At 45.3% G+C, this 144,179-nt stretch overlaps 1 pseudogene; it reads left to right on the plus strand.

Moving 5' to 3' along the window:
* The first annotated feature begins 46,885 nt into the window (after window positions 1-46,885).
* On the plus strand, window positions 46,886-48,253 carry LOC147095662 (uncharacterized; annotated as a pseudogene).
* Window positions 48,254-144,179: the final 95,926 nt, after the last annotated feature.

A 144,179-nucleotide genomic window follows, 5' to 3' on the forward strand; every position in this document is an offset into this window, starting at 1 on the left:
GGAGTTTCACAGTGAGGGAGTTTCACTGGGGAGGTGTAACACAGAGGGTTCAATATTTGTGGGTGGAGTTTAAATGGCAGCAATAGAAACCGATGTGGGTGGGGAATCTCTCTTCTTCTCTCTTAGGCAGTCCCACGGAACCGAAGATGACTTGCATCCACAATAAGCATGAGTTCTCAGGTGACCAATGTGTCCAATGGGGGACCTACAGTCTCAGTCACAGATGGGGCAGACGGTGGTTGAAGGTGCGGGTGGGTGGGGTGCTTGGGTTGACGAATGCCCCTTCCACTGTTTGCGTTTGGCTTCCACTTCCTCCCGACGGAGAGACACGAGGTTTTCGGCGCCTTCCCGGATGCTTCTCATCCACTTTGTGCAGTCTTAGACCAGGAATTCCCAGGTGTCAGTAGGGATGTTGCACTTTATCAAGGAGGCTTTAAGGGTGTCCTTGAAGCATTTCGTCTGCCCACCCGGAGCTTTCTTGTCGTGTCGGAGCTCCGAGTATAACGCTTGTTTTGAGAGTCTTGTATCAGGCATGCCGACTATGTGACCCGTCCATCGGAGCTGGTCGAGAGTGCTCAAAGCTTTGCTGCTGGGGATGTGGGCCTGGGCGAGAACACTGACGTTGGTGCACCTATCCTGCCAATGGATTTGCAGGATCTTGCGGAGGCAATGTTGGTGGTACCTATCCAGTGCTTTGAGGTGCCTGCTGTACAGGGTCCATGTCGCTGAAGCTTACAGGAGGGTGGGTATCACTACTGCTCTGTAGACCATGAGCTTGGTGCTAGGTCTGAGGTCCTGGTCGTAAAACATTCTCCTCCTCAGCCGACCAAAGGCTGCACTGGCACACTGCAGGCGGTGCTGGACTTCATCATCGAAGTCTGCCCTTGTTGACATTAGGCTCCCGAGTTATGGAAAGTGGTCCACGTTGTCCAATGCCTTGTCATGGATTTTGATAATCCAGGACAGTACTGTGTGGCGGGGGCAGGTTGGTAGAGGACCTTTGTCTTATGGATGTTTAGTGTAAGGTCCATGCTCTCGTATGTTTCTGTGAAGGTGTTGATGATGGTTTGGAGTTCGAGCTCAGAGTGTGTGCAGATACAAGCATTGTCTCAATGTTATAATTCGATGACAGAGGATGGGGCGACTTTGGACCAGGACTGGAGGCAACGGAGTTTGAACAGTTGCCCGTCTGTTCTGTAGATTAGCTCCAATCCAGCGGGGAGCTTACAGATGGTAAGATGGAGCATTGCAGCCAGGAAGATCGAGAAGAGCATTGGTGCGATGACAAAGCCTTGCTTGACCCTGGTCCGTACGTGAATTAGGTCTGTGGTGGATCCATTGGTCAGGATCACTGCTTGCATGTCATTGTGAAGCAGGTAGAGGGTGGTAACAAATTTTTGAAGGCAGCCGTTGGTTCTTCTGTCAATCACTTTAAATCTGGTTTTCGACACTTCCACCATTTGGAAAGTTTACTCTGTATCTACTCTGTCTAGACCCATCATGATTTTGAAAACCTCTATCAAATCTCGCAATCATAGAAAAATAGAAACATGGAAGATAGGAGCAGGAGTAGGCCATTCGGCCCCTCGAGCCTGCTCCGCCATTCAATGAGATCATGGCTGATCATCCAAATTCAGTACTCTGTCCCTGCTTTCTCCCCATATCTCTTGATCCCTTTAGCCTTAAGAAATAAATCTAAATCTTTCTTGAATATATTCAATGAATTGGCATCAACTGCCTTCTGTGGTAGAGAATTGACATCGGTAGTGGGGAAAATGCTAGAGTCCATTATAAAAGATGTAATAGCAGAGCACTTGCAAAACAGTGACAGGATCGGACAAAGTCTAAATGGATTTAGAAAAGGTAAATCGTGCTTGACTAATCTACTGAAATTTTTTGAGGATGTAACTGGTAAAATAGATAAAGGAGAACCAGTGCATGTGGTGTATTTGGACTTTCAGAAGGCTTTCGATAAGGTCCCGCATAAGAGATTAGCACGCAAAGTTAAGGCACATGGGATTGGGGGCAAAGAATTGACTTGGATAGAGAACTGGTTGGCAGACAGAAAGCAAAGAGTTGGAATAAACGGGTCTTTTTCTGAGTGGCAGGCAGTGATGAGTGGTGTACTGCAGGGATCGGTCCTTGGGCCCCAGCTATTCACAATATATATTAATGAGCTAGACAAGGGAACTAGATGTAATATCTCCAAATTTGCAGGTGACACAAATCTAGGTGGGCATGTGTGCTGTGAGGAGGATGCCTATAAACTCCAGTATGATTTTGACAGGTTGGGTGATTGGGCAAATGCAAGGCAGATGCAATATAACGTTGATAAATGCGACGTTATCCACTTTGGTGGCAAAAACAGGAAGGCAGATTATTATCTGAATGGCAATAGATTGGGAGAAGGGGAACTGCAACGAGACCTGGGTGCCCTTGTGCACCAGTCGCTGAAGGTAAGCATGCAGGTGCAGCAGGTGGTTAAGAAGGCAAATGGCATGTTGGCCTTCGTAGCGAGAGGGTCTGAGTACAGGAACAAGGATGTCTTGCTGCAGTTATACAGGGCCTTGGTGAGACCACATCTTGAGTATTGTGTGCAGTTTTGGTCGCCTTATCTGAGGAAGGATGTGCTTGCCATGGAAGGAGTGCAGCGAAGATTCACCAGGCTGATACCTGGGATGGCAGGAATAATGTATGAGGAGAGATTGGGTCGATTGAGCTTGTACTCGCTGGAGTTTAGAAGAATGAGAGGGGATCTCATTGAAACTTATAAAATTCTGACAGGACTGGACAGACTAGTTGCTGGAAGGATGCTCCCGATGGTCGGGAGTCCAGAACCAGGGGTCACAGTCTAAGGATGAGGCGTAGGCCATTTAGGACAGAAATGAGGAGGAATTTCTTCACCCAGACAGTGGTGAGCCTGTGGAATTCTCTACCACAGAAGGCAGTAGAGGCCAATACATTAAGTTTTTCAAGAAGGAGTGGGATATATTTCTTAAGGCTAAAGGGATCAATTGGTATGGGGAGAATGCAGGGACCGGGTGATGAATTTGGATGATCAGCCATGATCGCTTTGCATGGCGGAGCAGGCTCGAGGGTCCAAATGGCCTAGTCCTGTTTCTATCTTCTATGTTTCTCTGTTTCTATGTTTTCCACAGGTGCACCATTCTCTGGTTGAAGAAATTCATCCTCATCTGAATCCTAAATGGCTTACCCCTTATCCTTAGCCTGTGACCCCTGGTCCTGGACTCTCCTGCCATCGGGAACATCCTTCCTGCTTCTAGTCTTTTGAGTCCCGTTTGAATTTTATAAGTTTCTTTGAGATCCCCTCTCATTCTTCTAAACCCTAGCGAATATAAGCCTAATCTCTCTTCATACTTCATTCCTGCCATCCCGGGTATCAGTCTGGTGAATCTTCACTGCACTCCCTCCATGGCAAGATCATCCTTCCTCAGATAAGGTGAACAAAACTGCACACAATACTCAAGGTGTGGTCTCACCAAGGCCCTGGACAACTGCAGCGATACATCCTTGCTCCTGTACTCGAACCCTTTCGCTATGAAGGCCAACATATCATTTGCTCTTCTCAGCTCTAAGGAGGGCAACACCAGCTTTTACAGTCTATCCACGTAATTGAAGTCCCTAATCCCTGGAACCATTCTTGTAAATGTTTTCTTGACCCACTCTAAGGCCTTCATATCCTTCCTAAAGTGCAGTGCCTAGAACTTGATACAATGCATCAGTTGAGGACGAACCAATGTTTTATAAAGGATCAACATAACTTCCTCATTTCTATACTCTTTGTCTCTATTTATATAGTCCAGGATCGTGTATTGTTTTAACCACTTTCTCAACTTACCCTGCCACCTTCAATGATTTGTGCACACATACCCCAGGTCTCACTGTTCATGCATCCCCTTTAGAATTGTGCCCTTTAGTTTATATTGCTTCTCCTCGTTCTTCCTACCAAAATGTATTTATTCACACCTTTTTGCATTAAATTGCATCTGCCACATGTCCGCCCAATTCCACCAGCCTGTCTATGTCCTCTTGAAGTCTATCACTATCCTCCTCACTGTTCTCTATACTTACAAGTTTTGTGTCATATGCAAGTTTTGAAATTGTGCCCTGTACACCCAAGTCTATCTCATTAATGTATATCTAGAAAATCAGTCGTCCAATAAGGGCCCGTGAGGAACACAACTGTATACCTTCCTCCAGTCTGCAAAACAACCGTTCACCACTACTCTCTGTTTCCTGTCACTCAGTCAATTTCGTATCCATTCTGCCATTGCCCATTTTATTTCATGGGCTCCAACTTTGCTGGCAAGCCTATTTAGTGGCACTTTATCAAACGCCTTTTGGAAGTGATTGTACACCACATGAACCACATTGCCCTTATCACCCCTCATCTGTTGCCTCATCGATAAATTCAATTAGATTAGTTAAAAACGATTTTCCTTTAACTAATACGTGCTGCCTTTCCTTAATTAATCCACACTTGTCCAAGTGATTGTTAATTTTGTCCCGGATTTTCATTTCTGAATGCTACCCACTACCGAGGTAGAACTGACTGGCCTGTACTTACTGGTATTTCCTTATACCGTGTTTGAACAAAGGAGAAGCATTTCCATAATTCCAGTCCTGTGGCACCATCCCGTATCTAATTAACATTGTAAGCATATGGTCAGTACCTCTGCAATTTCCACTTTTATTTCCATCAGCATTCTAGGATGCATCTCATCGGGTCCTGGTGACTTATATATTTTTAGTTAATGCTCCACTCGATCCGCCTTCCGTCTTTCCTCATCTAAATCTATCAGCGTAACCCTCTGTTCCTTTCTCCCTCTTATGCTTGTCTAGCCTCCCCATAAATGTACCTATATTATTCGCTTCAACCACTCCTGTGGTAGCGACTTCCACATTCTCACCTCTCTCGGGGTAAAGAAATTTCTCCTGAATTCCCTATTAGATTTCTTTGTGACTAGTTTATATCGATGGCCTCTAGTTATGCGCTTCCCCACAAGTGGAAACATGTCTCTGTATCTAATCTATCAATATCTGTCATAATTTTAAAGAACTCTATTAGATCATCACTCGACCTTCTTTTTTCCAAGAGAAAGCTGATGCGGCCTTTTCATTTTTCCTGATAGATATACCATCCCATTTGTGGTGTATTGCTTGTAAATCATCTCTGCTGCCTCTCCAGTACCTCTATATCTTTTTCTGTAACAGGGCGACCAGAATTGCATGCAGCACTCCAAGTGCGGTCTAACAAAGGTTCGATATAAGTTCAGCATAACTTCACTACTTTTCAATTCTTCTCCTCTAGAAGTAAACCCTGGTGCTTCGTTTGCTATTTTATGGCCTTATTAACGTTTGTTGCTACTTTTAGTGACTTGTGTATCCGTACTCCCAGACCCCTTTGTTCCTCTACCCCACCCAGACTGGCACCACCCAATTAATAAATTACCTCCTCATTCATCTTATCAAAATGTAGTACCTCACATTTATTTGTGTTGAAATTCATTTGCCAATTATACGCCCATTCTGCAAAAGTATTAATGTCCTCAACATTGGCTAGCCCCCACCCCGCCAATGTGGTGTCATCCGCAAATTTAGAAATTGTGTTTTTGTTTCCAAAACCTAAATCGTTAATATAAATTGTTAACAACAGTGGTCCCAGCACTGATTCTTGTGGGGCAGCTTCTGCCTCTGTGAGTAGCTACCCTTTACCCCTACTCTCTGCTTTCTGTCTTGAAGCCAGCTAACTTTCCATTCTGCTACTTACACCCGACACTGCATTCTCTGGCCTTGTTCACTAGTCTATTATGCGTTACCTTATCGAAGGTCTTTGAAAACCTAGAAAAATTACATCTACTGCATTACCACTCTCGACTGTCTCTGTTAACTCAACAAAAAATTCAATGAGGTTAGTCTAGCAGGAGTTTCCCTTTTGAAATCCATGCTGACTATTCATTATTTTATTTTTTATTTCTAGATTTTCTTCTATTTTGGCCTTTAGTAGGGAATCCATTATTTTTCCTACCACTGACGTTAAGCTCTTTGGTCTATAGTTCCCTGGAAATGTTCTATACACCTTCTTAATAATAACTATTACATTAGCTCTCTGCCAGTCGTCTGGAACTATACCTTTTCTGACTAATCTATCACTTCACTAGGTTATTTTAGAATACACAGATATAATCCATCCGGACCAGGGCTTTTCTTCTCTTTCAGTATGATTAGTTAATTTAATATATCTTTTTATTTTCAATGCTTTTATCTCATTCCTAATATCATCATCCGATGTCATGTCCACCTATTCTAACTCCCTTGTAAATTCTGTAGCGAAATAATCATTTAATATTTCTGCCATCTCTCCATCTTTGCCTGTGGTATAAGCCTCTCCATCCCTTAGTGGCCTGATTCCCAGCACGACCATCCATTCCTATTGATGTGCCTGTAAAATATTACATATTTTAAAAACACAGAAACATAGAAGATAGGAGCACCAGTAGGACATTTGGCCCCTCGAGACTGCTCCGCCATTCAATTAGATCATGGCTGATCATTCAAATTCAGTACCATGTCCCTGCCTTCTCCCCATATCCCTTGATCCCTTTAGACATAAGAAATATATCTAACTCATTCTTGAATATATTAAATCAGCTGGCCTCCACTGCCTACTGTGGTAGAAAATTCCACAGGTTTACCACTCATTGGGTGAAGAAATTCCTCCTCATCTCTGTCCTAAATGGCTTACCCCTTATCCTTAAACTGTGGCACCTGGTTCTGGACTCCCCGGACATCGGGAACATCCTTCCTGTATCAAGTCTGTCTAGTCCTGTTAGAATTTTATAAGTTCCAATTAGATCCCCTCTCATTCATCTAAACTCCAGTGAGTACAAGCCCAATAGACCCAATCTCTCCTCATACGTCATTCCTGCTATCCCAGGTATCAGTCTGGTGAATCTTCGTTGCACTCCGTCCATGGCAAGAACATCCTTACTCAGCTAAAGCGACCAAACTGCACACAATAGTAAAGATGTGGTCTCACAAGGCCCTGTACAACTGCAGCAAGCCATCCTTGTTTCTGTACCCAAACCTTCTCGCTACGAAGGCCAACATACCATTTGCCTTCTTAACCACCTGCTGCACCTGCATGCTTTCCTTCAGCGACTGGTGCACAAGGACACCCAGGTCTCGTTGCAATTCCACTTCTCCCAATCTATTGTCTTTCAGATAATTATCTGCCTTCCTGTTTTTGCACCAAAAGTGGATAACCTCGCATTTATCCACATTATACAGCATCTGCCATGCATCTGCCCAATCACCCAACCTGTCCAAAACATACTGGCGTTTCTCGGCATCCTCCTAACAGCACACACGCCCACCCAGCTTTGTGTCATCTGCAAACTTGGAGATATTACATCTAGTTCCCTCGTCTAGATCAATAATATATATTGTGAATAGCTGGCCTCCTCAGACCGATCCCTGCATTACCCCACCAGTGACTGCCTGCCACTCGGAAAAAGAACCGTTTATTTGAACTCTTTGCTTCCTGTCTGCCAACCAGTTCTCTATCAAAATCAGAACCTTGCTCCCAATCCCATAGAAAGATAGAAACAGAGAAGATAGGAGCAGGAGTAGGCCATTTGGCCCTTCGAGCATGGTCTGCCATTCAATGAGATCATGGCTGATCATACAAATTCAGTACCCTGTCCCTGCCTTCTCCCCATATCCCTTGATCCCTTTAGACTTAAGAAATATATCCAACTCTTTCTTGAATGTATTTAATGAATGGCCTCCACCGCCCTCTGTGACAGAGAATTCCACAGGTTCACCACTCTCTGGGTGAAGAAATTCCTCCTCATTTCAGTTATAAATGGCTTACCCCTTATCCTTAGTCTATGACCCCTGGTTCTGGAATCCACTGCCATGAGAATCATCCTTCCTGCATCTTGTCTGTCCAGGCCTGTCAGCATTTTATAGGTTTCGATGAGATCCCGTCTCAATCTTCTGAACCCCAGTGAGTATAAGCCCAATCGAAACAATCCCTCCTCATACGCCATTCCTGCCATCCCAGGTATCAGCCTGGTGAGTCTTCGCTGCACTCCTTCCATGGCAAGTACGTCCTTCCTCAGGTAAGGTGACCAAAACTGAACACAATACTCAAGGTGCGGTCTAACCAAGGCCCTGTACAACTGTAGCAAGACATCCTTATTCCTGTACTCGAACCATCTTGCTACGAAGGCCAACATACCATTTGCGCTCTTAATCGCCTGCTGCACCTGCATGCTTACCTTCAGCGACTGGTACACAAGAATACCCAGGTCTCGTTGCACTTCTCCTTCTCCCAATCTATTGCCATTCAAATAATAATCTGCCTTCCTGTTATTGCCACCAAAGTGGATAACCTCACATTTATCCACATTATAGTGCATTTGCCATGTTTCTGCCCAATCACCCAACCTGTCCAAATCGTACTGGAGTTTCACGACATCCTCCTCACAGCATACCCTCCCACCCAGCTTTGTGTCGTCCAGATTATTAATATATGTTGTGAACAGCTGGGGTCCTAGGACCGATCCTTGTGGTACGCCACTAATCACTGCCTGCCACTCAGAAAACAACCTGTTTATTCCAACACTTTGCTTTCTGTCCGCCAACCAATTCCCTCTCCAAGTCAATACCTTGCCCCCAATCCCATGTGCCTTAATTTTGCTCTCTAATCTCTTATGCGGGACCTTATCGAAAGCCTTCTGAATGTCCAAATACACCACATACACTGGTTATCCCTTATCTATTTTACCAGTTACATCCTCAAAAAATTTCAGTTGATTAGTCAAGCACGATTAACTGGGAACGGGTGACCAACAGGCAGAGTACCAGAAGCAGGCAGCTAGTGCAGGGGACCCCTGTTGTCATGCACGATTTACCTTTTGTAAATCCATGTTGACTTCGCCCGATCTTGCCACTGTTATCCAGGTGCACTGCTATTACATCTGTTAAAAAGGACTATAGCATTTTCCCTACTACCGATGTCAGGCTTACCAGTCCATAATTGCCCGTTTTCTCTCTACCACCTTTTTTGAACATTGGGGTAACATTCGCTACCCTCCAATCCATGGGAACTGTTCCAGAATCTGTTGAATTTTGGAAGATGACCAGCAATGCTACTATTATATCTAGGGCGCGTCCTTAAGTACCCTAGGGTGTAGATTATCATGCCCTGGGTATTTATTGGCCTTCAATCCCGTCAATTTCCCTAACATCATTTCCCTACAAATACTGGTTTCTTTCAGTTTCTCCCTCTCATTAGACCCTATGTTCCCCGACATCTCTGGGAGGTTATTTGTGTCCTCCTTTGTGAAGACAGAACCAAACCATGTACTTAATTGGTTAGCCATTTCTTTGTTCCCCATTATAAATTCCCCAGATTCTGAATGCAAGGGACCTATGCTTGACTTCAGCAATCTTTTTCTCTTCACATATCTATAAAAGCTTTTACAGTCAGTTTTGATGTTCCTCGCAAGCTTAATCTCATACTCTATTTTCCCCCTCTTAATTAATCCATTTGTACTCCTTTGTTGAAAATCCTAAATTGCTCCCAATCCTCAGGTTTGCTGCTTTTTCTTACCAATTTATATGTCCTCTCCTTGGATCTTATGCTATCCCTAATTTCCCTTGTTAGCCACGGTTGATTGAACATTTTTATTTTATTTTTATGCCAAACAGGGATGAACAGTTTCTGCAGTTCTTCCATGCGATCTTTAAATGTTTGCCATTGCCTATCCACCATCAACCCTTTGAGTAACATTCCCCAATCCATCCTACCCAACCCGCGCCTCATACCATCATAGTTTCCTTTATTTAAATTCAGGGCCCTAGCCTCTGAGTCAAATCCTTCACTCTCCATCATTATGATTGCTCCACCCCAAGGGGCTTCGCACAACAAGATTGCTAATTATTCCTTTCTCATTACATAATACCTTGTCTAAGATGGCATGATCTCTAGTTGGTTCCTCGACATATTGGTCCAGGAAACCATTCCGTATACACTCCAGGAATTCCTCCTCCACAGTATTGTTACTAATTTATATAGCCCAATCTATACGTAGATTAAACTTACCCATGATAGCATATGTGCCCTTATTGCACACGTCTCTAATTTCCCATTTAATGCAATCCACAAACTCTGCATTACTGTTTTGGGGTCTGTATACAACTCCCACTAACGTTTTCTGTCCCTTGGCATTTCTCAGCTTTACTCATACAGACTCTACATCATCAGAGCTAATATCCTTCCTTACAATTGTGTTAATCAGCTCTTCAGCCAGCAGTGCTACCCCACCTCCTTTACCTTTTTGCCTGTCTTTCCTGAATATTGAATACCCCTGGATGTTGAGTTCCCAACCCTGGTCATATTGGAGCCAAGTTTCCGTAATCCCAATCATATCATATGGGTGTACATCTATTTGTGCAGCTAATTCATCCACCTTATTACAAGTGCTCCTCGCATTAAGACACAAAGGCCTAGAAACTCGCTGGGCTGAGCCACCAGTTAGCGCCCAAAGAGGGTACTTAGTGGGTTTAGCGCCACTGGCCACGCCTCCCGCAAAATTTAGCGGGGCACTAATGGCGGCGCTAGTTGTTAGCTCTGCGCTGCCACCGATTATGTCATTGGTGTGCTCAGCGCCCCGCTACTGCCCCGATCCCTAAATTTGGTAGCGCCCCCCCGCTGTAACGCTGGTCGCAATTTGCGACCGGTTCAGTGGGGCCTACCTGCAGCGGTAGAGATGCTGAGGTGTGGGGCGGCCATTTCTTTTGCTTGCCGCCTGCCAGCACCTCTTCGCGCAGCTGTCCCTGGCCTCCTGAGGCCCACCCCCCGCATTGTGCCGGCTGTCTCCCAAGAGCCCGGCACTTCTCCTCAGTTCCGGGCTCTTTTGCCGGCACTCGCGATCATAGATTGCGCTGCAGCAGGCCCCTCCCCTTTAAGAAGGGGAGGAAGGCCTGCAGTACCGCAGCGCACCATGCCGCAGCGTGTGGCGCTGTGGCACATTGTGCTGCAAACTTCAGTTGCAGCGCTCCAAGATGGATGCGGGTCGCCACTAGTAGCGCCGCGCTTCTGTTTGGGGCGCTGAAACTGAATTTCCGGCGGGTGCTCGCAACTCCTTCCGGGGCGGTACTTCTGGTGCCCTGTCGAGTCGGCGCCCCATTTGGGGCACCACCGAATTTCTAGGCCAAAATATTCAGGCTTGTTTCTTTTAACACTCTTTGGCCTAGAATTTCAGTATCACCACATTTGGGTTGCTACAGCCGGGCGTTCGCTAAATTTAGCGCCCGACGCAACTTCGCGCCACCTTTAACGATATTCAGTTGCATCGCCCCAAGAGGTTGCTGTTGCGCTAAAGCAGGCGATGTACGACTATCATAAGGCGCAAAGCCGGCGAGCTGGGGCACTACCACTGAGGGCGGGCGCAGGTGCGGCAAATTGCAGATTGAAAGCGCCGGTCAGCTCTTAAAGGGGGAGGGTGGATTTGTTTGGCTGCCAAGCCCTGCACACTGCAGCCCTGAATCAAGGCCTGAACATAGCTGCTTCAACAGTTCAGTGCCCACGACTATGGAGAAGGCTAGTGAGCGAGCGCAGCGCTTCAGCGAGGGTGCCCTGAAGGTAATGGTTGGCACAGTGGAGCGCAGCCGACTTGTCCTCTTCCCTGATAGTGGCAGGAGGCCGCTGCCCAGCGAGTATCGAAAACCTGGAGGGAGGTGTCAAACAGGGTGACCTACAACAGCATGGTTGGCAGGAATCCTGTGCAATGCAGAAAAAAGTTCAACGGCCTCGCTCGGGTTGTCAGGGTGAGTACACTTTCCAGTATCCTCCTCATCCCTGCATGTGCACCTCACTTTATGGCCAAAGGGACCTGAAAGCCCTAATGCCCAGCTCTCACCCAGCAGCTATGGGACTGTCATGAAAATCACTTGCACATTCAGCACTTTATAAACTTTCAGGGCTATTCCACCATGGGAGGCAGTGCAAGCAAGATGAGGGCTTCACACTATCAGGGCTATTTTACCTTGGGAGGCAGTGCAGGAAAGATGAGGGCTTCACACTGTCAGGGCTATTCCACCATGGGAGGCAGTGCAGGCAAGATCAGGGCTTCACACTGTACTTAGAGGCCATCCTTTCTCTTGCAGGGCAAGCTGGGCCATGACCGCAGGCAGCAGCGACAGACCGGGAAAGGCCGTCCTGACCTGAAACAGCTCAGCAATCTGGAGCAGCGTGTGGAGCGCATTATGGCAGGCTGGCTGATTGGCCCCATTGCCAGTGGAGATGCCGACCCTGTTCTGGGCACCAATGGTAAGGTCATCAACTTTTTGACCTCTCTCTTTCCACTTGCGCTTCACACCAGCATCCTTTGGCTCTTTCGAACCAATGCAGTGCATAGCAGAACTCATGCCTCCCTCGCTGCCGCCCTGTCCTCACTCTAAAGCAACTTTTGTGCCTCCCTGCTTTCAGATGGCAAATCGCCAGGAGAGGAGGCGGGCCCTCAAGCTGGCACTGTGTCTGAGTCTGAAATTGAGGAGGAGGAAGAGGAAGCCGGCCCATCAGTGAGACCCTCAGCCGAGGCAGCCCATGGCCATGATGAGGACACGTTTTCCCTGGAGGGGAGCAGGGGGGAAGGGTCTGAGGCCAGTGAAGCTCCGGGGCCCAGCAGGCTGCAGCAAAGCGGGCGGGGTGGGGAAGCGCTGCGGCCTTCTACCTGGAGGGAGAGTCTGGCCTCGAGTGCTGCTTCGGTGAGCACAGAGGAGGTGCAGCTCCTTTCTGAAATGGGCGCCCAGGCTGAGCGCAGGCACACTGAGCTCATGGCTGCAGTGGCAAGGATGCCTGACTCCATAGAGCCACTGGCAAGGAGTGTACAGGAATTCGGTGCAGCCCAGGCCAGGAGTCCGCAGCACTTCGCGGCAGCACAGGCCAGGAGTCAGCAGGACGTTGCTGCATCACAGGCAGCTTCCAGCCAAGTGCTCAGTCGTGCCGTGCATTCACTGGCTGCTGTGATGCAGACATAGAAAAGGGCCACACGGGCACTAACTGCTGCCACCCTTGCTGGATCGGCCAGGCATCAACGGGGCCCTCACCGCGCCACAGCAGCACAGCAGTCTGTGCTTCAGCAGATTGCTGTGCATGCTGCAGTGCTGACCCGTGCGAGTGCCAGTGTGTCAGCCGACAAGGGAGTGCCTGTGCTCTGTTAGGTTGGCAGCATTCCTGCAGCCAACACTGTCACTCATCCACTGCAGCTGCCACCACATGTAGGACAGACTGCTGCCGCCCAAGCAGTGTTGGAGCAGTCAGCAGCCGGCCCCTCCAGGCCCAGAGCTGGCCCAGGCTGACCCCCAAGGGCATCTGCCATCTCACCATCTGACACTCAGCAGCCTTCCCCCAGCCTTGCTGCAGCCACTGGTGTCCTATTGAGGAGGAGCTGCAGGGCGGGAAGGGCCAACTCACGGAAGCGAGGTGGATCACCCTCGCAGGGGAAGAAGTAGAAGGTGTGGCCATATACTTTTTTTATAGATGATGCCGAAAATGTTTTTTTATATATGAAGGCCGAGACATTTGTGTTTTTTGTTATATGAATGCCGACACTGTTGTGTTTGTTGATATATGAAGGCCCAGACTGTTGCGTTTTTTGATATATGAATGCCGACACTGTTGTGTTTGTTGATATATGAAGGCCCAGACTATTGTGCTTGTTTTTGCTAAAGGCCGAGGATCATGGTCATTTTTGTTTAACTGCATTTTTCATTTTCTGAAGGTTCTGAGAACCAGTTATGTCTCTGATTGTTTTTTGGGGGTTTCTCTGAATTAGTTTGTCATGCGGGAAGGGCACAGAGTTTGCACAGTAAAACATTTTCTTTAATCGCATTGCCCATGTTTGCTTTTGGAAGCACTTTTTTGCCTTGACCGGCTGAGGGCTTGCAGACCGGCTACATTCATGTTATTTCATTGGCACAAGCCATTCCCTGAGAGCAGGCCTAGAACCGAGTTGCAATAACCCGCCGACAGACGGCCCTTGCACTTTGTGCCTCCCTCCCGTGTTGGTGCTCCCCCTCCTCCTGCTCCTCCTCCTCCTCTGGCGGACCTCCAATGTCTGCTGGCTGTGGCTGAGTCCTACGGATAGCCAGGTTGTGCAGCATGCAGCGCACTACAACGAAATGCGAGACTCACTCAGATGAGTACTGTAGGTCTCCCCCCGGAAAGATCCAGACAGTGGAACTGTTGCTTGAGCACGCCGATTGTGTGCTCAATGATGTTACTGGTTGCTTGATGTCTGTCATTGTATCACTCTTCAGCAGGGTTGCTGGGCACACGGAGCGGGGTCATCAGCCAGGTGCACAAAGGATAACCTTTGTCCCCGAGAAGCCATCCTTGTGGGTGAGCCTGGGCTTCGAAAATGTCTGCCACAGAAGTCTGGCGCAGGATGAAGGCATCGTGGCTGCTGCCTGGAAAGCGGGCTTTGACAGCTAGTATGAGCTGCCTGTGGTCATGCACCAACTGCAAGTTGAGCGAATGGTAGCCCTTCCGGTTGCTGTAACCCTCGGCATTCTGTAGAGGTGCCCACAAAGCCACATGCGTGAAGTCAATGGGGCCCTGCACCATGGGGGAAACCGCTAATGCTGCAAATCCCATTACACGCTCTTGCTGCTTGACCAGGGTCATGGGGAAGGAGATGTACTGACGTCTCCTTCTGAAAGGGGCATTGGTCACCTGGTGGATGCAGCAATGTACCACGAACTGGGAGATTTTGGCAATCTCCCCAGTTGCGGATTGGAAGGAGCCGGTGGCATAGAAGTTGAGAGCCACCATCACCTTCACTGCCACCGACAGAGACGTCCTGCTCCTCAGCTGTGGCTGCAGATCTCTGCGAAGCAGGTGGCAGATCTCAGTGACCACACCCCTTCTGTATCGCAGCCTCCGAACACACTGCTCCTCAGACATGTTCAGATATGAGAACTGCTGGCGGTATGCCCTGGGTGGGTAAGGCCTCCTGTGCTGATGCCTGTTGGCCCTTCTCCATCAGGCCATGAATGGCACTCTCTCACGGCGTCTCTGAGCCCTTTGAATGCAATGCAGTAAGCCAAACTTTCCACCCATTGCAGCCCCCATTATATGTTTCGATTCAAGGCTATGGCACTGAAAGTTGAATCCAAGTGCAAAGCTCTGGCCTGAAGGCAGAAGTACCTGTGCGAGCGTTGAGTCAAACCAGAAAGCTCTCTCCCTTTGTCTCTCTCCAAATATCGGTCTCTCACAAAGAAGGAGTGGAACAAAGTTGCTGCCAATTATACTGCAGGAGGAGTCCCCTATAATTAGCACTGCCCACTCCCCACAGCGACTGGGAACCGTTCCACTCTAGCAGTCGCAGGGGACGCCAGGCGCACATAAGGGCGGCGTCACTGAAGTTCCGGTTTAGGGCGCACCAAGGGCGTTGCACCATGAAATGATGTCAGGATCTGCGCGCACAGCTGAGAAGGCACTGCGGTTTTGCGCTGCTGCTAAATCTTGAGTGAAGTTCGCGAGAAGTGCAGATCGCGCCATGCCCAGGCACTAGCCGCTTAGCGCCCCACTTCTCCTCCTCCTAAGGTGCTAGCGGCTGGCGCTAACAACTGAATTTCTAGGCGTAGAACTTTTAGATTTATTATTTACTGTGGCCCTGTTTGATTTAAACCTGTGATTACTCTGACTGCCACTTTTGCTTTTCTCTTTTCAGTCTTTTGCTTCTATCCTTGTTTTCCTTTCCTCTGTCTCCCTGCACAGGTTCCCAACCCCCTGCCATTTTAATTTAATCCCTCCCCCACAGCACTAGCAAACACTCCACCTAGGACCTCGGTCCCAGTCCTGCCCAGGTGCAAACTGTCCATTTTGTACTGGTCCCACCTCCCTCAGAACCTGTTCCAATGTCCCAGGAATTAGAATCCCTCCCCCTTTCACCATTCCTCTAGCCACGTATTCATCTGAAATATCCATTTATTTCTACTCTGACTAGCACGTGGCCCTGGTAGCAATCCTGAGATTACTACCTTTGAGGTCCTATTTTTTAAATTACCTCCTAACTCCCTATATTAAGCTTTTACGACCTCATCCCGTTTTTTACCTATATCGTTGGTACCTATATGCACCACGACAACTGGCTCTTCACCCTCCCCTTCCAAAATGCTCTGTAGTCGTTCTGGGACATCATGGCCCCTTGCACCAGGGAGGCAACATACTATCCTGGAGTCTCGTTTGCGGCTGCAGAAAAGCCTATCCATTCCCCTTACAATAGAATGCCCTATCACTGTAGCTCTCCCACTCATTTTCCTCCCGTCCTGTGCAGCAGAACCACCCACGGTGCCAGGAATTTGGCTTCTGCTGCCTTCCTCTGATAAGCCGTCTCCCTCACCAATATGCAAAGTGGTATATTTGTTTGAGAGGGAGATGGCCACAGGGGACCGCGGCACTACCTGCCTGTGCCTACTACTCTTCCTGCTGGTCACCCATTCTCTTCCTGCCTGTGCATCCTTTACCTGCGGTGTCACCAACTCCATAAACGTGCTATCCCCGTCGTCCTCAGCATCGTGAATGCTCCAGAATGCATCAATTCGCAGCTCCTGCGCCGCAATGCAGTCAGCCAGTAGCTGTAGCTGGATACACTACCCGCACACATGGTCATCAGGGACAATGCATGTGACCCTGATTTCCCACATAGTGCAGCAGCTGCATACAACAGCACCGAGCTGTCCTGCCAGGACGTATCCTTAATTAAATCAAATTAAATTAAATCAAATCAATCCCACCAATTACAGTACAATTAAATGATATACTCAAGGGCCCTTGTTTAGCAGCAGTCCCTGCTACACAACAGAGACCCTAGAAACTATAAACCATGAAATTTAAGTTTGGAAAAAAAGAGAAAGAGAGAAATACTCACCAACCAATCACTTACCTGCTTTCTGGGGACGTCAGACTTCGATTACTTTTTACTTCTCTCTCACGCTCTCGGAGCTCTGAGCTTGGTAAGCCTACCAGTGCCTCGGGCTCTACATTTATTGCGGCCGGCACCTCGCCGCTCTTCCCAGGTCCGCACTGCCTCTGCTGCTGCTGTGGCGCCGACCTGCACTTCAGGCTCGCCATTTATCACCGCCGCCGCTCCTCCCAGGTCCGCACTGCTGTGGAAGCTGCTGTGGGGCCTACCTGCACTTCGGGCTCGCCTTTTATCGCCGCCGCTGCTCCTCCCAAGTCCGTACTGCCACTGCTGCTACTGTGGGGACAAACTATGCCTCGGGCTCGCCTTTTAGCGCCGCCGCCGCCGCTCCTCCCAAGTCCTCACTGCCACTGCTGCTGCTGCTGCTGTGGGGCCTACCTGCGCCTCGGGCTGTCCTTTTATCGCTGCCACCGCTCTGAGCTTGGTAAGCCTACCAGTGCCTCGGGCTCTACATTTATTGCGGCCGGCCCCTCGCCGCTCTTCCCAGGTCCGCACTGCCGCTGCTGCTGCTGTGGGGCCTACCTGCACCTCGGGCTCACCTTTTCTTGCTGCCGCCGCTCCTCCCAGGACAGCACTGCCGCTCCTGCTGCTTTTTGGTTTCTGTTCCTCGATAATTTATTTTCAAAGCTCCTCTCATTCGTTATTAGAATTCATGTGATATGTGTGATATATGAGATATGTTTATAGATAAATTTATTAATTGTGTTTGCCATATTTTGTGGTGTCTCTCATTTCACTATTGTGCCCAGGAGAATGCTGTGATATGGCGGGTGACAGGCATGTGATGAGCTTGGGGAATCTGGAGTTTCATTCATGTGAATCGGTGTCTGATGAGCCTGTCATGGACAACACGTCTGGTTGGCCGATTGTCTCTCTGCCACCACATTACCTCCTGTTACTCCTCCTCCTCCTCCTCATTGCCCTCGTCCTCCTCCTCCTCTTCCTCCTCGTCCTCCTCCTCATGCTCATCCTCCTCTGCCTCGTCATCCTCCTGACGTGGTCACACAAACCCTGCTGGTTGTCGAGCATGCAGCAGACAAACAAGGAAATTGGACACCCATGCCCGCGAGCACTGGAGGGCTCCGATTGAGCGGTTATGGCAGCAGGAACGTTGCTTCAGTTGTCCGATGGTCTGCTCGATGATGTTCCTGGTGGCAGCTGTGCACGAGCGATGGGTTTGTGGAGGGGAGACATGAGCCAGGTGGAAAGCAGATAGCCTTTGTCACCGAGCAGATGGCCCCGAGCTTGACCTGGTGGCTGAACGGTTGCAGGCACAGGATGAAGGCATCATGGCTGGTGCTGTGATAGTGGGCAGGTTTTCCAGTGCGTGGTCGCACACCAGCTGCATATTAAGTGAGTGGTAGCCTTTGTAGTTACAGTTGATCTCAGGATTATGTGTTGGTCAAAAAGCTACCTGGGTGTTGTCAATGGTGCCCTGCACCATGGGGAATCCCGCTATCCTGGCACAGCCACATGCACGCTCGTCCTGCTTATCTCTGGTGATCGCGAAGCCAATTTAGTCCTTTCTCCTGCTGCAGACTGGAAGGATCCGCTGGTGAAGATATTGAGTTCCACGGTGACCTTGACCACTGGGAGAGCCGTGGTCACCCTGACCTGAGGCGCGAGGTCAGGTTGCAGGAGGTGGCAGAGTTCTATGACCAGCTCCTTGGTGAGGTGGAGCCTCCTAATACACGATGCTTATTTGAAGGTAGGAGATGTGCTGTCAGAAGACCATAGGAGGGTAAGGCCTCCTGTTGATAGCACAGATGGACCTCCTCCTCACTCTGCGCACATGATTCCATCTTTCTCACTGCCTTTGTTCCCTTCGCTGAGTATTCTGGAGGGCGAGGTCGAATGCCAGTAGAGCCCCATGAGTTTTCGCAAGTGTTGTAGTTTGAAGTTTTTCCAAATATTGAGTGAGTTTTGCACTCGCCAGAAGACTCCCTGACATCAAATAACATTGAAATAATTATTGAAAGCTTTTGCAGTAGCAGGGATTAGCACACAGCCACTCAAACTGCAAAACACTGTCAATTGTGAGTGAATGGTTATGATCCCTTTAAATAGAATGGCTGGAGCCGGCTTCCTGCTGCTGCACGCCACCTCAACCTGTCATTGCTTTCTCCAGTCTGTAAGTTTAATGCCCAAAACCAAGTTGTGAGATCGGGCGTCAAGTGAGCGTTGAACACTCACTGACTTCATGATCTCTATGATTGTGATGTCCCTTTCGATAGAGTTTTCCAGCAGTGCTACCCGCAAACATAGAAGATAGGAGAAGATAGGTGTAGGGGTTTGCAAAAAAAAACCTCAGTCCCCGAATATCTAGAAATATTAATCTACATTGTGGAAATTGCCTCTGGGTTGGACAATTTTTTAAACATACCCAGAATCGCAGGGGGGCTGCGTTGAGTTGGGCAGCACGTGGACAACACCAGAATCGACGAACTTCATGGAAAAATTCGCACACTTTAAGACAGCACATTGTATTAAAAAAAAATGGACTCTTGAGGTTTGAACTGTGTAAATTGCAAAGGGATTTGAAAATGGCCGTCAGAAAGGAAAGCAGCTCGAGGATGCCTGTGAAAGTGGGAGGATCAAGCAGTGGCAGTCAGATTGTGTCAATCAAAAAAAGGGAGCTCCCTTCCCTTCAGAGGCAATGCTTGTTTACAAGAAACTGCTGCCTTGTTGACATAAGAGATTAAACCACTTGAGACTGCAGTTTCAGTGACCACAATGAATGGGTTTCTGTTTACATAGTAATCCAACTTCATTCAAAGCCCAGCACACAGTGAGAACACACCGAAACTACGGAAGAGACGGTTTAGACTAAGAAAGCAACAGTTTAAGAATTAATGGGTTTGAATCACCCATTAACCAGACAATAGGGCAGTGGGATCCCTTTTGTTTTAGCCAGATGAACTTGGATGTGGGCGGGATCATTTCGGCCCCAGAATGTAGAAACATTCAAACCTAACCAAGCATTATTCGAAACACATTTCAGACAATGGGAGCAGTTTGGCCAGTGGGAAATAGCCCGTTTGAATCAGCCAATCATGGCCTTTCCCTTGTGTATTCGAACTTTTCGGAGCGAATTTGCACACAGACCTTTTCAGCGCCCAAACAGCAGGAGCTCCCAGGATATAAAGATAGCTTCTCAGAAGCATCGCTCTCTTATTTCCTTGGACTGCAGGTGAGCTCTTCTCTCTCTTACTCTTTGGACCATAGGTGAGCAGGTTTCTGACTCCTCAGCAAGGCAATTTAGTAAGGAGCTAGTGGCGTCGTAATTTAAGGGAAATTGCTAAGATTGTAAGACTTACATTGTAGCTATTTATCCCTCGTTTTTGCCGCCTGCCTTCCCCTGTTCAGCAATTTTACTTTGATCATGTGGTGTAGTTTGTTTATTGCTTTGATCGTGTGGTGTAGTTTTCTTTAGTTAATAAAGTGTGATTTTCTTGCATCCAGACCATTTTGTCCATTTTAATATATCATTCATTATAAGTTCCTCCAGTCAGAACTGGAAGGGTGGGTTTAGCGATTCGAAACTGCTGTTTGGTATTGGGCTCAGTGCAGTGGGAAAAAAGGCTGCTTGACCAGGTAAATTACCGTAAACCACAGAAAAGACGCCACCTACAAATTGGCGACCGCTGCAGGACTGGAGGCAGTATTTGATATGATAAGTGGTCTGGATCTGGAGAAAGCATCAGCTCTTGCTTTCCTGGCTTTCAGTCTGTGGGTAACCCTGCAGAAGTTAGCAGCAGCATGTAAGCTGATCTATTATAGTACAGGTGGCTGGGTTAAGAAGGGTGAGATGAGGGTGTGGTAGGAGGTTACAGAGGCCAAGAATCGGGAGTCAGAGTTTGAATAATGCCAGGCGGAGGTAGAACGCCTCATAAAAGAGGTGAATGAGGCCAGAGATAGTGGGATGAGGATGCGGGAAGAAAATGCACGCCTCACAATAGAGGTCACAAAATGCCAGGCATAGATAGAGCGCCTTGTGCAGGATGTCATAGAGGCTAGGGACAGTGAGATGAGGCTACGGGAGGAAAACGCACACCTCGCCCAAGAAGCTAGCGAGGGCAAAATCCATGCGAGGCACAAGATAGAGTTCCTAAAGTACCAGTTTACAGAAGCAAGGAGTAACGAGATGAGACTGTGGGAAGAGAATGCCCACTTCAACTCAGAAGTTACAGAGCAGGAGGAAATGGTTAGGGAGGTAAAGGCAGCATATAAGCTGGCATGCGACCAAAGGTTTAGTGGAGCAGATCATACCCATGTAACAGAAAGATAGAGAGTTTGGGTATGGAGTTAAGGAGGACGAAAGGGATGGTATGTCTCATAAGTTTGAAGTGGAGTCCGTCGGACAGTACCAGCAGCCCAAATCAAACAGCCCCACAGGCAAAACCCAAGGAAAGGTTGGCTAGGGAATTAGAGATCCCAAGACTGCAGCCCACAGCTCCGAGTTTTGAGGCGCGCTGGCAGCAAGAAGGGGTGGACAATGGGGTGGTAGGAGAACGCCAGCAGATCCCGCTAGGCAGGCGGGGACCAGGACCAGTGTACCCCCTCTGATAAAGGAGGTACTGACCGCCCGTGAACGATAATGACCCAGGTGCTGTTCAGCATATCTATCTGGTACCCTATGATACCCAACAGCTCAGAAGCCTGGTAAAACATATTCCCCTGCTCTCCAAAAAGGGAGACCCCTCAGTGCACTTCCAGGGGATATAACAGGTAGCCTGTATTAACGGTTGTGATGAGGACTGAGACCGGAGAGGCAGCAGACCTGCGAGGGATCACCAGAGGCGGTGGTGGTACTTAAAGAGCAGCCCGAGGCAGCGAGGCCCAGAGCCCCGAGACCGGAGAGGCAGCGGACCTGCGAGGGATCACCAGAGGCGGCGGAGCTACTTCAAGTGCAGCCCGAAGCAGCGACGCCCAGATCCCCAAGTCCGGAGAGGCAGCGGACCTGCGAGGGATCACAAGAGGTGGCAGAGCTACTTAAAGAGCAGCCCGAGGCAGCGAGGACCAGAGCCCTGAGACCGGAGAGGCAGCGGACCTGCGAGGGATCACCAGAGGTGGCGGAGCTACTTAAAGAGCAGCCCGAGGCAGCGAGGCCCAGAGCCCCGAGACCGGAGAGGCAGCGGAACTGCGAGGGATCACCAGAGGCCCGACCAATCCAGGTTCCGGGAGAGAGGTATAAAGTAATCCAAGTGTGACATCAGCAGGAAGCAGGTAAGTGATTGGTTGGTGAGTATTTCTCTCTTTTTTAAACTTTAACTCTGTTTTATAGTTTCTAAGGTCTCTCTGGTGTAGCGGGGACAGTTGGTAAACTATTTAACTGTAGTGTTATTAGTGGGATTGATTGAATTAATTTAAACTCAATTAATTAAATGGTAAGTCATGGCAGGACAGCCCAGCCCCGTGATCTGCTGCTCCTCCAAGATGTAGGAACTCAGGGACACTTCCTGTGCCCCTGACAACTACATGTGCAGGAAGTGCTCCCAGCTGCAGCTACTAACAGACCACATTGAGGCACTGGTGCTGCGATTGGATGCATACTGGAGCGCTCACGTTGGTCGGGACATCGTGAATAGCACGTTTACAGAGTTGGACACACCACAGGTAGAGGTTGGACAGGAAGAAAGGGAACGGGTGACCAACAAGCAGAGTACTAGGCGCAGGCAGATAGTTCAGATGTCCCGTGTGGCCATCCCCCTCTCCAACAGATATACCACTTTGAGAACTGTTGGGGGGATGGCTTATTAGAGGAAGGCAGCAGCATCCAAATTCCTGGCACTAGGGGTGGCTCTGCTGCACAGAATGGGAGGAAAAAGAGTGGTAGAGCTATAGTAATAGGGGATTCAATTGTAAGGGGAATAGATGGGCGTTTCTGTGGCTGCAAACGAGACTCCAGAATGGTGTGTTGCCTCCCTGGTGCAAGGGTCAAGGATGTCTCCGAGCGGCTGCAGAACATCTTGGAAGGGGAGTGTAAACAGCCAGTTGTCGTGGTGCATATAGGCACAAACGATATAGGTAAAAAGCGGGATGAGGTCCTAAAAGCGGAATATAGGGAGTTAGGAGGGAAATTAAAATACAGGACCTCAAAGGTAGTAATCTCAGGATTGCTACAAGTGCCACATGCTAGTCAGAGTAGAAATAGAAGGATACTACAGGTGATACGTGCCTAGAGGAATGGTGCCAGGTGGAAGGATTCAAGTACCTGGGACATTGGAATCGGTTCTGGGGGAGGTGGGACCAGTTCAAACCGGATGGTCTGCACCTAGGCAGGGCTGGAACCGATGTCCTAGGGGGAGTGTTTGCTAGTGCTGTGGGGGAGGGTTTAAACTAAAATGGATAGGGGTTGGGAACCTGAGCAGGGAGACAGAGGAAAGGGATACAAGGATAAAAGCAAAAGATAGGAAGGAGAAAAACAAAAGTGGCAGTCAGAGAAATGAACGGATTAAATCAAACGTGGCCAAAGTAAATATTAATTCTAATAGGTCTAAGAGCATTAAAAAAACATGCCTGAAGGCTTTGTGTCTCAATGCGAGGAGCATTTGAAATAAGGTGGATGAATTGACTGCTCAAATAGAGGTAAACGAATATGATTTGGTTGGGATTACGGAAACGTGGCTCAAGGACGGCCAAGACTGGGAACTGAACATCCAGGCGTATTCGATATTCAGGAAAGATAGGCAAAAAGGAAAGGGCGGAGGGTTAGCATTACTGGTTAAAGAAGGGATTAACACAATTGTAATGATGCATATTAGCTCTGATGCGGTGGAATCTGTATGGGTAGAATTGAGAAATACTAAGGGAAAACAAACATTAGTGGGAGTGATATATAGAACTCCAAACAGTAAGGCGGAGGTTGGGGATGGCATTAAAAGGGAAATTAAAGAAGCGAGCAATAAGGACACAGCAGTCATCATGGGTGACTTTAATATACATATAGATTGGGCTAACCAAATTAGTAACACTACTGTGGAGGAGGAATTCCTGGAGTGTTTACGGGATGGTTTGCTGGACCAATATGTCGTGGAACCAACCAGAGGTCAGGCCATCTTAGAATGGGTATTATGTAACGAGAAAGAATTAATTAGCAATCTTGTTGTACAAGGCTCCTTGGGTCGGAGCAATCACAATATGATCGAATTCTTCATTAAGATGGAGAATGAAGTAGTTGACTCAGAAATTAGGGTTCTCAATTTAAATAAAGGAAACTACGGTGGTCTGAGGAGCGAGTTGGGTAGGATTGATTGGGGAATAGCACTCAAAGGGTTGACGGTGGATAGGCAATGGCAAACATTCAAAGACCAATTGGATGAACTACAGAAGTTGTTCATCCCAGTTTGGCATAAAAATAAAACAAAAAAGGTGACTCAACCTTTTCTAACAAGGGAAATTAGGGATAGTATAAGATCCAAGGAGAGGACATACAAATTGGCCAGAAAAAGAAATAATCCTGAGGATTGGGAGCAGTTAAGGGTTCAACCAAGGAGGACAAAGGGATTAATTAAGAAAGGGAAAATAGAATATGAGAGTAAGCTTGCATGGAACATAAAAACTGACTGTAAATCCTCTTATAGATATGTGAAGAGAAAAAGATTGGTGAAATCAAGCTTAGGTCCCTTGCAGTCAGAATTGGGGGAATTTATAATGGGGAGCAAAGAATTAGCAGACCAACTAAATATATATTTTAGTTCTGCCTTCAAAAGGAGGGCACAAATAACCTCCCAGAAATACCGCTGAACATAGGGTCTGATGAAAGGGTGGAACTGAAAGAAATCAATATTTGTAGGGAAATGGTGTTAAGAAAATTGATGGTACTGAAGGCCGATATATCCCCAGGGCCTGATACTCTATATCCCAGGGTACTTAAGGAAGTGGCCCTAGAAATAGTAGATGCATTGCTGGTCATCTTCCAGAACTCGATAGACTCTGGAACAGTACCCATGGATTGGAGGGTAGCTAATGTTACCCCACTATTCAAAAAAGGTGGCAGAGAAAAAGCGGGGAATTATCAACTGGTAAGCCTAACACCTGTAGTGGGGAAAATGCTAAAGACAATTATAAAAGATGTAATAGCAGAGCACTTGGAAAGCAGTGACAGGATCGGACAAATTCGACATGGACTTCCAAAAGGTAAATCATGCTTGACTAATCTACTGGAATTTTTTGAGGATGTAACTGGTGAAATACTTAAGGGAGAACCAGTGGATGTGGTGTATTTGGACTTTCAGAAGGCTTTCTATAAGGTCCCGCATAAGAGGTTAGCGTGCAAAATTAAGGCACATGGGATTGGGGGCAAGGTATTGACTTGGATAGAGAACTGGTTGGCGGCCAGAAATCAAAAAGTTGGAATAAACGGGTCGTTTTCCGAGTGGCAGGCAGTGACTAGTGGGGAACCGCAAGGATCGGTCCAAGGATCCCAGCTGTTCACAATATATATTAATGATCTGGATGAGAGAATTGGATGCAATATCTTCAAATTTGCAGACAACACAAAGCTGGGTGGGAGGGTATGCTTTGAGGAGGATGTCATGAAACTCCAGTACGACTTGGACAGTTTGGGTGATTGGGCAGAAACATGGCAAATGCACTATAATGTGGATAAATGTGAGGTTATCCACTTTGGTGGTAAATACAGAAAGGCAGATTATTATTTGAATGGCAATAAATTGCGAGAAGGGGAAGTGCAAAGGGACCTGGGTGTTGTTGTGCACCAGTCGCTGAAGGTAAGCATGCAGGTGCAGCAGGCGTTTAAGAAGGCAAGTGGTATGTTGGCCTTCGTAGCAAGAGGGTGCGAGTGCAGGAACAAGGATGTCTTGCTACAGTTGTACAGGGCCTTGGTGAGACCGCACATTGAGTATTGTGTGCAGATTTGGTCACCTTACCTGAGGAAGGACATTCTTGCCATGGAGGGAGTGCAGCGAAGATTCACCAGGCTGATACCTGGGATGGCATGAATGACGTATGTGGAGAGATTGTGTCTATTGGGCTTATACTCACTGGAGTTTAGAAGTTTGAGAGGGGATCTCATCGAAAACTATAAAATTCTGTCAGTTCTGGACAGACTAGATGCAGAAAGGATGTTTCGGATGGCCGGGCAATCCAGAACCAGGGGTCACAGTCTAAGGATAAGGGGTAAGGCATTTAGGACTGAAATGAGGTGGAATTTCTTCCCCCAGATAGTGGTGAACCTGTGGAATTCTCTGCCACAGAGGGCGGTGGAGGCCAGTTCATTAAATATATACAAGAAAGAGTTGGATATATTTCTTGAGGCTAAAGGGATCAAGGGTTATGGGGAGAAGGCAGGGACAGGGTACTGAATTTGGATGATCAGCCATGATCTCATTGAATGGTGGAGCAGGCTCGAAGGTCCGAATGGCCTACACCTGCTCCGTTCTTCTATGCTTCTATGTTTCAATGTTTCTATGAGGAAGAGAAAGCCAAAATGTTGCTTTTCTCTGTAGATAGTACCCTCCATCAGATCTTTTCAGCTGAGGCTAAGAGATGGCAGAAGGGATTTGAGGACCTAAAGGAGGATATACTGGAAGTCATGGGTGCGAACGATGGCAATCCGTTCGATCGCATAGGGAAAACTCTGCAGAAGGAAGGGGAGACCCCACAGGCATTTGCAGACAGGCTGTGGCCAGTCTACAACAGTGCGTGTACAGGGGGAAAATATAGGCCACAACTGAACCAGCAGCAGCGGACCCAATGGCTTCGTTTCCGGGTGTCCAATTGCCTGCCCCAGATAAGAGCAAAGGCTGATACATGGTTTGACCCCGAGACCCCCTAGCAACTGAAGAGACTGTAATCCGGCAGCTCACGGTAGCATATAGGAACGGTAGGAATAGTGGGACCCCCCAGCAAAATGGTAAGGCCCACGAGGTTAAACCTGGGGCTCAATACAAGAAAGAGTGGCGCCAGGAGGGGAGCCGTCCCTCCCAGAACAAGGTCACTTGCTGGAGGTGCGGGGAGGAGAGCCACTGGCACAGGGATTGTAAAAAGCCTGGGAGAGACGATAATGCCAGGACCCCTGCAGCACCAACTCTGAAGGCAGAGACAGAAACTCCTCCCGATACAGTCGAATCCGTCCTGGAGACGACAAAATATTTCCTCAGGGCCAATCAGGGAAAGGTGGCATCCATCAGTGGTGCTGCAGCACCCCCCCCCACATCTGCCTCCCCACAATGACTGGCCGATATGCTGGCCAAGGAGGGCGCACGTGCAGGCACCTTCTGGGACCCATAGCGGTCTGGGCCAGTGGCAGCGATTACAGGCAGGGATGGGACTCCGGGAAAATTGTATAAACCTGACCATACAAGTTCAAGTTCACAGGCTGTAAAGACAGGCACTGTGGATTGTTCCAAGGGAAAAGTTGTCATGGCCACCATTGGGACACTTCCCCACCCTAGTGGGACCTAAGTTTTGGCCAAAGTTTAAATTTGAAACCGTTATTTAGTTTAGAAACAGAGAAACAGCAGCCTGAGAGTAGGAATCTGCAGGCTGCTGCGAGTACATTCACAGAAAATCGCCTGGGGTGCGCCAGGGAGGAGCAGCCCTTTGAAAAGTCTGCCCGCGCATGCGCAGTTGCTGGTCTGGAGACAGGAATTCCCCAGTCTTTTGAACAAGATTTTTGCGCACGCGCAGTCGCGTGCCTGAGGGGAGAGGTTTCCCAACACCAGGTTTGTGCAGGCGCAGTTCCCCAGCCCGTGACACAAGCGGCTCTTCTTCTGTTTTCCCACACAGGCGCAGTCAAGTGCCTGAGGGGAGAGGTTTCCCAACACCAGGTTCGCGCAGGCGCAGTTCCCCAGCCCGTGACCCAAGCGGCTCTTCTTCAGTTTTCCCGTGCAGGCGCAGTCACGCGCCTGAGGGGAGAGGTTTCCCAACACTGGGTTTGCGCAGGCGCAGTCGCGAACTTGGAACCCCCAGTGGCTCCTGTCCAATGTGAGGCCGCGTGTGCTGGCAGAGTCGGCCGTTTAAACGTCCCTACTTCTCAGTCTATACGTGCAGGTGCAGTAGCCTGCTTGGAAGACCCAACGGTTCTTCCTACTCTTTTCAGCGAAATCTAATGCGCAGGCGCCGTTGCCTGTGATAGTATAACAGTTCCCCAGCACTTTGAAGGGATTGTTCATGCAGGCGCAGCTGCCTGCGGGACCACAGCGGCTCCTCTTCAGTTTTCCTGCACAGGCGCAGTCGCCTGTTTTAAGGCAGAGGCTGCACAGCCTCTGCCGGGGGACTCCGGGGAGGAGATTTGCGAAGGCGCAGTCACCTGTTTGAAGACAGAGGCTTCACAGCCTCTGCCTGGGGACGCCGGGGAGGAGGTTCACGCAGGCGCAGTCACCTGTTTAAAGGGACAAGCTTCCCAGCCCGCTTCTAGAGTGATTCCCCCTATGGTGTGGGAGTCTGGGGAGGAAGGGATAGAAATCCCTCTTGCAGGGGAGCCGGTACCAGGTTTTGGACCTGGAGAGGAAGATTTTCAGCCATCAGCAGCGGGTGGTGAGGGAAAACCTGCCCCCAGTACAGGAGTGTGTAGGAAAAAGGAGACAAACCCTGAGTGCCGGCAGGCTGCCAGGTATATTATACAGTCCAGGCTGTTTGCACCAGGGGGAGAAGGTTCCCAGCCAGCTAAGGTGGTGACCCAGGCTCAGGATCCGTCAGCCAAAGTTCCCCCCACAGAGACGCCCCTCAGAAGGTCTCTTCGGGTGCCCCAGCCCAAGAAAGCATCGTCACCCACTTTACAGTGGAGTAGGCCAGCTCCCAAACCAGGGAGAAGACAAAGCGAAGAGGTCCCCAATAAGCACCCATAAGCTGCGAGGGACCAGAAGCTGGAATCAGTCCAGCTTCGCTGCAGCCAGCAGTAATCTGTGACAGTGACACCAGAGATTAGCCTGGCCATTCGGAGATGGACGGCATTTGTATTGTAGCTTTGTGTTATGTAACCAATGTTTATAGCTTGCTTTTAAGGTGTCTGAATTTTAAGTTTTGTTATAACTAGTAGTTTTAAAGTTAAAGTTTATAAGTGTGCCAAATGCTTGCATTTTGGTCCGAGGTCGAGGGACCCGACCATGTCTCCACCTAAGGCAGCAGGTCAGTGAGAGACCTGGCTGCATGTCCTTTTTAGTTTTTTTACAGGAGAGTGGACTAAGGAGCAGCCCTGTTAGCCGAGCCCAGGCTGGGCATCGAATGAAGATACAGAATGTTGGGGATCACATCGCCACTGGACAAATCCAGGAGGAGACCCCGCAACGATCTTTGGGAGAAACCGGACAGATTCCGGAGGAACTTGCCTACTCATCCTACGCGAAAGAGATGGCCCCAGCTGGGTTGGGCACGGCCCCCAACCCAGCACTATCCTGACCGAAGTTCACTTGCGGGAGACCTCGCTATTGAGGTGTCATGGTGGAGAAGCACGGGCGCCTTGTCAGATAGGGATGCGTTACCCAGGAGTGGATGGTGATGGCCTGGGAAAGATTGTAAAGGGGAGGGGGAAACCCAAGAGTCCCGTGGGTGCATTCGGGGAAGGGAGGAACTGTGAGGCATCATCAGAGGCGGCAGAGCTAATTAAAGAGCAGCCCGAGGCCGAGGCCCAGAGCCCCGGGACCGGAGAGTCAGCAGACCTGCGAGGGATCACCAGAGGCGGCGGAGGTACTTAAAGAGCAGCCTGAGGCAGCGAGGACCAGAGCCCCGAGATCGGAAAGGCAGTGGCCCTGCGACGGATCACCAGAGGCCCGACCAATCCAGGTTCCGGGAGAGAGGTAAAAAGTAATCCAAGTGTGACGTCAGCAGGAAGCAGGTAAGTGATTGGTTCGTGAGTATTTCTCTCTTTTTTAAACTTTAACTCTGTTTTATAGTTTCTAAGGTCTCTCTGGTGTAGCGGGGACTGTTGGTAAACTATTTAACTGTATTGTAATTAGTGGGATTGATTGATTTAATTTAAACTCAATTAATTAAAGGGTAAGTCATTGCAGGAAAGCTGGGCCCCATGATCTGATCCTCCGGCGATATGTGGGAACTCAGGGACACTTCCTGTGTCCCTGACAACTACTTGTGCAGGAAGTGCACCCAGCTGCAGCTACTGACAGACCGCATTGCGGCACTGGAGCTGCGATTGGATGCAGACTGGAGCGTTCACGATGCTCGGGACATCGTGAATAGCACGTTTAGGGAGTTGGACACACCACAGGTAGAGGTTGGACAGGAAGAAATGGAACGGGTGACCAACAGGCAGAGTACTAGGCGCAGGTAGGTAGTGCAGGGATCACCTGTGGCCATCCCTCTCTCCAACAGATATACCACTTTGAGTACTGTTGGGGGGGCTGTCTTATCAGAGGAAGGCAGCAGCAGCCAACTTCCTGGCACCAGGGGTGGCTCTGCTGCACAGAATGGAAGGAAAAGGTGTGGTAGAGCTATAGTAATAGGGGATTCAATTGACAGGGGAATAGATAGGCATTTCTGCGGACGCAAACGAGACTCAAGGATGGTGTGTTGCCTCCCTGGTGCAAGGGTCAAGGATGTCTCCGAGCGGCTGCAGAGCATCTTGGAAGGGGAGGGTGAACAGCAAGTTGTCGTGGTGCACATAGGCACCAACGATATTGGTAAAAAGCGGGATGAGGTCCTAAAAGCGGAATATAGGGAGTTAGGAGGTAAATTAAAAAACAGGACCTCAAAGGTAGTAATCTCAGGATTGCTACCAGTGCCACGTACTAGTCAGAGTAGAAATAGAAGGATACTTCAGATGAATACGTGGCTAGAGGAATGGTGCCAGGGGGAGGGAATCAAGTTCCTGGAACATTGGAACCGGTTCTGGGGGAGATGGGACCAGTTCAAACCGGATGGTCTGCACCTGGGTAGGGCTGGAACCGATATCCTAGGGAGAGTGTATGCTAGTGCTGTGGGGGAGGGTTTAAACTAAAATGGAAGGGGTTTGAGAACCTGAGCAGGGAGACAGAGGAAAGGAAAACAAGGATAAAAGCAAAAGATAGGAAGGAGAAAAACGAAAGTGGCAGTCAGAGAAATCAACGGTTTAAATCAAACGTGGCCACAGTAAATCATAATTCTAATAGGTCTAAAAGCATTAATAAAACAAGCCTGCAGGCTTTGTGTCTTAGTGTGAGGAGCATTTGTAATAAGGTGGATGAATTGGCTGCGCAAATAGAGGTAAACGAATATGATTTGGTTGGGATTACGGAAACGTGGCTCAAGGACGGCCAAGATTGGGAACTCAACATCCAGGCGTATTCGATATTCAGGAAAGATAGGCAAAAAGGAAATGGAGGAGGTGTAGCATTACTGGTTAAAGAAGGGATTAACACAATTGTAATGAAGGATATTAGCCCTGATGAGGTGGAATCTGTATGGGTTGAATTGAGAAATACTAAGGGGAAAAAAACATTAGTAGGAGTGGTATATAGACCTCCAAACAGTAAGGTGGAGGTTGGGGATGGCAATAAAAGGGAAATTAAAGAAGCGTGCAATAAGGGCACAGCAGCCATCATGGGTGACTTTAATCTACATATAGATTGGGCTAACCAAATTAGTAACAATACTGTGGAGGAGGAATTCCTGGAGTGTTTACGGAATGTTTTCCTGGACCAATATGTCGAGGAACCAACCAGCAAACAGGCCATCTTAGACTTGGTATTATGTAACGAGAAAGGATTAATTAGCAATCTTGTTGTACGAGGCCCCTTGCGTGGGAGCAATCATAATATGATCGAATTCTTCATTAAGATGGTGAATGAAGTAGTTGACTCAGAAACGAGGGCCCTCAATTTAAATAAAGGAAACTACGATGGTCTGAGGAGCGAGTTGGGTAGGATTGATTGTGGAATGGCACTCAAAGGGTTGACGGTGGATAGGCAATGGCAAACATTCAAAGACCGAATGGATGAACTACAGAAGTTGTTCATCACAGTTTGGCATAAAAATAAAACAAAAAAAGTGACTCAACCGTGGCTAACAAGGGAAATTAGGGATAGCATAAGATCCAAGGAGAGGACATACAAATTCGCCAGACAAAGCAATAATCCTGAGGATTGGGAGCAGTTTAGGATTCAACAAATGAGGACAAAGGGATTAATTAAGAAAGGGAAAATAGAATATGAGAGTAAGCTTTCAGGGAACATAAAAACTGACTGTAAATGCTTTTATAGATATGTAAAGAGGAAAAGATTGGTGCAGTCAAGCGTAGGTCCCTTGCAGTCAGATTCTGGGGAATTTATAATGGGGAGCAAAGAAATGGCTGACCAACTAAATACATATTTAGGTTCTGTCTTCGCAAAGGAGGCTATAAATAACCTCCCAGAAATACTGCTGAACATAAGGTCTGATGAAAGTTTGGAACTGAAAGATATTGGTATTTGTAGGGAAATGGTGTTAGGAAAATTGATCGGACTGAAGGCCGATAATTCCCCAGGGCCTGATAATCTACATCCCAGGGTACTTAAGGAAGTGGCCCTAGAAATAGTAGATGCATTGCTGGTCATCTTCCAGAACTCAATAGACTCTGGAACAGTACCCATGGATTGGAGGGTAGCTAATGTTACCACACTATTCAAAAAAGGTGGCAGAGAAAAAGCAGGGAATTATAGACCGGTAAGCCTGACATCAGTAGTGGGGAAAATGCTAGAGTCCATTATAAAAGATATCAAAGCAGAGCACTTGGAAAGCAGAGACAGGATCGGACAAAATCCACATGGGTTTAGAAAAGGTAAATCATGCTTGACTAATCTTCTGGAATTTTTTGAGGATGTAACTGGTAAAATAGATAAGGGAGAACCAGTGGATGTGGTGTATTTGCACTTTCAGAAGGATTTCGATAAGGTCCTGCATAAGAGGTTAGCATGCAAAATTAAGGCACATGGGATTGGGGGCAAGGTATTGACTTGGATAGAGAACTGGTTGGCGGACAGAAATCAAAGAGTTGGAATAAACGGGTCATTTTCTGAGTTACAGGCAGTGACTAGTGGGGTACCACAAGGATCAGTCCTAGGAAACCAGCTTTTCACAATATATATTAATGATCTGGACGAGGGAATTGAATGTAATATCTCCAAATTTACAGACGACACAATGCTGGGTGGGAGGGTATGCTGTGAGGAGGATGTCATGAAACTCCAGTACGATTTGGACAGGTTGGGTGATTGGGCAGAAACATGGCAAATGCACTATAATGTGGATAAATGTGAGGTTATCCACTGTGGTGGCAACAACAGGAAGGCAGATTATTATTTGAATGGCAATAGATTGGGAGAAGGGGAAGTGCAAAGAGACCTAGGTGTTCTTGTGCACCAGTCGCTGAAGGTAAGCATGCAGGTGCAGCAGGCGGTTAAGAAGGCAAATGGTATGTTGGCCTTCGTAGCAAAAGGATTCGAGTACAAGAACAAGGATGTCTTGCTGCAGTTGTACAGGGCCTTAGTGAGACCGCACCTTGAGTATTGTGAGCAGTTTTGGTCACCTTACCTGAGGAAGGATGTTCTTGCCATGGAGGGAGTGCAGCGAAAATTCACCAGGCTGATACCTGGGATTGCACGAATGATGTACGAGGAGAGATTGTGTCAATTGGGCTTATACTCACTGGAGTTTAGAAGTTTGAGAGGGGAACTCATCGAAAACTATAAAATTCTGTCAGGTCTGGACAGACTAGATGCAGAAAGGATGTTTCTGATGGCCGGGGAGTCCAGAACCAGGGGTCATAGTCTAAGGATAAGCGGTAAGCCATTTAGGACTGAAATGAGGAGGAATTTCTTCACCCAGAGAGTGGTGAACCTGTGGAATTCTCTGCCACAGAGGGCGGTGGTGGCCAGTTCATTAAATATATTCAAGAAAGAGTTGGATATATTTCTTGAGGCTAAAGGGATCAAGGGATATGGGGAGAAGGCAGGGCAGGGTACTGAATTTGGGTGATCAGCCATGATCTCATTGAATGGCGGGGCAGGCTCGAAGGGCGAATGGCCTACTCCTGCTCCTATCTTCTATGTTTCTATGTTTCTATAATTCACCCGGGGGGCCCCCGGGGAAAGTTAGAGTGAAAGTATGGCTGGGGAGTGTAGTGTATGTACCCTGTACCACCTTAAGCGGATACCTTAAGGTGATGGACTACTTTTTGATGGCTCCTGTACATTGTAGTACCAGTGGTGACCACACCGGTATAGAAACCCTGCAGAGCAACGTGTATCCCAGTTCAGCCCTCACCCTCAATCACTAAAGACCTGTTTACTTACTTCTGTAGTCTGTGTCCTGTTATTCAGTATAACTGCAATTGAAACCACAGACTCAACAGTGGCGATGAGTCTGATCTTAATTTGCGGCGGTTTTGCATCAAAGGAAGCTTCGTCCTCAGGAATGGGCGTCGAAAAAGGGCATCCACCCTCAACATCCTGCATCGCACGGGAGGCCATCGGAAACCCGGGTTGATTTGCTGGCCACGAAGTCAAGCATCAGTGAGCATCCCTGCTACCACAGCGGCGTGTAAGCCCGATCGAGCGGCACGGGGGGAAAGTCGGCCGAGTTGGCAGGGGAGAAGGGGAGGGAAAATGACGAAAAGGGCGGAGAACATGACCGCCGCCGGTGTCAGGGGCTGGACTGCAATCGGGCAGAGATGCGCAGCAGCCAGAAAAGCGTTTATGGCCACAGGGTCTGCGGGAGCGGCGGGGGAACAAGAGCAGCAATGCAGGGGAAAATAAAGGACCACTGGGAGGCGTGGCCGGCAACAGTGCGGGAATCGCCATTTTGAGTCGGCGGGGGAAGAAGACAAGCGTGGGAAAAGCCGCCAAGCGTGGGAAAAGCCGCCATTTTGAAGAAAAAAAATAATAATTATAATATCCAAAGGGGAAGGAGAAACTCAGCAAGGATGCCAAAAACGGGTAACATCACTGCTTTTGATAACAATGTGGAAGATTGGGCCACTTATGTGGAACACATCGAAGTTTACTGTACAACGAATGAGGGACCGGAGGATAAGAAAGCACTAACCCTATTAAACTCAATGGGTGCGAAGACGTACAGGTTAGTAAGGAACCTTGTTACACCAGACAAACGGGTAGGGAAGAGTTTCGTGGATATTGTTACTATCCTGCAGGAGCATTTAATCCCCACGCCGCTGCTGATAGCGGAACGATTTAAATTCTACAAAATAATTCAACTTAAAGAAGAAAGCAACGCTGAATTCCTAACTGAACTGCACAAGTTATCAAAGTACTGCCAGTTCGGAACAGGACTAGCAGACGCACTGAGAGATAAGTTTGTGTGTGGGCTCCTAAGGGAAGGAAACCAGAAGCGACTGCTGGAGGAAAAGTATCTTATGCTGGACAAAGCTTTCAGCATTGCAGCTTCCCACGAGGCAGCAGCACGAGGCACTGCAGAGATACAGCAAAGGCCATTGGAATTCAGCACCAATGAAATGGCATTGGGCACAGTAAAGTGCTATAATTGTGGAAGGACAACGCATGACCAGAACCAATGCTGGTTCAATGATAAAGAATGCAGGCAATGTGGCAAACTTGGTCACATAGCGAGAGTATGCCAGTCAGCAAAGAAGACCAGCAGCAAAAGGTCACCGCAGGAGAAGTACAAAAAAGTACACAAGGTGACAGAGAACAGTTCGGATGAACAGAAGACGGATTCTGACTCCAGCAGTAAGCAACTGGGTTTTCTGAAAATACATAATGTGGGTAACGCAGCAGACCACCAAACTATCTGGGTCACGCTTCGGATAGCAGGAGTCCAAGTGAAGATGGAATTGGACACTGGGTCGGCATTAACGGTCATGAATAAGCAAGATTACAAAAGGTTATTCTTGCACATTCCCCTGAGGGATACGGAGATTATATTGAAAACATACACGGGGCAAATAGTATACCCCAAAGGAAAGATAAAATAAACGTGGTCTACAATGGTAAAGAATTTCAGAAAATGGACTTGTATGTGTTACCTGATGGAGGTCCACCACTACTGGGACGGGAATGTATTCGGAGAATAAATGTGGACTGGCATTCCATACAAGCACTGACTGTAGATTGCTGTAAGGAGGACGACGTCAAACCTAAACGACTGTCCAAAATCTTAGATGATGCTAAGGAGGTGTTCCAACAGGGACATGGAACACTGAAACGAATTACGGCAACCATCAAGGTTGAAGAACATGCAAAGCGAAAATTTTTCAAAGCCAGACCGGTGCCTTATGCGATATGACCTGCTGTGGAAGCAGAGCTGGAAGGGCTAGAACATTCAGGGGTACTGTCCAAGGTGGGCTGGAGCGAATGGGCTACACCCATTGTTCCTGTCATGAAGCGTTTGTTGAGCAACAAGCCGGGGGAACCTGGGAAGGTTTGCATCTGTGGCGATTTCAAGATCACTGTTAATCCAGTTCTTCACACGGTGCAATATCTGCTTCCGCGGATTGAAGATATCTTCGCTTCGCTGTCTGACGGGAAACACTTCACTAAGATAGACCTGGCGCAGGCGTACCTACAGATGGAAGTTGATGAAGCGTCACGTCAGTATCTCACGATCAACACGCATAAGGGCTTATATCGGTATAATAGACTGGTTTTTGGAGTGGCATCGGCTCCAGCGATTTGGCAAAGGGCCATGGAGCAGGTATTGCAGGGAATTCCAGGCACACAATGCTACCTGGATGACATCCAGATTACAGGAGATAACGATAACGATCACCTCGCGAATTTGGAGCAGGTGCTCATCAGATTGATAGAATATGGGCTCAGAGTTAATCGCCAGAAATGCGAGCTCTTTCAGAAGCGAATCTTGTACTGCGGCCACGTCATTGACCGGGAGGGGCTCCATAAATCACCTGACCGGATCGAAGTTGTTGTAAAAGCTCCTGCACCGGAGAATGTATCCCAGTTGAGGTCGTTTCTCGGGTTGGTTAACTATTACCATAAGTTTCTTCCAAATTTATCCACGGTGTTACACCCGCTAAACACTCTTTTGCAAATGGGAATACCATGGAAGTGGAGCGATGAATGTAAGCGGGCTTATCAAAAGAGCAAAGCACTGATCACCTCTAAGGAAGTGTTGGCTCACTTTAACGAAATGCTGCCTATTCGCTTAGCTTGTGATGCTTCTCCATATGGTATCGGGGCAGTGCTCTCACATAAGTTTCCAGATGGCTCAGAGAGGCCAGTCGCTTTCGCATCCAGATCATTGACCTCCGCTGAGAGCAACTATGCTCAGATAGATAGGGAGCCTCTCAGCCTGGTGTGGGGAGTTAAGAAATTTAACCGTTACCTGCAAGGCCAAACGTTTACGCTGCTGACAGATCACCAGCCGTTGGTTTCCATTTTCAACCCTAAGAAGGGTGTTCCGGTAATGACGGTGCACATGCTTCAGAGATGGTCCCTTTTCCTAGGGGCACATCAATATGATATTGAATTCAAAGGTACAGAACAGCATGATAATGCTGATGGGCTGTCGGGCCTGCCATGACCTACAGCGGAAGAGGCACCGGCAGTTGACCCTGTAGAGATATTTCACTCGACCATCATCGAATGCTTATCAGTCACCAATGCGGGTATTGAGAGAGAGACCCGAAATGACCCGACACTGTCTCGGGTCTACGACGTGACAGTGAAGGGATGGCCAGCACATGGCGAACCACTGTTACCAGCATTCTCAGCCAGACAAGAACAGCTGTCCGTATGTCAAGGAACATTGATGTATGGAACAAGTGTGATTATTCCTCCAAAATTAAGAGAGAGAGTTCTGAAAGAATTGCACGAAGGTCATCTGGGGGGAGTCAAGATGAAAAGCCTTGCTAGGGCTTATGTGTGGTGGCCAGGTATCGATAAACAAATAGAGGATCTGACTAAAAGCTGCTCAGGGTGCCAAAAAAATTCAAAATGCACCTCCAATTGCACCACTGCATCCGTGGGAATGGCCTTCAGCCCCATGGCAACATGTGCATATCGACTTTGCAGGTCCATTCATGGATTCCATGTTTTTGACAGCAGCTGATGCATATTCTAAATGGCCAGAAGTGATTAAGATGTCGACCACTACTGCTGAGATGACGATTGCAGTTCTAAGAACCATATTTGCAAGGAATGGGTTGCCGGACCAAATATATTCAGACAACGGACCACAGTTCATGTCCGAAGAATTCCAGAAATTAATGAAAAATAATGGGGTGAAACACTATACATCTGCCCCATATCATCCGGCTACAAATGGGTTGGCTGAGAGATTTGTTCAAACGTTCAAAAAGGCGATAAAGGCCATGAGTGAAGACCATATTCCACTAGAACACAAGGTGGAGAATTTGCTGATGGCGTATCGAAACGCCACGCATTCAGTGACAAATCAAAGCCCTGCCATAATGTTCTATAACAGAAGGTTGTGGTCCCGGTTGGATTTGTTAAAACCCAATGTGCGAAGGTAAGTCGAAAACAAGCAATTCCAGCATGTAAATAACAAGGCCACTCGTAGTTTCGAAATAGGACAACCATTGTTGGCCAGGGACTATAGGGATGATAAATGGCAACCTGGAACAATTCGTGCACGACAAGGACCCTTGATGTACACGGTAGACATTGGAGAGAACGTAATACAACGTCATGCTGACCAACTTGTGGAATCGAGAACAAGGGTCGACCCCATTTCTACGGCAGAGACACCAGTTGAAAAACTTATTGAGCCTGTAGCATCTACCTCAGAGTCGAACGTACCTGATGATGTTCAATCCATACGAGATCAAGTGGATGAGTCACCCCAGCAACGAGAACCAGAGACCCCTGAAAGGCGTTATCCGGGCTGGATCAGGAGGCCTCCTCAGAGACTGAATCTTTGAACAGTTGTGTGTAAATTGTATATATGTTATCCATGTAATGTTTAATTTGGGGTGTACACTGTTAAGCTAAAAGGGGAGGAATTGTAGTGTATGTAACCTGTACCACCTTAAGAGGATACCTTAAGGTGATGGACTACTTTTTGATGGCTCCTGTACATTGTAGTACCGGTGGTGACCACACCGGTATATAACCCCTGCAGAGCAAATTGTATCCCAGTTCAGCCCAGACCCTCAATCACTAAAGACCTGTTTACTTACTTCTGTAGTCTGTGTCCTGTTATTCAGTATAACTGCAATTGAAACCACAGACTCAACAGGGAGGATGTTTTTTGTGGCCAGATCTGGGATCCAAATTTGAGTGTGGGGCCAGTGAGATCCGCCACACAGGCACCCATCATTTTCTGCAGCCAGTCGAGGGTGGATGGGAGGGGGAGGGACTGGGAGTCGCGATCCCATACTCTCCCATCTCGGTATGTGAAACAGGAGTGGCACCCCGCCTCCACAAAGGGAGAAGGGAGCGGCTCGGGGCTGGCGGAGCAGACTGTTCTGTAAAATATATTCTGTATGTTTTAAAAGTTTAAGACCATTAAAGGGGGGTGGAAGGAACATTTACTGCCCGGGTGGGAGGAGCAATACCCACTCGAATTTCACGACCCATCATTGGCACGTGATGGTCGGGGTTTATTTCAGCATTTTGTTTCAAATGTTTAATGGAGATTTTTGTATTTTGTTTTACAGTTCCAAGTGGTGCAGAGGCGTAGGACACTCTCCGTGCTTGGAAACATTTACATTACATTGTGTAACCAAGATTGCAACATTTTGTAACATGTTATAATGTAACAAGTGGTGCAGGGGTAGAAGACCCCTTATTGTAACATTTTGTTTCTTATGTATCTATAGATGCCTACCATACCACGGTCTTTCTCAGATTTGAGGGCAATAGATGGGTCGAGGGATCAGTGACAGCTAGCTATATGTAAATACAGGGGATGGTTGTTTGTCGGGGGTCACAAAATTTTGCTCACTTTCTTCAAGTGGATACTACAAGCAAGTTGGAAGTATCCAAAGGGTGGAATGCAGGGGTTCGCAAAAAAATCCTCAGTCCCCGAAGATCTGGAAATATTAATCTACATCGTGGAAATTGCCTCTGGGTTGGACAATGTTTGAAACATACCCAGAATTGCAGTGGGGCTGTGTTGAGTTGGGCAGCACGTGGACAACACCGGAATCGAGGAACTTCGTGGACAAATTCGCACAAATTACGACAGCACATTATATTAAAAAAATGTACTCTTGAGTTTTGAACTGTGTAAATTGCAAAGGGTTTTGAAAATGGACATCAGAAAAGCATGGCCAAGGACAAAAGAAAAGAGCTCGAGGGTGCCTTTGAAAGTAGGAGGATCAAGTAGTGGCAGTGACATTCGGTCAATCAATAAAAAGGGAGTTTCCCTTCCCTTCAGAGGCAATGTTTGTTTACAGGAAACTGCTGCCTTGTTGACATAAGGGATTAAACCACTTGAGACTGCAGTTTCAGTGACCACAATGAATGGGTTTCTGTTTACATAGTAATCCGAATCCATTCAAAGCCCAGCACACAGTGAGAACACACCGAAACTATGGAAGAGAACGTTTAGACTAAGAAAGGAACAGTTTAAGAATTAATGGGTTTGAATCACCCATTACCCAGAAAATAGGGCAGTTGGACCCCTTTTGTTTTAGCCAGATGAACTAGGATGGGGGCAGGAGATCACCCCAAGCTTTATTTGAAGCCCATTCCAGACAATGGGAGCAGTTTGGCAACTGGGAAATAGCCCATTTGAATCAGCCAAGCATAGCCTTTCTCTTGTGTATTCGAACTTTTCGGCGCGTATTTGCACACAGACCTTTTCAGCGCCAAAACAGCAGGAGCTCCCAGGATATAAAGATAGCTTCTCAGAAGCATCTCTCTCTTATTTCCTTGGACTGCAGGTGAGCTCTTCTCTCTCTTACTCTTTGGACCATAGGTGAGCAGGTTTCTGACTCCTCAGCAAGGCAATTAAGTAAGGAGTTAGAGGGGTGGTAATTTAAGCGAAATTGCTAAGATTGTAAGACTTACATTATAGCCAGTTATCCCTCGTTTTTGCAATCTGCCTTCCCCTGTTAAGCAACTTTACATTGATTGTGTGGTGTAGTTTCTTTATTGCTTTGATTGTGTGATGTAGTTTTCTTTAGTTAATAACGTTTGATTTTCTTGCATCCAGACCATTTTGTCCATTTTAATATAGCATTAATTATAAGATCCTCCAGTCAGAACTGGAAGGGTGGGTTTAGCGATTCGAAACCGCTGTTTGGAATTGGTCTCAGTGCAGTGGGTAAAAAGGCTGCTTGACCAGGTAAATTACCATAAACCAGGTAAAGGAAGGTAAATTACCTTAAACCACGGAAAAGATGCCCCCCTACATAGGCTCAAGAGTAGGCCATTCGGCCTCTCGAGCCTGCTCCACCATTCAATGCGATCATGGCTGATCATCCAAATTCAGTACCCTGTCCCTGCTTTCTCCCCACATCCCTTTAGCATTAAGAAATATATCCAACTCCTTCTTGAATATATTTAATGAATTGGCCTCAACTGCCTTCTGTGGTAGAGAATTCCACAGGTTCACCACTCTCTGGGTGAAGAAATTCCTTCTCATTTCTGTCCTAAATGGCTTACCCCTTATCCTTAGACTGTGGCCCCTGGTTCTGGACTCCCCGACCAACGGGAATATCCTTGCTGCATCTAGTCTGTCCAGTTCTGACAGAATTTTGTAAGTTTCAATGAGATCCCCTCTCATTCTTCTAAACTCCAGCGAGTATAAGCCCAATCGACCCAATCTCTCCTCATACGTCATTTCTGCCATCCCAGGTATCAGCCTGGTGAATCTTCGCTGAACTCCCTCCATGGCAAGAACATCCTCCCTCAGATAAGGTGACCAGAACTGCACACAATACTCAAGATGTGGTCTCACCAATGCCGTTTACAACTGCAGCAAGATATCCTTGTTCCTGTACTCAAACCCTCTCACTCCGAAGGCCAAATTACCATTTGCCTTCTTAACTGCCTACTGCACCTGCATGCTTACCTTCAGCGACTGGTGCACAAGGACACCCAGGTCTCGTTGCACTTCCCCTTCTCCCAATCTATTGCCATTCAGATAACATTCTGCCTTCCTGTTTTTGACTTCAAAGTGGATAACCTCACATTTATCCACATTATATTGCATCTGCCATGCTTCTGCCCAATCACCCAACCTGTCCAAATCATCCTGGAGTTTATCGGCATCCTCCTCACAGCACACACACCTACCCAGCTTTGTGTCATCTGCAAGCTTGAACATATTACATCTAGATCCCTTGGCTAGATCATTAATATATATTATGAATAGCTGGGGTCCAAGGACCTATCCCTGCGGTACACCACTAGTCACTGCCTGCCACTCGGAAAAGACCCGTTTATTCCAACTCTTTGCTTTCTGTCTGCCAACCTGTTCTCTATCCAAGTCAATACCTTGCCCCCAATCCTATGTGCCTTAATTTACATGATAATCTCTTATGCGGGACCTTATCGAAAGCCTTTTGAAAGTCCAAATACACCACATCCACTGGTTCGCGCTTATCTATTTTACCAGTTACATCCTCAAAAAATTCCAGTAGATTAGTCAAGCACGATTTAACTTTTGTAAATCCATGTTAACTTTGTCCGATCCTGTCACTGTTTTCCAAGCGCTCTGCTATTACATCTTGTATAATGGACTCTAGCATTTTTCCCGCTATTGATGTCAGGCTTACTGGGCTGTATTTCCCTGTTTTCTCTCTACCACCTTTTCGGAATAGTGGGTTAACATTAGCTACCCGCCAATCCATGGGTATTGTTCCAGATTCCATTGAATGTTGGAAGATCATCAGCATCTGGTGGACATGTGGCTGGAGTTGTTGCACTCCTCAGCTTCATTGGCTGGCCTCTTCAATGGCGTCATTAGTCAAGTCCTCAGGGGATAGCCCTTGTCTCCAAGTAGCCATCCGTGAAGTTGGTCTGGTGGCCTGAATAGCGAAGGCATACTAGACTGGCACAGTATAAAGGAGCCATGGAAACTGCCTGGGTACTTGACACAAATGTGGAAAATCTCCTTCTTGTGGTCACACACTAGCTATACATTAATGGAGTGGAAGCCCTTGCGGTTGACAAAAATACCTGGATTGTGAGGGGGTGCCCTAAGGGCCACGTGTGTGCAGTCAATGACGCCTTGCACCCATGGAAAGTCTGCTGGATGAGCTATTTCAACTGCTCACGCTGTCACATTTGTGCGATCCCTGGTCAAATGGATGTGATTGTGCGTGAGGGCAAAGAGGGCATCGGTTACCTGCGTGATGCAAGTATGTGCGGCCGACTGGGAGATGCCGCTGATGTCTCCTGCTGATCACTGGAATGAGCCTGAGTCAAAAAAGTTGATTGGGGTGGTGACTTTGATGGCCACTGGTAAGGAGTATCCACCTGGTCCTCTGGGCAGCAGGTCTTGCTGTATCATTGCGCAGATGTCAGTCACTACCTGTCGCGAAAGTGGGAGCCGCCTTTGGCACTGCTGCTCAGTCATATTGAGGCAGCTGACCCTGTGTCTGAAGACCCTGTTTGGGGGGTATCTCCTGCGCCAACGGGTTTCCATGCGCTGCCCCCTTCTGGCCTGTGCTGCCTCAGGTGGGTGAGCAGCAGCCTGTCGCTCCTGCTCCTGCTGCAGCTGCTGTTGTGCCTGGTGCTGGAGGTCCTCTAATACCAAGAAGGGAAGTTAAAAAAGGCCTGCCATGCTTCTGGTAGATGCCTCAGTTGAGGAAGCGCTGAGTGAGGGTGGCGAGAGATGTTTCGCAGGGGGTCACACTGGAGAAGTGTGTGAGGCTACAACCTTCCACAGGTGTGGTTAAGCCTGGTAAAAGTTGCCCCAGGACTGGGACAACAAAGTCCTGCCATCTGCAAATGATGACTGATCAAATCTTCTCTTTTATGGTTAAGCTGCAGCTGATAGTCAGCAAGCCAATAGCGCTCATGCCAGGTTTCACAGGCGAGATCCCCACCAGGCGTGTTTTACTTGGGAAAAGCGTTAAACAGGCAAAGGCCTGTTAAAATGGGATTATAAAGGCCAATTAGTGCTGTTGAAGGGCCCTAAAGACCAGACCCACCTAATGCAGGTGGGACTGATTCAGGACCATCAGGCCCGCCTGGGTTAAAATGGCTAGGTGTCGGGAACCAGGCAGGGGATCCCGATCCCCAGGTTTTGCGATTTTAACCCCCCACATGCCTCAAAGCCCGCCTGATGGCTGAGTAAAAAGTAAGCCCTTTATTTCTACTGAATTCAATATCAAAAACCTCTTCAGATAAAACCTCCATTTAATCTCATCTCAGCCTTTGCTGCTTGCATAGATATAGTCCCAATATCTCGCCTCTTTCTTCGTAACTATATTTCCCCACCCCTGGCATCATCCTTGTGAATCTACACTATACACTCCCTATGACTTTAATGTCCTTTCTTTAAATGAGACTCCCATTACTGCGCAGAGTATTCTAACTGTGGCCCAACCAATGTGGTATTGTAAATTCATCATTGCCTTTCATCTTGTTCCCCATTTATGAACCCTAAAATGCTATTGGCTTTATTATGACTATTTCTACCTGTACTCTCACTTTTAGGGAATTAAGGCCTAGAAATTCGGTGGCGGCCCAAACGGGGCACCAAGTTCAACTGGGCGCTCGAATAACTGCTGCGCTCGGAGCTGTTGCGCCCACAAGAAATTCAGAGTGTGTGCCCAAGAGGGATGCAGGGTGCTGCTCGAGGCACCCCGCGCCCCTCTTGGGAAGCTGAAACTGAATATCGCACGTCACACTGCGGTACTGCAGGCCTTCCTCCACTTCTTAAGGGGGAGGGACCTGCACCAGCGCTATGACTGATCGCGAGTGCCGGCAAAAGAGCCCGGCACCGAGTAGAAGTGCCGGGCTCTCGGGACACAGCTGGCACTGCATGGGGGGGGCAACAGGAGGCCAGGGACGGAGGTGCTGGCAGGCGGCCACCAGAAAGAATGTCCGCTCCGCACCTCCACCTTAATTTGCGCCAGTGCCGCCATGGGTAGGTCCCGTGAACAGGACGCGATTTGCGAAAGGCGCTACAGAGGCGGGCGCTACCAAATATCGTGATTGGGGCGGTAGCAGGGTGCTGCGCACACCGATGATGTCATCGGTGGTGGTGCAGCACAACAGGCTAACGCTGCCATTAGCGCCCCGCTAAATAGCACGGGAGGTGTGGCCACTGGTGCTAAAGCCACTGAGTGCCCTCTTTAGGCGCTAACTGGTGGCGCTACAGACCGAATTTCTAGGCCTAAGTATTTAAACCTGTAGTGTCTTTATATCGTGTATACTTCCATTACTTTTTTTCCTCTTAAAATGTATGATCTCACTCTTATCCACATTGAATTGCATCTTCACTTCTCTGTCCATTCTGACAAGCTCTCTATGTCTTCCTGACTTCTTCTAGACCCATCTTTTGTTCCTTTACTTGTCCCATTACTATCTTCTTTTGCCTTGCACCATCATCCCTTTTGCCTTTTAATCTCTCCTGCCTTCCATCCTATGACAGACCTTCCCTTTTGTTCTTTACACCCCCCCTCAACTGCTTTAAACTGGTTATATCTCTAACTTTTTCCACTTCTGATGAAAGCTCAACGAACTGAAACGTTAACTCTGTTTGTCTCTCCACAGATGCAGCATGATCTGCTGAGTATTTTCAGCATTTTCTGTATTTATTTCAGATTTCCAGCATCTGCAGTATTTTGCTTTTGTATTAAGGCAAAAGACATTAAGGATTCAAATGCGTTATTTCAGCTCCTTATAAAGTCGACCTGCAACACAGACTATGCTGAGAGACTCTGCAGTCGTACCTCTCACACACTCCTCAACCATCTCGCACACCAGCTCTACAGCAGACGCCGCAACCTCGAAACCGAGACAGAGTCCATATTCTCAGCCTGTGCTCAGGACACAGCAGACCAGCTACGAGACACCGCCAAACAGATGAGGCAACGGAACTACACTGCCTAGATGCACACCAAGAACAGGAAGCTTGAGAAACTTGGCATCACCACCAGCAGCAACCAAAGCTCCACTGGTAGCACGGTTGAAACCACAGGGAAGTCCATCATCAACTTGTCCGACCACACACTTCAACCAGATGAAATTGAAGTTCTCAGCCGGGGGCTCAATTTCTGCCCCACCACCAAAATGGACCCCATCGGTCTTGCGGCAGACACAGAGGAATTCATCAGGAGAATGAGGCTCCAGGAATTCTCCCACAAATACCATGATGTCAGCAGCGAACCCAATGAGACAACCAATGATCCGGAACAGCAGACAGAGGGATCTACCGTGCAGCAACCGAAGAAGAAAGAGTCAAATTGGATCCCATAGGAGGGTCGCTGCCCTAAGCTTGACATGTATGCTCAAACTGTCAGGAGATGCATCAACGCCAGATTCATCAGCCGCACTCACAAGACAGTCCAGAATGTCACCCAAGCACAACGCAACGCCATCCACGCTCTCATGACCAACCACAACATCGTCATCAAACCAGCAGACAAAGGAGGAGCCATCGTCATGCAGAACAGAATGGACTATTGCAAAGAAGCACACCGACAACTGGACAACCAGGAACACTACAAACAGTTACCCGCAGATCTGACCGAAGAACACATGCGCCAACTCAACAGACTGATCAAGAACTTCGATCCAGACCTTCAAAGCATCCTACGTGCTCTCATCCCACGTACTCCCCGCGTGGGAGACTTCTACTGCCTCCCAAAGATACACAAAGCCAACACACCCGGACGTCCTATCGTATCAGGCAATGGAACCCTGTGTGAGAACCTCTCTGGATACATCGAGGGCAATCTGAAACCCATCATACAGGGAACCCCCAGCTTCTGTCGTGACAATACAGACTTCTTACAGAAACTCAGCACCCACGGAACAATTGAACCAGGAACAATCCTCGCCACGATGGACGTCTCGGCACTCTACACCAGTATCAACCATGATGACGGCATTGCTGCGACAGCCTCAGTACTCAACACCAACAACAGCCAATCACCAGACGCCATCCTACAACTCATCCGCTTCACCCTTGACCACAATGTCTTCACCTTCGACAACCAGTTCCTCACCCAAACACACGGAACAGCCATGGGGACCAAATTCGCACCCCAATACGCCAACATCTTCATGCACAAGTTCGAGCAAGACTTCTTCGCTGCACAGGACCTCCAACCAATGCTATACACCAGATACATCGACGACATTTTCTTCCTATGGACCCATGGCGAAGAATCACTGAAAAGACTACACGATAACATCAACAAGTTCCATCCCACCATCAAACTCACCATGGACTACTCCTCAGAATCGGTTTCATTCTTGGACACACGAATCTCCGTCATACATGGACACCTCAGCACTTCACTCTACCGCAAGCCCACGGACAACCTCAGGTTACTCCACTACTCCAGCTTCTACCCTAATCACGTTAAAGAAGCCATCCCCTATGGACAAGCCCTGCGAATACATAGGATCTGCTCAGACGAGGAGGAACGCGATGGACACCTACAGACGCTGAAAGACGCCCTTGTAAGAATGGGATATGGCGCTTGACTCGTCGATCGACAGTTCCGACGGGCCACAGCAAAAAATCGCATAGACCTCCTCAGAAGACAAACACGGGACACAACCAACAAAGTACATTTCATCATCCGGTAGATCCCCAGAGCGGAGAAACTAAGCCATGTTCTTTGCAGCCTTCAACATGTCATCGATGATGACGAACACCTCGCTAAGGCCATCCCCATGCCTCCACTACTCACCTTCAAACAGCTGCCTAACCTCAGAAAGAACATCGTTCGCAGCAAATTACCCAGATTTCAGGAGAACAGCGGCCACGACACCACACAACCCTGCCACGGCAACCTCTGCAAGACATGCCAGATCATCAACACAGATACCATCATCACACGTGAGGACACCACCCACCAGGTACATGGTACATACTCATGTGACTCGGCCAGCATTGTCTACCTCAAACGTTGCAGGAAAGTATGCCCTGGAGCATGGTACATCAGCGAGACAATGAAGACACTGCGACAAAGGATGAACAGACACCGCGAAACAATCACCAGGCAGGAGCATTCCCTCCCAGTCGGGGAACACTTCAGCAGTCAAGGACATTCAGCCTCCGATCTTCGGGTAAGCATTCTCCAAGGCGGCCTTCGAGACACACAACAATGCAAAATCGTCGAGCAGAAACTGATAGCCAAGTTCCGCACTCATGAGGACGGCCTCAACCGCGATCTTGGGTTCATGTCACGCTACATGTAACCCCACCTGACGTAGGGTCACGCAGACTCGAGTCGTCGTTGGCTTGTTCATTCCACGCAGATGCGGCCGGACCTGCTGTGATTTCCAGCAATAAAAAAAAAAATTTTTGTCTCTTTCTTGTTTTTCATACAGACCCCAGCATCTGCAACATTTGACCCCTTGTGACCCCACCTCATTGTTCTTTGATGTAATGTTTTCCTGACTAACTTGTTTGGACACCATTCACACCTTTGATTGCTGTGATTATCTCTCTGCCGAGGTGTGATAAATGGCAGTTAGAAAGATTACCTGTAATCATCTGGCATAATTCTCTGACTATATAAGCTGTGTCTTTATGCATCTCTCCACTTCACCTGACGAAGGAGCAGCACTCCAAAAGCATGTGATTTCAAATAAAACTGTTGGACTATAACCTGGTGTTGTGTGACTTCTTACATTTGTCCACCCCAGTCCAACTCCGGCATCTCCACACCATTATTTTGTTTCAGTCACAATTTTTTTCACAAGGGTACAAAGTAGTTGAGAATACTGCGATTAAATAATAATGACCTGATAGAGATGTTTAAGATTATGAAAGGATTTGATAAAGTAGACATAGAGCAGATGTTTCCACTTGCGGGTGAGACCAGAACTGGGGGTCATAAATATTAGATAATCACTAATAAATCCAATAGGGAATTCAGGAGAAACCTCATTACCCAGAGAGTGGTAAGAATGTGGAACTCGCTACCACATAGAGCAGTTGCGGCAAATAGCAGATACATTTAAGAGGAAGCTAGATAAGCATGAAGGAGAAAGGAATAGAAGAATATGTTGATGGGGTGAGATGAAGATGGATGGGAGGAGGCTCGTGTGGAACATAAACACCGGCATAGATCTATTGGGCCGAATGGCATGTTTCTGTACTGTAAATATTTTGTTTGTAATATGTCTCCATAATATAGTAAAATTGGAAATTACGTCACATACCTTTTATGGGCATCAGCATTCAATGTCACGCCACTAGATGGCACCTCAATAGAATTCCCCCTTAAGTGAGCAGCATTTGTCATTGTTCCCAATCGTGATAGCAGCTCCATTTTCACCACTAGCTGCCACCTCAGAAGCTGCAGTTCGCCATACCCAAACCATAATTATACAGATTCAGAGCATTCGCAGCCCTAGGAGGAAACCAACCATACAACACTTCTGCCCACATAGTGCACATAGGTTATACAAGTACATAGGAACGTAGGAACATGAATAGGCCATGTAGACCCTTCAGTCTGTTCTGACATTCAATTAGATCGTGGCTGCTCTGTACCTTAACTCCATGTACTTGCCTTCACTCCAAAAATCTCAATAGCCAGTGCCTAACAAAAAACTATCAATCTCAGTTTTGACATTTTCAATTGACCCCCAGCCTCTACAGCTATTTGGAGGAGTGAGTGCCAGATCTCCACTACTGTTTGTGAGAAGAAGTGGTTCCTGGCATCACCCCTGAACGGTCTAGCTCTAATTTTAAGGTTATGCCCCCTTGTTCTGGACTCCCTCACTAGAGGACATAGGGCTGGATTTTATGAACCTCGGCGGGTCAGTGGCAGGCGACGTTGGTGGCGGGTTCCAGTCCCGCTGCTGGCTTCAGCCCGCTGTGTAGAATGAATTTACCTTGATTGGGCTTGTTAAGCCCACCCAGCGCTGTTCCCAGCCAATTAGAGGAAGCAGGTCTGCTGACGTAATTTGATGACGCCTCATCAGCCGGCTTCCTTAAAGAGACTATGGCCAACTTTAATTTGACATTTGTGCTGTCAGTGTTCTACAGCATTGAAGTGCTGCAAACGCTGACAAGCACTGCACAATGGCACAGGGCTGCACCCAGGCTCTCCCATGACTCCCTCCACAGCACACAGGGAGGTGCTCTTCCCTTCCCATGGGTGGAAGATACCACCCCAAGATATCAACACAGCCTGCTTGCACATTGCACAGGAGAACACAAGTAGTGATGTGGTCAGGAGGACCTGGGTGCAGTGCAACAAACGTTTCTATGACCTCAGTATATCACGAAATGTTAGTACAAAGCCACACTCAACCTTAACCTGCTGTGCCTCTCATCACATTCCCATCACTGCTTTCCCAAACCTACTCCTGAACATTCTTACTCACACCAACTTATCATGCACCTCTACACATCCCTCTCTATCTATATTATCACATCCCCATCTCATTAGCCACCCCTCACACTCACCCTCATCCTAGTGCAATCATATCAACTAACAACACACAAGGGTAGGCACCTGTGTGTTTTATCCAATGTTCATGTAACGTTTCTGTTAATGTGGTATCAAACATTGAAACCTTTTTTTTCAACACTTTGCCTTCTTGGACAGATTTTTGTGCACCTTTGATGGTGAGACATAACGGCAACCCCCCCACAATGGTGAAGATTGTGAAAAGAACAGCTTGGGCATTGTAGGGATGCTTTATGGTGTTGGTGTGGTGTGGTGCCAACCTGGCGCATCATGTGGCAGCCAGGATGTACAGCGTCAAGTGAAGTAAATCTGGCCATGGTGAGGCCATCACTGGCCTCCCGGGCAGCAATGTGGTCGATTGCTGATGCCCTGTTTCTTGTGCAGCATCAGTTGATTGCGGAGAAGGTTGGTGGGGGTGTTGTTGGTGCTGCTGGTGTTGGGGCTGATCGCGGTGGGATTCTGAGGACCAAGGTTAGAGAGTTTCCAATGGCACCCATGCTGATGGAATAGATGGCAGGTGAAGTAGAGATGACAGAAGCAATCTGTCAATGGTGGGAGAGGTAATGAGATCAGTCTGGATGGAGGCTTGTGTAAAGAATTGCAGCATCCTGAATCTATAGTGGAAATGCAGTTTAGAGAAGCTAGTGGCTAAGGAAACAACTCTCAATCAGCTGGGAACTTTGACTTGACATTTGAAGCTGTCTACTCATCAGCTGATTCAATAGCCAGTGGCCTCCCACCTCACCTTCACAGACGAGGTCTAGGCACAGCGGGAAATCGGTGGGCGTCTGTCAAACTTCAAATAGCTGGGGAAAAAACATTGTTAAGTGGCGGTAAACAAGACACTAATGATTTTAATTGCATCCCCGCCACTGCACATTCGTAAATGCACGTGGCGGCGGGTTCACAGCGGGTTCCCAACCCGCTGGGAAAAAAAAAACTTTCCCACCCAACCCGTCACCACCGATTGACCCGCTGACCCTCCGCAAAATCCAACCCATAGTTTTTCGCTATCTACCCCATCAACTCCTTTAATCATCTTGAACATCACAAAAGATCTCTCCTTCTATACTCAAGGGAATGCAAGCCTAGTCTATGCAGAGTGTCCTCATAATTTAACACCTTTAGCGCCGGTATAATTCTGGTGAATCTGTGCTGCATATAAATACATTAAATAATTACAATTTTCAGAATGGCCATGATGGTGGTTGGTGTAGTAAGTTGACAAAATTAAATTTTTGCACACGAGTCATTCTTCTCAAGTTGGAATTACAACACATGGTGGGGGTAGGAACAGGAGTAGGCCATTTAGACCCTTCAGTCTGTTCCGCCATTCAATTAGATCATGGCTAATCTGTATCTTAACTCAATTATCCTGCCTTGGTTCAGTAACCCTTAATACCCTTGCCTAACAAAAATGTTGACATTTTCAACAGACCCCCAGCCTCAAAATTGGGGGTAATATATTAGCATGGATAGAGGATTGGATAATGGACAGAAAACAAAGAGTAGGGATAAACTGATCATTTTCCGGTTGGCAGGCTTTAACTAGTGGGGTACCGCAAGGATCAGTGCTTGAGACTCAGCTGTTTACAATCTGTATTAATGACTTAGATGAAGGGACTGAGTGCAATGTTTCCCAGTTTGCTGATGATACAAAGCTAGGTGGGAAAGTAAGCTGTGAGGAGGACAGAAAGACCATGCAAAGGGATATAGACAGGTTAAGTGAGAAGGCAATAAGGTGGCAGATGGAGTATAATGTGGGGAAATGTGAAGTTATTAACTTTGGTAGGAAGAATAGAAGAACATAATTTTTTTTAAATGGTGAGAAACGATTAAATGTTGGTGTGCAGAGAGATTTAGGTGTCCTTGCACAGGAAACAGGATGTTAGCATGCAGGTACAGCAAGCAATTAGGAAGGCTTTTATTGCAAGGGGGTTGGAGTATAAGAGTAAGGAAGTCTTATTACAATTGTACAGGGCTTTGGTGAGGCCACACCTGGAGTACTGTGCACAGTTTTGGTCTCCTTATCTGAGAAAGGGCATACATGCCTTAGAGGTGGTGCAACGAAGGTTCACTGGATTGATCCCTGGAATGAGAGGGTTGTCCTATGAGTAGAAATTGAGCAGAATGGGCCTATACTCTCTGGAGTTTAGAAGAATGAGAGTTGATCTCATTGAAACATAAGATTCTGAGGGGGATTTACAGAGTAGATGCTGAAAGGTTGTTTCCCCTGGTTGGGGAGTCTAGAACTAGGGGGCATAGACTCAGAATAAGGGGTCGGTCATTTGGACTGAGATAAGGAGGAATTTCTCCACTCAGAGGATTACGAATCTTTGGAATTCTCTACCCCAAAGGGCTGTGGATGCTGAGTCGTTGAGTATATTCAAGGCAGAGATAGAGAGATTGTTGCACTCCAGAGGAATCTAGGGATATGTGGATCGGGTTGGAACGTGTAGTTGAGGTTAAAGATTAACTATGATCTTATTGGATGGCTGAGCAGGCTCGATGGGCCGTATGGCCTACTGTTACTTCTTATGTTCTTAAGACCATTTTACTCTGTCTGGTTGTACAATAGCCGAGCTTAAAGCGCTCAATACTGACAATATGTTTCCATTTATCCGCAATACCATTTCTCAAATTGAGGAGTACAAAGAACTCAATAATGTTTGTAAAGTTTCCCATAGGTAAAGTTGTACCAACCTCTTTGTCCTTCCGTTCCAATATATCTTGCTTTTGTTTGCACTCCTGTGAGATTTTCTTAATTAACTAACATGCGGCGCTGGAACTGCCATCAGCTGGTGGTAGAGCTCTGAATGGCATTTTAGCACCATCTCTTTGCACTAACGTGTGGGGCTAAATACACGAATTTCTCCCCATTATAACCTACTGAAGACTGTTACGATCCTCCTCATTTTTCACGATGGCACTGAAATTGCAATCGTAGAATTCCCGCGGAGGTAGCCTCCGACCAGCAAAAAAAGATCTGCACCTAGCTGCAGTTTATGCACCCAGGGAGAGTTACGCTTTCATCTTGAGGAAGCCTGGGCAGCGTATGACGTGGGCGGAACCTGCAGCTTCGTTCATGGGGCGTCCCGCCCACAAGTCCTGTCAAAATTTATATTTACATAGGCCATGCCCCCGATTGTTTTTTTTACATCTCCAGAGCCTTCACCATTGCAAGCTGTTAATCTTAATGGTAAGTTCTTTCTTTATAGATTTTTTAAATTTATGGACTTTTAAATTGATTTGCAGAATTTTAAATAGTTTATAAGACTTTGAAAGAGATTTAAAGCAATTTAAAGAGTTTTAAAAACTTTGTAATAATATTCATTACTTTTAATTAAACAGCAAAGTGAAATGGAAGGACCAAGGACACTTGTGCTGATGAATAGAGCTCAGAATTTCACTGACGATGTCATCAGCAAACTCCTCAATGAGTTTGAGGTGAAGCACCTGCGGATCATTGGGAGTGAGAAGTCCAGAGCGCCGTGCAAAGGACAAATGACAGAATGGACAGAAGTTGCCCATGCCTTTAGCGTGAACTCCACCATTTCATGGCCAGCCGAACAATGCCACAAACAATTGAATGATTTGATGTGATCTGCTGAGGTTTGTACAGTTATTAGCAAAGTTAAATGTAACATTTGTTAACTTTACTATTTTAAAACATGTTCAGTTGCATAGCTGTTGTAAAGTGACTTCCTTATCCAGGCATCTGAGCTAATTGTAAAAGGTTATGGCTTTGGTGCAAGTCCGGGTCATCCGTTGTGCTTTTAAAAATCGTTTCTGTACTCCACAGATTTGAGGTGTGAAATTTCAATTAGTGAACAACACCCTGTCTCCAAAGCAGCATCTGGTCCTCTTTCCAAAGCAGGTGTGTGGGTGGGCTCTGCAGGAAAAACTGAAGTTTCATTTTATTGCTGTATTTAATACAGAGTTAAATGGTACACAACACCAGAGGGTGTGCCATAACATGCGGTGGTGTTGCCACTCTTTTGGCATTATTGGAGCAAAAGGAAAGGGTCACGCACTTGCTTGGGATCAGTCGTGGCTGTTCAGTGTCTGGTGCCCAATCAGACATTGGGGTAAGGAGAGGTGAGTTGGTCTGTCCAGCTCTATCTTTAAAACTGTTAGGTGTGCGTTGAATATCAACTTCTGTAATGTGGCAGATCGTGATTCGCCTTTGTAACTGTATACCGTTTCCTTCCCACAGGTGGATAGCTGTCTTCTCACACTTGGGATGAACAGTGTGTTCAGTCTGCGGTTGGAGAGGGCATTGGGGAAGTGCAATGCGGGCAATAGGTGAGGCGCAGCAGGAGGAATTGGTGGAGTATCAGCTAGTGGAAAGGGCGTTTATGGTCTCTGAGTGGCATAACACCACCTCTCCATCTCCTGGCACCAGTGGTTCTGTGCTAGGCACAGATGACTGTCGTTCCACAGTCAGACACCGACCTGATGCAGCAGAGCAGGTGGGAGAAGCAGCAAGATGCTTAAAGCAACAAAATGCCATAGAAACTCAGGTGCAACATGTTGAGGGGTTGAGGCAAGATATGGTTACTCTTCATGCGTAGAAACCTGACTCTTTTGCTCTATCAGGCAGGCGATTGATATAATGGGCAGCAATATGTGTGGTAAGTTGGACATAGTTGGTAAAGAACTCGGCAATGTTACTCTGGTGCTTAATCAGCTGAACGAGTTTCTCGTTCAACTATTGCATTTAAAGACAGCAGGTTCTGCTGCCATTATTTTGACTCCTGCAGAAACCCCCTTGACTGCTGCCAGCACAGACACTGTGCAGGCCCAAAATACAGCACCTCTGCCAATTATGTAGGAAGCAAATGTTGCCTTTCAGCAGCAGCAGCAGCCCTATCACGAACCAGCTGCTGAAGGGCAAGAGATGATACATAGGGGCATTTCACTTGGCATGAGAGGGCACCAGTCACGGGGAAGGGGAAAGCGCAGGAGACAGTAGGGCACTGCCTTTAGCACAAGTCATCTCCTTCGACCCTCAGGCACAGATATGAGGGGCATATCTATCAATTCTTTAATGTTTGCTATTATTTAAATGTTGGTGTTGTGTTATTCCTTGAAATTTATAATTTTGACTGAGAGTGTATTTAACCAATTCGTTTCTTATGTATTGCCTGTAGTCAGTTTAAAAACATTTCAACTTTTGTCATTAACAACCAATTGAACAGTACAACTATTTTAAAAGGTGAAAATAGCTAGTTTACATCTTGAATGTCTTTATTGCAATAACAAACCCAAAAAAGTCATTTTATACTGTTAGCATTTCTTTATCAGCCAATTCATCTCTTGCAAAAGTTTATGAAGTAAAAAATTGCTAGCTAACAATTTGTATTTAAAGAATAAGAACATCAAATTAGTACATCAAAAGTCTTTGATGCTGCATTAAAAGTTCACTGCTTCACTTTAATTTGAGTGCGTTTTTACTGTGCCTTGCTGGGGGAAGTGGAGGTATAAGGCAACACTATCATCACCTCATGAACGTGTTGGCTACTAACTGTTCCCTGGCAGCTTTATTTTCAGCGGCACTTGGCTCATCCCCATCAGGCCTGGCCACAGGCACATTGGCATCGTCCATGTCCACCATTCCAGCAGGGAGCTTCTCTGCAGGTTTAAGGGTCAGTCCCCCCGCAGGGCATGTTTATGCAAAGCGTAACAGGCCACCACAATCTTTGACACTTTCAGAGGAGAGTACAGCAAAGTCCCCCATGACCTGTCCAGGCACTGGAAACTTGATTTCAGAACCCCGATTGTCCTCTCAGGCCTCCTGCTCAGGCGATGGTGATGGTTCCTCAGTCTTCTTTCTTGTTCCCTGGTGTTTTCAATTCTATGTTCCAGAGTCACACCAAGGATTCGGGCAACATCGTCAAGAGGCATGTTTCTCCCTCACAGGCTTCCTCTTTAAACAGATGAAATATATGTAGGGAACAAAATGGAAAGTTTTGTAAAAGTCATTTTAATAAAGTGAGTAGGTGGAAATTCAAATCGGGCTGTGCTGAGAAACGGGTGATATCGGATCGGTCACCCATCATACCCGCCTGATGAATATCACCGCCTGAGATGAATTTCTAAGAACTTTAACATTTTCACAAAGTCATACATAACATTTTTAAACAGTGTAAAAAATGTTAACATTTAAATAATTCATATATTCTGGTATAATTATTTTAATATTAGTAAACGTGAAATAATTCATTCTTAAAGAGTCATTTTCAAATTTAAAATTAAATGAAATCTAATTGAATAGAATGTTTACCTTGCCCACAGTGAGAGGTCCTCTTTAAGTTACCTACACTGCTCAAAACATGATCCAAAACCAATTAAATATTTAACAAAATTAAAGCTGTTAAAAACTTACATCAGGCTTAGTGCCAATAACTTTGTATACTTTCACTGCTAAAACTGTCCCGTTTCCCAGCCCCCTGCTTTCCAGGTCTTCTTCCTGCTGCTTCTTCAGATAGAATGTAGGCTGCATGCCTGCTTTTATCTGTCACAGCTGTTTTGTATGTAGCTGCAGTTCAGTAGTTGACAAATTCTCGCACATCTGTGCCGGCAGTACTACTTCCCCTGTGCATACGAATGACCTGTCAAATTATTCTTGACAGATCGCAAGTGCCTGGTTTCTGCGCATGAGCTTCAAATTCCCAAACCCGGGAGTGGCGCGATCCCTACAGGCATGTGGGCACCTCGTACGCACACGTGGGGGTCGCAAAATATGAGCCAATGTCTCTGATGAGCAGCGCATTGAGCAGTAAAATCAAAACCAATGGAACCTTTAGGGTTAAAATAGATTTCTACCACAAAACTGAACCTATATACTTAAGCTATAAAAGCTTTATATTATATAGCAAGAACATGATATTTTCTCAATTATTTCAGAAAGTTCATATACAAAGTATATTGCAATATTTTTTGAAACGCTCATGGAATAGACCGCTGCTATAACCACAGCCACAGTGTCTTCAGTTTTTGGCAACTTTTGGCAGCAAATGGCCCAAACCGGTCAAAGGTGAAAGTGACAGTTAACCAGACAGAACATCCAACATTAGTAAAAATTAGGACGGGATTGAGACAGCAAATGGGAGCCTAATTCAAGAAGAAATATGAACAATAAGCATCTTGAATCCCATATACTATTACATCAGATATCAGGACCAGTAGAACCATCGTAGCCAGGTAACGCGTGCTGCATTTGGAGAGGCCGTAACCTCCACGGGAGAGAATCACCTGATATTGAGAGGATGATCAATCGACAGTTATTTCTATGAAAATTCCTGCTCCCTTTATCTTGTCATTCCAAAGCCTCTGTCGCTAATTCTAACCATAATTGCAGGGCGGGAATCCCGTGGAATCACAGGAACACTGGTTTTACACCACGCCCAATATTACTCTCCAGTAGATTCAGTGAGTCGTGTCTCAACTATTAAAACCAATATGTATTACAAGCTGCCTTTAAACCCAGAACACATTTAAGAAATTATTTCCTATTTATCATTTGCTTGCTCATGGTTTGGTGTGTGATGCGGAAATTTTCCTGCATTCAGTTTGCCAGAATAACAATAATTAAAATAAAGACCTGCCCACAAGTTGAGTAAAATCAATTATTTTTTTATATATTTACTGCCTTGTCTTACTAAAGTGGAAGAAAGCAGAAGCAGCAGAGTTTATCTCCAGCGATACATTACTGGGTAGAATTTCAGAGGTTGGAGGTTCCAGTGACCCACGGCCGTAACTTGGCCCATTCAGACAGTCTCTCTCAGCAACTCTTCCTAATGGATAGTTTCTGGTTTTCAGTAATATTAACCAACCAGAAGAAAGCTGCGATGCTAATATTTGGATCCGACTGAAAATTGCAAGACTTTCTACAAATGAGACAAAATCCGCAGAAACGGTTTAATTTAAAACTTCAGAACAAATTGTGCTGCCCTTTCGGTTATTACATGGGAATATGTCAGAAACTGAGTTTTCTAATTGTTATTTATTTGCTTGCGGTAATTAATGTCTGCACATCAACCACATCACAAGAAGCAGATAATATTATTACACCGACAACAGGAGCAGTGAGACAGTCAAATACAGCTAAATGTCAATATTAACTGATTATAAGCGGCTTTCCCCGAACACCAACTTTGTCAAGAATATGGCAGTATCTTTCTATCTGTATGATTATTACCGACAATCCTATTTTCGGAGAGAAACGACGCTCTCTGTCAGTGCTAAGGACACATAGATATTCTGCTTTCAAAATGAAACACATTAAGACAAAAGAGGTTGCAGAATTGGCAACAGTTAAAGTCATTTGCACAAACAGATTAAGCCAAGCCGTGTTTGCTCCAACTGTGTATAACAAATCTGACGCAGTCAGTTGGATCTTCTAATAATTCAAATCCAGGCAATGGGTGTTTATGACATTTCACACCAAGTCAGTGGGGCCTACGGATTATTCAGACACAGACAGGGGGTGTTTACCTCAATTCAGACCAAGGCAGCGGGTGTTTATGTTAATTCATACCCAGCCAATGGTTGTTAAAGATAATAGACCCAGGCAATGTATTTTTCCCCATAATTCAAACACAGACACTGGGCCCTTCTGATAATTTAGAGCCAGACAGTGGGCCCTTCTGATTGGTCAGACCCAGACAGTGCGACCTATTGATATTTCTCACCCAGACAATCGGTGTATCTTATAATTCAGTTCCAGACAAGCATTGCTTCTGATAATTCTGACCGAGACAGGGGGTGTTTTTGAAAATTCAGTCCCAGAAATTCATTGCTCCTGATATTCAGATACAGGCAGTTGTTTCTGATAACTCAATTCAATTCAATTCAACTTCAATTCAATTTCAATGTTATTTGCCATATGTAACTAGTACAATGGAATGCTTACTCCCCGATCACTCCCACAATAAGCTGTGGGAGCTCACAGAGACATCGCTATTCTCCAGTGACATGTTCAGAAAAAGTCAATTCAATGGCATCCAATGGCAGTGGGAACGCGATGTCCCTTAGCCGCTCCGTCACCGCGGCTTCCTCCTCGCTGCTGCTGGCTCCACGATGTAGTGGCCTGCTCCACCCACTCATGGTCCGGCCTCTGGCCACCATGCCCGGCTCTCCCTCCTCCCAGTCAGACTGCGAGCTTCCCGCCAAGGAGCTGCTGGCCGACCTGCTTTAGCGGGTCATCGTATCTGCTGCTGCTGCTTACTGCTGCTGTGCTGACTCCACCCGACTCGCCGAACACATCGTCGAGGTGTATAAGCTCTGGTCACCGTGGCCTGCTCCTCACTATCACTGGCTCCATGGTCCGCTGGCCCGGGGCCTGCTTCTCCCAATCATGGTCCGGCCTCTGGCCACCATGCCCGGCTCCCCTCCTCCCAGTCGGAACACAAGCTTCCCGCTGAGGAGCTGCCAGCTGACGTGCTGTAGCGGGTCGTCGTGGCTGCTGCTGCTGCTTCTTGCTGCTGCATTGCCTCCGCACGACTCGCCAAACACATCGATCCTGCAATGGGAGCGGGCGGCGGGGTAGCAGGCCATCAGAAGTAGGGAGAGCGCTTACCTCCAGACCACCTCGGTCGCCAGCTAAGCCTAACAGTGGGTTTTTCTGTTAATTCAGACACACATAGTGGGTCCTAGAGTCATGGAGTCTTAACGGCACAGAATGAGGCCATTCGCCCCATCGATTCAGTGCTGGCTCTCTGCAGAGAAATCCAGTCAGTCTAATTCCCCCGCTCTATCCCCGTAGCCCTGCAAGTTTATTTCCGTCAAGTTCCTATCCAGTCTCCCCTTGAAAACATTGAGTGTGTCCGCTTCCACCACTTCCATCAGCAGCGAATTCCAGGTCCTCACCAGTCGCTGCATATCAAAGCTTTTCCTCACGTCCCCCCTGTATATCTTGCCCAAAACGTTATATCTGTGCCCCTGTGTACCATCAACTAGTGAGGTCAGCCTTTCCCCATCTAGCCTATCCAAACCCGGCATAATCTTGTGCACCTCTATCAAATCACCCCGCAACCTCCTTTGCTCGAATGAAAACAAATCTAGCTTCTCCAACCTGTCCTTGTAGCTAAGATCTCCACCACAGAAGCAATCTCCTCTGCACCATCTCAAGTGCCTTCACACCCATCCTAAAGTGTGGTGACCACAACTGGGCGCAATGATCCAGTTGTGGCCTAACCAGTGCTTTATAAAGATTCAGCATAACTTCTCTACTTTTGTACTCAATACCTCTATTTATGCTTTGCTAACCATTCTGTCAATATGTCCCGCCACCTTCAGGGACTGCATTGGAGGCAGTTCAGAAACGATTCACTAGGTTAAATCCAGAGATGAGGGGGTTGACTTATGAAGAAAGGTTGAGCAGGTTGGGCCTATACTTATTGGAATTTAGAAGAATTAAAGCTGATCTTATTAATCATATTAGACACTGAGGGGACTCGACAAGGTAAATGCAGAGAGGACTTTTCCCCTCGTGGGGAAATCTAGAACTCGGCGGCATAGTTTCAGAATAAAGGCTCGCCCTTTTAGAACTGAGATGAGGAGGAATTCCTTCTCTCAGAGGGTCGTAAATCTGTGGAATTCTCTGCCTCAGATCATTAAATACATTTAAGGTGAAGATAGACAGAGTTTTGCATGATATTGGAGTGAAGGGTTGTGGGGAGCGGGCAGCGAAGTGGCTTGGAACCCAACATCAGCCATGATCTTATTGAATGGAAGAGCAGGCTCGAGGGGCCAAGTGGACTATTCCTGATCCAATTTCTTAAGTTCTTATGTTCTTATGCACATTAACTCCCAGGTCCCTCTGACCCTTCACACTCTTTAAAACTGCCCCATTAAGTGTATTATGCCTCTCCATGATCCTTCTGCTAAAATGCATCACCTCACACTTCTCTGTATTAAATTCTGTCTGCCACTTGTCTGCCCATCCTGCTAGCCTTTCTATGTCTTGTTGCAGTCGATTGGTGTCATCCCTGTTTGCCACAATCCCAAGTTTGTTGTCATCGGCAAATTTAGAAATTATACGCTGTATTTCAATATACAGATCATGTATATATCTCAAAAAAGGCAGTGGCCCCAGCACTGACACTTGGGGAACACGACTCTCTACCATCCTTCAGCCTGAAAACAGCCATTTACCACAACTCGCTGTTTTCTGTCCTTAAGCCAATTCCTTATCAAAGCTGCCACTGACCCACCTATTCCATGAGCCTCAATTTTGTTACCCACCTTTTATGTGGTACATTTTCAAATGCCTTCCTAAAATCCATGTAAACGACAGCCATTGCTTTCCCTTCATTAATCCACCCTGTTACTCTATCAAAAAAATCAATTAGATGATTAGTGATTCTGATAATTCAGACACAGACAGCTGTCCTTCTGATAATTCAAACCTAGGAATTTGGCCATTCTGATAATTCAGAGCCAGACAGTGGGCCCTTCTGCTTGGCCAGACCCAGACAGTGTGACCTATTGATAGTTCAGGCCCAGACAATGGGGAATCTTAAAATTCAGACACAAACAGTGGTTGTCTCAGCTAATTCTGCCCCAGAGTGTCATTGATTCTGATAATTCTGACTGAGATAGGGGGTGTTATGAAAACTCAGACCCAGAAAGTGGTTGTCTCGTAATGTTCAGTCCCAGAGAGTCGTTACTTCTGATAATTCAGACACAGAGAGTGGGTGCTTCTGCTATTTCAGTTCCAAAATGTGTATCCTTCTGATACCTAACTTCTTACAGTGGGTGTTTATGAAGTTTTACACACAGAAAGTGGCAGCCGAGGAAATTAAGATCCAGACAGCAGGTGTTTGTGTTAATTCAGAGCCACAGAGTGTGTGTTTGTATTAATTCAGACCCAGATAGAGGGTGTCTCGGATAAATCAGCACCAGACAGTCGTTATTTCTGCTAATTCAGGCCGATACAGAGGCTGTTTCTGATAATTCAGACACAGGCAGTCTGCCGTTCCGAAAGTTAAGACCGAGGCAGCGGGTGATAATCATAATTCAGACACAGAGGGCCCGATTTTTGGCTTGTGTGGGAAATGGTCGGGTTTCCCCGAATATGGGGTTTCTGACACCCAAAAAAATGTCAGGCAGCTCCACGCAATTTTCCCTCAAGTGGCCAATTAATTCACAGCATGTGGGCAGCCTTGCTAATTGTCCAATTCGTGTCAGAAAGCCCCACAGTATGATGTCATCATTCGTGGTGCTTTCAAAGTGTCCAGCAAGCTTCTCCACCTCTGCAGGCATCTCAACCACTCTTGCACAATGGCAGAGGAGCCTGCACCAGCTGCTGCCAGCGGCAGAGGCCGAGTAGAACTTGGTGGATGGGGTAGGGGCCCACAGGGAGGTCCTCTACCGTCGCTCAGGGAGGAAGAGGCCTCCCAAGGAGTCCACGGCTGCTTGGATGGAGGTGGCAGCAGCGGTAATCTCTCTGGGTGTCACCCGTTGCACCTGGCTGCAGTGCAGGAAGCACTTCCATGACCTTCACCGCACAGGGAAAGCAAGTATGAAGTTACCATCACACTCAACCACATCGCCATTGCCTTTCCCCAACAGCACTCAGCTTCAGCAATCTCTTCTTCCACATCCCACTTCACAGTCACATCCATGCACCCTTACCCATTCCGTCTCTCTCTATGCTCACATTCACATAACTATTCCACCATCCAGTCTTGCAAATAGTTTTAATGCAATCATTTTCCTGTGCATAAAAAATCTGGTGCCAGCTGCTGCAGTTATGGCGTCTGACATTTAGCGAATGAGGATGTCACATAGAGGCCTTAGGATAACTTGCAGATGACTGCAAGCTGGTCAAAGTTGTTGGAAAGTGCAGGAATGGGCCACTGTCCATGGTCAGTTAAGAAGCAGTGATGCTGCAGTGTTTGATGTAACAGGCTACGCAAATCAGCCCAGGATGAGTGCATTCCTTGCATTCCGCCCAGCAATGTTCTTGCGCTTTGGTGCCGCTGGTTGGCTGGCCTCTGCAGGATGCTCGTTTCTGTCCTCCTCCTCCTCCTCCTCAGCATCATCCTCATCTGAGGTGGCTCTGTGAGGAGCCTCTTGGTCCTGCGGAATCGGCGAGCCATGACGCTGTGCCATGTTGTGAAGCATGAAGCATACCACAACGATTTTCGAGACCCTGGCTGATGAGTACTGTAGGGCTCCAGCTGATCTATCGAGGCATCTGAAGTGCATCCTCAGCAATCCGATGGTTTGCTGGATAATGCATCTGGTGTTAATGTGGCTGGAGTTGTAGTGCTCCTCAACTTCGCTGGCTGGTCTCCTCAATGGCGTCATTAGCCAAGAGCGCAGGGGATATCCCTTGTCTCCAAGTAGCCATTCTTGAAGTTCGTTTGGCGGACTGAATAGCGGAGGCACCGTAGACTGGTGCAGTATAAAGGAGTCATGGCAGCTGCCAGGGAACCTGGCACAAACATGCAAAATCACCTTCTTGTGGTCACACACCAGCTGAACGTTAAGGGAGTGGAAGGCCTTGCGGTTGAAAAAACTACTAGATTGCGGTGGGGTGCCCTAAGGGCCACATGTGCGCAGTCAATGGCGCCCTGCACCCTTGGAAAGTCTGCCAGCTGAGCGAATCCACGTGCTTGCGCCCTCACACTTGCGCGATCCCTAATGAAATGGATGTGATTGTGCGTGATCGCAAAGAGGGCATCGGTTACCTGCATGAAGCATGTGTGTGCGGCAGCCTAGGAGATGCCGCTGATGTCTGCTGCTGATCACTGGAAGGAGCCTGAGGCATAAAAGTTGAGTGCGGTGGTGACTTTGATGACCACTGGCAAGTAGTGTGAACCTGCTGCTCTGGGCTCCAGGTCTTGCCACAGCATTGCGCAGATGTCAGTCACAACCTCTCGCGAAAGTCGGAGCCGCCTCTGGCACTGCTGCCAAGTCATGTTGAGGTAGCTAACCCTGTGTCTGTACACCCTGTTTGGGGGGCATTCCCTGCGCCGACGGCCTTCCATGCGCTGACCCCTTCTGGCCTGTGCTGCCTCAGGTAGGTGAGCCGCAGCCTGCCGCTCCTGCTGGTGCTGCTGGTGTTGCTGGTGATGCTGTTGCTGGAGTTGCTCCAGCCTCCTCTGCTGCTGGAGATCCTCTAATGCCAGGAAGGGAAGGTACCAAATGCCTCCCATGCTTCTGGCAGATGCCTCCGTTGAGGAGGCGCTGAGTTAGGGTGGAGAGAGGGGCTTCCCAAGAGCTCACACTGGAGAAGTGTGTGAGACTCCAACTTTCTACAGCTGTGCCTAAGCCTTCAAAAAGTTCCCCAAAGCCTTCATCAACAAGATCCTGCAGCCTGCAAATGCTGCCTGTTTAAATCTCTTCAGTCCTCATGACCTGCAGCTGCAAGCAAGCAAGCCAACTGTTTTCATGCCTGCTCTCATCAGCGGGGTTCCCCGCAGGCGTGTTTAATGTGGTGAAAGCCCCAAAAGCGCAATGGCCCCTCAAAATCTACTTAAACAAGGTAATAATTGATGATTTGTGTTCCGGCGGACAGTCCCGCCAGTGGTGCGCGGGACTGAAGCGGGTTGCGGAGAAACGGCGGTCCGAAAGTCTGACGGGGCGGGAATCAGGCGGGGTGGGGGGGGGGTCGCGACCCGCGACCTGTGACCCGCTTTTTCGGTGGTTTTCGGCCCCCAGCCGCCTGGAAAGCCACCCGGAGGCTGGCAGAATATCGGGGCCAGAGAGTGGGTGATTCTGAAAATTCAGAACCAAGCAGAGGCTGTTTCTGATATTACAGAACAGACAGTGGGTATTTCTGAATATTCAGGCACAGTGATAATGTCTGAAAATTCAGAGCCAGACAATGGGTGTTTCTGATAATTCAGACCCAGACAGTGGGTGTTACTGATAATTCTGACCCAGAATGTGAGTCTTTCTGACAAGTCAGACACAGAAATTGGGATTTTCTGTTAATTCAGACGCAGGCAGTGGGTGTTTCTGAGATTTCAAACACAGGCAGTCTGTCGTTCTGAAAATTAAGACCGAGGCATTGAGTGATAATAATAATTCACATACAGACAGTGCGACTTTCAGATAATTCATGTACAGGCAGTGGGTGTTTCTGATAATTCTGAACCAAACAGTGGGTGTTTCTTAAAATACAGACCCAGAATGTCATTGTTACTGATAATTCAGAGCCAGAAAGTTGTTTCTGAAAATTCTGATCCAAACAGTGTGTGTTTCTGAAAATTCAGGCACAGACATTGGCTGCTTCTGATAATTCAGAACCGGACAGAGGAGTTTCTGATCAATCAGAACCAGACAGCAGACGTTTCTGATTATTCAGATCCAGACAGTAGGTGTTTCTGAAATTCAGACCCAGATATTGTTTGTTTCTGATAAGTCAGATGCAGACAGTGGGTGTTTCTGATAATTCAGACCCAGACAGTGGTTGTTTCTGATAATTCAGACCCTGCCAGTGGGAGATTCTGATAATTCAGACCCTGCCAATGGGAGATTCTGATAACTCAGACCCAGACATTGAGTGCTTCTGTTAATTCAGAACCAGACAGTGGGTTTCTGTGTTTGATAATTCAGACCCACACATTGTATACATCTCATAATTCAGGCCCAGAAAAGGGATCCTTCTGATAATTTACACCCAGCCAGTTTTGCCTTGGATAATTCAGCAATAAACAATCGGTGTTCCTCATAATTCTGTTCTATACAGAGGTTGTTTCTGATAATTCAGGGCGAGACTGTGGGTGTTTCTTATAATTCAGAAATAAACAGCTTATTTTCTGATAATTTAGACACAATGGGCCCGATTTTGTGGATTGTGTGGGAAATGGTCGGGTTTCCCCGAATGTGGGGTTCTGACGCACAAAAAAATGTGTCAGCCAGCTCCACGCAATTTACCCTCAAGTGGCCAATTAATTTCCAGCGTGTGGGCAGCCTTGCTAATAGTCCATTTCTAGTCAGAAAGCCCCACAGTATGTTGTCATCATTCGTGGTGCTTTCAAGGTCCATAGCAAGCTTGCATCCTCTGAAGGCTTCCAAACGAACCATGCAGGATGGCAGAGGAGCCTGCAGCAGCTGTGGCCATGCCAGACCCCGAGCAGCCTCCAAATTCGACGAGGCTTCACTGCCGGCATTATTAGATGGGGTTAGGGCCCACAGGGAGGTCCTCTTCCCTTGGTCAGGGAGGAGGAGGCCTCCCACTGAGACCAATGCTGCATGGATGCAGCTGTCAGCAAATGACAACTCGCTGGGAGTCACCAGCAGAACCTTGGCATTACATCTCTAACTCCTTCCTTTACACCCCACAGTACCATCCAGAGCCCCCGTCCTCACTGTGGAGGAGGAAGAGGCTTTTCAGCCAGACACCTCAGAGGAAGCTGCAACATCTGAGGGCGCAGCGTCAGAAGAACTAAGCACTCCCAGCACCAGCGCAGACACTTACACCTCGGGGGTACCTTCGGGACATAGAGCAGTGTTGTCACCTGGTGTTTCACAGCTCACAAGTGAGCCTCAGCAGATTCTGGAGACAGGAACAGCAGTGGAGAGTCCTCGTCGGAGGTTGCAGGACTCTGCCAGCTCAGCTCAGCTGCACTGCATGTCGACCCTCTGCCTCTGGGTCCATCCGAAAGCGCAGAGGTGATGGATCTCCATGCACAGATGCAGGAGTCTCTGGCAGGTTTTGTCTCCAGGGTCGATGTGAGTGTGGAGCAAATGGAGGAGTCCATAGCGACCATGACCAGAGCCTTTGTGGAGTAATTGGTGCATGAACGCATCACCATGGAAAGCGTGGCAACCTCCATGGAGGAGATAACCCACCAGGGTACGGAAAACATGGTGAGTGCTCATAAGAGAATGACATCTCTTGAGGGGTGTTGGCCATCTATTGAACAGAGAAACCAGATCTTCATGGAAGTCCTTCTGAGTAGGACATTCAGTGCAGACACGGGTCCACATGGCCCCCTAAAGCGCAGCAAGGTGCTCTCAAGCCACTTCCAAGAGCTGGCCCCTTCTGGCCTGTGCAGCTTCAGGTGAGTGAGCAGCTCCTGGTGCTCATCATGGTGTTTCTGGTTCTGCTGCTGCCGCCTCTGCTGCTGGAGATCTTCTAATGGCAAGAATGGAAGGGAAAAAAGGCGTCCCATGCTTCTCATAGATGCCTCCACTGAAAAGCGCTGAGTGAGGGTGGCGAGAGGGGCTGCCCAGGAGATCACATTGGAGAAGTGTGTGAGGCTCCAACCATCCACAGCTGTGCCTAAGCCTTGAAGAATTAGCCCCAAGCCTGCAGCAACAAGGTCCCTCAACTTACAAGTGCTGTCCCTTTAAATCGCAGCGTTTCCGAATGACCTGCAGCTGACAGCAAGCAAGCCGGCAAGCTTCATGCCAGGATTCATCAGCGGGGTTCCCCGCAGGCGTGCTTGATGTGGGGAAAGCCCCAAAATCGCAACGGCCCCTGATAATCAACTTAAACAAGGTAATAATTGCTCATTAGTGTTCCGAGGGCCAGTCCCGCCAGCGGCGGGCGGGACTGAAGCGGGTTGCGGAGAAACGGTGGCCCGAAAGTTGGACGGGGCGGGGAATCAGGTGTGTGGGGTCGCGACCCTACTTTTCGGCGACTTTCGGCCCCCGGCTGCCTGAAAAACCGTCCGATGCCTGGCAGAAAATCGTGGCCAGACAGTGGGTGTTTCTGAAAATTCAGAATCAAGCAGAGGCTGTTTCTGATATTTCAGAACAGACAGTGGGTGTTTCTGAATATTCAGACACAGGCAAGCGATATTTTCAGATCATTCCGAGCCAGACAGAGTGTGTTTCGAATAATTCGGACCCAGACAGTGGGTGTTCCTGATCATTCAGAAACAGACAGTGATAATTTCTGATAATTCAGAGCCAGAGAGTGGGTGTTTCTGAAATTCCAGACCAAGACAGTCGTTTTATTTTGATAATTCAGAGCGAGACAGTGGGTGTTTCTGATAATTCAGAGCCAGACAGTGGGTATTTCTGACAATTCAGAGCCAGGCAGTGGGTATTTCTGAAAATTGAGACCCAGTGAGTGTTTTTTTCTGATAATTCAGAGATAGACAATGGTTGTTTCTGATAATTGAGAGCCAGACAGTGGGGTTTTCTGATAATTCAGAGCCAGACAATCGGTGTTTATGATAATTCAGACCCAAACAGTTGGTGTTTCTGATAATTGAGACCCAAACTGCGTGTCCTTCTGATAATTCAGATTCAGACAATATAGGGCTAGATTTTCAGGGAGCCGACAGACGGGGTTTCAGGCGTGTGGGGGGGCAAAATCCCGACTTTGGGGGTCCCGACACCATCCCGCCCAAAACCCCGCCCCACATAAGTTTCAGGGGCGGCGGGCACCCGCCCCGCACTGTGACACGCTGAAACCAGGTGGGAAGGGATTAGTGCCAATTAACTGCCTGTTAACAGGTAGTTAACAGGCAGTTTTTAGCCTAATCCCTATTTTGAGGGGTTTCGTGTGGGTTTCCCGATGCCTCCAAACCATGCCAGGTTAGAGCAGCAGACCGTCGGATTGAAGGAGTTGGAGGGGTCGCGATGTCGACGCTCAGGTGAGTGATGGGTGCATGAATGTAAAGATAAGTGTGTTTGGTGTGTCTAAAGTGTGTCATGAACTTTTACTTACCTTTACTTACCTTCACAGCCTTTCTTCCTGTAGCCGTCGGGAGCCCATCAGTCAACCGGAACTGAAAGCTGAACGGCTGCGATCTGTCAAAAGTGACAGCCTGCAGCTTTTATTGCTGCTGAGATTTCTAAATGAGTCTGTGTAGAAGGACCCAACTTAGAAATCAGACTGTCAGTGTTTGACAGCTTTAAACAGCTGTGAGACACTGATATTTCATCTGTCAGAAATCTTGACAAATGAAATTGCTGTTTGTGACGTCACCTGTTGCCGGGTGGCCCTTAATAGGCCTGCTGAGCCCTCTGGGTGGGCTCAACAACGTCAATCAAGGGAAAGTCGCGCAGATTGGCCGGACATCGAAGTAGGCGGGTCAGAAACCCGAAAGGTGAAGTCCCGCCTTCCTCCTGGCAGGTTCCACAAAATCGACCCCGAAGTGTCGATTACAACTCTGACCCAGTCAGTTGGACATTCTTATAATTCAGATCCAGACAGTCGGTGTTTATGTCATTTCACACCAAGACAGTGGAACCTACGGGTAATTCAGACCCAGACAGTTGATGCTTATGTTAAGGCTTACCTAGAGAATGCATGTTTAAGATAATGTTTAAGAAAATAAACCCAGACAATGTGTTTTTCAGAAAATTTAGAAAGGGAGTGGGCTCTTCTGATAATTCAGACTCAGAGAGAAGGTGTTTCTGATCATTGAGACCCATACATTGGGAGCTTCTGATTATTCAGAACAAGGCAGAGGGTGTTTCTGGAAACTCAGACCCAGACAGTGGGTGTTTGTGATTATTCAGACACAGACAGTGGGTGTTTCTGACAATTCAGACCCAGACAGTGGTTGTTTCTGGTAATTCAGCCCCACATCGTGGGTGTTTCTGATAATTCAGACCCAGACAGTGGTTGTTTCTGATAATTCAAACCTAGACAGTGGGAGTTTCTGAATATTCAGACCCAGACAGTGTTCGTTTCTAAGGATTCAGAGCAGGAAGTGGGTGTTTCTGATAATTCAGACACAAACATTGGGTGTTTCTGATAAGTCAGACACAGGCACTGGTAGTTTCTCATAATTCAGAATAGATTGTGGTAGTTTCTGATAATTCAGACCCAGGCAGTTGGTGTCTCTGTTAATTCAGAGCCAGACACTCGGTGTTTCTGATAATTCAGACGCAGTGTTTTTTCCTCATAATTCAGTACCAGCCAGTGGGTGCTTCTCATAATTCAGGTGAAGACTGTTGAAGTTTCTGATAATTCAGTCCCACAGAGTGGGTGCTTCTGATAATTCAGAACCGGGCATTTCATTTTTTGTTAATTAATTCCCTGACAGTGAGTGTTTCTGCTAATTCAGAAGCAGAGAGTGGGTTTTTCTAATAATGTAGACGCAGACAGTGGGTGTTTCTGATATTTCATATCCAGGCAGTCTGCCGTTCCGAAAATTAAGACTGAGGCATTGGGTGATAAAGATAATTCAGAGACAGACAGTGCGAGCTTCAGATAATTCATAAAAAGTCAATGGGTGTTTATGTTAATGCTGACCCAGACAGTGTGTTTCTCTAAATATTCAGGCCAAGCAATCCATTGTTTCTGATAATTCAGAGGCAGAAAGTTGTTTCTGATAATTCTGACCCAGACAATGGATGTTTCTGATAATTCAGGCAAAGTCAGTGCATGTTTCTGAAATTTCAGACCCAGACATTGATTTTTCCTGATACCAGTCAGAGGGTGTTTTGCATAATTCAGACGCAGTCACTTATTGTTTCTGATAATTCAATCCCAGATATTAGATGCTTCTGATAATTCAGACACAGACAGTAGGTGCTTATGATAATTCAGACCCAGATATTGTTTCTTTCTGATAAGTCAGACCCAGACAATGGGTGTCTCAGAAAATTCAGAACCAGACAGTGTATGTTTCTGATAATTCAGACCCAATCAGTTGGTGTTTCTTATAATTCAGACCCAGCCAGTGGGAGTTTCAGAAAATTTTGAAATAGACAGTGAATTGTTCTGTTAATTCAGCTACAGACAGTAGGTGTTTCTGATAATTCTGACACAGACAGAGGATCTTTCTGATAATTCAGACCCAGAGAGTGGCTGTTTCTGTTAATTCAGACCCAGACAATGGGTGTTTCAGATAAATCTGAACCAGAAAGTGTGTGTTTCTAATAACTCAGGCCCAGACAGTGTGTGTCTCTAAAAATTCAGACCCAGAATGTCATTGTTTCTGATAATTCAGAGCCAGAAAGTTGTCTCTGATAATTCTGATCCAAACAGTATGTGTTTCTGAAAATGCAGGCCAAGACGTTGGCGCTTCTGATAATTCAGAACTGGACAGAGGAGTTTCTGATCAATCAGAACCAGAAAGAGAGTGTTTTTGATAATTCAGACCCAGACAGTGGGTGTTTCTGAAAATTCAGAAACAGGCAGTGGCTGTTTCAAATAATTCAGACACAGTCAGTTGCTGTTTTTGAAAATTCAGACACAGATATTGGCCGCTTCTGATAATTCAGTGCCAGACAATGGGTGTTTATGATAATTCAGACACAGAAAGTAGGTTTTTATGAAAATTCAGACCAACATATTGTTTGTTTCTGATAAGTCAGACGCAGACAGTGGGTTTTTCTGATAATTCAGACCAAGGCAGTTGTTTCTGAAAATTCAGATCAAGACAGTGGTTGTTTCTGAAATTCCAGACCCAGACAGTGATTTTTCCTGATACCAGTCAGAGGGTGTTTTGCATAATTCAGGCCCAGACACTTGTTGTTTCTGATAATTCAATCCCAGATATTGGGTGCTTCTGATAATTCTGTGCCAGACAGTGGGTGCTTCTGATAATTCAGACACAGACAGTAGGTGTTTATGATCATTCAGACCCAGATATTGTTTCTTTCTGATAAGTCAGATGCAGACAGTGGGTGATCTGATATTTCAGATGCAGAAGTGGGTGTTTCTGATAATTCAGACCCAGACAATGGGTGTTTCAGAAAATTCAGAACCAGACAGTAAATGTTTCTGATAATTCAGACCCAGTCAGTTGGTGTTTCTTATAATTCAGACCCAGCCAGAGGGAGTTTCAGAAAATTTAGAAACAGACAGTGAATTTTTCTGTTAATTCAGCTCCAGACAGTAGGTGTTTCCGATAATTCTGACACAGACAGAGGATTTTTCTGATAAGTCTGACCCAGAGAGTGGTTGTTTCTGTTTATTCAGACCCAGACAATGGGTGTTTCTGATAATTATGAACCAGAGAGTGGGTGTTTCTAATAATTCAGGCACAGACAGTGTGTGTCTCTAAAAATTCAGATCCAGAATGTCATTGTTTCTGATAATTGAGAGCCAAAAAGTTGTCCCTGATAATTCTGATCCAAGCAGTGTGTGTATCTGAAAATTCAGGCCCAGACATTGGCTGCTTCTGATAGTTCTGACCTGGACAGAGGGAGCTTCTGATCAATCAGAACCAGAAAGTGGGTGTTTTTGATAATTCAGACTCAGACGGTGGGTGTTTCTGCAAATTCAGACACAGATATTGGGCGCTTCTGATAATTCAGTGCCAGACAATGGATGTTTATGATAATTCAGACCCAGATATTGTTTGTTTCTGATAAGTCAGATGCAGACAGTGGGTGTTTCTGATAATTCAGAGCAAGGCAGTTTTTTCTGATAATTCAGATCAAGACAGTGGTTCTTTCTGAAATTCCAGACACAAACAGTGGTTTTATTCTGATAATTCAGAGCCACACAGTGGGTATTTCTGATAATTCTGACCCTGGAAGTGTGTATTTCTGATAATGTGGTTGTTTCTGATCATTCAAACCCAGACAGTGGGTGTTTCTGAATAATCAGTCGCAGACAGTGTTCTTTTTCTAATGATTCAGAGCCAGACTGTGGCTGTTTCTGATAATTCAGACACAAACATTGGGTGTTTCTGATAAGTCAGACACAGACACTGGTAGTTTCTCATAATTCAGAATAGATTGTGGTAGTTTCTGATATTTCAGACCCAGGCAGTTGGTGTCTCTGTTAATTCAGAGCCAGACACTCCGTGTTTCTGATAATTCAGACGCAGTGTTTTTTCCTCATAATTCAGTACCAGCCAGTGGGTGCTTCTCATAATTCAGATGAAGACTGTTGAAGTTTCTGATAATTCAGTCTTAGAGAGAGGGTGCTTCTGATAATTCAGAACCGGACATTTCATTTTTCTCATAATTCATTCCCTGACAGTGGGTGTTTCTGATAATTCAGGCGCAGAGAGTGGATTTTTGTAATAATCTAGACGCAGACAGTGGGTGTTTCTGATATTTCATATCCAGGCAGTCTGCCGTTCCGAAAATTAAGACTGAGGCATTGGGTGATAAAGATAATTCAGACACAGACAGTGCGAGCTTCAGATAATTCATATACAGTCAGTGTGTGTTTATGTTAATGCTGACCCAGACAGTGTGTGTCTCTAAATATTCAGGCCAAGCAATCCATTGTTTCTGATAATTCAGAGGCAGAAAGTTGTTTCTGATAATTCTGACCCAGGCAGTGGATGTTTCTGATAATTCAGACACAGTCAGTGTGTGTTTCTGAAATTTCAGACCCAGACATTGATTTTTCCTGATACCAGTCAGAGGGTGCTTTGCATAATTCAGGCCCAGTCACTTGTTGTTCCTGATAATTCAATCCCAGATATTAGGTGCTTCTGATAATTCAGACACAGACATTAGGTGTTTATGATAATTCAGACCCAGATATTGTTTCTTTCTGATAAGTCAGACGCAGAAAGTGGGTGATCTGATATTTCAGATGCAGAAGTGGATGTTTCTGATAATTCAGACCCAGACAATGGGTTTTTCAGAAAATTCAGACCCAGACAGTGTATGTTTCTGGTAATTCAGACCCAGTCAGTTGGTGTTTCTTATAATTCAGACCTAGCCAGTGGGAGTTTCAGAAAATTTAGAAATAGACAGTGAAATTTTCTGTTAATTCAGCTCCAGACAGTACGTGTTTCTGACAATTCTGACACAGACAGAGGATCTTTCTGATAAGTCAGACCCAGAGAGTGGCTGTTTCTGTTAATTCAGACCCAGACAATGGGTGTTTCTGATAAATCTGAAAACGACAGTGGGTGTTTCTAATAATTCAGGCACAGACAGTGTGTGTCTCTAAATATTCAGACCCAGAATGTCATTGTATCTGATAATTCAGAGCCAGAAAGATGTCTCTGATAATTCTGATCCAAACAGTGTGTGTTTCTGAAAATCCAGGCCAAGACATTGGCGCTTCTGATAATTCAGAACTGGACAGAGGAGTTTCTGATCAATCAGAACCAGAAAGTGGGTGTTTTTGATAATTCAGACCCAGACACTGGGTGTTTCTGAAAATTCAGACACAGAAAGTAGGTGTTTATGAAAATTCAGACCAACATATTGTTTGTTTCTGATAGGTCAGACGCAGACAGTGGGTGTTTCTGATAATTCAGACCAAGGCAGTTATTTCTGATAATTCAGATCAAGACAGTGGTTGTTTCTGAAATTCCAGACCCAGACAGTGTTATTATTCTGATAATTCAGAGCGAGACAGTGGCTGTTTCAGATATTTCAGAGCCAGACAGTGGGTATTTCTGATAATTCAGACCCTGAGAGTGTTTATTTCGGAAATTCAGAGAGAGACAATGGTTGTTTCTGATAATTGAGACCCAGACAGTGGGGGTTTCTGATAATTCCGAGCGAGACAATCGATGGTTATGATAGTTCAGACCCATACAATTGGTGTATCTGATAATTCAGATCCAGGCAGTCGGTGGTTCTGATAATTCAGAACCAGACAGTTCATTTTTCTGGTAATTCATTCCCAGACAGTGTTTGTTTCTGATAATTCAGACGCAGAGGGTGGGTTTTTCTGATAATTTAGACACAGACAGTGGGTGTTTCTGATATTTCAGACCCAGGCAGTCTGCAGTTCCGAAAATAAAGACCGAGGCATTGGGTGATAAAGATAATTCAGACACAGACAGTGCGAGCTTCAGATAATTCATGTACAGGCAGTGGCTGATTATGTTAATGCTGACCCAGACATTGTGTGTCTCTAAAAATTTAGGCCAAGAAATTCATTGTTTCTGATAATTAAGAGGCAGAAAGTTGTTTCTGATAATTCTGACCCAGACAGTGGATGTTTCTGATAATTCAGACACAGTCAGTGTGTGTTTCTGAAATTTCAGACCCAGACAGTGATTTTTCCTGATACCAGTCAGAGGGTGTTTTGCATAATTCAGGCCAAGACACTTGTTGTTTCTGATAATTCAATCCCAGATATTGGGTGCTTCTGATAATTCAGACACAGACAGTAGGTGTTTATGATAATTCAGACCCAGATATTGTTTCTTTCTGATAAGTCAGACGCAGACATTCGGTGATCTGACATTTCAGATGCAGAAGTGGGTGTCTCTGATAAGTCAGACCCAGACAATGTGTGTTTCAGAAAATTCAGAACCAGACAGTGAATGTTTCTGATAATTCAGACCCAGTCAGTTGGTGTTTCTTATAATTCAGACCCAGCCAGAGGGAGTATCAGAAAATTTAGAAGCAGACAGTGAACTTTTCTGTTAATTCAGCTGCAGACAGTAGGTGTTTCTGATAATTCTGACACAGACAGAGGATTTTTCTGATAAGTCTGCCCCAGAGTGGTTGTTTCTGTTTATTCAGACCCAGACAATGGGTGTTTCTGATAATTATGAACCAGAGAGTGGGTGTTTCTAATAATTCAGGCACAGACAGTGTGTGTCTCTAAAAATTCAGATCCAGAATGTCATTGTTTCTGATAATTCAGAGCCAAAAAGTTGTCTCTGATCATTCTGATCCAAACAGTGTGTGTTTCTGAAAATTCAGGCCCAGACATTTATTATGTCCGTGTATAATTGAGACATGGACAGCAGGAGTTGATTAACAAGTCGTTACTGAATAGAGTCAATAGGGAAACTGAACCTACAGAAGGCGGCTGGCGCCTTTTATACAGGGGTGATGACTGCCGGTACTGCAGTCTGAGACCAGTTATTCCCTTAAAGGCACATACACAACAATTCCTCCCCTTTTAGATAAACAGTACGTAACATTCATTTAACAACTAAATGATAACTAATTACAATCACAATTACGGTTGCTAGATACATTGGTTGAGGTTAAGCAATTATAAGTTCAGTCTTTCAGGAGGTTTCCTGATTCTGTCTGTATAACGCCTCTTTGGGATATCAGCTTCTTCGGGCAAGGTTAAGTCGGGATCAATGTCGTTGTTTGCTTCATCTGCTTCCAATATCACCACTTCTGCGGTAGATGCAATTGGTACGTCGGTTTCATCACCAGGTGTATCAGATCGTGGTGTGGAGTTGACGTTTTCCAGTGACTCTAGAATCTGGTCAGCATGGCGTCTTACAATGCTCTCTCCAACGTCCACGGTATACATGAGAGGCCCTTGCCATGTACAAATCGTTCCTTGCTGCCATTTCTCTGTGCGGTAGTCCCGGGACAAAACTGGTTGACCTATCTTAAAACTCCTGGTCGGTCTTTCATTCATATTCTGAAACTGCCTGTTCTCCACATCTCTTCTGCTATTTGGCTTAACCAAATCCAAGCGGCATTGTAGTCTTCAATTGAAGAAGATCATGGCAGGAGTTTGGTTGGTAACCGCATGTGTCGCATTCCGGTAGGCAAACAAGAAATTGTCCACCTTGTGTTGTAGAGGTATATCTTCATTACACATTGCCTTCATAGACTTCTTGAATGTTTGAACAAACCTCTCGGCCAATCCATTCATGGCTGGATGATATGGGGCAGATGTGTAATTCTTAACACCATTGTTCTTTAAGAACCTCCGGAACTCTTCAGAAACAAACTGTGGTCCATTGTCAGAGCAAATCTGTTCAGGCAGCCCATTCCTGGTGAATATGGTTCATAAGACTGTGATTGTTTTTTCTGTGGTGGTTGAGAACATTTTTATTACCTCTGGCCACTTTGAATGTGCATCCACCGCAATTAAAAACATCGTGTCCATGAAGGGACCAGCAAAATCAATGTGCACCCTTTGCCATGGAGATGAGGGCCACTCCCATGGATGAAGAGGGGCTCGTGATGGGGCGTTTTGGACCTTCTGGCATCCTGTACAGCTCTTGGTCATCTCTTCAATTTCTCTATCGATTCCCGGCCACCACACAAACGCTCTGGCTAAGTTCTTCATTGTTTCCCCTCCCAGATGACTCTCATGAAGATCATTGAGCACTCTATCCTTCAATTTGGGAGGAATTACTACTCTGGATCCACACATCAAGGTTCCTCTGCACACTGAGAGCTGTTCTCTTCTCAGCGAGAATGCTGGCAGCAGTGGTTCGCCATGTGCTGCCCATCCCTTCACCGTTAAATCATAGACCTGGGATAGTGTCGGGTCATTTCATGTTTCCCTTTCTATGTTTGCATTCGTCACAGGGAGACATTCAATTATGGTCGAGTGGAATATCTCCATTGGGTCCACTGCAAGTTCTTCTTCCACCGTTGGCAATGGTAGGCGCGACAATCCATCAGCATTCCCATGCTGTTTAGTTCCTTTGTACTCGATGTCACATTGGTGTGCCCCTTGGAAAAGGGACCACCTGTGTATCCATTGTGCTGTCATTATCGGTAGGCCATTCTGCGGGTTGAAAATGGAGACAAGAGGTTGATGATCAGTTAGTAGAGTAAATTTTTGACCATGCAGGTAGTGATTGGACTTCTTCACCCCCCACACTAGGTTGAGGGACTCTCCGTCAATCTGGGCATAGTTACACTCGGCTGAAGTTAACGAGTGTGACGCAAAAGCTATCGGCCTCTCTAACCCATCAAGGAATTTATGTGACAGAACCGCCCCAATACCGTAGGGAGACGCATCACACACCAGTCTTATCGGTACTGATGGGTTGTAGTGAGCCAATACTTCTCTTGAAGTGATTAAGTCCTTACTCTTCTGCAAAGCCCGCTTACAGTCATTGCTCCATTTCAATGCTACTCCCTTTCGTAGTAGGGTGTTCAGTGGGTGCAGAATTGTGGACAAATTCGTAAAAACTTATGGTAGTAATTCGCCAATCCGAGGAATGACCTCAGTTGAGACACATTTTCAGGCGCTGGGGCCTTAACAACCGCTTCAATTTTGTCAGGGGACTCATGTAACCCCTCTTCATCAATCACGTGGCCACAATACGATATCTGTTTCTTAAAAAACTCGCACTTGAGGCAGTTGGCTCGTAGCCCATGTTCATGTAGTCGAGTGAGCACCTGTTCTAGGTTGTTAAGATGTTCACTCTCATCTTCACCTGTCACTAGGATGTCGTCCAAGTAACACTGAGTCCCAGGAATCCCTTTCAGGACTTGTTCCATCGCTCTTTGCCATATCGCCGGAGCTGATGCTACTCCGAATACCAATCGATGATACTGGTAAAGACCTTTGTGAGTGTTTATCGTGAGATACTTCCTAGAGGATTCTTCAACCTCAATCTGCAAATACGCTTGTGCTCGGTCAATTTTTGTAAAACGCTTCCCTCCAGATAGTGAGGCGAAGATGTCTTCTATCCTTGGAAGAGGATATTGTACTGTGTGAAGAATTGGGTTCACCATCATCTTGAAGTCACCACAGATGTGAACCTTCCTTGGCTCCTCAGACTTATTGTTTAACGTTTTCTTCATGACAGGAACGATGGGTGTCGCCCTCTCGCTCCAGCCTACCTTAGACAACATGCCTGCTTTCTCCAGATTTTCCAGCTCTGCCTCGACGGCTGGGCGAATTGCATATGGTACCGGTCTTGCCTTGAAAAACTTGGGAATTGCATTCTCCTCTATTTTTATCGAGGCGGTTACGCCTTTAAGAGTGCCCAGTTCTTGTTGAAATACCTCTTTGGCGTTAGCTAAGATTGTTGACAATCGTCCAGGAGTGACGTCGTCATCTTTTTTACCATCCACCATCATTGCCTGAATGGAGTGCCAGTCTAAGCTTATCTTTCTGATCCATTCATGTCCCACAGCACCGTGGTACAGGGGGCCATTCAAGTGGTGGGAGTAAAAAGAAATGTTGTAGTGGTAGGGGATAGTATCATTAGGGGGATAGATAGGGTTCTCTGCAGTCAAGAGCGGGAGTCCCGAAGGCTGTGTTGCCTGCCTGGTGCCAGGGTTAAGGACATCTCTTCTGGGCTGGAAAGAAACTTGCAGTGGGAGGGGGAGGATCCAGTTATCGTGGTCCATGTTGGTACAAACGACGTAGATAGGACAAGGAAGACGGTTCTGTTAAAGGAGTATGAGCAGCTAGGGGTCAAATTAAAAAACAGAACCTCAAGGGTAATAATCTCTGGGTTATTACCTGAGCCACGAGCGAATTTGGCTAGGATAAATAAAATTAAAGAGTTAAATGCGTGGCTCAAAGACTGGTGTGGGAGAAATGGGTTTTGCTTCTTGGGACACTGGCACCAGTACTGGGACAGGAGGGAGCTGTTCTGTTGGGACGGACTCCACTTGGCCAGTGCTGGGACTAGAGTCCTGGCGAATCATATAACTAGGGCTGTAGAGAGGGCTTTAAACTAATTAGTGGGGGGGAGGTTTCTAGAGAGCAAATAATAGAAATGACAACAGAGAAGGTCATAGATTTAGGTAGCAGTGGTGGAATTAAAAAACAGAATGTGTCAGGAAGGGACAGAAGGTATGGAGTAAAAAGTAAAGTAATAAAAAGGGAAAAAACAGGAACTAAGTGTTGCAAAACATATTTGAAAGTTCTTTATCTGAATGCACGTAGCATTCGTAACAAAATGAATGAGTTAACGGCACAAATAATGACATATGGGTATGATCTTGTGGCCATTACAGAAACATGGCTGCAGGGTGACCATGACTGGGAATTAAACATACCAGGTTATTTAACAATCAGGAAGGACAGGCAGGAAGGGAGAGGAGGTGGGGTGGCTATGTTAATAAAGGAAGGAATCACTATAATACAGAGAAATGATATTGGGTCAAAGGAGCAGGATAGTGAAACAGTTTGGGTGGAGGTAAGGAGTAATAAGGGGAAAAAAACACTAGTGGGTGTAGTCTATAGGCCTCCGAACAGTTGCAACTCTGTTGGGCGGAGTATTAATCAGGAAATAGTTGAGGCTTGTAATAAGGGAACAGCTATAATTATGGGGGATTTTAATTATCATATTAACTGGACAAATCAAATTGGGCAGAGCAGCCTTGAGGAAGAGTTCATTGAGTGTATTAGGGATGGGTTTCTTGAGCAGTATGTAACTGAACCGACCAGGGGGCAAGCAAACTTAGATCTGGTCCTGTGTAATGAGACGGGATTAATTAAAAATGTCCTAGTAAAGGATCCCCTTGGAATGAGTGACCATAACATGGTTGAATTCCATATTCAATTAGAGGGTGAGAAGGTTGGATCTCAAACAAGCGTGCTGAGCTTGAATAAAGGAGACTATGAAGGTATGAGAGCGGAATTAATTAGAGTGGACTGGGAAAATAGATTAAAGGGTAAGACGGTACATGACCAGTGGTGTACATTTAAGGAGTTATTTTACAACTTCCAAAAAAAATATATTCCACTGAGGAAAAAAGGGTGTAAAAGAAAAGATAGCCATCCGTGGCTCAGTAAAGTAATTAAGGATAGTATCCGACTAAAAACAAGGGCATATAAGGTAGCCAAATCTAGTGGGAGGATGGAAGATTGGGAAGTCTTTAAAAGACAGCAAAAAAGAACAAAAAGATTGATTAAGAAAGGGAAGATAGATTATGAAAGTAAATTAGCAAAAAATATAAAAACAGACAGTAAAAGTTTCTATAGTTATATAAAAAGAAAAAGGGTGGCTAAAGTAAATGTTGGTCCCTTAGAGGATGAGACCGGGAAATTAATGGTGGGAAACATGGAGATGGCAAAAACAGTGAACAATTATTTTGTATCAGTCTTTACAGTAGAGGACACTAAGAATATCCCAACACTGGACAAACAGGGGGCTCTAGGGGGGGAGGAACTAAATACAATTAAAATCACTAAGGAAGTGGTACTTGGTAAAATAATGGGACTCAAGGCGGATAAATCCCCTGGACCTGATGGCTTGCATCCTAGGGTCTTGAGGGAAGTAGCGGTAGGGATTGTGGATGCATTGGTAATAATTTTCCAAAACTCACTGGACTCAGCAAAGGTCCCGGCAGATTGGAAAACTGCTAATGTAACACCCATATTTAAAAAGGGTAGTAGGCAGAAGGCTGGAAACTTAAGACCTGTTAGCCTAACATCTGTGGTTGGTAAAATGTTAGAGTCCATTATTAAGGAGACAGTAACGGGACATTTGGATAAACATAATTTAATAGGGCAAACTCAGCATGGTTTCATGAAGGGGAAGTCATGTTTAACAAATTTGCTTGAGTTTTTTGAGGAAGTAACATACAGGGTGGATAAAGGGGAACCAGTGGACGTAGTGTATTTAGACTTCCAAAAGGCATTTGACAAGGTGCCACACCAAAGATTATTGCTCAAGATAAAAAAAATCACGGGATTGGGGGTAATATTCTGGCGTGGGTGGAGGATTGGCTCTCTAACAGAAAGCAGAGAGTTGGGATAAATGGTTCGTTCTCAGATTGGCAACCAGTAACTAGTGGTGTTCCGCAGGGGTCAGTGCTGGGTCCCCAAATCTTTACAATCTATATTAATGATTTGGAGGAGGGGACCGAGTGTAACATATCAACGTTTGCAGATGATACAAAGATGGGACGGAAAGTAGTGAGTGAGGAGGACATAAAAAACCTGCAAAGGGACATAGACAGGCTAAGTAAGTGGGCAGAGATTTGGCAGATGGAATACAATACTGGAAAGTGTGAGGTTATGCACTTTGGCAGGAAAAATCATAGAGCAAGTTATTATCTTAATGGCAAGAAACTGGAAAGTACTGTAGTACAAAGGTATCTGGGGGTCCTGGTGCACGAAACTCAAAAAGTTAGTATGCAGGTGCAGCAAGTGATTAAGAAGGCCAATGGAATGTTGGCTTTTATTGCTAGGGGGTTGGAATATAAAAACAGGGAGGTATTGCTGCAGTTGTACAAGGTATTGGTGAGGCCGCACCTGGAATACTGCATACAGTTTTGGTGTCCATACTTAAGAAAAGACATACTTGCTCTCGAGTCAGTACAAAGAAGGTTCACTCGGTTAATCCCGGGGATGAGGGGGTGGTCATATGAGGAGAGGTTGAGTAGATTGGGACTCTACTCATTGGAGTTCAGAAGAATGAGAGGCGATCTTATTGAAACATATAAGATTGTGAAGGGGCTTGATCGGGTGGATGCGGTGAGGATGTTCCCAATGATGGGTGAAACTAGAACTAGGGGGCATAATCTTAAAATAAGGGGCTGCTCATTCAAAACTGAGATGAGGAGAAACTTCTTCACTCAGAGGGTGGTAGGTTTGTGGAATTTGCTGCCCCAGAAAGCTGTGGAAGCTACATCATTAAATAAATTTAAAACAGAAATAGATAGTTTCCTAGAAGTAAAGGGAATTAAGGGTTACGGGGAGCGGGCAGGAAATTGGACATGAGTCTAGGTTCGGAATGGTCATGGCCCTGTGGGTAGTGGAGTGGGCCCAGGGGCCGTGTAGCCTTGTTCTGCTCCTACTGTGTTCTAATTCTGTTAGATTTCAGGAGATGGTTTTATTCCTGTTCCTGGCTGGGGTGGAGATCGCCTTTACAGAAGGTAAGTACTGTAGAAAATATAGGGACAGAGTGATCTCCTGGAAGAATTTCGATCGCCTAGATGGGTCGGAGAGGAATTTCCCAGATTTTTTTCTCCCAAATTGGCCATTGGGTCTTTATCTGGTTTTTCGCCTCTCCCGGGAGATCACACGGGTTCGGGTGGATGCAGAGTGATAGAAGATTTGAGGTTAGGATCAGATCAGCCATGATCTTATTGAATGGTGGAGCAGGCTCGAGGGGCCGATTGGCCTACTCCTGCTCCTATTTCTTATGTTCTTATGTTCTTATGTTCAATAACGGTGGTCCACAATCTTGCAGTATGCAGAGATACAATTTCCGTATTTTCTTGCCGTTGTATTCGACAGGCACCCTTAATTTTCCACTGGGGTATACTTTTTGCCCCGTATACGTCATCAAGATGATGGATGTCTCTCTCAAGGGTATGTGTGAGAATAGCCGCTCGTATTCTCGTCGATTCATGATGGTTAGCGCTGATCCTGTATCCAATTCCATTTTAACTTTGGACCCTGTTGTCGTGAGGGTGACCCAAATGGTTCGGTGATCCTCTTTTGTGATTACATTGTGAAGTTTGAGACAGCTTAGTCTCTTGTTCCCGGATTCACTATCGCTCATCTGGTCTTCAGAACTACTGTCCGTCATCTTTTGTACTTTCTTGTACGCTTCCTTAGTAGCCTTTTTTTTGTCTTTGGTCTTCTTCCCAGACCTGCAAACTTGTGCAATGTGTCCCATCTTTCCGCATTGCCTGCATATTTTGTCCTTGGACCAGCAGTCCTTCTGGTCATGGGTTGTTCTGCCGCAGCGATAACATTTTGCAAATCCCCGTGACATTTCGTGGGTGCCATATTCCTGTGGCTTTTGTTGTATTTCCGCAGCTCCCCTGGCTGCTGCTTCATATGATACTGCCACGCTGAAAGCCTTATCTAGCGTCAGCTCTTTCTCTGAGAGTAACTTCTTCTGGGTTCCTTCACTCAGGAGTCCACAGACAAATTTGTCCCGTAGGGTATCTGCCAGTCCTGCTCCGAACTGGCAGTGCTTTGATAGCTTGCGTAGTTCTGTAAGGTAATCAGCATTGCTCTCATCTTTGTGCTGTGTTCTCCTGTGGAATTTAAATCTTTCTGCTATCAGCAGCGGTGCAGGGCTTAGGTGTTCCTGTAAGATAGCAACAATTTCGTTAAAACTCTTCGCCTTCGGTTTGGCTGGGGTAATCAGGTCCCGCAATAGGCCGTACGTTCTTGCACCCATTAAGTTTAGCAGTACCGATGTCTTTTTCTAATCGGCTATTTCGTTTGCCTCGCAATATACCTCGACTCTTTCCACATACATAGTCCAGTCTTCTATTGCATTATCAAAGGCAGTGATATAGCCAGTCTTCGGCATCTTGGAAATCTAAAATGGCACCTCCCGTGCTTTGCCTTAGAGTCATAGAGTTTTACAGCACAGAAAGAGGCCCTTCGGCCCATCGTGTCTGCGCCGCCCATCCATCCCTGTCCAGTCTAACCCCATTTTCCAGCATTTGGTCCACAGCCTTGTATGCAATGGCATTTCAAGTGCTCATCCAAATGCTTCTTGAATGTTGTGAGGGTTCCTGCCTCTACCACCCTTTTAGGCATTGAGTTCCACATTCCAACCACCCTCTGGGTGAAAAAGGTCCTCCTCAAATCCCCTCTAAATCTCCTGCCCCTTACCCTGAATCTATGCCCCCTTGTTATTGACCCCCCTACTAAGGGGAAAAGTTCCTCTTTGTCTACCCTATCTATGCCCCTCATCATTTTGTGCACCTCAATCAGGTCCCGCCTCAGCCTTCTTTGCTCCAAGGAAAACAACCCCAGCCTGTTTATTCTTTCTTCATAGCTGAGGCGCTCCATCCCAGGTAACATCCTGGTGAATCTTCTCTGCACCCTCTCCAAAGCAATCACATCCTTCCTATAGTGAGGTGACCAGAACTGCACACAGTACTCCAGCTGTGCCCTCACCAGCGTTTTGTACAGCTCCATCATAACCTCCCTGCTCTTATATTCTATGCCTCGGCTAATGAAGGCAAGTATCCCATATGCCTTTTTAACCACCTTATCTACCTGTTCCGCTGCCTTCAAGGATCTATGTACATGTACACCAAGGTCCCTCTGACCCTCTGTCTATTCCCTTGCCTTATTTGTCCGTCCAAAATGCATCACCGCGCACTTTTCAGGGTTAAATTCCATTTGCCACTTTTCCGCCCATCTGACCAACCCGTTTATATCGTCCTGTAGCCTGAGGCTTTCCTCCTCGCAATTTAACACCCCACCTATTTTCGTGTCATCTGCGAACTTACTGATCATACCTTTTACATTCTCATCCAAATCATTTATGTAGATCACAAACAGCAAGGATCCCAGCACCGATCCCTGAGGTGCCCCACTGAACACAGGCTTCCAGTCACAAAAGCAACCTTCGACCATCACCCTCTGCCTCCTGCCACTCAGCCAGTTTAGGATCCAACGCGCCAAGGCACCCTGGATCCCATGGGCTCTTACCTTCTTGACCAGTCTCCTATGCGGGACTTTGTCAAAAGCTTTACTGAAATCCATGTAAACTACATCCACAGCATTTCCCTCATCCACCCCCCTACATCCCCTCGAAAAATTCAATCAGATTTGTCAGACATGATTTACCCTTGACAAAGCCATGCTGACAATCCCTGATTAATCCTTGCCTCTACAAGTGGAGACTAATTTTGTCCCTCAGAATTTTTTCCAATAATTTCCCTACCACAGATGTTAGGCTCACTGGCCTGTAATTCCCAGGTTTATCCCTGCTACCCTTCTTGTATAATGGTACTACATTAGCTGTTCTCCAGTCCTCTGGTACATCCCCTGTGGCCAGAGAGGTTCTGAAAATTTGTGTCAGAGCCCCTGCATTCTCCTCCTTTGCCTCCCACAGCAGCCTGGGATACATCTCGTCCGGGCCTGGGGATTTATCCACTTTTTGGCCTGCTAAAACCGCTAGCACCTCCTCCCTCTCGATGCTAATATGTTCAAGTATGTCACAGTCCCCTTGCCCGATTTCTATGTCTGCATCGTCTTTCTCCATAGTGAACACAGATGCAAAAAATTCATTTAAAACCCCGCCTACATCATCTGGCTCTACACACAGATTGCCACTTTGGTCCCTAATGGGCCCTACCCTTTCCCTGGTTATCATCTTGCCCTTAATATACTTATAAAACATCTTAGGATTTTCCTTTATTTTGCTCGCCAGTGTTATTTCATGGCCCCTCCTCGCCCTCCTAATTTCTTTCTTAACTATGCCCCTGCTCTTTTTATATTCCTCTAGGGCTTCTTCCATCTTTAGTCTTTTGTAACTGCCAAAAGCCCCCCTTTTATTTCTAATGCATTTTTGTATATCCCTTGTCATCCAAGGTTCCCTTTCCTTGTTGGTCCCACCCTTGACCTTTACAGGAACATGTTGGCGTTGTACTCTCTCTATTTCCCTTCTGAAAGTCTCCCACTGTTTTGATGTGGATTTTCCTATAAGTAGCTGCTCCCAGTCCAATTTGGCCAGATCCTGCCTTATCATATTAAAATCGGCCTTCCCCCAATTTAGAACCCTTATTTCCGGGCCGTCTTTGTCTTTTTCCATTACCACCTTAAATCTCACCGAATTATGGTCACTTTCGCCAAAATGCTCTCCTACTGATACTTCCACCACTTGCCCGGCTACATTCCCCAGAATTAGGTCCAGTACCGCCCCCTCTCTTGTAGGACTTTCTACATGTTGGCTCAAAAAGCTCTCCTGGATGCACTTTAAGAATTCTGCACCCTCTAAGCCTTTCACACTCTGAATATCCCAATTTATATTGGGGAAGTTGAAATCCCCCACTATTATTACCCTATTATTTTCACACTTCTCTGAGATTTGCCTACATATCTGTTCCTCTATCTCCCCCTGACTGTTTGGGGGCCTATAGTACACTCCCAGCAAAGTGCTTGCCCCCTTTTTGTTTTTAAGTTCTACCCATATGGCCTCATTAGAGGAACCCGCTAATATATCATCCCTCCTTACAGCAGTAATTGACTCCTTAATTAATATTGCAACACCCCCTCCCCTTTTACACCCCCCTCTGTCTCGCCTGTAGATTCTATACCCCGGAATATTTAGCTGCCAGTCCTGACACTCCCTCAACCATGTCTCCGTGATAGCAATAATATCTTACTCCCATGTGTTCAACAACAACTTCAGTTCATCCACCTTATTTGCAAGACTCCTTGCATTAAAATAAATGCCTTGCAGCCCTGCCATATTCCCTTTTGCCTTCACATATTTGCTCTGCCTTCCCAGCTGACTTGTTTTTTCCTCTGTATTTGGCTGTAAATCACCCCCTACTATAGCTCCACTCTGTACCCCATCCCCCTGCCAAGTTAGTTTAAACCCCCCCCCCCAGCAGTGCCAGCAAACCTCCGCGCAAGAATATTGGTTCCCCTCTGGTTCAGTTGTAAACCGTCCGACTTGTACAAGTCCCACCTTTCCCAGAAGCAGACCCAGTGATCCAGGAAACTAAAGCCCTCCCCCCTGCACCATCCCTTTAGCCACGCATTCATCTGTTCTATCTTCCTATTCCTATACCCAGTAGCACGTGGCACCGGGAGTAATCCAAAGATTACAACCTCTGAGGTCCTGCTCTTTAATCCTTCACCTAGCTCCCTAAATTCTTGCTGCAGGACCTCATCCATCGTTTTACCTATGTCGTTGGTACAATTTGGACCACGACCTCTGGCTGTTCACCCTCCCCCTCCAGAATGCCCTGCAGCCGCTCAGTGATATCCTTGACCCTGGCACCAGGGAGGCAACAAACCATCCTGGATTCACGTCTACGGCCACAGAAACGCCTATCTGTTCCCCTTACTATAGAATCCCCTACCACTATTGCTCTCCCACTCTTTTCCCCCCCTTCCTGTGCAGCAGGAGCACCCCCAGTGCCAGGAAGTTGGCTGCTGCTGCCTTCCCCTGGTGAGTCATCCCCCTCAACAGTATCCAAAGCGGCATACTTGTTTGAGAGGGGAATGGTCACAGGGGTCTCCTGCACTACCTGCCTGCTTCTATTGCTCCGCCTGGTGGTCACCCATTTCCTGTCTTCCTGTGCAGCCCTTCCCTGCGGTGTGACCAACTCACTAAATGTGCTATCCACGACCCTTTCAGCATCGTGAATGCTCAACAACCCATCCACCCGCAGCTCCAGCGCCTCAATGCGGTCTGCTAGTAGCTGCAGATGGATGCATCTCTGGCACACATGGACATCAGGGGCACCGGGGTCCCTGAATTCCCACATAGAGCAAGAGGAGCATATCACGGGGCTGGGCTCACCTGGCATGACCTTTCCTTTACTTAATTTAAATTAATTTACTATCACCAATTAAAAATATCTCTAAGGCGCTTGTATAGTCTACCAACAGTCCCTGCTACACCAGAAAAGACCCTAGTAACTATAAACTACAGAGTTAAAGTTTAAAAAAGAGAAATACTCACCAACCAATCACTTACCTGCTCCCTGGTGACGTCACACTCTGATTACTTTTTACCTCTCTCCTCTGCTGTTGATTTGGTCTCGCCTCACCTCGCCTCGCTGCTCCCTCTGGTCGGGCCTCGTTGGTGGAGCCGGTTTTTAACAAAATGGCGCCTCCTGCGCTTTGCCTTCTTCCCTGCTGGATTAAGATGGCATCTCCCGCGCTTTGCCTTCTTCCCCGCTGTTGCTAGCGCTGCTTTCCGTGGTTCCAGTAGCAACCTGCAGCTCCTCGCGGCTTTCTGCGCGTTTGATATTTAAATTTTTTTGATTTTATTATTTTCCCATCGTGGAACAACCCTGTGGGACTTTTGCCTCCCTCTTCCCGAGTCTGTACACTGCCCGGCTTCGTAGCACCGGCCGCACCCTGTGTGCTCCACCCTCTCGCTCTCTCCTCTTCCCGACAATGCTGCTCAGCCCCGTTGCAAGCAACCCGCTCGAATTCTAGACCGCCGCAGCCCAGGAAGGATCAGTGTACTACCTGCCACCAGCCCGATTAGCTGAAGCACCATCGACAGGAACCAAGCACCGCTCTCGACAGCCTCTCCTGCAAATCTTCAACTCCCCTGACTCAGGGGCGGATGCCCATGGTCGACGCCCATTTCTACTGCTTCTTTCTTCCTTCTGGCCTCGACCTCTGCCCACTTCGCTCCAGGAATGGATCCCATGAGGTGGTGCAGACTGTAGGTAAGTTCGTATCTGCTCGTCACCAATATTATGTCCGTGTATAATTGAGACACGGACAGCAGGAGTTGATTAACAAGTCTTTACTGAATGGAGTCAATCGGGAAACTGAAACTACAGAAGGCGGCTAGCGCCTTTTATACAGGGGTGGTGACTGCCGGTACTGCAGTCTAAGACCAGTTATTCCCTTAAAGGCACATACACAACAACATTGGCTGCTTCTGATAGTTCTGACCTGGACAGAGGGAGCTTCTGATCAATCAGAACCAGAAAGTGGGTGTTTTTGATAATTCAGACCCAGACGGTGGATGTTTCTGAAAATTCAGACACAGATATTGGGCGCTTCTGATAATTCAGTGCCAGACAATGGGTGTTTATGATAATTCAGACCCAGATATTGTTTGTTTCTGATAAGTCAGACGCAGACAGTGGGTGTTTCTGATAATTCAGACCATGGCAGTTGTTTCTGATAATTCAGATCAAGACAGTGGTTGTTTCTGAAATTCCAGACCCAGACAGTGGTTTTATTCTGATAATTCAGAGCCACACACTGGGTATTTCTGATAATTCTTACCCTGATAGTGTGTATTTCTGATAATGTGGTTGTTTCTGATCATTCAAACCCAGACAGTGGGTGTTTCTGAATAATCAGTCGCAGACAGTGTTCTTTTTCGAATGATTCAGAGCCAGACTGTGGGTGTTTCTGATAATTCAGACACAAACATTGGGTACTTCTGATAAGTCAGACACAGACAGTGGGTGTTTCTAATAATTCAGACCCAGACAATTTCTAATAAGTCAGAGCAAGATAGTGGGTTTTCCTGAAAATCCAGACCCAGACAGTGTTTTTTTCCGACTTTGCAGAACGAGACACTGGGTATTTCTGATAATTCAGGGCCAGACAGTGGGTGTTTCTGATAATTCAGACCCAGACAATTTCTGATAAGTCAGAGCCAGATCGTTGGTTTTCCTGAAAATCCAGACCCAGACAGTGATTTTTTCTGACATTTCAGAACGAGACACTTGGTGTTTCTGATAATTCAGAGCCAGACAGTGGGTGTTTCTGATAATTCAGACCCAGAAAGTGTTCTTTTCTGATAATTCTGACCCAGACAATGGTTGTTTCTGATAACAGAGACCCAGAGAGTGGAGATTTCTGATAATTCAGAGCCAGATAATCGGTGTTTATGATAATTCAGACCCAAACAGTTGGTGTTTCTGATAATTCAGAGCCAGACACTCGGTGTTTCTGATAATTCAGACGCAGTGTTTTTTCCTCATAATTCAGTACCAGCCAGTGGGCGCTTCTCATAATTCAGATGAAGACTGTTGAAGTTTCTGATAATTCAGTCTTAGAGAGTGGGTGCTTCTGATAATTCAGAACTGGACGTTTCATTTTTCTCATAAATCATTCCCTGACAGTGGGTGTTTCTGATAATTCAGACGCAGAGAGTGGGTTTTTCTAATAATGTAGACGCAGACAGTGGATGTTTCTGATATTTCATATCCAGGCAGTCTGCCGTTCCGAAAATTAAGACTGAGGCATTGGGTGATAAAGATAATTCAGACGCAGACAGTGCGAGCTTCAGATAATTCATATACAGTCAGTGGGTGTTTATGTTAATGCTGACCCAGACAGTGTGTGTCTCTAAATATTCAGGCCAAGCAATCCATTGTTTCTGATAATTCAGAGGCAGAATGTTGTTTCTGATAATTCTGACTCAGACAGTGAATGTTTCTGATAATTCAGTCACAGTCAGTGTGTGTTTCTGAAATTTCAGACCCAGACATTGATTTTTCCTGATACCAGTCAGAGGGTGCTTTGCATAATTTAGGCCCAGTCACTTGTTGTTTCTGATAATTCAATCCCAGATATTTGTCAGGATTGGGGAGCCACGGGGCCATATAAATACGAGGCCGTGCTCTCCGGGCAAGGTAGGTTCTGGACCCAAGTGCAGAAACCAGACAAGAGACAAATATACAGTACTTTGTTTGAACTTTACTAGATTCACACATAACTAGATTAACACAGCAATATACATAAGAACTAGAGACAAGAGAACTCGAGACAGAGACATAAGCATACATAAGAACTAGAGACAAGTTACAAGCCAGCTAGTCAAGATAGGAACTCAGGACAGCTTCCATGAGGAAGCCCACTTGTCTATACTGAGCTTGCGACAAGCTACCACAAGGGGCAACCGGCTTGCCGAGGCTAAACTCCAGACAACTACCCCAAGGGTAATCGGCTTATCAATGCAAAGCTCAAGACAAGATCCCAACGGCTCCCACATAGCAACACGCTAGTCCAAACAGCACCTTACCAAGACAAGCAGCTCAACAGAACAAGATTTAAAGACATCTTAAATCCAGAGACAAGAACACAGACTTAGATACATAGCTCGAGAGAACTAGAACACAGATTTAGGTACATAGCTCGAGAGAACTAGAACACAAACTTAGATACATAACTCGAGAGAACTATGGCATAGACTTAGATACATAACTCGAGAGAACTAGAACACAGACTTAGATACATAGCTCAAGAGAACTATGACAGCCAGCTAGTGAAGGCAAGCTGCCATAGAGGAAAGGCTAGTCACACAGAGAACCTAGTCAAGACAAGGAACATTGTCAAGACTAACTCCCTGGTTCACCCTAGTGAGGACTGAGCACTGAGTGAAACAACAACAGAAATTATATACCAAGAAAACCAGGTGCCACCCATAAACAGCTAACAGGCTGTTTAAAACTTAACACAGAAAGCAAGGAGCAATTAACAAAGAAAACGAGAAACATTAACAAAGGAACCAACAAGTGAAGGTGCCATCTAGAGGTTACAAAAAGGAACTGACTGGCACCCTCACAATATTAGGTGCTTCTGATAATTCAGACACAGACATTAGGTGTTTATGATAATTCAGACCCAGATATTGTTTCTTTCTGATAAGTCAGACGCAGAAAGTGGGTGATCTGATATTTCAGATGCAGAAGTGGATGTTTCTGATAATTCAGACCCAGACAGTGTATGTTTCTGGTAATTCAGACCCAGTCAGTTGGTGTTTCTTATAATTCAGACCTAGCCAGTGGGAGTTTCAGAAAATTTAGAAATAGACAGTGAATTTTTCTGTTAATTCAGCTCCAGACAGTAGGTGTTTCTGATAATTCTGACACAGACAGAGGATCTTTCTGATAAGTCAGTCCCAGAGAGTGGCTGTTTCTATTAATTCAGACCCAGACAATGGGTGTTTCTGATAAATCTGAAGAAGACAGTGGGTGTTTCTAATAATTCAGGCACAGACAGCGTGTGTCTCTAAAAATTCAGACCCAGAATGTCATTGTTTCTGATAATTCAGAGCCAGAAAGTTGTCTCTGATAATTCTGATCCAAACAGTGTGTGTTTCTGAAAATCCAGGCCAAGACATTGGCGCTTCTGATAATTCAGAACTGGACAGAGGAGTTTCTGATCAATCAGAACCAGAAAGTGGGTGTTTTTGATAATTCAGACCCAGACACTGGGTGTTTCTGAAAATTCAGACTCAGAAAGTAGGTGTTTATGAAAATTCAAACCAACATATTGTTTGTTTCTGATAAGTCAGACGCAGACAGTGGGTGTTTCTGATAATTCAGACCAAGGCAGTTATTTCTGATAATTCAGATCAAGACAGTGGTTGTTTCTGAAATTCCAGACACAGACAGTGTTTTTATTCTGATAATTCAGAGCGAGACAGTGGGTGTTTCTGATATTTCAGAGCCAGACAGTGGGTATTTCTGATAATTCAGACACTGAGAGTGTTTATTTCTGAAATTCAGAGATAGACAATGGTTGTTTCTGATAATTGAGACCCAGACAGTGGGGGTTTTTGATAACCACCGATTGTCTGGCTCGGAATTATGACAGTTCAGACCCATACAATCGGTGTATCTGATAATTCAGATCCAGGCAGTCAGTGTTTCTGATAATTCAGAACCAGACAGTTCATTTTTTCTGGTAATTCATTCCCAGACAGTGTTTGTTTCTGGTAATTCAGACGCAGAGAGTGGGTTTTTCTGATAATTTAGACGCAGACAGTGGGTGTTTCTGATATTTCAGACCCAGGCAGTCTGCAGTTCCGAAAATTAAGACCGTGGCATTGGGTGATAAAGATAATTCAGACACAGACAGTGCGAGCTTCAGATAATTCATGTACAGGCAGTGGCTGATTATGCTAATGCTGACCCAGACATTGTGTGTCTCTAAAAATTTAGGCCAAGAAATTCATTGTTTCTGATAATTCAGAGGCAGAAAGTTGTTTCTGATAATTCTGACCCAGACAGTGGATGTTTCTGATAATTCAGACACAGTCAGTGTGTGTTTCTGAAATTTCAGACCCAGACAGTGAATTTTCCTAATACCAGTCAGAGGGTGTTTTGCATAATTCAGGCCAAGACACTTGTTGTTTCTAATAATTCAATCCCAGATATTGGGTGCTTCTGATAATTCTGTGCCAGACAGTGGGTGCTTCTGATAATTCAGACACAGACAGTAGGTGTTTATGATAATTCAGACCCAGATATTGTTTCTTTCTGATAAGTCAGACGCAGACAGTCGGTGATCTGATATTTCAGATGCAGAAGTGTGTGTCTCTGATAAGTCAGACCCAGACAATGTGTGTTTCAGAAAATTCAGAACCAGACAATGAATGTTTCTGATAATTCAGACCCAGTCAGTTGGTGTTTCTTATAATTCAGACCCAGCCAGAGGGAGTTTCAGAAAATTTAGAAACAGACAGTGAACTTTTCTGTTAATTCAGCTGCAGACAGTAGGTGTTTCTGATAATTCTGACACAGACAGAGGATTTTTCTGATAAGTCTGCCCCAGAGAGTGGTTGTTTCTGTGTATTCAGACCCAGACAATGGGTGTTTCTGATAATTATGAACCAGAGAGTGGGTGTTTCTAATAATTCAGGCACAGACAGTGTGTGTCTCTTAAAATTCAGATCCAGAATGTCATTGTTTCTGATAATTCAGAGCCAAAAAGTTGTCTCTGATCATTCTGATCCAAACAGTGTGTGTTTCTGAAAATTCAGGCCCAGACATTTATTATGTCGATGTATAATTGAGACATGGACAGCAGCAGTTGATTAACAAGTCGTTACTGAATAGAGTCAAATCGGGAAACTGAAACTACAGAAGGCGGCTAGTGCCTTTTATACAGCGGTGGTGACTGCCGGTACTGCAGTCTGAGACCAGTTATTCCCTTAAAGGCACATACACAACAATTCCTCCCCTTTTAGATAAACAGTACATAACATTCATTTAACAACTAAATGATAACTAATTACAATCACAATTACGGTTGCTAGATACATTGGTTGAGGTTAAGCAATTATAAGTTCAGTCTTTCAGGAGGCTTCCTGATTCTGTCTGTATAACGCCTCTTTGGGATATCAGCTTCTTCGGGCAAGGTTAAGTCGGGATCAATGTCGTTGTTTGCTTCATCTGCTTCCAATATCACCGCTTCTGCGGTAGATGCAATTGGTACGTCGGTTTCATCACCAGGTGTATCAGATCGTGGTGTGGAGTTGACGTTTTCCAGTGACTCTAGAATCTGGTCAGCATGGCGTCTTACAATGCTCTCTCCAATGTCCACGGTATACATGAGAGGCCCTTGCCATGTACAAATCGTTCCTTGCTGCCATTTCTCGGTGCGGTAGTCCTGGGCCAAAGCTGGTTGACCTATCTTCAAACTCCTGGTCGGTCTTTCATTCATATTCTGAAACTGCCTGTTCTCCACATCTCTTCTGATGTTTGGCTTAACCAAATCCAAGCGGCATTGTAGTCTTCGATTGAAGAACATCATGGCAGGAGTTTGGTTGGTAACCGCATGTGTCGCATTCCGGTAGGCAAACAACAAATTTTCCACCTTGTGTTGTAGAAGTATATCTTCATTATACATTGCCTTGATAGACTTCTTGAATGTTTGAACAAACCTCTCGGCCAATCCATTCATGGCTGGATGATATGGGGCAGATGTGTAATGCTTGACACCATTGTTCTTTAAGAACCTCCGGAACTCTTCAGAAACAAACTGTGGTCCATTGTCAGAGCAAATCTGTTCAGGCAGCCCATTCCTGGTGAATATGGTTCGTAAGACTGTGATAGTTTTTTCTGTGGTGGTTGAGGACATTTTTATTACCTCTGGCCACTTTGAATGTGCATCCACCGCAATTAAAAACATCGAGTCCATGAAGGGACCAGCAAAATCAATGTGCACCCTTTGCCATGGAGATGAGGGCCACTCCCATGGATGAAGAGGGGCTCGTGGTGGGGCGTTTTGGACCTTCTGGCATCCTGTACAGCTCTTGGTCATCTCTTCGATTTCTCTATCGATTCCCGGCCACCACACAAACGCTCTGGCTAATTCTTCATTGTTACCCCTCCCAGATGACCCTCATGATGCTCATTGAGCACTCTATCCTTCAATTTGGGTGGAATTACTACTCTGGATCCACACATCAAGGTTCCTCTGCACACTGAGAGCTGTTCTCTTCTCGGCGACAATGCTGGCAGCAGTGGTTCGCCATGTGCTGCCCATCCCTTCACCATTAAATCATAGACCTGGGATAGTGTCAGTTTATTTCATGTTTCCTTTTCTATGTTTGCATTCGTCACAGGGAGACATTCAATTATGGTTGAGTGGAATATCTCCATTGGATCCACTGCAAGTTCTTCTTCCACCGTCGGCAATGGTAGGCGCGACAATCCATCAGCATTCCCATGCTGTTTAGTTCCATTGTACTCGATGTCACATTGGTGTGCCTTAGGAAAAGGGACCACCTGTGTATCCATTGTGCTGTCATTATCGGTACGCCCTTCTGCGGGTTGAAAATGGAGACAAGAGGTTGATGATCAGTTAGTAGAGTAAATTTTTGACCATGCAGGTAGTGATTGAACTTCTTCACCCCCCACACTAGGTTGAGGGACTCTCCGTCAATCTGGGCATACCTACGCTCGGCTGAAGTTAACGAGCGTGACGCAAAAGCTATCGGCCTCTCTAACCCATCAAGGAATTTATGTGACAGAACCGCCCCAATACTGTAGGGAGACGCATCACACACCAGTCTTATCGGTAGTGATGGGTTGTAGTGAGCCAATACTTCTCTTGAAGTGATTAAGTCCTTACTCTTCTGCAAAGCCCGCTTACAGTCATTGCTCCATTTCAATGCTACTCCCTTTCGTAGTAGGGTGTTCAGTGGGTGCAGAATTGTGGAAAAATTCGGTAAAAACTTATGGTAGTAATTCACCAATCCGAGGAATGACCTCAGTTGAGACACATTTTCAGGCGCTGGGGCCTTAACAACCGCTTCAATTTTGTCAGGGGACTCATGTAACCCCTCTTCATCAATCACGTGGCCACAATACGATATCTGTTTCTTAAAAAACTCGCACTTGAGGCAGTTGGCTCGTAGCCCATGTTCATGTAGTCTAGTGAGCACCTGTTCTAGGTTGTTAAGGTGTTCACTCTCATCTTCACCTGTCACTAGGATGTCGTCCAAGTAACACTGAGTCCCCGGAATCCCTTGCTGGACTTGTTCCATCGCTCTTTGCCATATCGCCGGAGCTGATGCTACTCCGAATACCAATCGATGATACTGGTAAAGACCATTTTGAGTGTTTACCGTGAGATACTTCCTAGAGGATTCTTCAACCTCCATCTGCAAATACGCTTGTGCTAGGTCAATTTTTGTAAAACGCTTCCCTCCAGATAGTGAGGCGAAGATGTCTTCTATCCTTGGAAGAGGATATTGTACTGTGTGAAGGATTGGGTTCACCGTCACCTTGAAGTCCCCACAGATGTGAACCTTCCTTGGCTCCTCAGACTTATTGTTTAACGTTTTCTTCATGACAGGAACGATGGGTGTCGCCCTTTCGCTCCAGTCTACCTTAGACAACACGCCTGCTTTCTCCAGATTTTCCAGCTCTGCCTCGACGGCTGGGTGAATTGCATATGGTACCGGACTTGCTTTGAAAAACTTGGTAATTGCATTCTCCTCTATTTTTATCGAGGCGGATACGCCTTTAAGAGTGCCCAATTCTTGTTGAAATACCTCTTTGGCGTTAGCTAAGATTGTTGACAATCGTTCAGGAGTGACGTCGTCATCTTTTTTACCATCCACCATCATTGCCTGAATGGAGTGCCAGTCTAAGCTTATCTTTCTGATCCATTCATGTCCCAATAACGGTGGTCCACCATCTTGCAGTATGCAGAGATACAATTTCCGTATTTTCTTGCCGTTGTATTCGACAGGCACCCTTATTTTTCCGCTGGGGTATACTTTTTGCCCCGTATACGTCATCAAGACGATGGATGTCTCTCTCAAGGGTATGTGTGAGAATAGCCACTCGTATTCTCGTCGATTCATGACGGTTAGCGCTGACCCTGTATCCAAATCCATTTTAACTTTGGACCCTATTATCGTGAGGGTGAACCAAATGGTTCGGTGATCCTCCTTTGCGATTACATTGTGAAGTTTGAGACAGCTTATTCTCTTGTTCCCGGATTCACTATCGCTCATCTGGTCTTCGGAACTACTGTCCGTCATCTTTTGTACTTTCTTGTACGGTTCCTTAGTAGCCTTTTTGTTGTCATTGGTCTTCTTCCCAGACCTGCAAACTTGTGCAATGTGTCCCATCTTTCCGCATTGCCTGCATATTTTGTCCTTGGACCAGCAGTCCTTCTGGTCATGGGTTGTTCTGCCGCAGCGATAACATTTTGCAAATCCCCGTGTCATTTCGTGGGTGCCATATTCCTGTGCCTTTTGTTGTATTTCTGCAGCTCCCCTGGCTGCTGCTTCATATGATACTGCCACGCTGAAAGCCTTATCTAGCGTCAGCTCTTTCTCTGAGAGTAACTTCTTCTGGGTTCCTTCACTCAGGAGTCCACAGACAAATTTGTCCCGTAGGGTATCTGCCAGTCCTGCTCCGAACTGGCAGTGCTTTGATAGCTTGCGTAGTTCTGTAAGGTAATCAGCATTGCTCTCATCTTTATGCTGTGTTCTCCTGTGGAATTTAAATCTTTCTGCTATCAGTAGCGGTGCAGGGCTTAGGTGTTCCTGTAGGATAGCAACAATTTCGTTAAAACACTTCGCCTTCGGTTTGCCTGGAGTAATCATGTCCCGCAATAGGCCGTACGTTCTTGCGCCCATTAAGTTTAGCAGTACCGATGTCTTTTTCTAATCGGCTATTTCGTTTGCCTCGCAATATACCTCGACTCTTTCCACGTACATAGTCCAGTCTTCTATTGCATTATCAAAGGCAGTGATATAGCCAGTCTTCGGCATCTTGGAAATCTAAAATGGCGCCTCCCGTGCTTTGCCTTCTTCTCTGATTTAACAAAATGGCGCCTCCCGCGCTTTGCCTTCTTCCCTGCTGGATTAAGATGGCATCTCCCGCGCTTTGCCTTCTTCCCCGCTGTTGCTAGCGCTGCTTTCCGTGGTTCCAGTAGCAACCTGCAGCTCCTCGCGGCTTTCTGCGCGTTTTATATTTTAATTTTTTTGATTTTATTATTTTCCCATCGTGGAACAACCCTGTGGGACTCTTGCCTCCCTCTTCTCGAGTCTGTATGCTGCCCGGCTTCGTAGCACCAACCGCGCCCTGTGTGCTCCACCCTCTCTCTCTCTCCTCTTCCCGACAATGCTGCTGGGCCCCGTTGCAAGCCACCCACTCGAATTCTAGACCGCCGCAGCCCAGGAAGAATCAGTGTACTACCTGCCACCAGCCCGATTAGCTGAAGCACCATCGACAGGAACCAAGCACCGCTCTCGACAGCCTCTCCTGCAAATCTTCAACTCCCCTGACTCAGGGGCGGATGCCCATGGTCGACGCCAGTTTCTACTGCTTCTTTCTTCCTTCTGGCCTCGACCTCTGCCCACTTCGCTCCAGGAATGGATCCCATGAGGTGGTGCAGACTGTAGGTAAGTTCGTTTCTGCTCGTCACCAATATTATGTCCGTGTATAATTGAGACACGGACAGCAGGAGTTGATTAACAAGTCTTTACTGAATGGAGTCAATCGGGAAACTGAAACTACAGAAGTCAGCTAGCGCCTTTTATACAGGGGTGGTGACTGCCGGTACTGCAGTCTAAGACCAGTTAGAACATAAGAACATAAGAAATAGGAGCAGGAGTAGGCCAATCGGCCCCTCGAGCCCGCTCCACCATTCAATAAGATCATGGCTGATCTGATCCTTACCTCAAATCTTCTATCACTCTGCATCCACCCGAACCCATGTGATCTCCCGGGAGAGGCGACAAACCAGATAAAGACCCAATGGCCAATTTGGGAGAAAAAAATCTGGGAAATTCCTCTCCGACCCATCTAGGCGATCGAAATTCTTCCAGGAGATCACTCTGTCCCTATATTTTCTACAGTACTTACCTTCTGTAAAGGCGATCTCCACCCCAGCCAGGAACAGGAATAAAACCATCTCCTGAAATCTAACACAGAATTAGAACACAGTAGGAGCAGAACAAGGCTACACGGCCCCTGGGACCACTCCACTACCCACAGGGCCATGACCATTCCGAACCTAGACTCATGTCCAATTTCCTGCCCGCTCCCCGTAACCCTTAATTCCCTTTACTTCTAGGAAACTATCTATTTCTGTTTTAAATTTATTTAATGATGTAGCTTCCACAGCTTTCTGGGGCAGCAAATTCCACAAACCTACCACCCTCTGAGTGAAGAAGTTTCTCCTCATCTCAGTTTTGAATGAGCAGCCCCTTATTTTAAGATTATGCCCCCTAGTTCTAGTTTCACCCATCATTGGGAACATCCTCACCGCATCCACCCGATCAAGCCCCTTCACAATCTTATATGTTTCAATAAGATCGCCTCTCATTCTTCTGAACTCCAATGAGTAGAGTCCCAATCTACTCATCCTCTCCTCATATGACCACCCCCTCATCCCCGGGATTAACCGAGTGAACCTTCTTTGTACTGACTCGAGAGCAAGTATGTCTTTTCTTAAGTATGGACACCAAAACTGTATGCAGTATTCCAGGTGCGGCCTCACCAATACCTTGTACAACTGCAGCAATACCTCCCTGTTTTTATATTCCAACCCCCTAGCAATAAAAGCCAACATTCCATTGGCCTTCTTAATCACTTGCTGCACCTGCATACTAACTTTTTGAGTTTCGTGCACCAGGACCCCCAGATCCCTTTGTACTACAGTACTTTCCAGTTTCTTGCCATTAAGATAATAACTTGCTCTATGATTTTTCCTGCCAAAGTGCATAACCTCACACTTTCCAGTATTGTATTCCATCTGCCAAATCTCTGCCCACTTACTTAGCCTGTCTATGTCCCTTTGCAGGTTTTTTATGTCCTCCTCACTCACTACTTTCCGTCCCATCTTTGTATCATCTGCAAACGTTGATATGTTACACTCGGTCCCCTCCTCCAAATCATTAATATAGATTGTAAAGAGTTGGGGACCCAGCACTGACCCCTGCGGAACACCACTAGTTACTGGTTGCCAATCTGAGAACGAACCATTTATCCCAACTCTCTGACTTCTGTTAGAGAGCCAATCCTCCACCCACGCCAGAATATTACCCCCAATCCCGTGATTTTTTATCTTGAGCAATAATCTTTTGTGTGGCACCTTGTCAAATGCCTTTTGGAAGTCTAAATACACTACGTCCACTGGTTCCCCTTTATCCACCCTGTATGTTACTTCCTCAAAAAACTCAAGCAAATTTGTTAAACATGACCTCCCCTTCATGAAACCATGCTGAGTTTGCCCTATTAAATTATGTTTATCCAAATGTCCCGTTACTGTCTCCTTAATAATGGACTCTAACATTTTACCAACCACAGATGTTAGGCTAACAGGTCTATAGTTTCCAGCCTTCTGCCTACTACCCTTTTTAAATAAGGGTGTTACATTAGCAGTTTTCCAATCTGCCGGGACCTTTGCTGAGTCCAGTGAGTTTTGGAAAATTATTACCAATGCATCCACAATCCCTACCGCTACTTCCCTCAAGACCCTAGGATGCAAGCCATCAGGTCCAGGGGATTTATCCGGCTTGAGTCCCATTATTTTACCAAGTACCACTTCCTTAGTGATTTTAATTGTATTTAGTTCCTCCCCCCCTAGAGCCCCCTGTTTGTCCAGTGTTGGGATATTCTTAGTGTCCTCTACTGTAAAGACTGATACAAAATAATTGTTCAGTGTTTTTGCCATCTCCATGTTTCCCACCATTAATTTCCCAGTCTCATCCTCTAAGGGACCAACATTTACTTTAGCCACCCTTTTTCTTTTTATATAACTATAGAAACTTTTACTGTCTGTTTTTATATTTTTTGCTAATTTACTTTCATAATCTATCTTCCCTTTCTTAATCAATCTTTTTGTTCTTTTTTCCTGTCTTTTAAAGACTTCCCAATCTTCCATCCTCCCACTAGATTTGGCTACCTTATATGCCCTTGTTTTTAGTCGGATACTATCCTTAATTACTTTACTTAGCCACGGATGGCTATCTTTTCTTTTACACCCTTTTTTCCTCAGTGGAATATATTTTTTTTGGAAGTTGTAAAATAACTCCTTAAATGTACACCACTGGTCATGTACCGTCTTACCCTTTAATCTATTTTCCCAGTCCACTCTAATTAATTCCGCTCTCATACCTTCATAGTCTCCTTTTTTCAAGCTCAGCACGCTTGTTTGAGATCCAACCTTCTCACCCTCTAATTGAATATGGAATTCAACCATGTTATGGTCACTCATTCCAAGGGGATCCTTTACTAGGACATTTTTAATTAATCCCGTCTCATTACACAGGACCAGATCTAAGGTTGCTTGCCCCCTGGTCGGTTCAGTTACATACTGCTCAAGAAACCCATCCCGAATACACTCAATGAACTCTTCCTCAAGGCTGCTCTGCCCAATTTGATTTGTCCAGTTAATATGATAATTAAAATCCCCCATAATTATAGCTGTTCCCTTGTTACAAGCCTCAACTATTTCCTGATTAATACTCCGTCCAACAGAGTTGCAACTGTTCGGAGGCCTATAGACTACACCCACTACTGTTTTTTTCCCCTTATTATTCCTTACCTCCACCCAAACTGTTTCACTATCCTGCTCCTTTGACCCAATATCATTTCTCTGTATTATAGTGATTCCTTCCTTTATTAACATAGCCACCCCACCTCCTCTCCCTTCCTGCCTGTCCTTCCTGATTGTTAAATAACCTGGTATGTTTAATTCCCAGTCATGGTCACCCTGCAGCCATGTTTCTGTAATGGCCACAAGATCATACCCATATGTCATTATTTGTGCCGTTAACTCATTCATTTTGTTACGAATGCTACGTGCATTCAGATAAAGAACTTTCAAATATGTTTTGTCACACTTAGTTCCTGTTTTTTCCCTTTTAATTACTTTACTTTTTACTCCATACTTTCTGTCCCTTCCTGACACATTCTTTTTTTTAATTCCCCCACTGCTACCTAAGTCTATGACCTTCTCTGTTGTCATTTCTATTATTTGCTCTCTAGAAACCTCCCCCCCACTAATTAGTTTAAAGCCCTCTCTACAGCCCTAGTTATATGATTCGCCAGGACTCCAGTCCCAGCACTGGCCAAGTGGAGTCCGTCCCAACAGAACAGCTCCCTCCTGTCCCAGTACTGGTGCCAGTGTCCCAAGAAGCAAAACCCATTTCTCCCACACCAGTCTTTGAGCCACGCATTTAACTCTTTAATTTTATTTTTCCTAGCCAAATTCGCTCGTGGCTCAGGTAATAACCCAGAGATTATTACCCTTGAGGTTCTGTTTTTTAATTTGACCCCTAGCTGCTCATACTCCTTTAACAGAACCATCTTCCTTGTCCTATCTACGTCGTTTGTACCAACATGGACCACGACAACTGGATCCTCCCCCTCCCACTGCAAGTTTCTTTCCAGCCCAGAAGAGATGTCCTTAACCCTGGCACCAGGCAGGCAACACAGCCTTCGGGACTCCCGCTCTTGACTGCAGAGAACCCTATCTATCCCCCTAATGATACTATCCCCTACCACTACAACATTTCTTTTTACTCCCTCCACTTGAATGGCCCCCTGTACCACGGTGCTGTGGCCAGGTTGCTCATCCTCCCTGCAGTCCCCGCTCCCGCCCTCACAGGGAGTAAGAACCTCGATCCTGCTGGACAAGAACAAGGGCTGCGTCTCCTTCAACACTACATCCTGGATCCCTGTACCTTCCTCACTCGTAGTCACACCGTCCTGTCCCTGACCACGGACTACATCTGCAGTAATTAACTTCATAGGTGTGACCATCTCCTGAAACATAGAGTCCAGGAACTTCTCCCCCTCCCTGATGTGTCGCAGTGTCTGAAGCTCGGTCTCAAGCTCCATAACATGGAACTTGAGTTCCTCTAGCAGCAAACACTTGTCGCAGATGTAATCACCGTTCGCCTCAATGGGGTTCACCGGCTCCCACATCTCGCAACAGTAACACATCACCTGCTCCATTCTATATAATTAATTAAATTTCTTATTATTAGTTATGAAGACCCTGCCCGGATATATATGATAATATCACACCACTATTCAATAGGACTTACCAACTTAAAGGTATGAAAGAGAAGAGAAGGAAGAAAACCAACCAACCAGCTGATCACCAACCTCCTCCTTGAATACTGTCTGTGGAGCCTGTTTGGTTATTCCCTTAAAGGCACATACACAACAACATTGGCTGCTTCTGATAGTTCTGACCTGGACAGAGGGAGCTTCTGATCATTCAGAACCAGAAAGTGGGTGTTTTTGATAATTCAGACCCAGACGGTGGATGTTTCTGAAAATTCAGACACAGATATTGGGCGCTTCTGATAATTCAGTGCCAGACAATGGGTGTTTATGATAATTCAGACCCAGATATTGTTTGTTTCTGATAAGTCAGACGCAGACAGTGGGTGTTTCTGATAATTCAGACCAAGGCAGTTGTTTCTGATCATTCAAATCCAGACAGTGGGTGTTTCTGAAGAATCAGTCGCTGACAGTGTTCTTTTTCTAATGATTCAGAGTCAGACTGTGGGTGTTTCTGATAATTCAGACACAATCATTGGGTACTTCTGATAAGTCAGACACAGACAGTGGGTGTTTCTAATAATTCAGACCCAGACAATTTCTAATAAGTCAGAGCCAGATAGTGGGTTTTCCTGAAAATCCAGACCCAGACAGTGTTTTTTTCCGACTTTTCAGAACGAGACACTGGGTATTTCTGATAATTCAGGGCCAGACAGTGGGTGTTTCTGATAATTAAGACCCAGACAATTCCTGATAAGTCAGAGCCAGATCGTTGGTTTTCCTGAAAATCCAGACCCAGACAGTGATTTTTTCTGACTTTTCAGAACGAGACACTGGGTGTTTCTGATAATTCAGAGCCAGACAGTGGGTGTTTCTGATAATTCAGACCCAGAAAGTGCTTTTTTCTGATAATTCTGAGCCAGACAATGGTTGTTTCTGATAACAGAGACCCAGAAAGTGGGGATTTCTGATAATTCAGAGCCAGATAATCGGTGTTTATGATAATTCAGACCCAAACAGTTGGTGTTTCTGATAATTCAGACCCAGACATTGTGCGTTTTTGATCATTCAGACCCAAACCGTGTGTCCCTCTGATAATTCAGGCGGTGGGTGTTTCTGATAATTCAGACCGAAACAGTGGATGTTCCTGATAATTTAGACACAGACAGCGACAGTTTCTGATCATTCAGAGCCAGACAGTGGGTGTTCTGAAAATCCAGACCAAGACTCTGTTTTTTTCTGATAATTCAGAGCAAAACAGTGCGTGTTTCTGATCATTCAGAGCCAGACAATCAGTGTTTATGTTAATTCAGACACAAACAGTTGGTTGTTTCTGATAATTCGGGCCCAGACATTGCGTGTTTCTGTTAATTTAGATCCAAACCGCGTGTCCTTCTCATAATTCAGATTCAGAGAGTGCATGTGTATTACAACACTGACCCAGTCAGTTGTATCTTCTTATAATTCAGATCCCGAAAGTGCATGTTTATGTCATTTCACACCAAGACAGTGGAACCTACTGGTAATTCAGACCCAAACAGTGGGTACTTATGTTAATGCTTACCCAGAGAATGCATTTTTAAGATAACATGCACCCAGACAATGGGTCTTTCTGATAATTCAGACACAGAGAGTGGGCTCTTCTGATAATTCAAACCCAGACACTGGGTCTTTCTGATAATTCAGCCACAGAGAATGTGAGCTTCAGATAATTCAGAACAAGGCAGAGAGTGTTTCTGATAACTCAGACCCAGACTTTGGGTGTTATTGATAATTCAGCCACAGACAGTGGGTGTTTCTGATAATTCAGCCACAGACAGTGGGTGTTTCTGATAATTCAGACCCAGACTTTGGGTGTTATTGATAATTCAACCACAGACAGTGGCTGTTTCTGATAATTCAGACCCAGACAGTGGCTGTTTCTGATAATTCAGACCCAGACAGTGGGTGTTTCTGAAAATTCAGTCCCAGAGAGTGTTTTTTTCTCATGATTCAGGGCTAGACTGTGGGTATTTCTGAATATCCAGACCTAGACAGTGTTTTTTTCTGAGAATTCAGAGTGTGACAGTGCATGTTTCTGATCATTTAGACCCAGAGAGTATTCTTTTCTGATAATACAGACCCAGATAGTGTTTATTTCAGATAATTCAGAGCCAGACAATGGGTGTTTCTGCTAATTGAGACCCAGGCAATGTGTGTTTTTGCTAATTCAGACCCAAAACGTGTGTCCTTCTTATAATTCAGATTCAGACAGTAAGTGTGTATTACAAATCTGACCCAGTCAGTTGGAATTTCTTATAATTCAGATCTAGGCAGTGGGTGCTTATGTCAATTCACACCAAGACAGTAGAACCTACGGGTAATTTAGACCCAGACAGTGGGTGCTTATGTTATTGCTTACCCAGAGAATGCAAGTTTAAGATAATACGCACCCAGGCAATGGGTTTTTCTGATAATCCAGACACAGGCAGTGGGCTCTCCTGATAATTCAGACCCAGACAGAGAGTGTTTCTGATAATACAGGTTCAGACATTGTGAGCTTCTGATAATTCAGAACAAGGCAGAGGGTGTTTCAGATAATTTAGAAGCAAACACTGGGAGTTTCTGATATTTCAGACCCAGGCAGTGTGTGCTTCTGATTAATTAGAGCCAGACAGTTGGTGTTTCTGATAATTCAGACCCAGGCAGTGGGCTCTTCTTATTAATCTGACCCAGACAGTGGGGCTTAGGATAAGCTAAAAACGCAGAGACCTAAACTGTTGAGCTGAGTCTTAAATTATCACCCAGATAACAGAAACCACAAAGTGTGTAGATAAGCGTAGCCAAGGAGACAACCTCACTGAACTGAGGATGTTGGTAGTTCATACGGTCTAGCTGGCAGACAGTAATGTAAGCAAATCTAGAACAACAATATCTGTCATTTATCTAAGTAAATGCATACGTGCAAATGCAACATATTCATTTTTGTGGTTTTCAAGCATAACAGCAGTTGCTTCTTGCTGTAAGATGAGGGAAATCCTCTTGACCCTGGTGGAACCGTGATCTCTCCATGTGTGCACTTGAATAAAGCGATCGTTGTACCGTACCAAAGATTCTGCTGCATCCTTTTCAACCACAGCAGTTTTGGCATAGTCGGCAGTTTACCCGTATCGGATCCACAACACTGGACGTCGAGTGAGTATAACTGTTATATCTTACTCAATCAGAACGGTGGAATGGATAACGAGTGGGTATCCATGAATCTGTAAGATGTGGAGACCAGCCAGATCAGATGGTATAGTGACTGAGGTGACTCGTTTGTGAACCACAAAAGATAGAAGTGGTCAGAACCGAGCCTTGGTGGCCAAGAAAGCCAAGCCGGGGTGTTGGTCAGAATCAGAAAATGACAGAGTATGTCAGAACCAATCCACATCAATGGGCCGAGAGGGCCGAGCTGGGGGAGTTGGTTATTGTAAAACCGAGCCAGTTGAACCGTGCAGGCTGGCAGATGCCGCACTGGTCAGTAGAACCATGCAGGCTGGGAGATGCCATGCTGGTCAGGAGAACCATGCAGGCTGGGAGATGCCACGCTAGTCAGTAGAACCATGCAGGCTGGGAGATGCCATGCTGGTCAGGAGAACCATGCAGGCTGGGAGATGCCACGCTAGTCAGTAGAACCATGCAGGCTGGGAGATGCCGCGCTTGTCACTAGAACATGCAGGCTGGGAGATGCCATGCTGGTCAGTAGAACCATGCAGGCTGGGAGATGCCTGCGCTGCTCAGTAGAACCATGCAGACAGGGAGATGCCGTGCTGGTCAGTAGAACCATGCAGGCTGGGAGATGCCGCGCTGGTCAGTAGAACCGTGCAGGCTGGGAGATGCCATGCTGGTCAGAGTAGAACCGTGCAGGCTGGGAGATGCCACGCTGCTCAGTACAACCATGCAGGCTGGGAGATGCCGCGCTGGTCAGTAGAACCGTGCAGGCTGGGAGATGCCATGCTTGTCAGAGTAGAACCATGCAGGCTGGGAGATGCTGCGCTGGTCAGTAGAACCATGCAGGCTGGGAGATGCCGTGCTGCTCAGTAGAACCATGCAGGCTGGGAGATGCCGCGCTGCTCAGTAGGACCATGCAGGCTGGGAGATGCCGCGCTGGTCAGTAGAACTGTGCAGGCTGGGAGATGCCGTGCTGGTCAGAGTAGAACCATGCAGGCTGGGAGATGCCGTACTGGTCAGAGTAGAACCATGCAGGCTGGAAGTATAATAGAGAATTTAGAGAAGGTGTCATATCAGAGACAGAAAAGCCAGACCCAGATTGGGACCCAAAGGGCTCCATAACGTGTTATTTGGCAGATAAAAATAAGAAACAAATTGAGAAAATGAGAAAAGATGGCTGGGACCCGGACGGATCCCCGGAAGCCCAGAAAGCATGGTGGGTAGCAGAAAAGAAGGACAAGGAAGAAAAAGGCGTAGCAATAGACACCAATCTGTATTTCGGACTATGTAGACGAGCAAAAAACCGGCACCACAAAACCCAAGAATGGACAGAAACGGTTGCGGCTCTGTCAACACTGGATGATACTAGTGATACAGAAAGAGATGAAGACATTGATTGGAATAGACCACAAAAGGAGGGAGACGTGATGACTCCCACGGCATCCCCCTGTCCAGCAAACTTGGCACATGGACCATGTCTACCAAGAAAAACAAGAAAAGGGTAAAAGACGAGGAAACAGGAAAGGTAAACCAAGAAACCCTAACTATGGATAAGATAAAACACGTACCCTTTAGTCCAGGAGAAAAACAGATCTTATTAATGAATTGCCTACGCTAAAATTCCAGAGAGATAAACTGGAATTTTGGACTAAGTTGAAGGAGATGCAAGAATTCCATGCCATGCATCCTAAAGACACACATGTGATAGTAGTGTCTAAGTGTCCAGGGGATATATGGGAGGAGTTATCCAATGAGTATAAGACGGGAGAATGGACAACTACAAAATGTGAAACCGTGGAAGAATTACATAAGGCATTTGAAACCAGGTTTAAGGATCTAAATGGGGATGTATTAATTCAGTGACCCAGAAAATGGGAGAGTCAGTGACATATTATGCTGAAAGGAAGTGGGAAACGTATATACAATTGTCAAGGATATTTCGACCTTGGACAAATGATTAAATATTCTTAAAGATGTTGAAGGAAGGGTTTGGACCAGAACACCAGAAGTTCTTGAGCCTGGGATTGTCTGTTGGAATTAACTATATAGATAGCATCAGATGGGCAACAACATTAGACCAGAAAAAGGAGTCCACAAGGTGGGGGCAGTGGCAGTAGCCTCTGCCAGCAGTAAATGCTGTTATAATTTGGGAAGACAAGCCACTTTGCTAAGGATTGTGGGAGATCAGGACAAGTGAAAAAAGGCACTCAAGGGCAGAGATGCACCAACTGCAGGAAACTGGAACACTGCAGGGCACACTGTTGGGCAAAGGGAAGAGATAAGAAAAGGCAAAACCCAACCAGAGGCTTGTTAAACGGGGTCGTCCTTCGGGCACCCCAGTAGAATGGGGAGAGGTGCAAGATAAGCCTTATAGTGAGTTAAAATGGGCTTTTGTATAGGCCCTGGCATTAGGACTCCCTTGTATGGGAAAGCCATTCCATCTGTTTGTACGATAGGATGAGGCCTGTAGCATAACTTTCCACCAAAGAATCACCAGTAGAGATGGGCAGTTAACGCTAGCGAACAGATAGTGATGACTGGAGAAATTATATTGCACACCAGATACACCATAGTAGAGTTATTGAAAACTGGGAAACTGAAAATGGTCTCAGACAGCAGGCAAGCAGCATGGGATGCCATCCTGTTAGCTAGAGATAAGTCAATCTTGATAGTGAAAGACAGTAGGTTTAACCCAGGGGAAGGTATTCTGACAGAACTAGAGGAGCACAACTGTGTGACAGAATTAGCTACAGACGTCTATAGTATACAGAAGGAGGAGGAATAAGAGGAGGCAGAATTGCGTTGTATGTCGATGGGCAGTCCACATGCCGGATGAGCATAGAAGGAGAAATAATATTGCATGGAAAACTGTCAGGGTAAATGTCAGCCCAAGTAGCAGAATTGATAGCACTCACAGAAGCCCATAAACTGACTGAGAGCAGGACAGCAAATATTTATACGGACAATAGATATGCCATTGAAGTGGTGCATGATTATATAACAGCCTGGAGTAGGAGAGGCTACATCACCACAAGTGGAGTAGCGCTATAACATGAGAAAGTAGTAAAGCCGTTAGTGGAAGCAGTAAAACTACCTCAACAAGCAGCAGTAATTAAGGTGCAAGCTCATCAGAAGGGAAGCGATCCCCTACAAATAGGCAACAGAAATGCCGATGTAGCGACAAGACAAGTGGGGCTAGAGGCACCCATGTGTCAGGTGGCAGTGGCCGCCATAGGACCAGGAGAATTTAACATAGTAGAATTAAAAAAGATACGCCAGAGGGGGAAGTTAAGGAATGGTAACAAATACAGATAGACTTTACAAGACACTTACCCCCTCCAAGTCGGAGAAAGAATTATTATTTGGTAATTATTGACATAATGGGTGGAGGCATTTGCCACCTGAGACTGCTCAGCTAATACCGTAGTGCTTCCCCCATCGAATTGTGCCATTTGTTTTATTACCTTGCCCAACAGGGTGGAGTATAAATCATCCCAAGGTGGGGAGTAACTTTGCAGCATAGACAGGGGAACATATTTTACAGGACAAGTGCTAAAGGCAGTGTGCCAACTAATGTGGTTAAAACAGAAATTCAACATATCATACCACACCCAGATTTCGGGGATGGTAGAACGCATGAATCAGACACTAAAAGGAGCATTAGCCAAGGCCATAACAGAGACAGGTGAAGGATGGGCGGACTTACTGCACGTATATTGATGGCGCTGAGGGCCACACCAAATAGGGCTGTAGGACAAACACCCTATGAATTGATGACTGGGCGAGCAATGGGACTGCCAGGGGATGGTCTGCCAGGGATTGAGGAAGTAGGACCAGCCCCAGAATGAGTCAAGAGGTTTGTGAGGGAACTATGCCGGCAGCTACATGGTTTACAGCGTGAATTTGAGTACCAACAAGCGATCCACGATTTGGAAACCAATGTGATGGAGGAAAAAGCTGTGTTGCCAGATGAAGGACAAGTAAATTATTGGGTCCCGGTGATGACCGGATGCCCAGATGCAATTTTGCCTTCCAGATATCACCAGGATGAACCAAAGAGCGCTGTTGCTTCCGCTGTGCCACATGGCTTTCACTGAAGGAACATGGAAGATTTACATTACGAGCGCCATGCATTGCAAAATTTGATGGTATACGCACCTACGAGGAACTCGCCTTTAATCAAACAAGGACCAGGAAAGGAATAATGGTGCAACAAGTATTATCCGTGGTCATGAGTAATGTATGTATTGAATGTCCATTCAGGCATTAGCATCCCACAACTAAAGGAGGTGCAAGTGTGCAGCGTACATGGCATTAGAACCTGGACAGGATCGGACATCTTGTGTGTGATAATGTGACAATATGCGCACAGCCGGTCAGATGGGCAGAGGAAAGAAACCCCCCGAAGCAATCATGTTCCAATATCAAGATGGAAAATGTATTGACAATGGAGGACTGTTAATTGCTATTCCACGACTGGATCCCATAACTATTCCACCCCCACCAGCATCAGCACCAGGGGAGCAGTTCCCTGCCCTGACCAGATGGAGGGACCGGAGAATGGACCTGTGTTAGTAAAGGAAGTTTAGATTTTGTATGATAATGAGTTGGTACCCGTAGTGTTGAACAGTACAGATGTAGGGTTACCGTCCTGCTGCTCGGGAAAAAAAGTGTTATACTCCGCCCTGTTGGGCAGGGTAATGAAAGAAATGGCACAATTCGATGGGGGAAGGGCACCAAATCGGGCAGGCCAAGGGAATCCAAATGAACGGAAGAAAAAATGATGGACGCGGAGCTTGAACTTCACTTATGGATCCTGGGGTATAGAACAGACACGGGAGAATGTGAGACAGATCCAGCAAGGTGAGGTTCCCTTATGGATCACTAATGAAAAGGTTATCAAGCTTACACAGAAAACAGGGTCCAACACAACCGGTTTTCAAATTAGGAGATTAGTGCATGTTTATTCAACTAATACTGACTGTATTGTAACGGAAGGAATGTTATTGGGAATGGTACTTGCTATACTAGTGCTCACCGACTCAACCCCACCTAGAGAGGTCTATAGAGTAGAGAATATAGGGGTGATCAGAGAAGGGCATAGTGTAACAATCACAGCACACTCCCATACGCAGTGAAGATGCGAGGAACGATGTTAGGGACCACACTGGAAAGATGTAGCATCGGTAGCTTCACAATTGTGTGTCCTCACCCGATTATGAGACAGAGGAGGCGAAGTGCGGATTTAATCCCACAGGCAATTGTACCATACCAGCCACATGGAAACAACTCGAGTAGCCTACATGGGTAAAGGCCAATACTGCATCACCACATCCCAGACATTTTTTTTCTGGCACGGGTATACCCGATGCCAGCTGGGAAACTAAACCATGTGCTTTAGACCAATGTTGCCATCACGGATGTGCAGGATAGATCTTGTGGACATACATCGACGAGAAGTAGTTAACCTAGATGCCATGGAGGACATTCGAGATATGCTCGAACAGTACATTAACCAGTTCAGCTACCCGATACCCCCACTGCCTGACTACTTGGATGAATTCAAGGCAGGGTTAGATAAGACCTACAAGACCTATGATACCCTCCATCAGAAAAAAGAGGAAATAAAGGACCAGGTCCAGCAAATCCAATTCACAACTTGGTGGGAGGACTTGTGGAATTGGGGACTTAATGTACAAATTCACCCCTGTATCAGAATAGTCTCCCATGTTTTGGTGGTGTTGCAACTGATGGTGATGATATACATGATTAGTCTCACCTGCACGCTCTGAAGAAAGAAGAATAAAGACTTGGCCAATGCCGTATGAAAGACTGAAGTTGAACCATTCAGAAATAAGGGAACCGGTTGGGAGCAACCTGTGTGAAGCTACATATGAGTATAGGGAAAAGCTAGGCTTAAGCTCATATTTTCTGGCATAATACCCAGACCTAGCAGAGGCTAATAGAACCAATGTGAAGTCGTTAGAGGCTTGGTGTTAGTGGAATCCGAAGTTTATGGAACGCAGATGATCCCTGGGCCAATTCATAAGCGGTGGAAACATGGTAACCTTGGGCCAGGCGCTGGCCAAGAGCCAATAGGGGGTATTGTTAGGGCATCACAGGCCAACATAAGTAAACTCAGAGAGCATTGGGAAGCTTGGCCTAAATGGAACATTTTGACCCAGATAACAGAAACCACAAAGTGTGTAGATAAGTGTAACCATGGAGACAATTTCTCTGAACAGAGGATGTGGGTAGCTTATACAGCTCAGGTGGCAGACGGTAACCTCTGCAAATATAAAGCAACAATGTTTGCGGTTTTTCTAAGTATATTCATATGTGCAAGACAGCATGTTAATTTTTGCGGTGTTCACGCATAAAGATTTGTTGTAAAATCAGAGAAATCTCTCCACCATTTGATGGAAAACGGATCTCTCCCTGTGTGCGCTTGAATTAAACGATCGCTGTACCATACCAAAGTCCCTGCTGAGTCCTTTTCAACCGCAACAGGTACACATTGTCCGCACCTTTCACTCCATCAGCCTCCACATTCAATTGCCACCACCTCCCACATGATCCCGCCACCAAACAAATCTTCCCCTTCTCTCGTCTTTCAGCATTCAGAAGGGACAACTTCCTGATCCAAACCTCAATCATCCTCAACATACCCTCCCCCTCCCATGACACCTTCCCAAGCAAGAGCAGGAGATACCACAACTGCATTTTACCCCTCCCTTCCCACCGTCCAGGGCCTCAAACTCTCCTTCCAGGTGAAGCAGCGATTTACTTGTGAGTCTTACAATTTAATAGACTGTATTCGCTGTTCACGATGCGGTCTCCTCTATATTGGAGAGACGAAATGCAGATTGTGTGGCCGCTTTGTGGAACAACTCTGTTCAGTCCGCAAGTGTCACCCCAAGCTTCCTTTCACCTGTCATTTTATTTTTCCACTCCACTCCCACTCTGACCTCTCCATTCTCGGCCTCATACACTGTTCCGATGAAGCTCAACGTAAGCTCGAGAAACAGCACCTCATCGTCGAATTCAACAATTTCAGACCATAACCTCTGCCCCTATTTTTCCAGTTGGCAGCTGTTGATGATTGTGCAATTCACATTTACACCACTTCTAGAACCATCTTTTGTGTCTTAACTTTTCCCATTACCATCTACTTTTGCTTTGAACAATCATACCATTTGCCTTTTAATCACTCCCACAAGTGAAATCAATCTGTCCACATCTACCCTGTCCAACCCATTCATAATTTTAGTGACATCTATCAGATCACCTTCAAAGTCTTCCCTTTTCGAAGTGAAAAAGCCCCAAACTCCTCAATCTTTTGATAGCTGTACTCTATCGATGCTGGTACCAGCCTTGTAAATTATTTTTGCACTTTCTCCAGTGCTTCTATGCTCTTTTTACAGTATGGAACCCAAAACTCAGCAGAGTTCTCCAGGTGTGGACGGACCACAGTCCTATACAAATTTAACATAACTTCAGTACTTTTGAATAATACTCCTTTAAATACATCCTAGTGTTTTGTTAGTATCTTAATCACTTTGGTGACCAGCGATGCTGCTTTAAATGATGTGTTCATCTGTATCAGTAGATCCCTTTGCCCTTCTACACCATTCAGTTCCTTATTTTCTTAGGTTTAGAGATTGTTTATACTTTTCCTACCAATGTGCATCACCTCACAATTATTGATGTTAGTTAATTTGCCAGTAACTGCCCAGTCTGCAAGTCAGTTAAGTATTTGTTGAATTGCATATTTCCTTGTGTATTTTGAATCTCTTTTTACAAATTATGTTGAAGCAAAGTCAATTTAAAAACATATTTGAAGTTAACTTACCTGAAAGGTAATTTCAACTTCCTTCATTATGTAATAATTAAAATCTGGCTCAGAGGATATTCCATTTTTAAAGCACGTACTCCCTGTGTTGTTTCTATTTCTTCAGTTTAATATGTTTACCTGACGATTGTCTGTACAGTTGCATTTTAAAAACAAACAATTTACTTTGAGTTTTTGCCTCTTCTGCATCTCAATATTAACAAGCCAACAGTTTAAAACATTTTAACTTTCTTATTGAATCTTTGAAATTAAATATGTTGAGAGATCTGAATTTATTCAATGTTTGTCTGTTAAAGTAGTCAGTTGTTTTTTAAGTCTGAAAAACGTTATTAATTTTCGAGAACCGATGAGAAATTGCTGATTTTAGTATCTAGAGTGAGATCTCTGACAAAGTTAATTTCACATTCATGGCCATCCACCGAAATGTTGTCAGATCCTGGGATCCTCCCACTCCCACCAATGGTGTCATACACTTCCTACTGATCCCCCACCAGAAAACAGATTCCACGAACCGTTTCTACAAGACTCCCGTTTTATCTCTGCGGTACCACCAACGGAATGGATTCTCCAGGGACCAATTCTCCGAATACCCCATTCCCAGCTCTGCTTAAACACAAGCGCTGCACTTCTCCCCACCCAGTGTCAATTAACCTCAGAACCGCTCCTGCAGCGTTGCAGAACGCGGGGCCATCCAGCCATCCCATCAGGGAAGGCGACCAGCAGATATTTTTCACGGGCACTGAGGGGAAAAGGGACCTGCAGCCATCCAACCTCTTGCAGTGTAACTGGCTACAGAGCAGCATTAACAGAGGATTGGGAAATGGCCACCTTAAGCGCTGCACTGTGGGAGCTAATGGAGAGCTACCTGTAAGGGGAAGAACCATGAAAAGAGAATGAACAAGTCACTTCATTCAATAGCAAAATAATGTGGATGCTGGAAATCCGAAATAGCAACAGAAAACGCTGAAAAAACTCAGCAGGCCAGACAACATCCGTGGAGAGAGTAACAGATTTAACATTTCAGGTCGAAGACCCTTCGTCAGAACTGAGAAAAAAGCAGGAAATGAAACAGATTAAAAAGCAAGTCACTTTATTCTCTGTACTATGCGCTGCACCATCATCTCGGGATGGTCTAACGTTTGGATTTAAATCCCTAGATTACAAAGTTGCTTAACCAGAACCTGAGAGCATCAAACACCAGACTTGCATTGGCTCAAAGGACAAGCTGAAATAGTAATCATGAATCAATTGGTTTATTGCTGAATCAACTGTTTTTCCAAAACATTTCGCACATTCCTTATGTTTCATTCATTGTATTAAAATATTACTAATTTGCTTAACATTGAAGGAACATTGTCAAATCTCATCTACAATTGTTCAAACTGGTGCTTTAGATAGTATATAGCAGCCACGTGGAATAAAGGCATGCAACGGATATTAAAATAACTTTTGTTAATGCTGATACATTCCTAATTAAACCAAATTGATTTCATTTTCAATTCATCTCTTCAAGGCTTGACTTCGACTTTGGCCTCAGGTAAACAGTCTCCCTTTGTGAGCAGGAACAGTGACAACATCGGCTTTGTCCGTTCATAGGACCTCTGACTTTGACCGCTGCCTCCCTACTCTTGTCTCCAACCTATTCCCAGCAACCAGAAAATATGTATCCCAATAATTACTACGTTGAAATAGGCCTATGTAACCTAAGCTTTCCCCATTTCCAATTGCGTGTGCAATTTGGCTGCTGTTCCGGACCCGAGCCATTCAATACTTTTCCACTTCACCCCCCTTCTCCCTTTTCTCTATCCCTCCCTAACCGCTCTCTCCTGTCGTCATGCCTCCTTGTGTTTCTCATCTCTCAGATACTCTGCCCTCCCAAATCCCTACCCCAATCCCTCATTACTCTTCGACCTCCCTACCATCCTGCTGCCGTCGGAGGCCTTCCTCCCCCTTAGGTAAGCCTACATCTTCACTCTGTGCCTCTCTTGGCATCCTACGAAGGACCCATAGAGGCACTCGTCGCTATCTCCTTACGAGCAGCAACGCCAACTGTCCCATCTTACTCTCCCGCTGACGTTCCCGCTCAACGTGCTCACTGGGGGCTGATCTTGCCAATATCCTCCCCGTCCAACTCATCCTCCCCAATGCTGACTCTGTGGATGCTGGCAGTGGGGCAGCCTTCACCGACCCTCTCTGCATCACACGCCAGAATTTCCGTTCTCTTGCAAACAAGGCCCTTGCTATCCATAAGCTTATCGTGGATGATTGCATCAACATCATTGCCCTGACGGAAACCTGGTTGAGGGTTGATGACAACTTACCCTTAAATGAAGCTTTCCCACCTGTCTACACTTTCCACCACTTGCCCCGCTGAATCGGCTGTGGTGGCGGTGTGGCTCTCATCACCAAATCATACCTTGGTCTGTCCCTCTGCTACTCCGGCACCTTCTCCTCCTTTGAGTATCTCATCTTATTCCACTTCTCTCACCTCTCATTTAAAATTCTAGTTCTGTGCCGCCTGTCACACTGTCACAGCTCAACTAACTTACTGCAAAACTGTTGCATAATCTGATTTTTCTAAATCTAAAAATCGTGTCCCATCATTACTAAATGCTAGACCTCTGCCTCCATTGGGCACAATCTAAGCTCACCCACTGCCATGAAGTTGAGCCGCAGGACTCCCACACCAGCTCTCTGATATTCTAGAACACCAATAATGCTACCAAAATCTACCCCACCCTCCTAATCCTGCAGAAGCTCTCAACAAACCCCTACACAGCATTATCGTTAAGTGATGGAGACAGTGCTGCATCGTGTTATCTCTTCACAAACACTTTATTGTGGGCTAGAGGTTGTAAACAAGTAAGCCATGGATTCAGATATTAGCTCACGATTTTATAAATAGGATGTAAGACCACGGATTCCGCATTCAACCAGGAATGGACAAAATCAGTGAATTATTTGCCTGAATAAAAGTAAAAAGCAAGGATATCATGTAATAACATTCACTTATCTTAAACCAGTAGCCATGAGACGATGGAATGATTCTTATCGAGCTTATCCCCCCTGAAATTCTAAATTAGCACGGCCGACGTTTGCCGTTTCTGTGCTCTCAGACTAGCAAGCCCTGGATCCAGTTTTTTCATTTTAATTGAAAACACAATCAGGCTGGCGAGTGCAGAAACAGGAAATGCCTGTCCATATCATCTCACTAAGGGTGAGCAATTCGACAGGAAATGATCTGTGCACATTCCTATTGAACCAATTTAGTTCCATTTGCAGGGCTGTAATTGGAGTTTGGACAGATAGTGTCAAATGCATTCTATCACATTAGCCGCTCATTGTACAAAACGTCCTATTTCCTTTGCATTTAAAACAATGGTGCCTGGCGTGCGGTCAATTCAGTATCGCCCCTTTTGCATTCATTCCACAGTTAAAATGATTCCTGTTGTGTTTTAATTTGGTGAAGCCATTTAGCTTACTTAAATATATACGTTATATTAATCACAGGGGGCGCTTAATGATATTTACCAGCTCATCCCTGAATTTGCTCTGGGACAATGCAAAATAAACATTTTGGTGCAACAGCTCAAAGTGCGAAGCATATACCCGGATTTTTCCATAATAGTGAAAGGGATTATTGTAATTTGCTTCAAAAAATTGAGTATCTGCAAATTGTGCAACAATATAGTATAAGAACCTGATCATCCTTAAAAGTATAAAATTGACGGATATGGCGAGCAGTAAAATTATGGATTTCCTTCGGTTCTCCATCTGTGGATCATTTTGATTCTCAGCACTGTTGTTTCCATGAAGTCATTTTCTCGTTCTATTGGCCAGTAACATGTACCTGATGGTCAGAGCATTAAGCAAAAAAATGACCACAAATGGAGAAAATGGGATTAAAACAGTTTCCAACCACAAAAATGTTACCCATATGGGTGAGGTGTAGAAGCTTGATTTTACAAAGCAGGACCATGGTACATTGTCAATTATTTCCCGAGATGCAAACACAAAATTAAATGGAACATTTTCTAAAACGCTCAGCCCACACACCACAACTATAACAAAAGCTGCAGTTTCTATCGTGCAATATTTTGATCGTAACCTTTGGCATCAAATGGCTACAAATCGATCAAAGGTGAAAGTGAGAGTTAACCAGACAGAGCAATCAATGGCAGCAAAACAAAAGGACAGATTGAGACGGCAAATGGGAGTGTAGTTCAGAAACGTATATGGAAAATAGGTTTCATTAATCTCATACATGATTACAGCAAATATCAGGACCAGTAGATCAGCCGTTGCCATGGCCACCAGGAAACTGGTGATGCATTTGGAGAGTCCGCATCTTCCATGGGAGAGAACCACAATGGTCGCTAAATTAGCTGCAGAGAGGAGGAAGATGAATTTACTGAGTCTCCTTATAATGAGCGGATGAATACTCGCCAGTTTATTGCAATGAAAATTCATGCCTTTCTAACCTTGGCCCTCAATAGTCTATCGGGGGTTATTTTAAATGAAGACGCAGGGTGAAAAACCCACGGAATCGAGGGCAACGCTTGATTAACTCCCCGCCCAATATTACTCTCCATTATCTTTAGTAGTGAGTAGAATCGGCAAAGTGTTAAACTAGCGTTGCTCCGGATCCTGTCAGTTTAATGAGGGGCGGGTTAATTTAACATTGCCCCACAGTGGGAGATTGATTGGCTGGTGCGCTGAAAGGAAATTCTGGCCAAGGATCACCTGTTAACACAACCCACTGCATTTTCCTTAGTTTGATATTAATTGGCAAGAATATCCATCGGGTTATCCAAAGGCGGTGGTTCCAGCTGCCAATTTTTTGTATCTCTCTGACCCGGCCACAGAGAATAAAATCTCCCCCATAGCTGCCGGTGCGATCATTACAAACTCTGCCGCACCTTTACTTTGGGATATAAGCAGTGCGTTGGCCTTTACTGTGCTGGCTCACGCCATTAGATGGCGTCAATTTAATGCAGGATCCATTATCACTCAGTTTCACACTCACAGCCTTCAGGGTTGCCCTGTGAGTGTAAACTTTCTGAGTAGTTGCCACTTTTCGAGATCTCACCATTCACCAAAATACAGCGGCAAATGCGCCCATCATTTACGGATAACTGGCAACAGTGCCAAACAATCGATGCTGCGGGCACATTCCCAGAAAGTTAGTCGGAAACAATTGGCGATGGATATTTTAAACTTTTCAACAATATTCACCAACCAGAATCCAGGTGCGATGCTAGTATTTGACTCGGATTGAAAATTACATATCAGACTGGAAGATGCTGTAAATGTTCAGCAGGTCAGACAGAATATGTGGCAAGAGAAACACAGTTAAAGTTTTAGGTCGATGATCTTTCATCAGAACTGTTCATTGTCCTGAAACTTTAACTGTGTTTCTCTCTGCACATGTGTTACCTCGCCTGCTGCAGTTTCCATATTCTGCAGTATTTTGCTTCTGATTATTACAAGAATCTCTACAAAGGAGATGCAATCCCACCTAAATTGTTGCATTTAATATTTCAGAAAAAGTAGTGTTTCCCGTCAGGTTATTACATTTAGAATATGCCGGATACCTGGGGTTTAATAATTATTATATTTTTGATGGTGATAATCAGTGTCTGCACACCAATCACAAAAAAATAAATCAATATTATCAATACATCGACAGCAGGAACATTGACACAGTGAGACACCGTTAAAGATGAATAATAACAGATTAGAAGCGGCTTACCAGGAACACCAACTAATGCAATAATAGATTAGTAAATGTTTTCTATCTGTATGATCACCAGCTGTCCCATATTCAGAGAGAAGCGATGTTGCCTTTTTGTGTTTTGGAGATGCAGCTCTTGTGCTTTCAAAATCAGTTTTTATTTATACCTGAGAGAAACCTTGACTGACACACGAGAATTGCACAATGATTGGAATTATTTTCATTCATTTAACAAACAGGTATTTACTGCTGCTGGTCAGACAGTGGGATATTTTGCAATAGCATTTCACGTTGGAATTTCTGTTATAAATGAAATATTTTGAAATCTACACTCCTGAATTAATGGTACCGACTCCTGAAGCTGACGATAATCGTTTATAGGGAAAATGAAGACATTTGATGAAATAAATGCACACATTTGTGGTAGATTAGCACCATCTAAATTGCCGATGCATCATACTTTCTTTTTACTTATAATCTATATAATATTGATATAAGGAGGTTCTGCAGTGCACTTACGATCGAAGAGCATTCACAGATACACACAGAAAGTGATATAGTCAGTTGTTTACAGCTGAGCAACCCTGCAGTTAAGCTGAGATGTTGGATTTCAGCATCAATAGCCGGTGGGAGGAAGTGTAACAGACAGGGTTTGGTCTGATATTGACCGGGTGTGAGGAAGATGAATATGGATAAGGAACTCAATAGCCATTTGGCAGGGATGTGGGCGTTTATGGTAAAGCAATTGGATGGTGAAAAAGAGACTTTATGCCGCTGTCCAACCGGAATTTGAAGCGGGACACGATTTACATATATTAATCTTAGTCCTGAAATTTCAGTCTGACCTAAACTCAACAGCTTTTCGGAGGAGTGAGTTCCTCATTTGTTCCACCGTTCGCCTGAAGAAGAGTTTCTGGAAATCACCCCTGAATGGTGGAGCTCTAATTTTAAGGTTATGCTCCACCAGAGAAAATAGTTTCTCTCTGTCTATCCTTCCAACACCGTTACTTATCTTAAACTCCTCAGATAGATCACCTTTTATCCTCTATACTCAAAGAGGTTCAAGCCTCGTGTGTGCAGCCTGTCTACATAATTTACCCTTTTATCCCTGGCATTATGCTGGTGAATCTGCACTGCACCCACTCCAAGGACAATATGTGCTTCCTCAGCTGGGATGCCCAGAACTGAACGCAGTGCTCTAAATGGGGGCTAGCCAGATTTTAATATAACTGTAATGTCACTTGCGCCCTTTTGTATTCTAGCTCCGTTAAGATAAAGGCCAACATTCCATTAGGCTTTTTAAGAATATAAGAACATAATAATCAGGAGCAGGAGTTGGCCATATGGACCCTCGAGCCTGCTCTGCCATTAGTAAGATAATGTCTGATCTTCGACCTCAACTTCACTTTCCTGCCCTAACCCTATATTCCTTAATTCCTCTGGAGTCCAAAAAAACTATCATAATCATAATCAACTTTATTGTCATTGTTAGTGCACAAGTGCAGTACAACGAAATGTAGGCTTGCGGCTCCCGAGAGTGTACATTTAGATTAAGACATTTAAACATTCAACATTCATTTGGCTTGCAATACATTAACATAAGCATAATAAAGTGCATTGGCAGATGTGCAGGCTTTAGAGTTTATTTGTGGAGTTCAGTAGGATGACAGCCCTGGGAAAGAAGCTGTTCCTAAATCTGGTCGTTCGGGTGCGAATGCATCTGTAGCGTCTCCCAGATGGCAGGGGGGTGAACAGACTGTGGCTGGGGTGGGTACGGTCTTTGATGATGGTCCGTGACCTCCGTAAACAGCGTTTCTGGTATATGTGCTCTCTGGTCGGTAGCCGGGTGCCGGTAATGCGTTGGGCAGTTTTATCTATCTCAGCCTTGAATATACTCAACAACTGAGCATCCACAGCATTTTGGGGCAGAGATTTCTAAAGATTCACAACTCTCTAAGTGAAGAAATTCCTCATGGTCTCACTCTTAAAAGGCAGTTCCCTTATCCCTAATCCTGAAATGATGCCAGCTAGCTCCAGATTCTCCAGCCAGGGGAAACTAACTCTCAGCATCTAACCAGTCAATTTCCCCCTAAAAATCTTAGCTGTTTCAATGAAATCACCTCTCATTCTTCTAACCACCAGAGAGTATAGGCCCAATCTCCTCAGTCTATCCTCTTTTGACAACCCTCTACTCCCAGAGATCAATCTAGTGAACCTTCATTGCAATGCTTCTAAGGCAAATATATCCTTCCTTAAAAAGGAGATACAAAATGTGCACAGTACTCCAGGTGTTGCGTAACCAGAGCCCTGCACAATGGTAGCAAGACTTCCTTACACTTGTACTCCAACCCTCAAGCAATAAATACCAACATGCCATTTGCCTTCCTAAATACTTCCTGTACCTGCATGTTAATTCTCTGTGTTCCCTATAATAGGACACCCAAATCTCTCTGAAAACCATCATTGAATAGTTTCTCACCATTAAAAAATGATTCTGTTTTTCTATTCTCCCTACCAAAGTGAACAACCTAACAATTACCCACACTTTACTCCATCTGCCCACACACTTATCCTGGCTATATCCCTTTGCAGGTTCTTTGTGTCATCCTCACAACTTACTTTTTCACCAACTTTGCATTGTCATCAAATGTGAATACATTGCACCGTTCCCTGTGTCTAAATCATTAATATTGATTGTAAATAGCTCAGGTCCAAGCACTGATCCTTGCGGCACCCCATTAGTTACAGCTTTCCAATCTGAAAATTACTTGTTTATCCTTACTCTCTGTTTTCTGTTTGTTAGCCAATCCTTTTCCATGCCAATACCTTATCCCCAAACCCATGTGCACTTATCTTGCTTAACAACCTTTTATGTGGCTCCTTATCGAATGCCTTTTGGAAATCCAAATATAATACATCCACTGGTTCCCCGTTATCTACCCTGCCAGTTATGTGCTTTGATTGGATTGGGATTGCTGAAACATGGCTCCAGGGTGGCCAAGGCTGGGAACTCAACATCCAGGGGTATGCAATATTCAGGAAAGATAGGCAAAAAGGAAAGGGAGGTGGGGAAGCATTGCTGGTTCAAGAAGGGATTAATAAAATTGTAAGGAAGGATATTAGCTCTGATAATGCGGAACCTGTATGGGTAGAACTGAGAATTACCAAGGGGCAGAAAACGTTAGTGGGAGTGGTATATAGACCTCCAAACAGTAATGCAAAGGTTGGGGATGGCATTAAAAGGGAAATTAGAGAAGTGTGCAATAAGGGCAACAGCAGTCAACATGGGTGACTTCAATCTACATATAGATTGGGCTAACCAAATTAGTAACAATATTGTGGAGGAGGAATTCCTGGAGTGTTTACGGGATGGTTTCCTGGGCCAATATGTCGAGGAACCAACCAGAGATCAGGCCATCTAAGACTGGGTAGTATGTAATGAGATAGGATTAATTAGCAATCTTTTTGTACGAGGTCCCTTGGGTCGGAGCGATCATAATATGATCGAATTCTTCATTAAGATGGAGAATGAAGTGGTTGACTCAGAGACAAGGGTCCTGAATTTAATTAAAGGAAACTACGATGGTCTGAGGCGCGAGTTGGGTAGGCTTGAGTCGGGAATGTTTCTCAAAGGGTTGACGGTGGATAGGCAATAGCAAACATTCAAAGACCGCATGGATGAGCTACAGAATTTGTTCATCGCAGTTTGGTATAAAAATAAAACAAAAAAGGTGACTCAACCGTGGCTAACAAGGGAAATTAGGGATACCATAAGATCGAAGGAGAGGACATTTAAATTGGCAGAATAAGCAGTAAACCTGAGGACTGGGGGCAGTTTAGGATTCAACAAAGGAGGACAAAGGGATTAATTAAGAAGGGGAAAATTGAATGAGAGTAAGCTTGCAGGGAACATAAAAACTGACTGTCAAAGCATTTATAGATGTGTGAAGAGAAAAAGATTGGTGAAGTCAAGCGTAGGTCCCTTGCAGTAAGAATCAGGGAAATTTATAATGGTGAAAAAAGAAATGGCAGACCAATTAAATACATATTGTGGTTCTGTCTTCAAAAAGGAGGACACAAATAACCTCCCAGAGATGTCGGGGAATATAGGGTCTGATGAAAGGGAGGAACTGAAAGAAATCAGTATTTGTAGGGAAAAGGTGTTAGGGAAATTGATGGGATTGAAGGCCGATAAATCCCCAGGGCCTAATAATCTACATCCTAGTGTACTTAAGGAAGTGGCCCTAGAAATTGCTGCATTGCTGATCATCTTCCAACATTCGATGGAATCTGGAACAGTACCCATGGACAGGAGGGTAGCTAATGCTGCCCCACTATTCAAAAGAGGTTGTAGAGAGAAAACGGGGAATCACAGACCGGTAAGCCTGACATCGGTAGTGGGGAAAATGCTAGAGTCCTTTATAAAAGATGTAATAGCAGAGCACTTGGAAAACAGTTACAGGATCGGACAAAGGCAACATGGATTTACAAAAGATAAATCATGCTTGACTAATCTACTGGAATTTTTTGAGGATATAACTGGTAAAATAGATAAGGGAGAACCAGTGGGTGTGGTGTATTTGGACTTTCAGAAGGCTTTCCATAAGGTCTCGCATAATAGATTAGCGTTTAAAGTTAAGGCACATGGGATTGGGGGCAAGGTATTGACTTGGATAGAGAACTGGTTGGCAGACAGAAGGCAAAGAGTTGGAATAAACTGGTCTTTTTCTGAGTGGCGGGCAGTGACTAGTGGGGAACTGCAGGGATCAGTCCTTGGACCCCAGCTATTCACAATATATATTAATGATCCAGAAGTGGAAACTAGATGTAATATCTCCAAATTTACAGATGACACAAAGCTGGGTGGGCGTGTGTGCTGTGAGGAGGATGTCACGAAACTCCAGGGTGATTTGGATAGGTTGGGTGACTGGCCAAAAGCATGGCAGATACAATATAACGTGGAGAAATGTGAGGTTATCCACTTTGATGGCAAAAACAGGAAGGCAGATTATTATCTGAATGGCAATAGACTGGGAGAAGGGGAAGTGCAATGAGACCTGGGTGTCCTTGTGCAGCAGTCGCTGAAGGTAAACATGCAGGTGCAGCAGGCAGTTAAGAAGGCAACTGGTATGTTGGCCTTGGTAGCGAGAGGGTTTGAGTACAGGAACAAGGATGTCTTTCTGCAGTTGTACAGGGCCTTGGTGAGACCACATCTTGAGTATTATGTGTAGTTTTGGTCGCCTTATCTGAGGAAGGATGTTCTTGCCATGGAAGGAGTTCAGCGAAGATTCACCAGGCTGATACCTGGGATGGCAGGAATGATGTACGAGGAGAGATTGGGACAATTGGGCTTGTACTCGCTGGAGTTTAGAAGAATGAGAGGGGATCTTATTGAATCTTATAAAATTCTAACAGGACTGGACAGACTAGATGCAGGAAGGGTGTTGCGATGGTCGGGGAGTCCAGAAACAGGGGTCACAGTCTAAGGATAAGGGGTAAGCCATTTAGGACAGAAATGAGGAGGAATTTCTTCACCCAGAGAGTGGTGAACCTGTGGAATTCTCTACCACAGAAGCAGTAGAGGCGAATTAATTAAATATATTCAAGAAGGAGTTGGATATATTTCTTAAGGCTAAAGGGATCAAGGGTTATGGGGAGAAAGCAGGGACCGGGTACTGAAATTGGATGATCAGCCATGATTGCATTGAATGGCGGAGCAGGCTCGAGGGGCAGAATGGCATTCTCCTGCTCCTATCTTCTATGTTTCTATGTTTCTATGTCCTCAAAAAACACTAATAAATTGGTCAAACACGATTTCCCTTTCATAAAATCGTGTTCACTTTGACTGAACATTTTATGATTTTCTAAGTGCCCTGATATCACTTCCTCAATAATGGATTGCAGCAATTTCCCATCCATTGGTGTCACGCTAACTGGCCTGTATTTCCCTGTTTCTCTCTCCCTCCTTTCCTTTACATTTGCTATCTTCCAATCCACTGGGACAATTCCTAAACCTCGAGATATTTAGAACCCTTGGATGTAGGCCATCAGGTGAAGGGGATTTGTCGGTTTTTAGTCCTATTAGTTTCTCTACTGATATTAATTACTTCAAGTTCCTCGTTGACATTAGCCCCATGGATCCCCACAATTTTTGGTATCCGTTTTGTGTCTTCCACTGTGTTCCCATTTCCTTGTTCCCCAATATACTTTCTCCTGTCTCAGCCTTTAAGGGACCAACACTTACTATTGCTACTCTCTTACTTTCTACATACTTGTAGTAGCCCTTACAATCTGTTTAAGTTGTTCTTGAAAATTTACTCCCATATTCTTTTTTCTCACTTTTCCTCAATTCGAGAGTTTTTTCTCATTTCGAGAGATCTCCCAAAGCTTACTACTGTTCATTGCAACATTATAAGCCTCTTCTTTTAATCGAATACTATCCTTAACTTCTTTAGCTAGACACAGATATATCACTCTTACCATGGAGATGTTATTTCTCAATGGAATGCATATTCGGTCAGAATTTTGGAATATTTATTTAACTTATTGCCACTGCTTATCTACTGTCATAGCTTTTATTCAAATTTCCCAATCTATATTAGCCAACTCGCTCCTCATACCTACTTATTTGGTTTTTAATTTTAATACACTAGTGTCGAACATAAGAATATCACTTTGAAACTCAACGTGAAATTCTATCATATTATGATCACTCTTTCCTAGAGGATCCTTTACTATAAGTTTACTAATTAACCCTGTCTCATTACACAAAATTCGATCTAAAATAGCCTGTTCCCTAGTTGGTTCCATGCCGTTCTGTTCCCGGAATCTGTCTCGAATACATTCCATGAACTTGTCCTCCAGACTACCCTTGATAATTTGATTTGCCCAATCTATATGCAGATTATAGTACCCCACGATTTTTGTATTACCTTTGTTACACGCTCTTAATATTTGTTGATTAATATTCTGTCCAATGGTACAGTTAATGTTAGGGCCCCTAAAAACTACTCCTACCTCTTTTTTCTGCCCCTTGTTATTTCTTATCTTCACCCATTCTGATTCTACTGTGCTAATCTTCTGAGCCAAGATCCATTTTCATTGGGCCGAATATTCCGATCCCTAAGGGTAGGTACGCGCTGTGTACCCACCCGTAGGGACATTGGAACTTTCGGTTGCAGGCATGCACTGCGCATGCACTGGAAATCTGCATTTCCGATCTGTCAAGAATGCTCGTGACAGATCCACCGGCTGCGGGAGAAGGGCCATTGCAGGTGGATAGTTCCACTTTTTGGAGACCCTCCGCCCACAGGAAACACTTACAATACTTGTGGCTGGTAAAAGCAGGCATAAGGCCTGCTTTTACCAGGGTAAGAGTTCAGAAAAAGCTAAAGCAAATTTCCACTGATTTATCATTTAAAAATACTTTAATAAAAAGGTAAACTTATTTTTAGCCCCGTTAAAAACTTTAATTATTTTTTTCAAAAATTTAAATTTTTATTTAAAATAGTTAATTTATGTAATTTCAAGTCAATTTAAAAATGTGATTTTATTTTAATTTAATTGAAGTTTTACTTTGTTTTCGGGGTGATCTCCATTCATATAATTGACAGGTCTTCCTGTCAAATGTATGAAGGGAGGGCCCTTCTCTGATTGGCTCCCCATGGCTGACTTGATCCCAGTTACGCTACGAACTACCTGCACCTCTGGGCTACGTGGGCCTTGCACACCGGCAGTTTGGAGAGGCCCAGCAGTGGCACCCTGTGCCTCCCGGGAGCCCTCAGGTCAGGGCGCAGATTTTTCCAGATCGCAGTCCTCTGACCGCGGGAGGCCTGCGATCGGATTATCTGGGCCAATATGTTTTTTTAACTGTCCACTAGCTTTTAGTAATTTCTGTACCTGATCCCCTAAATTTCTCTGCTCCTCCTCAGTTCCTAACTGCTTACCATTTAAAATATACGCTGGTCTCTCTTTCTAAGGTCCAATGTGGATGACCTCACCCTTTTTTCTGGTTGCACTCCATCTGCCACAGATTTGCTCACTCATTTAATTGATGAATTACCCATTGCAACCGTCTGCTCCCATCTACACTGTTTACTGCCCAGCTTAGTGCCATCAGCAAACTTGAACATACGATTCTGCATTCCTTCATTTAAGCTGCTATAATTGTACAAAACATCTGAGGCCCCAGTACATTTCCGTGGGTCCACCAGTCGTCACAGCCTGCTAATCTGAATACACACCCATCAACACTGCTCTCTGCCTCGTATTGCCTAACAGATTTCCTACCCATATGAATGATCTCGGATTCTAACTCCAAATTGATATTATCGACCCTTTAGAAACTGAGCATGTTGGGATAGTTTTCCGGGATATTTTTGCTGTGATTCTGTAACAAAGTAACATGTATGTTGGTGTTATGATGCTTAATTTCAAATAAGAAGGGAAATTTTGGTTTCAAATTACATTCACCAACCTTTACCTTTACAGGAATTCCATTGCTCCCATGGCAGTGGGGACCTTAACTGTGCTGACCCGTCAGGCTGTGCAAAAGGAAACTTCGAATCTGTATAGGATTGATTTGCTTATCTCAGTGCCTTTGATTGGAAATAAACAGAGAAGAAAAAAACTACATGATTAGTAAAGATAATATCCAGGTTGTAAGGCTAAAGTCTGACAGCCCCACCAGTGGAGAGAACATAGGGTAGATTCTGATGCTGTGGTCCGTGAGACAAGAAATGGTTGATCAATGTGAAATGGGGAAATTTGCAAATTTATTAAACCATGAAACATGTCGGTGAGAAAGGCGGAAGTAGGATATCTAATGAGAGCGGTAGAAGTGCCACTGCACCATGCTGAAGTTGTTAGAATGAAGACGTTGAACTGAGGCCCCTTTCTGCCCTCTAAAATTGATGTAAAATATCCCATGGCGCCATTTCGAAGAAGAGCCAGATTCTGGGAGTCTGCTGATCCGAACTTATTGAGGCAACTGGTTACCTTTTGTGTCTTACAGAAATTTTACTTGTCTCAGCTACATTTTGATGCTGTGTTTGCCTGTTAAACTGAGAAAGTCGTGTCATACTCCGTCTTATGTTTACTGAAGTGCGGACATGTTTCCAGACATGGCATGCTTACACCCTCTCCAGCTTTTCAGTCAGAAGCGATTGAGGGATGAGAGAGAGAAACGGTATGAGAATAGTTGATGCTGATGACCTCATCATGAATTGCTTCAGCCCTGCCAGTGGCCATGGCATCAGGGATGCCCCTTCCCATGATGGCCAGCACTGTTCCTCCAATCGGGTTAAAACATGCAGCCACGCTTGTCCCCCTCCAGCTCTTTTTTCTGCTGCCTCCTGGTATGTGGCACCTCATCATGTAAGAAAGCGGGAAGTATATCAGTGATTGTCGTGCAATGCGTTTGTTTGATGTGCCTGTCATGGTTCAGTAACTGACAGTGTGTGCGAGCTGTGAGTTGTGGTTGCGAGGCTTGCTACGTGCGTGAAGGTGGGGTACAGCATGTGAATTGAAGGGTTGAGCACTGATTGATAGAGGTTGTTAGTAGGTGGGCGATGGGGTTTACTGAATGGAGCAGTGGATGAGGCTGGTGTTGCAGTCAGTAGGATATGCCATTTGACGAAGAACTCACTGAACTTGACAGCTCATGTGAGATCGTTAAACTGCTTCCTGCACAGCATCCATATTCTTGGAGCTACATTTCTGGTATCGGCCTCTGCCGCTATTGCTTCCCACTGCCTCCTGGGCATCTGTCTGGAGAAATTCGTGCATCCTTGCAGTAACAGGATATAGCTCCCTATTTCCACCTGTTCCACCAAGACCAGTGCAGTGTCTGAAAATCTTGGTGCACACTCTTTAGCATGTTCAGCTCATGCTCATACTATCAACAAAGAATCAGTTTACAAATTACGCCCACCACTTCATCCAGCCATAATTCACCTACCATTTAAAAGGAGCAAGCTGGCTTTAAGTAGCGCTAGACAATGGCGATATTGTAGCCCCTGCTGATGCGTGAATCCAGGAACAGAGTGGGTGTGCTGGCTGCACGCTGAACTTATGTGAAGCAGTAGGCAGCACGAATTTACCATGCTGCCTGCAAAGTAATGAATGGGTGCGGGTTAGTGGTGTACCGCAATCCCCATGCCTATTTTTGGGGGTTAGACAATTTCTCCCCCAACATGTGTCTGAGGTGAATTAAGTTCAGAGCTGACGTGCCCTTTGCATCCTCTGGTAATTCTGTGTCTGTCCTTATGTTTGGCTTGGGTGCAGTGCACAGGGTCTGATACAACCCTGCCATAGTTTTCCTAGCGGGTATGAAATTAGACCTGGACTGGGACACAATACAATCAGAAATACATTTCTGGATCGTTATATGACACACTTCATATGCAGTTCTATTGTATCAATGGATCTGAATATCAGACGGTGCGTATAACAGGAGACCAATGTGAAACCACCTGTTTTACTTCTCCAAACTTGTCAATTTGCACCAATCAAAAGAGCTCGGAATATCTTTCAGCTCAGCTAAATCAAATTATTCCCGAGTAGCGGTGACAAGGGTAACGACGGGCAAAATTACAGTTAGATTTTCAACTTGCCTCTGCCAGGTAAAAATTATATTCTGCATTGGCCGCCCATTGTGGAAATCATCCAATTGTTTTACTTCCAATAAAATCAGTGGAGATGATAAGCAAATGGTTTCATCAGTGCAGGTATTATCAGCATCTCAAGCTTTATGGAGTAAGTTGAGTATCGACATCAATGTCCTATTCTATTATTATTTCAACAATTAATTAAAGGAATGCATTGAATGCCCTAGTACATGCATTGATTAAATGTATATCTGATTGCGGAAAAACAGAGATATTTAAGTATACTTAAAAATACCTTGAACAATATTGTACTGCAATATGATACAAGTGTTTAAAATGAAGCAACGTTTGGTTAAGGACAGATATAAGCAGCGTTTTCCCAGTAGTTGTGAGACCAAGAATGAGGAGTCATCGAAAAAAAGTTAAAGGTCAGAGATTTAGAGCAAAATGCAGCAGAATGATCTTTACATAATGGGTTGTAAGGCTGTGGAACGCACTTACAGGGTTAGTGTTTCAGACAAAAACAATGTCAACCTTCAAGTCTATATTGTCAGGTGGATGAGGAAATATCAAACAATATTCATATGGTAGTTGTACAGTCTTAGTCCAGAAACAAACACAAATTTACATTTAAAGAAACTTGAATACCATGTAAAAGTTTCTATAGGTAATGTAAAAACTCCTTTTGGTATGAAGAAAAGAAAGGATTGGCAAAAGTAAATGTGGGTCCCTTACAGGCTGAGACAGGAGAAATTGTAATGGGTAATAAGGAAATGACAGAGAAATGAAACAAACACTTTGTGTCTGTCTTTATGGAATAAGAAGCAAAAAACTTCCCAGATATAGTGGAGAATCAAGGGTCCAGGGAGAATGAGGAACTGAAATAAATTAGTATAAGTAATCGTACCAGTATTCCCAGTGCAATGTAGTGACACAATATTCCCCCTTCGCACGATAAGCAGATCATATGGGAAAATGCTGCCCCACAAAAACTTTCAATGTGCAGTGCAATGCTATCACATCCCAATCAAACCCTCACACAGGGGCTGCATGTTCTACCACGCCAAAAGGGCAGATGAATGTGTCCAAACTTGAGCGCACCCGGCAAGATCTGGGGTCATCCATGTGCTCCCATCCACTCGGGTCACGTTTTTCGGGGGTTCATCATTGAAATAAAGAATAGATTTGCCTTTCTAATCTAGGCGTTATTAACTTTAAAAATCCAGTAGCACATCTTTCAACACCCAGTCCCAACCAAGGCTGTAGAGAACTGAATTTAAGATGGCCACCACAAATCACATGACAACAACTACCAATGAGTTTACAGCATATATCTCAATGGCAGGAAACAAACAACCAATTACAATACTTCTTACTAAACATAAAGAATAATCACCACATTCACCCCTCCTTTTAAAATATACTCCAACCTAATTAACCTTTACAATTTATAATTAATTATTTACAACTAAAACTATGCACAGACAAAATAAAACTATTCAACATGACACAATATTAAGTGAGCAACAACAAATGGTAACATTACACATAAGTGTTAAGTATCTCTCAACTAAAACAATACAAATATAATACTTCAAAAATTTTAAAACATTATTATCAATTTAAAAGTCCATTTTCAATCGGTCGACCGGGTATCTTGTTCGTGTCGACCTTCTTAACCCTGGTGATATTCCTTGCCCTCCCACACCATGAGGCACAGAAGTATCTTCTGCAGGAAGGCTATCCATATCCCGATTATCAACGGTTTCCGGATTGGAAATCCCATCAGGAGGTAAACTGGGATGGTCATGAACATCCATCAAAGGCTGACTAATAGAAGTATAATTATCTGCAATAGGATTGGAAATATTCGTAGTATCTGTAACGACATCCACATTATCTGAATCATGACTATTGTTAATATCCTCAGAAGAGGGCTGGCCACCACAAGGAGCCAAGTCTTTAATTGAAACAGTAATTTCTTTCCCATCTTGGAATCGAATATGAGCATATTGGGAATTTGCCTCCAACAGCTCCACCTCCTCCACTAAAGGATCATATTTTGACAATCTAACATGGCGTCGAAGCAGCACAGGTCCCTGCATAGTAAGCCATGAAGGTACCGAATATCCTGTAGTAGATCTCCGTGGATAGTTAAAGAGCCTTTCATGAGGGGTCACATTAGTAGCCGTTGAAAGCAATGATCTAATGGAATGCAGGGCATCAGGCAGTACCATTTCCCACTGTGTATTCTTAAGGTTCCGAGATGTCAAAGCCAACATAATTGCCTTCCAGATCACCCCATTGTATCGTTCACACTGTCCATTACCCTGGGGATTATACGGGGTAGTTCTACTAGGAGAGATTCCCCGACTCTGAAGGTATTCCTTCAACTGGGAAGACATAAAAGAACTTCCCTGATCCAAATGGATATACGCAGGCATCCCAAAAATGACAAAAAGTTGAGTCAGACATTTGATAACTGTAGCAGCTGATACATCTGCGCAAGGAAAAGCAAAAGGGAACCTTGAAAACTCATCCACAACAATAAATATATATCGATTTTGAGTCGTTGAAGGAAGAGGCCCCTTAAAATCAATGCTCAAACGTTCAAAAGGAGAAGTAGCCTTTATAAGATGAGCTCGTTGAGGCTTAAAGAAATTCGGTTTACACCGAGCACAGATAGAACATGATGAAGTCATCCGCTTGATGTCTTCAACTGAAAAGGGCAAATTCTTACTGCGTACGAAGTGTATCAACCTCGTAACCCTAGGATGGCATAAGGCATTGTGAAGATTAATAAGCGTATCTCCGTGAATCACCGAACAATAAGCCCTCGACAGCGCATCAGCAGCAACATTATCCTTCCCCGGACGATAAACTATATCAAAATGGTAACATGCCAACTCAATCCTCCACCTCATTATTTTATCATTCTTGATCTTTCCAAAATGTTTGACATCAAACATAAAGGACACAGACTTTTGGTCAGTTACCAACGTAAAATGTCGCCCCGATAAATAATGTCTCCATTTACGCAGTGCTTCTACTATTGCATACGCCTCTTTCTCTATTGAAGAATTTCTTTTTTCACTGTTGTTCAAAGTACGTGAGAAAAAGGCCACAGGTCTTCCATTTTGGTTCAGAGTAGCCCCAATTGCAAAATCAGAAGCGTCCGTCTCAATCACAAAGGGAACCTGCTCATCAATAGAATTCACAACTTTTCCAAGGATATCCTTTTTAAAATTATCAAAACACGTCCTGGCCTCCCATGATAGAGGATATGTCGTAACCCGAATAAGGGGCCGGATCTTCTGTGAAAAGTTTGCAATCCAATTAGAATAATAAGAAAACAGTCCAACAACTCGTTGCAAAGCCTTACAATTAGTAGGACAAGGTAAATCTATCAATGGTCGCAGACGTTCTGGATCTGGTTTAATCTTGTTTCCCGAGATAATATACCCCAGTAGATTTACCTCAGAAGTCGAAAAGATACACTTCTCTTTATTGAAAGTTAAACCAACTTTTTCCGCAGCTTGAAGGAATCTTTCTAAATTAGAATCATGCTCCACCCTTGATTTGCCACACACCGTGATGTCATCTAAGTATGAAAAGGTGTCAGAGAGAGAGTTATCACTTATAAAAGCATCCATTGCCCGTTGAAAACAAGCAACACCATTAGTAACACCAAATGGTATTCGGCAAAACTGATACAGCTTTCCGCCAGCCTCAAAGGCCGTATATGGTTGATCCCTCTTAACAATAGGAATCTGATGATAAGCACGCTTTAAGTCAATAGTGCTAAAAGCCTTATACTGAGATACTTTGTTGATAAGCTCATCAATCTTAGGCAAAGGGTACGCATCTAATTGAGTATACCTATTAATAGCCTGGGAGTAGTCTATCACCATTCTTTCTTATGTCTCTCGTTAGTGGTGACAACTACCTGTGCCCGCCAAGGCGAACAACTAGGTTCAATGATAGCTTCCAATAAAAGACGTTGAACTTCAGAATTAATAAATTCTCTATCCTGACTGCTATACCTTCTTGACTTGGTAGCAATTGGCTTACAATCCAGCATCAAATTGGAAAAAAGTGATAATGGAGAAATGGATAAAGAGGTTAATCCACAAATAGATAAAGGTGGCTTAGTCCCTCCAAACGAAAGACTGAGAGACTCATGTAATTGAAGCACATCATGACCAATCAAAATATCCGCACAAAGATTATGCAAAACAGATAGGCGTATATCAGTATACGTATTAAGTAGAAGCATCAATTTCACAAGGCAACAACCAGCTACTTGTGAAGTGAGAGTTGTCTGAGCCATACACACCTGATAAGTAACAGGCAAAATTTTCAAACGCTTCTCCTTCACAAACTGAAGACTGATAAAACTCTCGGTGCTGCCCGTATCTATAAGGGCCTTCACTTCTAACCCATTAACTTGGGCCGTAACTATAGCTTTGTTTAGGCCATGAGCAAATGCAGCAGAAATTGATGCAATAAACGCCCTATCTAAAGGCTGAATAATCGCAGAAGAGGTAATTGAACGTGATGATTTACAAACACGTGCATAATTACCTCTCTTGCCGCATTTACTACACACAGCCTCCCGAGCAGGACACTTCAGACGAGGGTGCCGGACTTTCCCACAAAAATAACACTTCTGAATCCTAGAGGCAACAGCCGCTGAAGTAGAAACTGTTTCAGAATCTAGTAAACCACTCCTATTAAGTCCACATAATTCCTTTTCATCCGGAACTGCCGAAACCACAGTCGCAGGCTGATTAAAAAGAGCATAAGAATCCGAACTTCTCTGAGCCACATCCAATGTAGAGGCTTGCTCAAAAGCACTCATAAGATCCAAAGTCTTATTTTCTAACAACCGCTGACGAATTGATCTAGACAGTAATCCATTAATAAAAGCATCCCGTACCGATTCTTCCTTATATTCTTCTGCCGTCACAGCCTTATAATTACAGTTAGCACTAAGGCGCCGAAGTGCTTGTAAATAGGTATCCAAAGATTCTCCCACCTGCTGCCTACGGGCAGATAGAAGGTGACGTGCAAATACCTCATTCTTTGGTTTAACAAAAATCTTTTCCAATGTAGAAATAGCCAGTTCGTAAGTTTCACAGTCCAAAATATACTTATACACATCCGGAGCAATGTAATTGATCAGCATATTCAGCTTATTTAGAGACTCTTGATCCAACACAGCCAAAAAGTTTTTAAATGTACGATACCAGTGTTTCCATTTATCATCCACTCCTGCAGAATTAGGGTCAGCATTGAATCGTTCCGGTTGAAGATATCGCTCCATTCTGACATAAAGTTAATAAATTGAAATAAAGAATAGATTTGCCTTTCTAATCTAGGCTTTATTAACTTTAAAATCCAGTAGCACATCTTTCAACACCCAGTCACAACCAAGGCTGTAGAGAACTGAATTTAAGATGGCCACCACAAATCACATGACGACAACTACCAATGAGTTTACAGCATATATCTCAATGGCAGGAAACAATCAACCAAATACAATACTTCTTACTAAACATAAAGAATAATCACCACAGTCATACATATTTAATTAGGCTTCCTGACGCACTCCTATATTCTCCACGTGGAACAATGTATTTTGGGTGGCCTTTTTGGGCAAAATGCGATAACATAATACCATCCCTAACTGAATGATGTTGTTTTGTTCCAGCAAATGGTATTCATGTTTCCCCGGGTACAACTGTACCAAGCCACTGACTTTACACTTATTCATGGTAAATTGGTAAGTAGACTTTGCCCTCAGGTGTCGATCAGTCACCCCCGAGGGTAGCTTCCCCTCAGCAATGCTCTGTAGATTTTCACGGGCGTTTTCCAATTTCCAAGATCCATACATTACACACATATCATTTTGTGCGGCCTCACTAGAGGCATTCCGATCCTCCATTAAAATTTGATTACATTGTATCATGGGTTTCCAAATATTTAGACACAACCTGCAGATGAATGGTCATAATTTGATCCTCCTTCAATTCCTTTTGTTCCAGACCATTCATTTTATTCAAATTTTCCCTTAAACGATTTCTATCCGATTTTATGGCTTGATCGAAGCTGACCAAATCTAAACTATTAACGAGCAAGGTTCCAGTGTTAAAAACAATTGCTGCCCCATTTATCACAGCCTGTCACCTTCTGATATGATTCCCTTTAATCCCGTAACTGAAATAGCTTTGTTCAATGACCTCAGGACTAGCTTCCCCAAAGTTATTGTTAAATCCATTACCCTCCTTAGGGCCCATGTGATATTAGGGCTCTAATTCCGATTCCGCCAGTGTTGTGCTGGCCCTTTCCGAAAATCGTGTTATTAATTACCGCATCATTCTCCCATATAACCGAGCTGTCTCTGCCTTGCACCAGTTCGGCAGTCACAGTTCAGTCAGATTCAATATTACTGGCACCACCTCGAAATGCACATCAAGGTATATTATCATCCATTGGGAGTAACATAGTCCATTTGTCGGTCCCGCGGTGTGTTTAGAGCAATGGACCTGGGTTGCAGTTCATCCTTCCCATGATTGTGTTTTATTCATATGGAGGGGAAATTTCCATCGAACTTTTGATTCTACTGCATGCATAACCAAACATCCGTTACCACATCCCCTTATGTGATAAGTGCAACAAGCATTTAGTGCATACACCTATCAGCCTGCTTCTGCAGCCTGTCCCTTTGAAGTCCTCACAGAAACATAGGATCATAGAATATAGGAGCAGGAGTAGGCCATTTGGCACATTGAGCCTGCTCCGCCATTCAATGCGATCATGGCTGATCATTCAAATTTAGTACCCTGTCCCTGCTTTTTCCGTCAGGTTCACCACTCTCTGCGTGAAGAAATTCCTCCTCATCTCAGTCATAAATGGCTTACCCGATATCCTTCAACTGAGAGCCCTGGTTCTGGACTCCCCTGCCATCGGGAACAGCCTTCCTGCATCTAATCTCTCTATTCATAAGAACATAAGAACATAAGAAATAGGAGCAGGAGTAGGCCAATCGGGCCCTCGAGCCTGCTCCGCCATTCAATAAGATCATGGCTGATCTGTTCCTAACCGCCAATCCACTATCACAGAACCATCTCCTAAATCTAACAGAATTAGACACACAAAATAGGAGCAGGATCAGGCTCACGGCCCCTGGGCCCGCTCCGCTACCCACAGGGCCATGACCAATCCGAACCTAGACTCATGTCCAAATTCCTGCCCGCTCCCCGTAACCCTTAATTCCCTTTACTTCTAGGAAACTGTCTATTTCTGTTTTAAATTTAAGTAATGATGTAGCTTCTACAGCTTTTGGGGCAGCATATTCCATGGACCTACCACACTCTGAGTGAAGTAGTTCCTCCTCATCTCAGTTTTGAGGAGGAACTACTTCATTCCTGTTAGAATTTTATAAGTTTCAATGAGATCGCCTCTCATTCTTCCAATCTATAGTGAATATAAGCCTAATCGACCCAATCCCTCTTCATACGTCATTCCTGCCATCCCAGATATCAGTCTGGTGAATCTTCGCTGCACTCTCTCCATGGCAAGAACATCTTTCGTCAGATAAGGCGATCAAAACTGCACACAATACTCAAGATGTGGTCTCACCAATGCCCTGTACAACTGCACCAAGACATCCTTGCTCCTGTACTCAAATCCTCTCGCAATGAAGGCTGGCATACCATTTTCCTTCTTAACTGCCTGCTGCACCTGCATGCTTAACTTCAGCGACTGGAGCACAAGGGCACCCAGATCTCGTTGCACTTCCCCTTTTCCCAATCTATTGCCGTTCAGATAATAATCTGCCTTCATGTTTTTGCCGCCAAAGTGGATAACCTTGCATTTATCCACATTATACTGCATCTGCCATGCAGCTGCCCAATCGCCCAACCTGTCAAAATTGTACTGGAGTTTCTCTGCATCCTCCTCACAGCACACACGCCCACCCAGCTTTGTAAAGTCTGCAAACTTGGAGATATTACATTTAGTTCCCTCATCTAGATCATTAATATATATTGACCCAGAAATTCGGGTCGAGGGTTTCCCACGGGTGCAAGTACACTTATCTACTGCGCCAGCCATTGAGCTGTGGGCCCACGTGGGATTCCGATCCTGGGCCTCCTCCAACTGCCGGCACACAGTGCGTGCATATCCCAGGGGTGCAGTTAGATCGATGCATCTTGTGGGATCATGTGGGCCATGGAGAGCCAATGGTAGCAACGAATGCTTCACTCATAAGTTTGACAGGAAGACCTGCCAAACCTATAAATACTATAAGCCCCAAAATATCACTAAATTTTCAAATACATTTTTTTTTTAAATCTCATTTTTTAAATAACTATAAATTAAATGAAATAACAATTTCAAACAATGGCCCAGTAATTCTGGGCACAACGCGTGAGTAAGGATGGGGTACTCACACGTGTGCCCGGAGGAATTGCCGGTTTTCAGCATGCACAGCGCATGCGCTGAAAACAGGCATTTCCTGTCCTCTGACACAAGGAGTTCAGAGGCAAAACGCGTGCAACTGCACAGGCAGCGTGTGCGCAGTGAAATTCCTTTTATTTTTCAGAGTTGCCCGAGTGTAAAGGCCTCCGGTTTTTACACGTGGAAAAACCAGACGTAAGTATTTAGTTCTACAAGTAAGTGGGCTTTATGTACAATGTAGACATTTTTTTTCCACAGGTTTCTTATTTTAAAAGAATTTACATTCAGGTAAGTTTAGTTTTAGACCCTATTGTTTAAAAATTAATTTTTTTCAAAAAATTGATTAATTGTTTAAAACATTTTTTAAAACATATTTATAGTTAATAATAATCAGTGGGATGTTTTTAAAATGTTATTTAAAGTTTAAGTAGTGTTTTGGCAGCCCATACTTTTCATGAGTTTGACAGCTCTTACTGTCAAACTCATGAATGAGTTTCCCCTCCCCTGATTGGCTGCACAGTGCTCACCTGTTCCCAGCTGGCACATCGCACTAACTACGCCGTTGGATCAGGTAAGCACATCGCGCCGACATCTGAACTGGGCCAGTGACAGGAAATGCAAGAAGGCCCGGGCTTCAGATGTCAGCGCGCAGGGTGAGTGCACATCGGGGGCTTGCACGTGCGGCAAGCTCCCGATCCTAATTTCAGGGCCAATAATTTAAATTTTTGAAAAAATTAATTACATTTTGTAATGGGGCTCAAAATAAACGTACCTTTCTTTAACGTATTTAAAAATAATAAACCTGTCGAAAAAATGTTTTAATTTTAATTAATTCACCACTTATCTTGTAAAAAGCAGGCCTTGCGCCTGCTTTTTAATAGTCTAACTCCTGGAGACTTACGCTCCCGGAAAAACCTGCAAATAAAACGTAAGTTCGATGCACACACACTGCCTCTCCTGCGCACGCATTCCACCCCTGAACCCCTTCTTTCAGGGGAACGGAAGTGCCTGTTTCCTATGCATGCGCACTGCATGCACGAAACCGACACTTCCATTGGGCTTACGGGTGTGTACCCCATGGGTACTCACCTGTGGAGATCTGAATTTCTGGATTGTGAATAACTGGGGTCCTAGCACTGAACCCTGCGGTAGCTCACTAGTCACTGCCTTCCACTCAGAAAAAGACTCGTTCATTCCAACTCTTTGCTTCCTGTCTGCCAACCACTTTTCTATCCAAGTCAGTTCCTTACCACCAATCCCATGTGCTTTAACTTTGCATGCTAGTCTCTTATGCAGGACCTTGTCGAAAGCCTTCTGAAAGTCCAAATACACCACCTCCACTGGTTCTCCCTTATCTATTCTACCAGTTACATCCTCAAAAAATTCCAGTAGATTAGTCAAGCACGATTTACCTTTTGTAAATCCATGATGAATTTTTCCGATCCTGTCACTGTTTTCCAAGTGCTCTTCTATTACATCTGTTATATTGGACTCTAGCATATTCCCCACTACCGATGTCAGGCTTACCGGTCTATAATTTACTGTTTTTTCTGTACCACCTTTTTTAAATAGTGGTGTTACATTAGCTACCCTCCAATACATGGGAACTGTTCCAGAGTCTATAGAATTTTGGAAGATGACCAGCAATGCATCTACTATTTCTAGGGCCACTGCCTTATTTACCCAAGGATGTAGATTATCAGGCCCTGGGGAGTATCGGCCTTCAATCCCGTCAATTTCCCTAACACTATTTCCCTACAAATGTGATTTCATTCAGTTCCTCCCTCTCATTAGACCCTATTTTCCCTGACATCTCTGGGAGTATATTTGTGTCCTCCTTTGTGAAGACAGAACCAAAGTATGTCTTTAATTGTTCTGCCATGTCTTTGTTCTCCATTATAAATTCCCCTGATTCTGAATGCAAGGGACCTACGCTTAACTTTACCAATCTCTTTCTCTTCACAGATCTATAGAAGCTTTTACATCTAAGTCATCTGCCGCAGAACTAATGTGTAACCTCGCCCTCCAACGAGATTGTACGTGTACTATTGTATTCCCCCAGCAGAGTTCCACGCACTTGTGTCTGGTGTCTCACCACGTGCAGGCCACTCCTCTGTCCCAGCCACTAAAATATGCGCAGAGCCAATATCTGAGCTTCTGGCTGCGACTGTAAGATAGATTGACGTTTTCTGTTCATCTTCATTTTTTTTTGTTCTTCTTCCTCCACTGACAGGGTAGGTTCCAGTTCTTGGGTATCTTAAATGAAAAAGGGACAAGTGTTGGGTTGTGGTGATGAGAGAGGAGAAAGTTACAAGTGCATTACTTACACCTCTGCAGCTTCTCAGTCAGAAGAGATTGTGGAATGAGGGAGAGGCGGGCTGAGAGAAGGGGGATTAGGTATTCTAATACCATCATCGTCAACTGCTTCAGCCCTGACAGTGGCCACGGCTTCAGTAATGACACTTCCCATGATGGACAGAACTGTCTCCTTCATGGGGGTTAAAACATGCAGGCGCTTGTCCTCCTCCAGCTCTTTTCTTCTGCCTGCTCTTATGCGTCAACTCCTCATGTAAGAAATGGGGAAGTATGTCAATGAGTGTCATGCAATATGTTTGGTTTAGGTGGCTGTCATATTTGAATAGCTGACATTGTGTGCGAGATTTGAGTTGAGGGTGCAAGGCTTGCAACAGTGTTGAGGGTGAGATAAAGCCTATGAATTGGAGAGTTGAGTACTTATTGATTGAGATTGTCGGTAGGTGCGTGATGGGGATTAGAGAATTAAGAAGCGGATCAGGCTAGATTCGTAGTTCGTAGGATATGTCATTGGAAAAAGCACTGACTGACCTTGAAAACTCGTGTGAGTTCGTTAAACTGCTTCCTGCACTGCATCCATGTTTTTGGAGCAACACTCCTGGTATTGGCCTCCGCCGATACTTCTTCCCACTGCCTCCTGAGCATCTGTCTGGAGAACCTCCTGCCCCTCTGTGGATACTGAATATCTGTTCTTATTTCCACCTGTTTCACCAAGACCAGTGCAGTGCTTGATAACTTTGCTGCGTGCTCTTTAGCATGTTCAGCTAATGCTCAAAATATGACCGCAAAGAGTCAATTTTTAAATGACCCCCACCACTTCTTGCTGCCACAGTGCCACTTCCATTCAAGAGATGCAGGCTGCCTTTAATTAGCATTCACCAATGGCGATAATGCCCCACCCTGCTCATGCGTGAATCCAATGAACAACACGGGTGCACTGGCTGCACGATAAACTTACGTAAAGCACTAGGCAGCATGAATTTACCATGCTGCCTGCAAGGCAATGAAAGGCTGCGGGTTAATGGTGTACCATGAAATTGGACATAGGTGGGGAGATAAAACAGGCGGAATCACATATGTGGGGCATTGTAGGTCTCTCTTGATATTATGGTCTATTACAGACAACGGAACTGAATACCAGATGATGCGTACAACAGGCGATCGATGCGATAACATTGGTTTTGCTTCCCCGCCCTTGTCCATTTGCACCAATCCAAAGTTCTCAGCATATCGTTCAGCTCAGGTAAATCAATTTATTCCCGAGTTGTGGTGACAGGAGTAATGACGGGCAACATAGCAGTTAGATTTTCAACTTCCCTCTGCCAGGTAATTTTATGGATTTGCGGCCCATTGTAGAAACACCAAAATTTTATTTCCAATGTAAGCAATGATGATGAAAATCAAACGGTTTCTACAATGGAGGTAGTATCTGCAACTCCAGCTTCATTGCGTAATTTGAAAATCCAACATAATGGGATGTAACATGAGGCACCATACTGCCCTATTGAATTATTATTGCAACAGTTCATTAAAGGAAAGTTGTTAATTCCCTAGTACATGGATTGCTTAAAGTTATATCTTATTGGGGCAAATACAGAGATATTTAAGTATACTTAAAAAAATATTGATTCCGTTGGACAATATTGAACTTCATAGTGATACAAGTGTTTACAATAATGGAAGTTTGGGAAAGGATAGTTATAAGCTGTGTGTTTCAAATAGTTGAGTGACCAAGAATGAGGAGTCATCGATAGAAGATTAAATGTAAGAGATTTAGAGCAAAGTGCAGCAGGAAGTTCTGTACATAATGGGTTGTAAGGCTGTGGAACTCACTCGCAGGGTTAGTGTTTGAGGCATAAACAGTGTCAACATTCAAGTCTAAATTGTACAGGTGGATGATGAAATATCAGACAATACTCATATGGTAGGTGCAGAATCTCAGTCCAGTAACAGACACGAACTGAGGTTTATAGAAAACTTGAAGCAGTTTGACGTTTCCCTGGAAAAGAGCAGATACTTAGTGACACAATTGGATTGTCCAACGCCATGAAGGCGATGAGCAAGTTTATTCAACCTAATCATTCTAACTGGTGAACATTTCAAATTTCACGTTACATGTTCAAACTTCACAACTTGGGAGCAAAATATCAGGTCAGACAGGAATTGTCACTGAAAGGATCAAACACCCGTGGCATAATGTGAAAGACTCGCCAGTTGAAGGGAATAGTTAATGGTTTCAATAGATAACTAGGCATGTTTCTGACTGAATGAGGAGGAGCAATGAAAACCTACAGATATGTTTCTGTAATAGATTTTCTTAGTTTCTGCAAAAAGTGTTGTGTGTCTGATCCAATCC

This window comes from Somniosus microcephalus, unplaced genomic scaffold, assembly GCF_052327205.1.
Source record: "Somniosus microcephalus isolate GS21.2 unplaced genomic scaffold, FLI_Smic_1.0 unresolved_chr1, whole genome shotgun sequence".
In the NCBI taxonomy this organism is placed as follows: domain Eukaryota; kingdom Metazoa; phylum Chordata; class Chondrichthyes; order Squaliformes; family Somniosidae; genus Somniosus; species Somniosus microcephalus.